This window comes from Acomys minous (assembly GCF_964271855.1).
Source record: "Acomys minous genome assembly, chromosome: 10".
Taxonomy (NCBI): Eukaryota; Metazoa; Chordata; class Mammalia; order Rodentia; family Muridae; genus Acomys; species Acomys minous.
The window spans coordinates 33,692,164-33,813,700 of NC_140491.1; the positions used below are offsets into that span (position 1 = coordinate 33,692,164).

General features: G+C 42.7%; 1 protein-coding gene and 1 long non-coding RNA gene across 5 annotated transcripts; both read right to left on the reverse strand.

The window, feature by feature from the left end:
* Positions 1 to 2,691: 2,691 nt before the first annotated feature.
* Positions 2,692 to 120,957, reverse strand: FAM193A (family with sequence similarity 193 member A). Of its 4 annotated transcripts, none has more exons than XM_084797782.1 (21): positions 120,701 to 120,957; positions 84,065 to 84,307; positions 69,239 to 69,393; positions 68,218 to 68,385; positions 63,122 to 63,356; positions 58,645 to 58,769; positions 54,263 to 54,410; positions 50,978 to 51,055; positions 49,996 to 50,108; positions 49,639 to 49,881; positions 46,471 to 46,624; positions 46,171 to 46,341; positions 40,975 to 41,226; positions 27,709 to 27,907; positions 26,523 to 26,813; positions 23,954 to 24,236; positions 22,863 to 23,046; positions 20,347 to 20,577; positions 18,270 to 19,137; positions 8,489 to 8,570; positions 2,692 to 3,494 (listed from the first exon to the last, which is right to left on the reverse strand). In XM_084797782.1, the coding sequence occupies exons 1-21, from the start codon at positions 120,914 to 120,916 to the stop codon at positions 3,401 to 3,403; spliced, it is 4,533 nt and encodes a 1,510-aa protein (XP_084653908.1). In that variant the 5' UTR covers positions 120,917 to 120,957; the 3' UTR covers positions 2,692 to 3,400. The 4 variants fall into 4 exon arrangements, with proteins under 4 accessions (XP_084653908.1, XP_084653907.1, XP_084653909.1 ...); XM_084797781.1 differs by having other exon boundaries at positions 46,171 to 46,350; positions 120,701 to 120,956; XM_084797783.1 differs by lacking the exon at positions 120,701 to 120,957 and adding an exon at positions 120,282 to 120,492 and having other exon boundaries at positions 46,171 to 46,350.
* LOC311606554 lies at positions 110,129 to 120,275 on the reverse strand. The gene is made up of 2 exons (XR_014782360.1): positions 117,787 to 120,275; positions 110,129 to 114,396 (listed from the first exon to the last, which is right to left on the reverse strand). It is a non-coding gene; the product is annotated as an uncharacterized lncRNA (long non-coding RNA).
* Positions 120,958 to 121,537: the final 580 nt, after the last annotated feature.

The window sequence follows — 121,537 nt, forward strand, 5'->3', positions numbered from 1 at the left end:
TTTTACTACTTGCCACCAGTCTTCCATATACCATTATATATGGAACTTTTCACTATAGTGTCTTCTACCCAGCTTAAGAGAAAAGCTGAAAGTCTTGCTGTTTTCTGGTGACCCACTGCCTGGACTCGTAGTGTGAAGGCCTTGGTGACTCTTACCTTGTCTCACCTATAGAACTTCAGCCACAGTAGCCTCTCTTATCCATCCATGGACTCCATATTCGTTTTCTATAGTACTGAGATCTGAAAACTTCCTTCAGGATGAAACTATGCCCTCTGAGGGCTCACGAAATTTCTGTCTCCTGTCAGTCATGTGCTGCCCATATGAAAACACTATAGGAGTCTCAGCAAGCTGGTGCCCCCTCCCCCCGCCCCTTGGTCAGCGCATATATGATCATTTATCGTGAGTAGTCACCATGGAGGCAGGTCCATAACAATGCAGTCTGTGACTGCAGTGAAGCCAAGGCATTTTCTTTTTTCGAGACAGGGTTTCTCTGTGTAGCCTCAGCTATTCTGGATTCACTCTGTAGACCAGGTTGGCCTTGAACTCAGTGATCCACTTGCCTCTACCTCCCGAGTGCTGGGATTAAAGGCTTGTGCAAAAACCAAGGCATTTTCTCTTGACATCTGGGGAAAACTTAAGAGGTTTTTGAGATAGGGTTTCTCTTTGTAGCCTTAGCAGTCCTGGACTCACTCGATTTGTAAACTAGGCTGGCCTCCAACTCACAGAGATCTGCCTGCCTCTGCCTCCCGAGTGCTGGGATTAAAGGTGTGCGCCACCACACCTAGTGTCTTTTTTTTGTTTCAAATCCTTTTAGAAAACAAAATTTGCTGTCATGTTTTGTGGAGGGACTACTGAGAAGCTTGTTGCTACTTGGATTTGGAGTTTGTCACATGCTCACCATTGAGAATCCCTGTCTTAGCAGAAAACTTCCAAAACTACTTCAAAGACCCCAAGAAAGCAGTGACACTGCTACTCAGAGATGCTCCTCAAGCCATGAAGTGCACTTACTGACACCTGCCATCACACTTGCTCAGCAAATAAAAAAATCAAGATGGATTTAATGGTATCAGAAAAGAGATTGGTGCCTTTTCACTTCAGTTTGTTTTAGTGTTTGGTTCACTTTAGTGGCATGGGTATATGCAGTGGTTTGAGTGAGAAAGGCTCCCCAAAGGTTCATGTTTGAGTACTTGTCCCCAGTTGGTAGAACTTGTCCAGGACTAAGTGGCATGGCCTTGTTGGACAGGTGTGCCATGGGGGAGGGCTCTGAGGCTTCAAGAGACTAGCACCATTCATTCCTGTGTCTCTTCAACTCTAGTGTCATCCTCTACCTGCCTGCTACCATGACATTCAGAGATTCTAACCCTCTGAAATTGTGAGCCCAAATTTAAACACATTTTTCCACATGTTGCCTTGGTCACAGTGTCTCATAACAATAGAAAAGTAATTAAGGCAGTATATAAAAGTTTGATGAAAATATTTCCATGTTTCTTTTCACTTCTTACCTTATTTCAGATTTATATTGAGTAAGAGAAATTTTCAAACATGCCTGCCCACAGCTTCTGGCAGGAAGTCTTCGGCCTTCCTAGGCCAATGCCCATCTAAAAATGGAATGACCACTCGGCTGAGCTGCAGGCATCCTGGCGGCCTTCACAGAATGGAAGAGGTTGCCCTCAGAACTCTCTCAGCACCTACTTTCCCCTCTCCTCCAACTGGGACCAGAGGCTTCCATCTTTTACTTTTTGTTCCTCAAACTGTGAGGTTATGCACCCTTGATGGCAGAGCCAAAGAAACTTGAGGTTTTTAGGGAAAAAGGAAGTAATTCCTGGCAGTGAACAACATATGGCTAGGAAGCGTGAGGAACTGGCCTGTAGTGCACCACCGTGGATCTGTAAGGAGTATTTCTGGGCCCCAGCATGGTACTTGATGCTGGGGCACTGAGGTCTTCCCATCACCATCATAGGGCCAACAGTTCCAGCCGATGCTACAGCTGGAGACTCTGGGTTCCTCTTGGCAGGTGGCTTGGCTCCAGTGGAAGAAATGGAGGCCCTGAGAGACAACTGTCTGGGGCCCCCTGGGAGGCAAGCCCAATGCTGGGTCTCTCTAACCATTTCCCCAACCAGGAGACAATACCAGTATCTCTGGGAATAGAACCAGAATCTCTCCCCTTTCAAGAACACTGTTAATGCAAGGTCACAGACCTGCATGCACTTCTTTGCTCAACTATCTATCCCAGGAGCACAGGGATGTGCTGTCCTCACCTGGAAAAGACAGAAAAGAAAGCAGTCTATTCCATATCTCTAGATACTGACTCACTTCCTGTTCTCTGGAGCAAAATCTTCAGGAGGCTAGGACCTACTGTTCCTTCCCTCTTACAACTGGTCCACTGGCTTTGTCAGTGTCACTCTGGGCCTGATGATCTTCCCACCTCAGGCATAACCCACAACTCTATCTTGCAGCTTCCTAGTACTTCTTGGCATCATTTGGTTTGCTGTTGTGTCCTGCTGACCGCTTTGTTCTGGTACCTGTACCAGCTTGCTGTCCAGAATACAACTGACAGCACCAGGAACTAACCCTAAGACACCAGGAAGTGACTTTGGAGTTGGTGATCTTGGCTCCCTGGGAACACGTACCACCCATTTGATACCTCCCACCACACCCACCATCCCCAGCAGAAAGCAACCAGACTGGGTCTCCTGCTGTACTAATGTATTCCATCTTTCAAAAAGAAAGACATGATTTTAATATTACTTAACAATATGTTAAAAAAGTAGCCAGGCAGGCCTCCGTGTTAATACGGTTGTACGCTCTAGAACAGACTTGATGGTGTGAGTACTGGGTGGGTTTCTTGTTTTTAACGTTCTCATTCTGCAAGGGGTCTTACACAAGCTGGCTACAAGTCAGGGGGTCAAACACAAACAGCGCAACGTGTACACTCAGAAACAGTAGATTGTGAAAGAAGACAAAGGAGGCCTGCCCGCCCAGCCCGCCTTGGGTGGGACACAGGGCACAAGGGAGCTGAGGGATGGCTGACACCCTGGCGGGGACAGATGACAGGACAGGGCGAGATGCAGAGGCGACAGAGCCACGTGGATGATGCAAACTCGTCTCTGGCCACGGCCTAGGCCTCTGAGGCCGTGGTGGTGAAGGAATTGGCGGGAACTACTGTTCCATTCCGACAGCACAGAGCTACAATCAAAGAAGTCTCACTCACAGACTACACGCACACAAGCTAACAACGCAGGTCGAGCAGCAAGTTCTCGGTCTGGGGGTGTCAGGCCACGGCATCCCACCCTACACACCCTGGGTGGGTACCAAAACTCTGGGGAGCCAGTGAGGGGCTTGGCTCTTGAGTGGCGCAGCCCAGCTGCCTCCCACATATCCCTCTCCAGGCAGTCCTCATTCAGTGGGCAGCAAAGGTGGCTTTCTTCAAGCTAAAGTTGGACCAGTTGATGGATAGTCTTTGTCGGTTCTGTCTAGCAGAGTCCAAGCAGAACCTGCCAAAACAAAAAGGCAAATTGACACAGGATAGAGCCTATACCCAGTCTGGCAACTACCACACCAACCAAGTCACTGGAGAGTCTCAGTGAAGTTTGAGTCAAAAGTCTCCATGCATTGGTGTTTTGGCTACATGTGTACCTGTGTGAGGATCCTAGATCCTCTGGAACTGGAGTTATAGACCGTTTTAAAGACTCTTGTAGGGGCTGGAGAGATGGCTCAGAGGTTAAGAGCACTGACTACTCTTCCAGAGGCCCTGAGTTCAATTCCCAGCAGCCACATGGTGGCTCACAACCATCTATAATGTGACCTAATGCCCTCTTCTGGCCTGCTTGCAGGCAGAACACTTAAAAGACTCTGGTATAATTTGAGGAGAAGAAACTGTAAGGGAACCTAAAATGATGGGGTTTAAATCTACAGGTAAAACCAGGAAAATTCAATAGCTTTATGATGTTAACTATTCCTATCTTTGAATACGGGTAAGACCTATGTTAGAGTGCTTTGTTGAATTTTTTATATGTGTGTGTTTTGCTGGCATGTTTTTATGTGCACCACATGCATCCCTCGTACCCAAGAGGGCCAGAAGAGGGCACTGGATCCCCTGGAAATGGAGCTATGGGTAGTTGTGAACCACCACGGGAAGTCTTGGAAATGAACTCAGGTACTCTCCCAGAGCAACAACTGCTTTTAATTGCTGAAGCCATCTTCCCAACTTCAGTGAGTGGCCCCCTTTCCTTTTTAAACATTTCCTTCCTTATTATATGTATGTATGAGCATGTGTGTGTCAAAGCACAAGTGTGGGAGTCAGAGGACGATTACTAGAGTTGGTTCTCTCCTCCTTCCATGTGGTGCTGGGGATCCGATTCCGGCTGTCAGGTTCCTTACCTGTTTAGCCATCTAGCTGGCCCCCTTTATAGTATTTTTCTTTAAAAAGCGTCATATTTCTGAGTATAAGTCTTGTAAATCTCTGCTAGCTCCAATCACAGGTGCTGCAGTGATTTGGGTGCTATGGTAAATCTGTCTCACCCTTCCCTATCTGTCCTCTTTTTTTCTGGAGGGAACTGAGGAACTCACACAACTGAGAAGGTTTCCTAACAATGAGATAAAATCCCAGTCCATAATTTCGAATTATTGATGGTGTAGAGAAAAATTAACTTCTTTACTGACCCCACATAGCTACTAGCCCTTGTGATATGTTCTTTCACATTTACTCTGTATACAAGACTGTCTATAAAATAATTTTATTCCCTCCTCTCAACTTGTTTAAGCCTTCAATTTCTTTTTCTTCTTTACTCTCTCTTTGTATTAGTCAGAGAGAAAGAGAGAGAGAGAGAGAGAGAGAGAGAGAGAGAGAGAGAGAGAGAGAGAGTGTGTGTGTGTGTGTGTGTGTGTGTGTGTATTATTTATTAGAGTGACTTACAGGCTGTGGTCCAGCTAGTTCAACAATGGCTTCTACCAACAGAAAGTCCAAGAATTCAGTTCAGTCCATGAGGCTGGATGTGTCTTCCATGTCCCAAAGAAGGGGGCTCTAATGCCAGTGAGGGAATGGGCTTGCTAATAAGAGTGAAGGCAAGCAGGCAGAGAGCATGTTTCCTTCTTCCATGCCATTTTTATAGGCTGCCACCACAAAGTGGATTAAAGGTGGCTCTTCCCACCTCCAAAGATCTGGATTAGAAATGGGTCTTCCCACTTCAAATAATTTAAGAAAATAATCCCTCACAGCTGTATCTCTACACGTGGGTTTTAGTTAATTCCAGATTAACTAAAGCTGGTAGTCAAACTGACAAACAAAAATACCATCCATCACAGCCAGTGCACGCCTTTAATCCCAGTACTCGGGAGGTAGAGGCAGGCAGATCTCTGTGAGTTCGAGGCCAGCCAAGGCTACACAGAGAAACCCAGTCTTGGAGGAAAACAAAAACAAAAACTAACCCCATCTCACCCCACCAAGACCCAGTTTACCAGCTGGTTGTGTCTTCACTGGCCAATATTTTGGTTCTATTTTATTTTGTTTTTGTGAAAAGTGTCTTACTGCCTTGGCTGGTCTCAAAATCATTAAGATCTGCTTGCCTCTGCCTCCTGAATCATGACATTAACAAGGTGTGTGCCACAACTCCCAGCAGTACTGCAGTCTTTTTTGCTTGTCTGCCATTTATTTTTTTTCTTCTGTAATTTTTTGAGACAATTTTGTTTTGTACATCACATTGGTCTTAAATTCACTTTCAAGTGTACAACACCCTGTCTGGCTATTTCAAGTAAATAGTATGCATATATAAATGCATATTCAAACTTTTTAATATCATCTAATACAGGGGCTTTCAACCTGTAGGTCTTGACCCCTTTGGAGGGCCGGATAACCCTTTCACAGGGGTCACATATCAGATATCCTGTAAATCAAATATATACATTATAATTCATAACTGTGGCAAAATTGCAGTTATGAGTGGCATTGAAAATAATTTTATGGTTGTGGGTCACCAGAACATGAGAAACTGTACTAAAGGGTTGCAGAATTAGGAAGGTTGAGAACCACTAATCTAGCAGATACTTTTATTCTGACCTATGCAATGTATTCCATCTTATTTTCATTCAATGTTTATTTTTAAGGCAGGGTCTCATGTTAGCTGACCTGAAAGTCACTATGTAGCCCAGGTTGGTCTTGAACTCACAGCAATCCTTGCCTCAGCCTTTTGAGTGCTGGGAATATAACTATGAGACACTACACCTGGGCACGATTTTTCTTACTATTTGTGGTTACTGACTTATGTTTGTATTTACTCTCTTCCTTTTTTAACAAAAGATTTATTTTTTACTATTTATGTATGGGTGCCTGTGCAGGCCACAAGGAGTTCAATCTCCTGCAGCTATAGTTACAGGTTTTGAGCAGCCCCTTAGGGATGTGGAAACTCAGAGTATCAGTCCCCTGAAAAAGGAGCAAGTAATTTTGATTACTGAGTTATCTCTCCAGCCCTACTTCTCTTTTTCTCAAAGATCTACTTATTTTTAATTGTGTGTAGGTCTGTGTGTCTGTGTTAGGGCATATGCATGTGAGTAGAGGTACCCAAAGAGGTGAGAAGAGGACATCAGAGCCCTTGGATCTGTAGTTATAAGCAGTTATGAGCTACTGACATGAATGCTGAGAATCATACCTGGGTCTTTGTGCTAGAGCAGTGAGCTCTTAACTCTTTCTATTTTTGGAGAAAGATTGTTACTGTATTTTGTTATCAACTTATCTCAGCTTTCCAAAGAGCTGGAACTACAGAAATGTACCACAATGCTCAGCTTCAGTCCTTTGCTGTGCTAGAATCTTTCCCCAGGTACTTGTAAGGCAGGAAATGTAGGCTGAGTACCTGTAAACTAAGACATGCAGAAGGCTGAGGCAGGAAGATCATGAGTTCAAGGTCTGCCTGAGTAACGTTAGTAAGATCATGCCTCAAACATGGGGCTGGGAAGCAGCTTTGCTGTAGAGTACTGGTCTGGTCAGCTAAAAGTTTCAGTGTGTAGATTGAGTATGTGGCCCCTCTGGAGCCCTTCATAGTCTATGACATCAAGGCAAAACCCAGAGCATTAACTTTTGCTTTAATAATTCAAGTGGGACATGGTGAGATATGCCTACAATCCCACCACTATGAAGCTAGAAGAGGAAGCTACACAGTGAACCTAAGGGCAGCCTGGGTTACATGAGACCCTGTATTTAAAAACAAACAAAACACTGAAAAAAATAAAAAATTCAATTAATTTACTTATAAGCTCTTTTGGATTCCATATAAATATACTTAAGCCACATGCAAACAGTAACCAATTTCACTTCTACCTCTGGTTTCTTCTTGGGCTTCAAGAGCGTTCCATGTTTAATCGGTTATTAATACATGTTCTGCAGGTCTCTAATAGAAGATAAACGCTTTTGCCTTTTCTTACATATTTCCTTTCTTACATGTTGTGCCATTCATGGCCTCAAATATAGTACAGTAGTTAAGAGCACTAACTTCCAGAGGACCAGAGTTTGAGTCCCAAGCACCCACATGGCAGGTAAAAAACTTTGTAACTCTAATTCCAGGCAATTCAACACCTTTTCCTGGCCTTCAGAGGCACTGATGCATACAGTGCATAGACAGACACAGATGTAGGCAACATCCATACACATGGAAAAAACAAAAAACAAAACAAAAAAAACCCTCCAAAACATAATGTGCCCTTCTGATCTTCATGTGGTTGAGACAAGGTTTTACTATGTAGCTTATGCTTGTCTGGAACTTGCAATCCTGCCTCACTTCCACCAGCACCAAGGGTTACAAGTACATGAAATGTGCTGCTTTAAAAAAAAAACACCTTTTTTTTGGAGATGGGCGTGGTGACAGACGCCTTTAATCCTAGCACTCAGGAGGCAGAGGCAGGTGGATCAATGTGAGTTCGAGGCCAGCCTGGTCTAAAAAGCGAGTCTAGGACAGCCAGAGAAACCCTGACTCAGAAAAATAAATAAATACATAAACAAACAAACAAATAAATAAGTTCTTTGCTGCCATAATTCATACAGTAAATGAATCATCCTTGAATATGGTCCCAATCAAGTTTGCAAACAGAAAGCTGCCATATCTTCAACATTTCTTTGAAAGAAGGATATGTTACTACACTCAAGGGCCACATGTACATGAGTCATTTGCAAGGCTTCCAAGAACTCAGGTGGCTAGAATCAGAAGCAGCAGGCTTGGGGAGGCTGCTGATTCAGGCCCACCAAAGGGCCCGCCACTATTAACTGCGTTTTGAACACAGGGACAATGAAAGAAGTGAGTAAGGATGAGGTGTGTGCACCTGAGCAAGGGTATGGAAGGCATGAGGTGAGGGCTAGGGTGGGACTGTTTGCTATTTGGCTTGTTCCTGACATTCATCTAGGGTGACAGAAATGTCATGGGAGGGTCACAGGAACAGAGAAAACAGATTAAGTTTGGCACACAGGAGCCTGCCAATGCCCTGACATGCAGGCCTTATGTTTTACCTTTTGAAATACTCCACCTCCCGCTCGGTCTCATCCATATCCACACTGTCCAGGTCAATGTCTTTAGGCAAGAAAACATCATCTGCAAAGTGAAGCAAAGGAGACACGTCACATTATCAGAGTGGCCATCTCACCAGAATAAACACAAAGTGTATGACAAGACTCTGCAAACGGCCAGGAAGGCAGACTGTTCTTGTGAACTACCTAGAGCCACTCACTCATCTGCTGAACCAAGTCATTGCTGCTTCAAGGTCCCATCAACAAGACCTGCTGGAGAGAAGCCCAACTCAGAACTCAGGCCTTCCCAAAGCAAAGGTGCAGCTCTGCTTTACCTTCCAGGACAAGCGGGTCATTGGTTGCGGATCATTCTACTTCCTGGAATCTCAGCCAAGTCTGAGAATTTCAACGTTTCTTCCCTGTTGTGCCAGGTCTGACTGGACCACAGCCCCTTCCCCAAGCCTGGCTCAAGCATCCAAGTATGCAGTAGCAATGATAATGTAAAGGTAGAGGGAGTTCACAGGTCTTTGTTTAAAGTGAATCTCAGTCTCCCCAAAACCCCTATCACCCTAGGTCTATCATGGGACACTTCCACAGCGTCATAATTAGGGCACATCTCACTTGCCTAACAGTAGCTGCCATTATGGCAACTCACATGATAGAGTACTAAGGACTGGAAGTGTCCATTCTGAAAAAGCGACAAGGCCCAGGAGAGGGCCTCAGGGTATCTAAACTCAGAAGGAAAGATAGCCAATGATTCACAGCAGGCTCTGCACAGGGCTAAATTCCAACACGGACCCTACATTTGAAGATTCAAGCAGCAGGAATAAAAAGCACAGAATGGTGGTATGGTAGTGAACAGCTATTATCCTAGTCATTACAGTTTGGGCTACATTAAAATCTATGGAGGTGAGGGGGAGGACGACGACACAAAAACTGGACCAAGGAGATGGCTTATCAAGTAAAAGCACTTGCTGCTGAGTTCTGACCACTTCAGTTGGATTCCTGCAACACACGGTGTCCTGTGAATTACCTGTTCTTCTCTCTCTCTCTCTCTCTCTCTCTCTCTCTCTCTCTCTCTCTCTCTCTCTCTCTCACACACACACACACACACACACACACACACACACACACACACACAAAGAATCAACAGAACTCTGGCCCTGTCTGGGGAAGGCAAATAGTGATGCTGCAAGCGTGTGATGAGTGAACCTCAGTGGCCTTTTCAGCCCTGTCTCAGGACAGGGGCAATCCTAACTGCACATACATACTGAGCACACCAGTGCAGATACAGTACTTCAGAGTCTATCATATGTGTTCCTAATCAGAATTAGCAGTCTCAGGCTGAGCATCTAGCTTAGTTTAGCAGAGTGTTTACCTAGTATGCATGAAATTCTAGATTTGAGCTTCAGCACTACATGTAAATTGGACATGGTAGAACATATCCGTAATCCCAGGACTCAGGTGTAGGCAGGAGGATAAGAAGTTCAAAGTCATTGTCAGAGTAGGATGTCTGTCTGGGCTACATGACACCCCGTCTCAAAAATATAAAATAAATGAGTATTTATAAAAAACCTTAGTATAAAAAGCTGTATTTAGTACTGGGAACAGTTTTTCCACAGCATATTAAAATGCAAATGTGACTCAAGAACTTTCAATCTAATGGAGCCGTACATTCACTGTCAATGAGCAAGGCTCTAGGAGATGGGAGAGGGCATGCTGAAGCTGTGTTCCACTTATCAGAGGATCAGGGCGCTGAGAAGGCTTGTCCCAAGCATTCCCTAAAGATGCTGTACTCTGACACACACACACACACAAAAAGCAACGGAAAATGAACAAAGTGAAGAGAAGGAATGGGAATAGCAAAGTAGAAAGAGTGGAATTGGCTCACTGGCATTTAGAGGAAGTAGGAGGTGTGGTGAATGCCCTGAAGGAAAATAAAGCAGGATGTGAGAGAGGATGAAGAGAATGAGACTCTAGGGCACTGAAGTAGTAATATAAAGAAATCTACCACAGTTGCTTTACAGTTTAATCCCACAAATCCATACTGAGGCTTACCTCCTATATAAGTGCTAGAAGGTGGGGCCTAAAGGGCAGAGCCTCATGAATGGTTCTCAGGAGTCAGCTCTTTCTTGAAAGGTCCCAGATAACCTATCAAGAGTACTCATTCTGGAGCCGGATATGGTAGCACACACCTTTTAATCCCAGCACTCGGGAGGCAGAGGCAGGTGGATCGCTGTGAGTTCGAGGCCAACCTGGTCCACAAAGCAAGTCCAGGACAGCCAAGGCTACACAGAGAGGCTCTGTCTGGGGTGGGGGGAAGAGTACTCATTCTGGGGGCTGGAGAGACGGCTCCTGTTGCCTTTCTAGGAGATGCCAGTTCAAATCCCAGCATCCATGTCAAGCAGGTCACAGCTGCCGGTAACTCCAACTTCAGGAGATGCAATGCCCTCTCTCTCTTCTGGTCTCTGCTGACACCGGCAGGCAGGCAGGCACGCACGTATGCACGCGCACGCGCAAACACACACACACCTCAAAACAAAACAAAACCAAACAGAACCAAAACAGATGGAGGGAGGTTATCTCTCCATCTTCCTAGGAACCGACCAGCTTTTCTTGGGACTTTTCTGCTCTCCCTGGCAATAGCACAAGGCCAACAGAGAAAGCTGTTGGATCTTGCACTTCTCAGCCTCTAGAACTGTGAGTAACACTAAACCCCTTCATCAACAAATGACTCTGTTCCAAGTGTTTTGTTATAGCAACAGAAAAAAGATTTAAGACAAACATATGAGTAGAAAACCTCAATTTTTCCTAAGTGCCAAAGCTTAAAAATAAAAGTGTTGAAGAAAATATCGGAGGAAAAAAAAAAACAGTATTTACAAGATACTCAAAGTAATTACAAGATCAATATAACAATGAGGCCAACTATAAAGTTACAACAAATATGTGGCGGCACACGCCTTTAATCCCAGCACTTGGGCCGCAGAAGCAGGTAGATCTCTGAGTTCAAGGCCAGCCTGGTCTACAGAGCAAGTTGCACAGAGAAACCCTGCCTCAAAAAACCAACCAACCTATCCACAAATCTACCAAAACAAACCAACAAAAAAACCAAATGTGAATGGCTTTAACTCCCCAAAGAAAAAAAATTTCTTCTCTCCCCTGACTCCTAGCCCAGACAGGGCCCCATTATATAATCGGGGCTAACCTTGGAAGTGTGTGGTAGTGCATCTTAAAATTTTAGTTACTCAGGGAATTAAGGTAGGAGGATCTCAAGTCTGATGCTAGTCTGGACAACTGTGCAAGATCCTTTCCTACCACAGACACCCCTCCCCCAAAAAGAGTAGAGATGCATCTGATGTATTTTGATGCTAATTACTGCTTGCGGTCTGTGTGACCCAGCTTTTGCTTAATAAAAAGCCATCCCACCTGGGCAGGACAAAGGGATGGGGGGGGGGGGGGAGAGGAATTCTAAAAAAAAAAAAAAAAAAAAAAAAAAGAGAGACAGCTAAGAGAAAAAAGAAGACAGATCTGAGAAGTGGAGAGAAAGACCTCCATGGGTTAGCTGGAGGAAAAGCACATGGCCGGTGGCATGGATGGAAAATCCAGCCCAGATGAAGAACATTAACAAGTATTTGGAATTATAGATGAGAGGTAGCTTAATAAAAGTTATTAAAAAACAGATGGCATGGGATTAAGGCAGGGATCCCATGTCTGCCCTACTATGAGAGGTAGTTTAAAAGATTGATATCTGCCCTGTCCCAGGTTAACTAAGGAGATTTTAAAATATAACAAGTGTCTGTGTCTTAACTGATCGCTAGCCAGGCCTATAGGTAATACAGATAATTTTAAAAACAATATACATCTGCATCTCAAGTTCACATGAGACATTCAGAAAAGCTGTTCTAGTTAGGACTATAGGGGTCCCACTAAGGCCATGGTAATGGAAACTACGGAAGTAGGGACTTCAGGGGAGAAGTCAAGTCACTGAGGAGCACATTCTTGAAGGGATGGTGACTCTATGACCCCACACCCCATCTCTCTGTCTCCCGGTCATTTTAAGTTGAACTGTCATCATGTGCTGCTTCACCACAGACCTCAAAGCAATGGAGTTGACTAGAGGTTAAACTCTTAAAATTTTTGAACAAAATAAGTCTTCAAATAGTCTGTTCTAATAGTACAAAGCTATACATTAGATTGTAAATGGAGTGATTTAAACATTTCAGGAGAAAGAACTGTCTAAACACTCTAACCATAATGGAGTGGGGTGGGAGTAGGGGTGGGAAAACACCTAGAACTGAAAATGAATAGGCCTCCCACCTAGAAACTCAAGCTGCCAATATGCTACCAGGTGAAAGAGAGAGAAAAGTCACACAAAGCCAACAACATGGAAACCATAGAGCTTCTAAACAAACAACCTAGTTGAAAAGCCATCTGTAAGACCACAGTGCTAAGCGTGGAGACACTAGCCTGTGATCTCAGTACTCAGGAGGAGGAGGCAGCAGAGCTAAAAGCCAACTGGGCAACATAAACATAGTAAGTGTGCAGCCAACTTGAGCTCCCTGGTAGGACCTTGTCTCAAAAAGATTCTTTGGGATACAACTGAAGTAACGATAGTGATTAGTGGAAAGCTCCAAGTGTCAAACTCATTTATCAATAAGTATGGAGGAGGGATGAAAACAAACTAAATTTCTTTTTCTTCTTTCTCTGTCTATCTCTGTCCCCACCCCACCCCCATCTCCAGCCTCCCTCTTTGGAGACAGTCTTTCAGTCTTTTTTCATAGCCTCTCGAGCTCACAGAGATGCACTTGCTTTTGCCTCCAGAGTGCTGGAATTAAAAACACGTGCCACCATGCCTGACCCCAAACTAAATTTCTAATTTAAAAAGTTAGAGAATAAACAAGATAACAAACTAACAACAAAACAAAATCATATGGAAAAAATAAAGGTAAGAGCAGAAAACTGAAGAGAAAAAAAGGAAAATCTGACTTAAAGCAGGAACAACAAAATCTAACAAAAGGCACAGATCACTAACTTAAACAAAATCAGAACACAAAGTGAGAGATGGCAAGGAGAAAATAAGTGTAGGTGTAAAGGTCAGATGTCAGGACCACAGACAAAGAGTGCAAGTTCAGCCTTGGGTATACAGTACGGGCCACATAAGAGCCTGCCCTGAGCAAGCACACAAATGTCAATGTACTTTGCAGACAAAGTATACAAAATTTACTAAAGAAAAGTAGTTTTCCAATATTAACCTCATTACACAAAGAAATATGAAAAGATTTCCATGTGAATAGACAGAATTCCATCGAGCTTCTAAAGCCTTGACAGTTACAATGCAGCCTAAAGGTGTTCCAGAACCTAGTATGAGGACACTGAAAATGCTCGCTAATTCCTTTGGTTGGAATTAGATGGAAGAGGGATGAAAAAAACAAGCTAAATCTCTTTTTCTATTTATTTATTTTGGAGACAGTCTTTCTACATAGCTTTGGCTGTCCTTGAACTCACAGAGATGCATTTGCTTTTTTGCAAGATTGAATTAGATTTATAGAAATATTGACACCCCCACCCTGCCTGTGCAAATACAGCTAAGTAATTAAAAGCAGCAACAAAAGGGAAAGTTACAAAGCCATGAATTTCAAGACAATAAAGTAACAACAAATAGAATCTCAACCAGAGAATATAATTACCACAAACAAGTGGTAATTATGACAGGAATTTAAAGTTGGTTTAATGTTAGGAAACCAAAACAATAACACTATTATGAATAGGTCTGAGGAGAAAAAATTCAATTATCTCCAAAAGACCAAGGAATAAACCTTGATAAAATTCAACACCCATTCCTCATAAAAGCATTCAAGAGTCACTGGCTGCTGTCCTAGCATTGGGTGAGATAGTGAAACTGCAGCCCTAGCGACTGCATCTCAGTTAAGGTGAGAACACTACACCATTTGAGGAAGAACATAATTAAGATAAAACAAGAGGTGCAAGTCTTGGGAGAAACTTTGTGTGTTGTGGTGCACACCTTTAATGCCAGTGCTGGGGAGGAAGAGGCAGACAGGTCTCTCTGAGTTTAAGGCCAGTCTGGTCTACTGAGTGAATTCCAGGCCAGCCAGAACTACATGAGACCCTGTCTTAAAAAACAAAAAACAACCCTCCACTCCCTGTCCCCCAAACAAACAAGACTGCCAAGGCTGGAGAGATAGCTTAGTGGTAGGAAGCACTGGCTACTCTTCCAGAGGACCCAGGGATTCAGACAACTGCTACCACGCCCACCACCCCACTGAAATCCAGAAAATCTTAAGGATATATTTTTAAACCTCCATTCCGCCATTCGCACGCCTTTAATCCCAGCACTCAGGAGGCAGAGGCAGGCGGATCTTTGTGAGTTTGAGGCCAGCCTGGTCTACAAGGTGAGTCTAGGACAGCCAAGGCTACACAGAGAAACCCTGTCTCGAAAAACAAACAAACAAACAAACAAACAAAAAGAAATGAATGGGTTTTCTAGATGCACACCTGCCAAGACTGAATAAATGAAATAAATAATTCAAACACATGTAAAACCAACCACAATATTGAAAGTTTCCCACATTAGAAAGACCCCAGAAAAAGATGTATTCACTGTCGAATTCCATCTAAATTTCAAAGAACTAACAACAATACTATTTTAATTATTCCATAAAATTGAAAAAGATGGCTTCCAAACTGTAAGTCTAGTATCACCTTGATACCAAGACCAGATAATGACAGAACAATAATAAAAGAAACTTACGAGCCAGGCATGGTGGAAGACACCTCTAGTCCTAGCACCTGGGAAGCAGGGGCTGGTGGACATCTGAGTTCAAGGCCAGCCTGGTCTACAGAGTGAGTTTAAGCCAGGGAGACACAAAGAAACCTTGTCTTGAAATGAAGCAAGCAAATGAATAAAGAATTAGAAGAGTAGGGCTGGTGCGTAGCTAGTTGGCAGAGGGCTTGCTAGCATGAACAAAGCCCCAGGTTCAGTTGCTGCTACTGCATAAAATAAGCATGGCAGTCTACACCTATACTCCTAGTACTTAAGTGGAAGCCGAAGGCTCAGAAGTGCAAGGTCACTCTAAGATACACAATGGCAGTTGGAGGCCTGTCTTTATAAAAACAAAACACAACACACAACCAAACAACGAGGGGGTGGGGAGAGATACTGCAGCCTGTGTGCAGGGGGAGAGCATATCAGTCACCCCTGACTACAGACACAATACATCTATTTCAGTGACTGACAAAATGCTTTAACAGTGAAGCAATTTAGTAAAACAAAGGATGCAAAGTTTACATAAAGAAACAAGTTTCACATAACCAATCAGTTAGGCTGCACTGTCTAACAGGACTGCAATTTGAGCCACATATGTTTTTAGAAGCCAAATTTTAAAACTTAAAAAGAAACATTACGGTATTTTTCAGACTATAAGACGCACCTGACCATAAGACACACCCAGTTTTTAGAGCAGTAAAACAAGAAAAACAGTAAAAACAGCAATCAGACCATAAGGCGCACCCTAGTCCTCCCCCGCCCCACTCTGGGGAGGGGGGGAGTGCATCTTACGGTCCAAAAAGTATGGTACATTTAATAATACTTTAATAAAATTTAACAAAATGCTACTTCAACATGTAATTAATATAAGTGTATTGTGGTTAAGGCTATAGCTCAGGGTACAGTGCTTTTCTGATGCCATGGGCTTCAAATCCAGCACTGGAAACTAAATACATTGAGATTCTTCACTCATTTTAAAATTAAATTCCAGAATACAGTACACACACTTCACAGTTACACTCCCTTAACTCACATTTCAACTCACTTTAAGTTATACTGGAGAGCAGCAAAATATTAAAAAGAACAACTAAGAGGTGAGAAGAGCCCCTGAAAAAACTGTAAAATACAGAGACTTCAAAAATAACAGTCAGAGCCAGAAACACAGAAAAGGACACATGAAAACCTGCTTCAGAAGGACAGCACTTTAGGCCACAGGGGCAGGATGAGCTTCCTAGTAAATGTGCCAAGACAACTGTGTAACCACTTGGGAAAAGAAGCCTCATCATACCCAAGAATAAAACCACACAAACACTAGAGAGAAATGTGTGTCTTCCCCCATAACCCTGGTGTCAGAATAAGGCTAACAATTACCAAACTCCAAAAGGAAGTAAGACTGGTAAAATGACTACATAAAAACAAACAAGAAAACTTCCACATCACCGAAAAACTGAGTAAATCAAGCCCACTGAAACTGGGAGAAAATTTTGGAAATACTGAACAGACATAAAAACTCAAAACCCTAATTTGTAAAGATTTCTTAAAAACCAAGTCTTAAAAACAAAATTATAGTTAAAAAACAAACAAACAAACCCAAACCAAACCAAACAAGAAAAAGGTACGTGCTGGGTAATTTTATATGAGCTTAACACAGGCTAGAGTCATTTTTGGAAGAGGGAATCTCATTTAGGAAATGAGCCCATCAGAATGGCCTGTGGTGTGTTTTCTTGATTGATGTGGGAGGGCACAGCTGACTGTGTAGATGGTGCTACCTCTGGGATGGTGATCCTGGGTACTGTAAGAAAGCAGTCTAAGCAAGCCAGTAGGCAGCACTTGTCTATGGCCTCTGCCTCAGTTCCTGCCTTGAGTTCTTCTCCTGACCTTCCTGGATGACTGACTACAAGCTTTTAGGTAAAATAAATCCTTTTCTCCAAGTTGCTTCTGGTCATGGTGTTTTATCACAAGAATAGAAATTCTAATTAAAGCAAGATATGAATAGAAAATTTACAAAAAGGCATAAAAACAAACTTTCTGTAGAAGTTTAATGACTCACTGTAAATTAGAAGGAAATGTCTATGAAAACCACATTGAGGAGGGATTCCAGCTGAGGGACTGGTAAAAGCTAAAAGGCCCAGCACGGTACTCCTGGCTGGGTGTGGTGGGTCAGCAGCACACAAGGCGGCTTGCAGGAGAGCATCCTGACTGGCTGGGGAGTGTGGAGGCATCCCACAAGGTAACAGTACATGTGCTATCTGATCAGCAGTGTGTGAAATTATAAAGTTCTGGGAACAAGCCAAAGAGAATGGTTGAAGAGGTTGCAGCATATTCCAAACAACTGTGAAGAACAATTATAAAGAACAAGGAAGAGTTCTTTAAACATAGATGAAATGCTTCGTAGAATAAACTAGTTTAAAAAGAAAAACCAGCGAGAGGCAAAAACATGCAGCATATGTTACCTTTATGTACAAAACAGAAAGTTCTTACTTCTCCAGAGTGTAAGAAAAGAAATTCTGCAACTACTTTCAAGAATGTTCTAGATCTGTGTAAGTCAGTGACCATGTAAACAAGTTCTTAGTATCCAAGGATGTCTGAGAACACACACCAGGCACTGGAGTATCATGGGAACTCACTGTGACATAGGCATCCAAACTTACTGTAAGATGGGAACCATCAACACAACTGTATTACAACTGGGTGAACATAACTTCAGTCCAAGCTGACCCAGGATGGAAGCGATGTTACAGCGGCCACCTTCCTTACTCTCAAGATCTGTACCTGTGTGTTCAACTAACCACAGATCAAAAACACGTAGAAAAAAAAATATTGTGCACTTTTTATAGGTTTTTATGTCTAAAATTATTTCAAAATAGCAACTGTAAGTATTAGTATTGGTGGAAAAGTCACAGATGAGCAACATCCCACCTGTACGGCCTGTAGAGAGCTCACACACACAGAACACCACCAGCCAAGGCTGGAAACAGTTCCCTTGTGATCTTTATTTACCAATTGAACTGCTGGTTCTTTCTCCTTTCTTCTTTTTATTTTTCTTATTCTTGCCCTTGGGCTGAGGAGAACTGGCCAGAATCAGCCTGCCATTCTGCAGTAGCTGGCTGGGGGAGGGTGGCTCAGGAGCGACAGTGTTCAGCTTCTCCTCTTTGATGTGGCTCAGATGCTTTTTGTTGTTGTTGTTGCTGTTGGCTTTCCTCTCCTCTCTCTTCTGCTCTGTGAGGAGAGCAAGGTCAATTACTTTAGGCTTTCCCTCTGGCTGGGCCCGCGGCTTAGGCTGAGCCTCTGTGGCTTTGGGAGGCTCTATGGGCTTCCTGGCTGGCTCGCTGCTGGCCTTGCTACTCTGCTTCAGCTTTTGTTTGTTGCTTCCCTCCTTGTGATGGTGCATCATGTCCAAGAGAAACGCAAGTGGCTCGTGCTGCTTCCCATTGACTTCCTTGGGTAGCAGAAGCTTGGAGTCTCTGGGGTCCACGGGGTCTGCAGCATCCCCATTGGCTCCAGGCCCTGGCCTGGGCTCTGAATGGTTCATGTGTCTGGAAGGGGAGTGAGATGAGGTTTCTGGTTCTTCGGTTTGTTCTAATGAGCCATTGGGGATGTTTTCAGAGTTAGAGATAGACTCTGTTGCTGCCTGGAAATTTGGAGCAAGCATGTCCAACTTGGAACAGTCTTTACTTGGCCGTTCCTTTTTCTTCTTTTTTGCAGCTCTTAACTTCTGAAGCTCCTGAAGCCGCTGAAATTCCTCCTTGAAACGCTGCTCTTCATCTTCCTCCTCTTCATCCTCCTCCTCCCGCTGCTTTCGCTCCTCTTGATGATGCAGATGCTCCCGTGCCCTGGCCTCAGCTTCTAGACGTGCCTTCTCTTCCAGCTACCAATGAAAAAAGAGAAGATGTATTAAGACCATGGTAAGAACTCTAAAACTTGACAGGGCTACTAATGTGGCTCAGCAGGTAAAAGCACTTGCCACCAAGTCCAATGACTTGATTTGATCCCTAAGACCCACATGGTGGAGAACCCTAAAATTTGACCACTGATATACACAAATCATGATGGCCCCCTCCCCACACAAATAAATGTAATTTTTAAAAAAGTCACTCTAAAACTAGAAATATCAACCATATATTGAAAAATAAACTTTGAAGAGACAGTAACAACTGAAAAATTAGATATACCTACCTGCAATTATTTCACCCAAAATAACTGTCAGATCTCACCCATCTACTGAAACATATGCTTACTTTAGACTCAGAGCCAATCAAAACAGCTGATGTGCTGTGTGTGCAGCACCTAGAAAACCAACACCTCTTTGTATGGATGGCAAGGACTCAGCTTACTGACTGAGTTTCTGACAAGTTTAGCTGCCTAGGTGAGAGCTGAAGCTGAAACACGGATCTGCATAAAGAAGACAAAAATAAAATGTGTCCAAAAAATTAAAAGTCCCTTCCCATGCTAGCAGACAAAATCTCAATACATGCTCAACTGTACAAGGGCAAAGGGCTTTCAGAAAGACTCAGAATCACACGGCAAACTGGCCCCGTGCCTTTCTGCTTTCCAACCTGATGAAAAGACTTCTCACTAAGTGAGAGCTCATTTTAATAATGATACTAGACCATAGACTAAGTCCTCACAGCCCAAATCTGAGCAAGCAGATGTCTACTTTTTAGTGACATGCTATGCCCTCTGGGGAGGTGAAAATTGCTCAGAAGTTTCCACCAAGGACAGCTGCCCCACCTTACCCTTTGTAATACTGATATACTATGAACAAAAATGTGGGCAGCCTAGCTTGGAAAGGGGCATGCAGGAGCTCTGTCTCCTACCGACGGCATGTCTTTATTCTCAGCTTCTAAACCTCTCAGAGACCCATCTACCTGTATCACAAAGGCTCTTCCTTCTGTTTCTTTGGAAGAAAGGTTCCTACAAAAGTGGAGGCTCTGCTCTCCTGTCGTTGGCCAGGAACCCTGCATAAAGTCTGCTACAAACTCTGGGAGAAGACATAAAGTGAAACAACTTCTCGTTCAGGCTGTGCCATCTGAGTCAGACCAGGGTTCTCAGAGACGCCGGCAGGGCAGTGACTTACCTTTCTCTGCTTGTGCCTTGCTCGTTTGGCTGCCCGACTACTACTGACTGGTTTGGCCTCTGAGCTGTTTATAAACTGTAACAAATCCTCCACTCTCCGATGGTCAACTACACCCTCCCGTTCTGAGATCTGCTCCATTTTCTTGGGTTGTTCTTCCTTCCTCTTGGTCAGCCGTAAACGAAGTTTTTCCCTCATTTCTGCATAATTTCTACTTGTTGGTGCAGCTGGAGGCTAAGATAAAAATATAATAAATTAGGCCTCATTTTTTTTTTTTTTTTTTTTTTGAGACAGGGTTTCTCTGTGTAATAGCCCTGGCTATCCTGGAACTCATTCTGTAGACCAGACTGTCCTTGAACTCAGAGATCCACCTGCCTTTCCTCCCCAGTGCTGGGATTAAAGGCATGTGCCACCATGCCCGGCTAGGTCTCAAGTTTTAATAACATTGAACTAACAAATTTCAGAATATAACTTGTTTATTTTAAAATTAGTTAGTATATATTTACATACTAATTATAATATTTAATACATATATAGTATTTAAATATAATTATTGAAAAAAAAAAGAAAATATGAATGGCAGGGAAAAAAGCAAAGCCTAATTATCACCATGTAACCTAAAAGCTGAGTTTTGGTAACTACTACCTTCAATTGGTATACATTTGTGAAAATCTACCAAAATATATACAAATTAATTTATTTAAGCTGAGAAGCAATACACATATTTATGTCTATTTTTACTTAGTAAAGTCGGATTATCTTCCCCTCCACCAGAGCTGGGTACGAAACCAAGAGTTTTGCATTGGCTAGGCAAGCATTCTATCACTAAGGTAAAATCCTAACTCTGGAATTATCATTTGATGCTGGTAAGCTCTGTACTGTATCTCTTCATCAATCTTTACTTTAATTTTCAGAGCTACAAAGGAAACAAAAGGAAAAACACCTGGTTTTCAATCCTACTGGCATATTCCTTACTATTAAAAATCATACACAGGCCAAGCATAATGGCACTCAGGAGGCAGAGGCAGATGGATCGCTGTGAGTTCAAGGCCAGCCTGGTCAACAAAGTGAATCCAGGACAGCCAATGAAACACAGAGGAAAGCAGTCTCAAAAAAACTCTTAAAATCACACAGAGCCAGGCATGGTGGCATTCTGTAATCTCAGAACTCAGGGAGGCAGAGGCGGCAGATTGCTGTGAGTTCGAGGCCAACCTGGTCTACAAAGCAAATCCAGGAGAGCTGAGGGTTCAAACTACCCACAAACTGCATGAGCCAAATTATGGTGGGTATTAATTAACAACCTACTTTACTGATTATTTGAAATCTCATAAGCAACTAGGCACAGTGGCACACGCCTGTAATCCCAGAATTCTGGGAGACAGGGGCAGGCAGATCTCTGAGAATTTGAGGCCAGCTTAGTCTACAAAGCAGGTCCAGGATAGGCAAGGCTACAAAGAGAAACCCTGTCTCGAAAAACAACAAACAAACAAACAACATCTTATAAGCAAATACAAAGATGCAGCAATAGGCAGGTGGCTTAGTTCTGTAATCTCAGCACTGAGGCACACAAAGTATAAGAGATGCTGCAGGTTCAAGACCAGCCTGCCAAGTCAGCCTAGGATATATGGAGAAAGACCCTGTCTCAAAAATCAGAAACAAAACAACAACAACAACAACAACAACAACAAAAACACAGTGATAAAGAGAAAACTGGTAATGAGTGATGAAATCCTGTTTCTTCAGCTAAGTACACCTGGAAGTACCTGTAAAAGCTCATACATTTATATAGTTTGATCATATTCATCCTACTATTCTCTCATCTTTCTTATAGTCCTTCTGGACCCTTTATTTCCAACAAGCTCTTTCCAATCCTACTTTCATGTCTTTTTAACAAAACAATCCACTAGTGGGCTAGAGAGATGGTTCAGTGGTTATAAAAGGTTCATTTCCCAGCACCCACATGGCAGCTCACAACTGTCTGCAACTCCAAGATCTGACACCCTCACACAAACATACACGCAGGGGACAACACCAATGCACATAAAATAAAAATAAATAGTTAAAAACAAAAACCTACTAAGGGGATGGCTCAGTGGTTAAGAGGACACACAACTCTTCCAGGGAACTAAGTTCAGTTCCCAGCACCCAGCTCACAATCATCTGTAATTCCAGTTCCAAGAGATCAGCTGCCTCTCGTAAGCACAGGCTCTTGCACTCACACGAACACACCCACATATACTCACACCTACACATAATTCAAAATAATACAAATAAATCTAACATACAGTTCTTTTTTCTTTTTCAAGACAGGGTTTCTCTATGTAGCCTTAGCTGCCCAGGACTCACTTTGTAGACCAGGCTGACCTCAAACTCACAGCAATCCGCCTGCCTCTGCCTCCCGAGTGCTGGGATTAAAGGTGTGCACCACCACGCCCAGTTTGACACACAATTCTTGCCAAAGACTTAGTGAGTCAAACAATTGTTAGGTCATAGTACACTGACTGCATGCACTTACTTACCCCGCCATGTCCAAAGAACTCACAGTAGCAGCAGTCACAGTACTTGCCCTCCTTCTGGTTGGTGGAGGTTGAGGTGCTGGAGCTATGCTCGGAGCAGCTGTCCTCATCTGCACTCTCATCCCCATCATCCTGCTGCGGGTCATAGACACCATTCTCGCAGCGGTGCCCTTCACAGTCAGGGTCACTGCAAAACCACACACAGATCATCAGTAAGCAGCCACCCTGTAGATACTAATTATTCTGTGTGCCCACCTGCTGCTCTGCTCACTTTTCAGACTAAGGGAACAAAGGGAGCTCATGGCTCTGGGTACAGAGAATCATGTCATCAGCCAAGACAGTGCAGGCTCAGTTAGGAGATCGGGCAGACGAGTGCTCAGTAGTCACTGGATGGACACATGACTTTTCTGACTTCCTTAAGACCAATGGTTCCCTAATGAGGGTTATGAGTGTTCCTAACAGGTAAGTTCAAAGGTAAAAGAAATGATCTTTTATTTAAAAATCAATCAAACAGGGCTGGAGAGATGGCTCAGCGGTTAAGAGCACTGACTGCTCTTCCAGAGGTCATGAGTTCAATTCCCAGCAACCACATGGTGGCTCACAACCATCTATAATGTGATCTGATACCCTCCTCTGGCCTGCAGGTGTACATGCAGGCAGAGAGAGCTCTGTATACATAATAATAAATAAATAAATCTTTTAAAAAAAATCAATCAAACAAACAAAACCACTGTGTGTGTTATTAGTTTCAGTAATATGCATCCTGTAAATTTTCTGTAGAGTCTATCCAATGTACAGCAAATACAACTTTAAAAAACAAGCAAGGCACACCACACCCTTAATACCACCAGTAAGATAGTCAGCATCCCTGACCCTGGACTTGACAGCTGGGCCATTGTTCTTTCCTCTGAAGAACTAGAGGCTGAGATTGAGAGTGGAGTCTCTCCCAACTCCGCAGCCTTGGCCTCTGTTGGTGAGGTCCCTCTCTTCTATACTGGACTTATCACCCGCCTGGACCCAGAGCACAGTCTGTAGCTATATTAGAGCAGCATGGCTCCCAGCCTCCTCATAGGAACCTGGGCTCTATGGCTCACCTGCAGACACTGGGAGGGGCACTGACGGAGCCATCTGTTGTGGAGGGCGGGGGTGCCACAGGGGTAGGACAGAAGCTCTTGCGTGTGTCCACGAACCCAGGGGCTGTGGTTGCAGTTTTGGGGAATGATGGGGCAGCAAGGTTTGGAAGGTGAGGTGTGGAGGCTGGAGAGAGTGCAGCAGGAGACAATGCTGGGAGCGGGGCCAGGCCTGTGGGGCTGTTCCTTGGAGCAGCTGGTGCTGAATGTCTGTGATCTTCTTTGTTGAGGCCATGAAAAACATCACCTGTATGTAGAGACACAAGAGAGACTGCCACTGGCTGAAGAAAACAAACATGTTGCCTTTAATTACATTTCTTTACCCTCTTTTTTTTTGTTGTTTTTTGTTTTTGTTTTTGGAGACAGGGCCTCTCTGTGTAGCCTTGGCTGTCCTGGACTCAATTTGTAGGGGAAGGGGAAGGATGTTCAGACCTAGAGAAACTTTGAAAGAATAAATCAAAGAATGTCACCTGTTCATCTTCAGCCTGACTGGTCACATTTATTTCTCATATACACACACCAGATCTAGTCCTGATATCTATTGTAAGCTGTGCTCCAGCTTGAGCTCTTGAGACAATCTGTGCTTTCTCCATTGTGGCCACAGCCTACAACAGATGCGCGCTCGCGTGCACACACGCACGCACGCACACACAGACACCCCCCCCCCCCGCCCCCGGGCAGTATAAGCTTTGGAAGGCTGAAGCAAGAGGACTGCTATGGATTGAGGCCAGCCTAGACTTAACATAAAGAGGGAGGCAGAGGCAGGTGGATCGCTGTGAGTTCGAGGCCAGCCTGGTCTACAAAGTGAGTCCAGAACAGCCAAGGCTACACAGAAAAACCGAAACCAAACCAAACCAAACCAAACCAAAAGAGACCCTGTCTCATCTCTCACCTCCCTAAAGAAAAGAAACACTCCTTTTGATGAAATTGTGTAGGAGATGGACCTGTGGGCACGCCTATGGAGGATATTCTCATTACTTTTAACTGCTGTGGGAAGTCCAATCTTAATTGCAAATGGAACAGTTTTCTGGACAGGTGAATTTGGACTACATATTCTGAAGTCACTGAACTGAGCATCTGTACGCATTCATGGCTCTCTGCTTCCTGATTATGGATGCAGTGTGACCAGTTGCTTCACTGAGTTCCCTGGCAAGATGGATATAATCCTTCTTAAGATTGTTTTTCTCATAAGAGGAAAAGAAACAAAAATACTCCCTGATTAAGCTGATCTATATCGGCCAATAGACTGCTGACTGAAGCGTAATAACTTTCTTTCTACTCTATCTATACTTCCGTAAAGAGGAGTTTCTCAACCTTAGGAGCCCCTTTGAACACCACCAGGGATTCCTGACTTTGAGTGGCAAGGTTCATCACATTCTTTTTCATGCCCTTTGGAAAGGACAATCATGATTCTCTCTAAGAGGTACCAACCAGCTCCCACACATTTGCCTCAGGTCTCCATAAACATGTATTTGCTTTGAGCCCCTTCTAATTGCCCATAAATAATTTGTATGGGTGCTAGCATGTAAAAGAAACTTTTGTTCTCCTGGCTCAACTGTTGTTTGGGAGGCTTACTGCCTCTTCCTGCTAACCTAGGCCTAGTCCTGGAAGCTTCTAGCCTCCGTACAATCTATTCTAGACCTAGAATGTTTTCCACCTCTGAGACTTACTGCTTAATAAGCTCACCCTTTCTTCTTCTTACTGAGCTCTGGGCTGTTTTGGCTCAAACTCCTCTCCAAGCAGATTTATTTAGTCTGGCTTTTCTTTCAGTCTCTGAATTTCTCTGCTTGGTCTCAAACTAACTCCAGCAATCTACTCTAGTCTCCTAGGTCCTGGCTTGTTCTGCTTTCACCTGAGTCTAGCTTGTTGTCTTCCTCTGCAACTCATCTCTCTATTACTGTCCTGGTAAACTGCCTCTCTCTCATACTGTGTTGCTCCCATAAGTGGCTTCCCTTTCTTCTTTGTTCTCCTGAGAGTTGGGTGTATCCTATTCTGTCAAATCTTTCTCTGATGTGTCACTTTTTCTGCCACTCAAACATCACTTTCAAACATGGATGCTTCCTTCTACAAACTAACTTTACCTTCACTATTGGAAATTAAAGGTATGCCTGGACCCAAACTTTTCTTTACCTGAAACTATATTAGGCTGGCCTTGAACTGAGTTCTGCTTGCCTCTGTTTCCTAGATTAAAGGCCTGTTTGTATTCCAGCCCGATCACACACACCTAGAAGGTCTTTGGATGTGATCTCTTGCCAGAGCAGCCATGTTCTGACTTAACATTCCTCTACACAAGCAGGCTAATCTTGGCTTGCACAAATCTTTTTGTTCAGCAGTAGCTGTGCCCAGAAAGCAATGATCTATGCCCATGACAGAAGACAGAGGCTAAAGGCAAAACACAGAGCTCAGCAACACAAGGATATTATTTTGATAGCAGCTAAAATTCCAACCTGAACACAAACACCTAGAAAGGCTGAATAGTACCAACATGGGTGGTATAAAAAGTGAGAGGCTGTAAGGCTCTCAGGGTCCTTACCTATGGAAGGTGGTCTTCTGGATGACACCTTGAACTGACTGCTGCTAGACTGCACCGTGGTGGCTGTGCATGATACAGAGGATGTAGCTGAGGACGTGGCCATGGCGACTGTGTTTGCCATGGCAACTTCATTTGCTTCCATAAAAGCATCTTGGAAATTGTACAAACACTTCTTCTTTGCAGCACTTTTCTTCTCTTTCATGTCTGAAACTGCAGGAGCTTCATTGTTGGGTGGAGGTGGAAGGGCTTCAGGTCTTGCTTCTGAGAGCACTGGCCCTAATATATCACTTCCTTTGGAGAAAATGGGAAAATTAAAACCTCTAAGAGAAATAGCATTTAGCAAAAATCCCCTAAAGAACATGCTGACACTGGGGCTGCTACTGAAGTTAGGAATCCTCTGAGATGATGCTTTTGTTCTAGAGAGGTTTATTGAGCACCTATTATGTGCCAATTCCTGTGCTAGGTGCTTTCCAGTGTCACTGAATGCCTTGAAACCCGTTTTTGAGGTTGGAAATGTTATTCCCATGCTAAAGATGAAGAAAATGAGGCTTAGAAAGGCTAAGCAACTTGCCTAAGGTCACACAGCTAGAAATCCCTACAAGTATAGATTAGGATGTCAGGACTAGCTTCTGTTCTGAGCAAATTCAAGGTTGGGTAGGGGGTGACTGACCAGGGGCTCTGCCCATCTGAAGACAAAGAGGTATGGGTACCAACTCATCCCATTTGCCCCTGGAGCTAAGACTGAGGTGATAGCTGAGCCTCAACAACTAAGGCAGCTGGGGGGAAAGTGCTTGTTAGAAGGGAGAGAGACCTTTAGGGCCAATACAGAAACCACAAATAGGAACTTGAGTCACAGCATTCAAGTGGATGTGTTACAATCTCCCTGCCCCCACGCACTGAGCTGAGGTCTGGTGGTCATCACTATTTGAGAACTGCAGGTCAGACACAGACCCTGAAGACTAGATCCTCTGTGGCTGGGCAGCATCTTGTGGCTCACTGTGCTGGCAGATAGCATGGAGCCAGTGTTAGCTCTGTGAATCAACGCAGCAGACTCATCAGTACAGATGTGGAATGGTGGGTAGGACGCCAGGCCCCAGGGCCTCCCAGGGCTGGGGAGGGCAATGATGACCATCTTACTTGGCTCAGGGTATTTAAAACCTTAAGAAAGTTTTAATGAATTCCTTACCAGAAATTGTATCTGGCAAGAAAGTGCCAGGGTTCCAGTTCTTATCATTCATCATTTCTGATTCCCAAAGACTTATAAATTTAGAACTATTCCAGTCTGGAGTGTTCCCAAAACAGCTCGGGTAAATATGGTCTTGAAGAGATGCATTGAATGCCTGAGGCTTATTTGTGTGACTCTGAACAGGTGCTGGCGGTAAAGCCTACAAAAAAAAAGTTCTAATCACATATCAAAATTAATATTCTGTATACCTGTGTAGTTCAACCACAGACAGACAATTTGTGACTGAAACCTTGAAGGGTATGCGTCCCACAAGCGGATGTCCATGGGGAGCGCATCTTACAAATCCTGGAGTGGAGGTTTACTTAGGAAGGCTGTACATACAGCTCAACCTTTAACCAAGGGTCCCTGATGCCTTCAGACAACTCAGCCATTTCTAACATTCCTGTCTCGTCACACTTTAAATGTGGGTCATACACATAAGAACTGTTCTGTGGCTTGGTCTCTTTAGACACTGTACTGATCAACACTGTCAAATCAGTTTAAAAGCACTGATAACAATGGTATCGTTTTAAACTCTCAACTCTTAGAGCTGTGCAGAGAGAGCAACACAGATCTGAAGAGCTAGAAAGATTTTGGCTGTGCTATGAAAATGCGGGGCTGACTTACTCCCGTTTCCAGGGAGTGAGTCATTCCAACTTCATCAGCAAACTGGCCTGAGAGGCCAGAGAAAGGGAGTGGGATACAGTCAGTGGGCCAGTCAGCAATGCATATTTACTAAGTGCCAAGTTGCTGGCAGCTCTCTTCACTCACCTGGGTGCCCTAGGGCCTTCTCTGCTTGATACCTTAGAAAGTCCTGGAAGAGCTGTGGCATCCACACAGCTGCACCGTCATGCTGGCCTCTACATTGGGATCTTGGCCTCATACCAACCAGTCCTTTTCCTTACAGCAGTCTAAGGGATCTTTATTTAGAATGCTGAGGCATCTTTCTGCTATTTTTCAGATCACAGTCCTTCCATACCCCATGATACCTTAGAGAAGTAAAGACCATCCCTTTCTGCTCAGCAAGCCTGGACACAGAGATCTTTCTTTCTGGGCTCTACCTCTCCAACCTCTCCTTTTCTCACTTGCTCATTTGTGTCCAAGCTCTGGAACCTCTTCACATACATGCACTCTCAAGACTCAGCCCAGATGCCACCATCCCAGAAAAGCTGTTACTGTTTTGTTCTGGCTATTCAAGATCCAACCCAGGACCTAAGTGAGCCTCCCACTTAAGACCTTGGGATCTAGCTTCCTCCTACTTCACCTGCCATAACAGAATGCAACACTGACTTGTAGCCTGGTATTTTGAGGTCTGCCTTCTCCTAAATCAAAGGCACCTCATAAGAAAATGGGGCATTAAGATCCTGGCCCTGGCCAGGTGGTGGTAGCACATACCTTTAACCCCAAGACTTGGAAGGTAGAGGCAGGCATATCTCTGATTTAGAGGCCAGCCTGGTCTATAGTGTGAGTTCCAGGGCAGCCAAGACTACACAGAAAAACCTGTCTTGGAGCCCACCCTCCTCCCCAAAAAGAAGCCTAGCCTTGTACCCCAGCCCTGGACAATATTGTGTTATTTTGGTAGAGTCAAGTATTGCTGAAATGAGTGAGTGGACCATGCCCTGGGCAAGCCACAGACCTTGATTAGGAAGCATTAGCATACCTGGTGATCCTATTCTTTGTAATACATAAACGATCACTAGATTCTGCAGACTCCAGTGTGAGGGCTTAAGGGGAATTCCCAACTGCAGGTGATGATCAGATGGAGGAAAAAAGGGGGAAATAGAGTCTGAGGATGACCCATCAGATGTGGACAGTAGAGGCTACAACAGAGGTAACTGTTTGATTACTATCCTGAAGAGGCAAGGGAGCCATAAAGGTGTCAAGCTAGGAGAAGACAATCTGGTCAGTTTGCTAGAAAGGTCAGCTGTGGCAAGGATGTGCTGAAGCTACCGGTTAGGTGATGAGAAATGATGATATAATGGGTAAAATTAGTAAGGAAAAAGGGGGCTGGGAGCAAACCTGCAAGTACTCCCTGGCTTTACTGTGACAGCATGGTCAACAAGAGGTAGAGAGAAACTCTCTGCCTCCCTTTTAGTAGCTGTGTGACCTCAGACATAGCACTCAATCTTTTGTGCTTTAGTTTTCTCAACTGAAATCCAGAAACACCTGCCCCAGAGTTTTTGGTGAGTACACTGCCTGGCCTGCAAAGAAGCATTTGGTGAGGGCAAAGATGGATTCCTATACTTACTAAGACCGTGTCATAGCCCACCAGCTACCCCATTCTAACATGCAGAGCTGGGCAGTGACCCCACCCAGTCCATTGGTATAGCACAGATCGTCCCTAACCTGGAGGACTCTGAGAGACTGGAGGTAGACTGGAGATAGACAAGCAGAATAAATGTTTGAGATCTAAAAGTGTTGGAGACAAGGTAACAGGCCCGGATGGGTCACTCAAAAGCAAGAGCCTAAACAAGCTGTTTTGGCATGGGAGCTCCAGGGAGCGAAAGCAAGGAAAATAATGAAACTACATTTTAACAGATAGTTGGTTCCATAAAGTAATAAAAAGCTACAAGGTACCAGGCTCAGATTGGCTGATAAGAACAGGTAATTTGGCAACCTTTGGCTAAGGGGCAGAAATACCTGCCCAGCATACTTTAGCTGGCTTGCTAGCCTGGGGTGTGAGGTGAGATCTGAGCTACTTAAGAGCTTCCTGAGATTCTTAGACACAGCTGCACACTGTCTGGCTTCCCTCTGGTCCCTTATTTTTACCACACGAAAGTCTAGACTTTTGTTCATTCTTTCCACTGCCCTCTACTTGTGATGACCCTGTGGCTCCACTAAGATCTGCTCTCCAGTGTTACTTTCCTACCCTATGTCTATCCACAAGTTACAAGAGCCATGCCAAGGTGTTCTCTCTGTTGTTGCACAGTGGCTTAAACCAAATGCCCTGTGCATACCAGGCAAGTGTTTTACCATTGAGCCACATCACAAGGCTTGCCATAGCATTTGATATTTTCTGATGATGGTTTTCCTTTTCATTTGAAAACACTGACCAGGATTAACTGACCTGGGTATTCCTAAAATGCAGCACAGAGCCTGGCACATACTGGGTGTTCAATAAATGATTGCTGAGCATAGCTTAGTTTAGAAGACGAAAGGGTCCAACAGCCACGCTCTGACATATATTACTTACATGCTTCTTCCGAAGCCCACCTACTCAAAGAGGAGGCACAGTTGTAGAAACTGAAGGCAAACGTGAAGGGACAAGCAACAAAAAAAAGTTGTAATTTTTTTCAATGATTTTATACATGATGCCTGATGACTTTTATAGTGTTCCTTCTGAAAAAAGCAGCTGCCTGTAAGTGGACCATTGAGGACTCTGCTTTATAAGTACACCAGTGATTAACCCATGTAATTAGACTCTTCACACAAATTCAAACCTTCGATTAACAGTAATTTTTAATTGTTCTCCAATTTATAACAAAAATTAACTGGTGAGAAAGAAAATTTGCCGGTCACAATGGCACATGCCTGTAATCCCAGCACTTGGAAGGCAGAAGCAGGCAAATCTCTGTGAATTTGAGGCCAGCCTAATCTACAAAGTGAGTCCAGGACAGCCAAGGCTATACAGAAAAACCTTGTCTCAAAAAAACATAAATGAAAGAAAAAGTTGACACAAATAGTCTGCAATTTTGTTTTTCTGAGATTACTCAATAGTTCCCAGGGATGGTAAAGAGGCAATAAGACCTTTGTACTGGCACCATTATTCTGAGACTAGAGGAAACAAACACTACCCCTAACATAAAGCCCACATAGAACATCACAACAAAACCCCTATCATGAGCTATTTTCCACACCGCATCTCTCCACAATGCCTGATCTGAATTGAAAGGGAAATAATTAAACTGGTTATCTCAGAAACCATCCAAGCATGGAAACAATTGAGTTAAGTATACTTAGAACACTGAAAGAAAACCCACACACTTAAGACTGTGCACTCAGTACATTAATCCTCTAAAAGTGAAGGAGAGCTGGGTGTGGTGGTGCATACCTTTAATCCTAGCACCCAGGAGGCAGAGGCAGGTGGATATCTGAGCTTGAGGCAGCCTGGTCTATAGAGTGAGTTGCTAGGACTACACAGAAAGAGGGGCGGGGTGGGGGAGGTGAAGGACAAATAAAAACTTCAAAAGTTGGGCTGGAGAGATGACTCAGAGGTTAAGAGCACTGGCTGCTCTTCCAAAGATCCTCAGTTCAAATCCCAGCAACCACAGGGTGGCTCACAACCATCTATAATGAGACCTGGTACCCTCTTCTGGCGTGTAGGCACACACTCTAGAAGAATGCTGTATTCATAAACAACAACAACAACCAAACTTCAAAAGTGTAAGGAACTAAATGAGTCTCGTCAGGCAGAAAGAAAATTAGAGGTCAGATGGCAGGGTCCACATGCATAAAGATCATAAATAAATACAACATGAAATATTTTTTCATATTCCTAATTCACGTGAAGTCAACTGTATGGGAGATCAGCTCATGTACCGAATGCTATGTGGAAAAGGTGGAAAAAGGAAGCTACTTGGGCCATGTGTAGAGGGCTTAACAGTGTGATCTCAAGGGGAATTTAGTTAATGAACACTGAAATCCAGGACAACTGCAAAACAGTTAAATGTAAGGATTACAAATGTATCAAAGTGTATTCAAAAGTGTAACAGAAGACTTTGAAAATGAATATAAAATAGCTACATAATTGATAATCCAAATAATGAAAAACTTATTCCTACCAGTGACGTTTCATAAAAATAGAAAAAAAGAAATGATATGAAAACGTCAATGAAAAACAGAAGCACAAGGTATAAGAAACTTAACTAACTATATTTATCTAAGACATCCATAAAAAATTTTACTTTTCTTACTTTTAATTATGTATTGGGAGGTGGGTGCATTGGAGTACAGATACCCACAGAGGCCAGAGGCATCAGATAACACTGAAGCTAGTGAGCCGCCCAATGTGAGTGAGTGCTGTAACTTGAACTCAGGTCCTTTGGGAAAGCAGCACATACTCTTATCCCTGAGCCAGTGGTCCAGCCATAGACACTACTTTAAATACCCAGAAAGTTAAAAGTGAAGAGATAGATCGATCAAGATGGCTCAGCAGATAAAGGTAGTTGCTGTTAAGCTTGAAGATCTGAATTTTGATTGCTGGGACCCATATGGTAAAAGCAGAGAATGGACTCCATCAATTTGTTCAGACTTCTACACATGTGACATGATACCTAGTTCCCTACCCACCTAGTAAATAAATGTTTAAGAAAAATAATGCCTGAAAAAGTCAGAAATCAATGGATGATAGACTCGCCCCCCAAAAAAGTGTGAGATAGAAAGCAAAAGTGAAAGATGAAATTTACATTATAGCAACAACACCTGCTTCTTTTTTTTTTTTTTTTAAAGCTAGGCTTGCTTGAAAGACGTAAGACATGATACCTAGTCCCCTACCCACCTAGTAAATAAATGTTTAAGAAAAATAATGCCTGAAAAAGTCAGAAATCAATGGATGATAGACCCGCCCCCCAAAAACGTGTGAGATAGAAAGCAAAAGTGAAAGATGAAATTTACATTATAGCAACAACACCTGCTTCTATTTTTTTTTTTTTTTAAAAGCTAGGCTTGCTTGAAAGACATAAGGATGATTGAGTTTGTGACACATCCAGGAAAAAACAACAAAGACCTTGTTTGTCCAAATAATAATCATCATAATAATTAGGGTGGGATAATAAAAGAGAATAAATTAAACCAAAAGATCAGGGACTAGAGAGATGGCTCACTGGTTAGTAGTACTTTTTTTTTTCTTTTAAGGTATGAATTTGACTCCCACTAACCATACTGGGCATCTCACAACTGTCTTTAACTTGGGCTCCATGGAATTCAATACCCTTTTCTGTACTCTATGAATTCCCCCCACAACTTTTTAAAAGATTTTTTTAAATTTTTAGTGTGTGTGCATGCGCACCTGCACTCAGTGGCCAAGAAAGGGCACTGCCTTCTCCTAGTCTGGAGTTTCAGGAAGTTGTGAGCTACCTAACATGGATGTTGCAAACCAAACTTGGGTCCTCTGGAAAAGCAACTAGCACTCTCAACTACTGAACCATCTTACAGCTCCAAGTAAGATAAATTGTAGATGGATGGATGGATGGATCATTCTTTGTAAAGAGCAACAAAATTGAGACTAAACAAAAGAAAACAAACAAGCAAAAACAAAACAAAACCCAAGACTCAAATTACCCAACTCATGACACAGAATTATAGGTGTAGTAGTCACAGGGCTAGAGACAGAACTCAAGTTCTGCACGTTTAGCATGCAGGCATTAGGCCCAAGGGTCAATCCTCAAGAGCTGAGGTACCTTTCTATCGATTCTATTCTATACAGGATTACTAACCAGTGCCAGGCTACTTAGGTGAGGGAATGAATTCAGACCTACACCAAGATAAGTAGACATTAAAAAAAAATCAGTTGCAATTTTATGTACCAAAACAACTAGAAAATAGCATAAAATGGAATAGAATATTTACAAATTAACCAAAGAATTGAGAGGATGAATGAGCACAGACATGCAAGCTGTGCCCATGAGAAACTACTACCAACATGCCCTATTTCCACATCTTCTATATACTTAAGGCAATCTGTCACAATACCAATGACTTTCTTTCAAAGTAGAAAAAACTCATCTTAAAAGTCACATAGAATCTTAAAGCGTCTATAATTGTGGTAGTTTGAGTAAGAATGGTCCCTACCCCTGTACCTCACCTGGGCAGCACAGTAGAGCTGACTCTGTTTAGGGGTTTGGGGATGAGCCAGCCTCTAAAGAACTGGCACCTGCACCTTGCCTGGGCATCATAATAGAGCTGGCCCTGAAGGTATGAACATGGGAGAGCTGGCCCTAAGGGCATGAGAGCAGGAGAGCTGGCTCTGCCCTTTGCCAGCTGAGGCATTGAGTGAATTAGCCAGGGCAGCGCTGGAGAGCTCCACCCTGACAGTGTAGGTTTGGAAGAGCTGGTGAGCTGACTAGCTCAGTTACCACCCAAACCTAGATCTGGGGTATTGAGTTGGCACCCACCAACATTTACCCCATCTATGAACTACTGGAGTGAGTGAAGGGGCTGGTCCTGCAGATCCAAAGCGACACGATCTCCATGACACAAGGCAACAACAGGATATTCAAGAGGAGTTCCAATGAGGATCCAGTAACAGATAGAAGAGGGTAGCAGAAGGCAGAGGCCTGGAACTGGACCAATGACTCATTGGAATGAACATCTGCAAGTAAAAAAATGTGGACAGAAGGGTATACTGTGGGCCTCTCTGTGATACAGCATAGATTTTTTTCCTTTGGGGCGTTGGTTGCAAGGGCAGAGGGAAGGTACAAAGGGATGGGGAGAAGAAGTGGGATTGGGGTGCATGATGTGAAATTTAAAAAAAAAGAAAAAAAAAAGGGCCCCTGTAGTGACAATTCTGGATTTTTGGTTTCTTTAAAAAACACAGAAACAGGCATGTGTTGTGGTGGTACATGCCTGTAATCCCAGCACTCTAAGAAGCAGAGGCAGATAGTTGTGAGTTTGAGGCCACCCTGGTCTACAAAGAGAGTCTAGGACAGCCAAGGCTACAAAGAGAAACCCTGTCTAGAAAAAGACCAAACAGAAAAAAAACAAAGAAAATTAGAAATGTAAGAATGTGCTTTCATTTTAACCCCAGGTGTGGGGATATGAGGCTGCTTCCGATTGTCTGCAGAAGCTGACTATAATTTGCCTCATGCTCTAGCAGAGGCATGGTTTTGCCAGCCGCAGATAGTTTCTGCAACTGTGTGACGCTTGGAATTCTGGGAGGGTATATAAATGCTAGAGTCTCGATAGACAGGGTGGGTAGTTCTTTAGGAGGGGAGTTGTTAGTAGTTTTCACAGAGGCTAGTCTGGTCTACAAAGCAAGTTCCAGAACAGCCAGGGCTGTTACAGAGAAACCCTGTCTCCAAAACCAAGACAAAACAATGATGTCTCTCTGACTGTGGATCAGGATGTTGCTCTCAGCAACTGCTCCAGCCACATGTATGCTGCCATATTCCCTGCCTGATCATGGACTGATCCTCTGAAACTGTAAGCAAGCCCCCAATTAAATGCTTGCCTTGGCCATGGTGTCTCTTCACAGCAACTGAACAGTGCCTAAGAAAATAATCACAACTATCCCGAAGGAAAGCAAAGCTGGATACTTGTACAAAATGCACTACAAAGCTCCAATGGCACTGGCAGTCAAAAGAGACAAGCAGGAGCCAGTGGAATAGCACATGCCTGTAAGCCCAGAACTCAGGAGGTAGAGGCAGGTGGATCTCTGTGAGTTCGAGGCCAGCCTGGTGTACAAAGTAAGTTCCAGGACAGGCAAGGTTACACAGGGAAACCCTGTCTCAAAACAACAAAAAGCAAACAAACAACAAAAAGACAAGCAGGACAGCATGGAGATGAGGAGGAAGGCCAGGAGCTTACAACCTCACTCAACCTGCTCAGCAGGAAGAGGCAAAGTCAATGTCATATCACCTCACAGCCATCAGATGGCTATCAAAATAAAATAATAGGTGTTGATGAAGATGTGGAGAAGAAAAATTCTGTGCACAATGGATAGACAAGCCTGAAAAGTGGCGCAGTCTAGGTGGAAAACAGTAAGGCACTATCCAACAATTATATTCTCAGAAGAACTGAAAGCAGAGTCTTAAAGAAATATTTGTTTATCCATGTTCAGAAATATTTATTTGTTCCAATATAGTCAAAAGGTAGAAACAAACCTAGAACTGTAGAAGTGGAGTAAATAAAAAAGATTTCAAATCAAATAAAAGCACCAAAACTAAAACAAGGGTATACAGATGAACCCAACAGTGACGTATACAAGCATGTGAAGCAAAAACAGAGAAGACTGCAAAGAGAAATAAAAAACTTTCTACCATCATTGGAGTCTCCATCTATTAAAAATGGACAAATCAAGCAGGCAGAAATTAAGGATGAAATGAACCCCAACAAATGGATACAATACCTTCTACAGATTACTCAACACAGAATATACAATCTTTTCTAGCTCATAGGGAACAGTCACCTCTTGGTTTTTTGAGATGGGGTCTCTCTTGTATCCTTGGCTGTCTTGGAACTAGCTATATAGACCAGACTGTTCTCAAACTCACAGAGGTCCCCCTGCCTTTGCTGGGATTATAAGTGTGAGTCACCATACTCAGCAAACATTCACTTCTGGGCCGTAAACACTCTAATAAATTCAAGAGTAACAAAGGTGTAGTTCATTGCCTAGCACTCTAGTCCATAATACAATTTTATTTGCTTGTTTGTTTTTGTGGTGCTGGCAATTGAACTTGGAACCTTGTGAAGCTAGGCCTATATTTTATTTTCTCTGCTATTTCACCGCAGTATTTTTCTTGTCATTAAAAAAAAAAACTTTTATATAGTTCACATCTATCTTAACAAATAAATGTATCATTGATATAGAAATCAGTAGTTTTTTTGAAAGCATTTTTCTTAAGGATTTATTTATTTATTATGTATACAGTGTTCTATTTGCATGTACACTTGCATGTCAAAAGAGATCATCAGATCACATTATCGACACCATGTGGTTGCTGGGAATTGAACTCAGGACCTTTGGAAGAGCAGCCAGTGCTTTTAACCTCTGAGCTATGTCTCCAGACCCAGTAATATTTTTACTCTTAAGGAAATTAAATCTTCATAGTATTCATTCTAAACATTTTATGTATAAAATATTTAGCCACAAATGGCCAGAGTGCAAGTTAAATAAAAATTACAACCATGACATTAAACCTTTTTTGTTTTTGTTTCCAGACAATGTTTCTCTGTGTAAACAGCCCTGGCTGTCCTAGAACTCTCTTTTTAGACCAGGCTGGTCTCAAAGTCACAGAGATGCGCCTGCCACTGCCTCCTGAGTTCTGGGACACAGGCGTGCACCCCCCACCCCCGGCTATGACATTAAATCTTACAAGCAATAACTGTGATTTCACCACAGCAGAAACTCTAACAAGGCAGCAAAGGACAGAGACACAGGCTAACCCAAGAACCTCAGTGTGAGTGGTTGTCTTAGTTATATTGAGACACCACGCTTAGCACTTATGAGATTCCTCTAAGGGAACTGAAGTTAAGCTTGCATCATTCAAGAACAGCTTGTCCTGTGTCTAGAAGATCCTTTTAGTATCTCTGTGGGGCTGTTAACATACTATGTGTTTAAACAGTCATAGCTACAGCATTCAAGTAAGTCTGCCTAACTCAAATGATACAAACCAATTCTGCAAGGCCTGGTAAGAGAAAATACAGGCTTGTTTAGAGAAACCTACATTTTTACATCAGATATTCATCAAGCATTTCATCAACCGCAGATACTTCTCAGAGTGTCTTGCATGTCAGGAAGCACTCCACCACTGAGATATAGCCACAGCCCTATCAACAGCACAATTAAAAAAAAAAAAAGGCCTTCAACAACATATTTAAAATGGATCAGTGGAGAGGCTAGAGAAATGTTCAGTGGTTGTAAGCACTGGCTGTTCTTCCAGAAAATCTGGGTTTGAGTCCCAGCACCCACACACAGCAGCTCCTAGATGTAACTCCAATTCCAGAGGATCCAGTGTCAGACATCTTCTGGCCTCTGCAGACACCAGGAATACTTGTGGTTCACAGATACACATGCAGTCAAAACAGGCACAAAGGAAATAGAATAAATTAAAAATAAAATAAAATGGATCAGTGTATAGTCATGATACTAAAAAGCAACAAACACGGCTTAATTATACAGTTTTAGGTTTCTGTGTGACCTTCACCATATGTGGGTAGACCTGTGTCTGCCTTCCTACATAAGAGTCTTTTGCATTTGCCTTCAGTTTAGCAGGATTAAAGGAATGGATATCAAATACCAAAATGGTATTAAAAAGAGTTTTCTTCTTTTCTTCTTTACCCTTTTATAGGAGACTTCTAACTTTCTTATAAAAGGCCAGAGTCAGAGGCTGGAGAGATAGCAAAGAAGACCTAGATTCAGTTCTAAGCACCCACACAGAGAAGCTCACAACCATGTATAAACTCCAGTTCAAGAGATCCAATGCCCTCTTCTAACATCCTTACACATAAAATAAACAAATCTGGGCTGGGTGTGGTGGCACAAGCCTTTAGTCCCAGCGCTTGGGAGCAGCCTGGTCTACAAACTGAATTCTAGGACAGTCAGGACTACACAGAAAAACACTGTGTCTTTAAAAAAAAGAAGAAAACAAAATAAAACAAAACAAAAAAGAAAACTTTAAAAAGATAGGTATGCCAGAGAGATGGCACAGTGGTTAAAAGCACTGGCTCTTCTTCCAGGGGATCTGGGTTTGAGTCCCAGAACCGACATTCTGGCTCCACAAACATTTATAATGCCCAGTTCCAAAGGATTTGATAACCTTTTCTAGCTTCCATGGCACACAGATGGAGAACAGACAGACATGCAGGTAAAACATTTATACCTCTCAGTCCCAAGGGATCTGACCCCTCTCTTGGCCTCTGGGAGTACTGCATGCATGTGGTACACACAGAAATGCAAACAAAACACCCATAAATAAAATAAAAATAAAAGGAGACAGGAAAAGCCAAAGCAAGGAATTAAACCAGTAAACAGCTGAGAAGAGTGTTCCCAGTAGACTTAGGGAACAATTAATTTGATTATTTTATTAGAATTTTAAAAAACAATTATTTACTTTATCTTACGTCCATTGGTATTTTGCCTGGATGTATGTCGGTGTATGGTATCAGAACATGAAGTATCAGACAGTTGTGAACTGCCATGTGGCAGCTGGGAATTGAACCTGGGTCCTCTGGAAGAGCAGTCAGTGCTCTTAACTGATAAGCCATCTCTCCAGCTCTCTGTTAGAATATTTTTCAAAAACTAATTCTTGAACACTTTCAATAAACAAAACCATACAATGGATATTTAGTAAAAGCTCTATTTAGAAAAATTAGAAAGTGGACAGCACCTTATACATTCACCCAGAGGAAAGGAGGGTATAAGCCACAAACCTTACAAACACAGGCTAGCTTTGATTACATACCTGAAAGTGCTCTGAAAACATTTTGCTAGTAAGACATTGTTACATATTCAAATGGGGTAATACCCATGTCGAACAAAACCCAAGCATAGGTTTGGGTAGCTTCTGAAGTTCAGTTTATTAAAAGTGAACATGAATCTTATTTTTTTTGTAAGTGTGGTGTTATTCTACAACCTGTGCCCTTCCCCAACAAACACACAGAAGAACCCAATTACTGGCCACACATACAATACCATAGAGTGAATCCAGAAAAACCAATCCCTTTAAATAAATGTTTTAAATAAATGAACTAATATTGTTGAGGATTATATTTTTGATTGATTAGTGCCAACTTGGAACCATAATAACCAACATAACAAAATCTCATTATTATGATGAGCCAACAAAGCAAGGCCAAAGCAGTCTAAGGTATGAGGAGTGAACTAGCTGGAGATGGTACACACCAATAGTCCTAGCATTAGGGATGTAGAGGCAGGAGGATCACTGCATGTTCAATGATAGCCTGGTCTACATAGGATTTCAGGCCAATTTTTCTAAATTATCTCTAAATTTATCTTCAAATCCGACCACTTTCTAGACTTTCACTGCTTTTCCTGAGTAGGCTCTTTGCAGGGGTTTTGAGGACCCTCCTCTGTCTTCCAGCAGTGTTTCCATAGCCTCAGGCCTCTGCATTCCACATTGTGGTTTCCTTCAGCTTGCATATTTTGACAAGGCCCTAGTCAAAGGTAAGTATACATACCAAGCTAATAAGTATGCCCACAAAACATCAAGGATTCAAGCTGTTTTCAACTCATTTTATGTATTATGCTAAGGCAAGAGTCAAGCCATCTGTAGAAAAATGGACTTTTGTTAAGGATCCTTGAGTTCAACCTATTAGCAACATCACTTGAAAACTCTAATTCTAGTGACTCAATCATGACTCTTTTGTTTCCCTATACATTGTAAAGACTCAACATTACAAGAACTTTGAAGGCTACAGCCAAAGCACATGTCTGCAGCCCATGTAATCAGGAACAGATGCTGTTCTGCACAGGGGTGTCAGCATATTCACTCCTATCTGCTGAAGTAACTGCTCCTGAACAACTTCCAGGTCCTTCCTGCCCTGGCTTACCTTACTGTGTGTGAAGGGGGGTGCTGTATACAAGGTGGGATGGATGAGTGGTCGAGGCAGGTGTGGAACAGTGTGCAAGGGCACATGTCCATGGATGTGAGGGTACAAGTGCAGCGCAGGATGTGTTGGTTTCTCTGGGCTCAGGAACTGATGGCCAGGAGGCAGGGCTCCAGCAGTCATGGCTGATGTAGGTAGCCCAGAAGCTTCTTGTTTACAAACGTGGCATTCACAAGTGTTCGGAGTTTGTTCTGCCTAAAAGGACAGAAAAAGAAGTGCTTGTTTAGCTGGACACTCAGAGAGAGCTGAGTTCGAGGTCAGCCTGGTCTACAGAGCGAGTAGAGAAACCCTGTTTCAAAAAACCAAAACAGAACAAAACATCAAAAACTTGTTTAATGTAAACAAAGAATGGCATGTATTAAGCTGCAATCAGTTAGATACTACAGGGCAAACACAAAGGTACAGGGCTCACCATGGGCTAACCAGAGCCCTCACAGGGGAAGGTACACATGCCAGAGCTGGCAACAAGGAAGGTGGTAAAGAGGAGAACTGAGCCTAATTTTCCAAATGGGTATTTGCAAGAGGCAGGAGCCAGTGATCAGGGACCCAAGTGAGCAGGAACAAGGGACCCCATAAAGGTATTAGAAGCATGAAGCTAGGAGGAAACTGGGATCAAAGAGAACAGGAACACGGAGCGGCTGACCTCTGCTGGCTCCTACCATACAATCAACAGCTACAGTGAAACTGCCACCATGAAGGGTAAACAGGATGCTAGCTGGGGCAGAATGAAGAGACCAATGATACCAAAGCAAATGTGAAACTGAACACAGGCTCTAGAATTCAGTCAAAGCAAAACCCTGCAAAGTCTTTATTTTAAGATAGCCAGAAGTTTGGCGGGGGGTGGGGGTGGGGGGTGCGGGAAGAGGAAAAATCTAGACTTAATGCCAGGGCCTTTCCTTGTCCTAGCTCTAGTGCAGAAAGCAACATGCAGCATGGAGACCAGGGACATAAAGTAAAGAAGCCCTGCTACCAAAGAGAACAGCTCAGTGTCAAGAAGAGCTGAGCCAAAATTAACAGATGTCAGGTCTTAAACCTGGGATAAATAGCTTAGGAGCTTATTTACCATCAAAGCAGACCTGGCCACCAGGTTCTCCCAGTATCCCTTAGTCCTTATCTGTTATAGGGTATGGAAGGTCTATCAGAGCCCCTACTGTAAACTCCATCCCACGGGCTGGCTGGGCTGCCTATCCCCTGGTTGCCCTTGCTTACATAATCTAGTCATTTTGGTTAGCCTGACATTTTAACAACTCTCCTGGATCTTCCCTCTCCCTTCTCCACACATGGCCCAGCTCAGGGTCATGTTCACTCTGGATTCTCCCAGATGACCCTGCTTCTGGTTATACTCTCCCTCACATCTACAATAAACCTACTTTACTATACCTAGGAGCAGGCATGTCCTGTCTATTTCTTTATTTCATTCAGCAGACTCAGTGGGAATGGACAGGGAAGTGAACGAAACAGAAACACATTAGGGAGACTGGATATGAGAAAGCTGTGCAACGCTCCATAAGCTATCCACAGCTCAGTGGTTGACTAGGAGGACACGGTGCACACACAGACATGAGCTCATAGCACGAGGAAGAATTCACCAAAGTTCGTTCACTGGAATAAATCTGAGCAAGGAAAATGTTCCCCAATCCACACACAGATGTATTGGGACATAGGAACCTTCAGAGAGATGACCACAGAAAGCAAAAAACATAACCCCCCCCCCCGGCAAAGCAAACAAACAAACAAACAAACTGCAACCCGAAAAGAAATCTTAGAATACAAAGTTGCTCTATTACCTAAACCATTCAATTTTTAACAAAAAGACATGCCAGAAAAGGACAGTCACAAGACAGTGGTTCTTGGCCCACATACCAGATTAGCACACAAAGGTGTCTAAGCAGGACTGCAGCTTATTCAGAGAATTTAGGAAATGTTAAAAACAAGTATCCACTATAAAGCGAAAAAATACATAAATTCTAAAACAGATTTTAAGATAACAGAAAATCTGTGAACCCTAGTAAGCCACAGAAAATACCCCTACGTAAAATGTATTATCAAAGCCTAGCAGAACTGGAAGGACAAACAAACAAACAAACAAACAAACAAAAACCCCCAAAAAACCCAAAAAACAAAAAACAAATAAAAAACCCACCATTCCAATATCAAAATACATCTCTCAGTAATTGATAATCTACATGCTGTATGTAATTCTAACTTCCATGAAGGTAGCATTTGAAGGTGGGACCCTTTTGTGGTCCTACCCTCCTGAGTATCACCCACGTAAGGCTACTGTGGAAAGATAGCTACTTATAAAGCACACTGGTGGTCTGGATGAGAATGGACCCCATGGACGCATATACTTGAATGTTTGATCCCCAACTGGTGGACTATTTGGGAAGGACTAGGAGGTATAGACTTGTTGGAGGAGGTATGTCACTGGGGTGGGCTTTGAGGTCTCAGAAGCCCAAGATGTTCCCAGTTAGCTAGCTTTCTCCCTCTTCTCTCTCACATGGCTCATACTTAGGAATCAAGATGTGAATTCTCAGCTACTGCTCCAGTACCAGGCCTGTCTGCCTGCTGCCATGGACTCACCCTCTGTACTATAAGCTCCAAATAAATTCTTTCTTCTATAACCTGTCTTGGTCATGGTTTCTAATCACATCAGAGGTGAAGGAACTAAGACACATCTACCAGATTGAGGGGTAAGCCCTAGTGTATTTCAAACTTATCACAGTCCAGTGAATTGTGGGATAGAGACAGACAGACAAATCAGTGAACAGATACAATATAGGTCTGAATTGTTAACGTGGGAAAATATGATCTTTCCAAAGAGTGATTCTAAGGCTAACCTTATACAATAAAAAATATTGAGTCAAATGGATCACAGAATCAGTCAGAGGTAAAATTACAAATCTAGAACAGTTTTGCTTAAAATATGAATAAATAAAGGCTAGAAAGCATTAAAACAAAAATCTTGTATTTTACACAAAATACCATAAGAGGCAGTGGCAAGTACTAGAAAGTGTAAGGACCTGGGCTCAGATCCCAGCATTTAGTGTAGGCAGACAACTCAATACAGTAAGACATTCTACAGACCTGAGAAAATAATGCAAACTAGGACTTGCACCTAGTACATAAAGAACTCTTGCAACACAGTACCCAGACAGAAAAGAAACAGCCTTTAAGTATATATAAGGCAATCAAAGAGGTTATTTCTCATGTATTATCAACAAAACTACTGCCCACTGGCACACACCTTTAATCCCAGCACGATCTCTATGAGCTCAAGGCCAGCCTGTCTACGAAGAGAATTGATAGCCAGGGATACACAGAGAAAGCCTGTCTCAAAATATAACAACAGCAAAAAAAAAACACACACACACAGAACCAAACCAAACCCCCAACACACACACACACACACACACACACACACACACACACACACACACACACACACACACACGTAGTTTGTAATGGTCAAAAGGGAGAAACAATTCAATTGCTGACAAATACAGTTTAAAAACAAAACAAACCAGCACACAACCCCACATACAGCCCACACAAAAGGAGAGCAGAATGATATCAGTAGGAACGGTGTGCTTTCCTAGAAAGTCTGAGGCCTTAGTTCAATCCATAGTACTACAGAGGGTGAGAAAAGGAAGGACAGAGCTAACTGGGGATACAGCTCAGTGGTAGGGAGCTTGCCAACCAGGAGTGAGGCCAAGAATTCAAACCCTTCTACTTCAGTGAATGAATGAATGAATGAAGTTAAAGAATTTCTCAGACTTCAGTCAAGAGTCTAACTTATTTATAGCTAGGGATGGTGTCACAAACTTGTAATCTCAGCAACTGGACAATAAAGGCAATATGATCATTGCCAGTCTTAGCTATACAGTACCACCTTGTCTTAACAAACAACAAAACCTAAAACTAGAAAACAACAATCATACAAAACAAACAAACAAAAAAACCCCAAACATAAAAAAAAAAAAAAACCCAGTGTCTAAAGAGATAACTCATCAGTTGAAAGCATGTACTGCTCTTAGAGAGAACCCGATTTCAGCTCCTAACACTCATGTACTGTGGCTCACCAGCGCCTCTAACTCCAGCTCCATGGAATCAGATACTGCTGGCCTTTCTGCTCACCTATACTCATGGACACACGCAACACACCAATATGTTATTAAAAACAATAAAAATAACCCTTAAAAAGTAAAATTATAAAAATAGAGAATATAGAAGCACATTCTTCAGAGACATGCTGTTAAATGAAAAGCAAGGTAGCTATTCTTTCAAGACAAAAAAGAATAAATATTTGCATTTGCATATAATGCAACTGCTCATCTACTGCACGTAGCAGCTGAAGGTTCACAGATGATGGGGCACAGGTAAGGGAGTAAATGATGATAAGATGTCCCAATTTATCCTTTTTGATATCACTGTTATTATTTTAATCATATACTTACATTATGTATTATAATGATTAGTTAGCAAAGCACCTGACTTTCCTTTGTTCTCCCTTTCATTTAAAAATTGTTTACTGAACAAATAAATCTCTGAAGCTGGGTGTGTAGAAAACACACCTACGATCCCAGCACTTGAAAAGTTTAGGTAGGAAAGACATGAGTACAACGCCAAAAAAAGTGAGACCTGGGGGCTGGAGAGCTGCCTCATGGTTAAGAGCACTATCTGCTCTTCCAGAGGTCTTGAGTTCAATTCCCAGCACCCACATGGCAGTTTACAACTGGAACTCCAGTTCTAGAGGATCTGACACCCTCTCACAGACATACACGCAAGCAAAACACCAGTACAAATAAAATAATTTTTTTAAAAAAAGTGAGCCCTGTCTCCAACACAAACAATTAAAACTCCTGTCTTACTTCTACAGAAAAACTCAAAAAAGAAAAAGAAAAGCAAAAAAACATTTATCCCAGCAAGCACAGGGTGTTATAAAACTAATGATAATTACAGATAAGAAAAAAGAAAAAAAGATTAAAATGAGTTGTATATTTTATAAGTGTGTTTGTTTCTCTACAGTTTTAATCTTCAGAAATTGCTGGCATTGGCATAAACTGTTTCTCTTTACAGAAATATACACAAAGGAAGAGACCTTTGGGAGAACAGAAAACATGAAACAGAAGATCCTACCTGCTGAGCTGGGTAGGATGGAGGTGGAGTGTCCACTGTATTCTCCTCTGCCCTGGGGTTACCATTTCCTATGGCCTCATCTTCTTTGGGAGCTCCTGGGGGCTCACCACTGCTCTCACCATCAGCATCTTCATCATCAGCTTCTGAAGAACTACGGCTGGTGCTGCTTACCTGAGGGGACTTAAAAGGCAGCTTTCTGTAGCTTTAGTTTTCAAAACAACAACACCGTGAATGAAGTGTAAAGATCACCACATCCTGCATTTACTGACACCCACACCTTCTCATAAGCCACACTCATACCTCATCTTTCAGGGCCATGTTCTCCCCACCACCATTCAGTTCGCTGTGGATTCCATTCATGTTGGCCACCACATTGGTATCATCGTAGTTAGTCAACGGATAAATGTCAGCAAACTTAGCTGACAATGGTGCGACGTCTTCATCATCACTACAACTGAGGCAAGCAGAGACGGTCACCATGAGGCCCTTCGATTGGGAGGACAGTGAGGAGCACCCCCCACTGAACACGACATCTCCTCTAAGGTCATGGTTCACGAAGAGTGTTCAGTGTCACTCACACTACTTAACACCTCTTAGTCACCTGAACACAAAAAAAAGCCTGGATGAGTAACATCTATGACATAAAGAAGGATGGGAAAGAATGTCCCATAGAAGAAATGCTGAGAAGACCACAAAAAGTTAAGACTACTTGGTATTACACTTTCATTTGGCTTAAAAGTCCTTAAGTAAAAATGCCACCTCCAAGAAGACATAATTTTTAATAAAATGTTAAGGTATAGGGAGCAACTAATTTCAGGTCTTTAGTGTTTGATTTTTTTTTTTAAGATTTATTATTTACACAGTATTTTGCCTGCATGTACAGCTGCATGCAGAAGAGGGCATATATCACATTATAGATGGTTGTGAGCCACCGTGTGGTTGCTGGGAATTGAACTCAGGACCTTCGGAAGAACTGCCTGTGCTCTTAACCTCTGAGCCATCTCTCCAGCCCCTAGTGTTTGATTTTATAGTCACCAAATTACCAGAAAATATCCACCTGACTGAACTCCAAGTGTAGTTATATAACAACACACTATGTTAGCTCTACCCAAGTCAGTTATGACAATCAGCTTCAATGTAGTAAAAAAATGACATGTTCATAAAAAAAAAAAAAAATGAAAACCAAAACTTAAGTAAATTTTCTAGATTTAGACTGTGACTTCCTAATACATAAGAAGAGCTGCTGCAGATTAGAGATGACAAGACATGCCCATCCCAGTATTAGCTAAAACTTCCACAAATCTGTCCTCTATCTTGTCATACAATGATCTCCAGAAGGTAAAAATCTTAAGGACAAGTGGTCTGCGCCCAACATTACCAAGATCATAGTACTTTTTGTTTGTTTGTTTTCCCAGACAGGGTTTCTCTGTGTAGCCTTGGCTATCCTTGACTCACTTTGTAGAACAGACTGGCCTTGAACTCACAGCAATCTGCCTGCCTCTGCACCCCCAAGTGCTGGGATTAAAGGCGTGTACCATCACGCCTGGATCATAGTACTTTTTGAAACAGTCTTTCTACATAGCCCTGGCTGTGCTGGAACTCACTATGTAGGCCAGGCATTGAATTCTGAGAAATCCACCTGCCTCTGCCTCCTGAGTCCTTTCCACTTTCAAAATGATGAGCCTGACACACTGCACCAAAACCTGGAGCTCACCAACAGATGAAAAGAGTACCCACTAGCAAGGGTGTATGTGTCTTGGCCAACACAGTATTTCTTAGTACTGTTGTTGCCATGGTAGCAACCAATGGGAAAACTGGCTGAAATGAACTGACCAACTTAGCCTTGTATCACATGACAACTGAAGGCTTCTCAATCCTGCACTGCATTGAAATGATTATAATGGCGATGCTGTTTCATCAGTTTAGAAAACAGCACCAGGAATGAAAAATGCAAGACAAAAGTCACATGGATTTTTTTCTTCAATTAATTAATTAATTAATGCTAAGTATAAGTTGTTAGGGCCTAGTGTATTAGAGGAAATGAGCAGCCCAGACCACAATGAGCTGTAAGCATAAGGTTAAAATCAAAGCCTACAGGGGGCAATTAAGTGGGACAGTTTGATATATTTGCAGTTTTTAGGGTTTTTTTTGGGGGGGGGGGGCTTGTTTTTTTAAGACAGGACTTCTCTGTATAGCCCTGGCTGTCTGGACTCACTGCCTGCTTCTGCCTCCCAAGTGCTGGGATTAAAGGCATGCACCACCACGCCTGGCTTCTAATTTCAATTTTCAACAGATTCATCTGCCTGGTAAACTTCTATGTGCCTCAGTTAGAAGCTGTGTGAGACCTAGCAGAGAAATCCTCAAAATGCCTAAGGCCTGAGAGCACAAACAGCAGAACTTTGTTCGGTTAAGAATCAACCATGAACTTTAACCCAGGCCTTTAGAATTATTTTGGATTTGACGCTGGGGAAAGACTCAGTGGTACAGTGTTTGTCGAACATGTGTGAATCCCTGGGTTCTATTCCCAGCACTATAAAAATTGAGAGCTGAAAGACAGAAAAAACTTTGAAGGAGGAAAACATGAGCACCACCATGACAAATCTAAATGAAGTGTATGATAAGCATCTCTATCAGTTAGAAGAATCTGAGGACCATGTGCAGCCAGATATAGTCAACAATCTCTCAACATGAGCACCTCTGCGGGGCTAGTGATGGCTCATGCTCAACTTCATTTAAGAAACCATAGACAGCCCAGTGTGGTGGCATATGCCCTTTAATCCTAGCACTAAGGAGGCAGGCGCAGGTGGATCTGTAGTCTGAGGCTTGTCTGGTCTCCAGCATGAATTTCAGGACAGCTAGGATTACTTAGAAGAAAAATAGTCTTGGAAAACAACAACCACCACAACCACCACCACCACCACCACCAAACAACCAACCAGAGAGAGAGAGAGAAAAGAAGCTATATACATTCACGTGCAAATTAGCTTATGAAGCCTCAGCAAATGACAAGGTCATGACTGAGTTTACAGCACCTTTGCCAATATGAAAGGCACATCTTTATAATATAGGAATACAGAAAACACAAACTTTTAATCGCTTGCTAAAGTGATCTTCTGAGTTCTTAGCAAGACATGGAACAGGCATGAACACTGGGCTGACAATGAAGAGGATGAACAGCCACTGGCCACCTCAGGCAGAATGAGAAGATGAGATCAGAACTGAGGAGACATTTCCCTGCATACCAACTGGCAATTATAAATTTACCTTATTTTTTTCAGGTAATAAAACAGTAAAAGTTTGGGTTTACTGATTTCATGTTTTAACAGGTGCTTAACACACTGAAAGTTTTGTTTTGTTTGTTTTTAAATAAAAAGCACTGTAATAATGGTGATCATATTTCTGTAAAATGATGTCTGTTATTTCTCATTATTGGATAAATTCCTGAAACTATTAAAAATCACAACTTACAAAGTTGGTGCAGAGCCATTGTCTGTGAGGATGAGTCTGGGATGTTGCTGAATTGTGATGGGAGAGCTGGAACCTGACCCTGAGCTTGCTGATGACACACTAGGTGGGCGCATCTCAGATAGATAGTCGGGAGCAGAATCCACTTGGAGTGGTAGCTGGTGAATGTGGATGTCGTCAGTGACGGGGGGGTCCATGATACCACAAGTGAGGATGTGTGAGAGGCTGCAGTCATCACAAGCACATCTGATCGGGAATTAAGGACAGTTACCAAGAAAGCCAACTCTGAAGGTTGGGTTCAAACCTCTGCTTGTTTCAGTGCAGGCTAAAGGCCAATAGCATCCAGGCAGCCCAGCTCACCTTCGCCTGTAGTTGCAGTTGGGGCAGTCCGGCATGCTCAACCGAGATGACAACATGTGCCTTCTGCTATCTGTGAAGTTGTTCTCGCCAGTAACCACTTTCTTATTAGTTAACTAGAGGGAATTTATCAAACAATGGCTTAAATTTGTAAGACACTTCCCCCATTTCATCTGTAACAGTAATTATGCTCATTTACAAGACAAGAGACCCAACCCCCAACCCCCCCCCCAAGAAAGGGTTTCTCTGTGTAGTTTGGCTGTCCTGGAACTTCCTTTGTAGCCCACATTTTACAAATGGACAAAACTAAAACAAGGCAGAAGCCCTGGAATCCACAGGCAGGGCCAGTCAAATGAAAATTGAACATTAGAAAACCCCCTGATGTTCTGGTCTCCAAAGACAAATCCCATGTGTATTTCTGCAGATAACAGAAGGTAGGGCTGCTATAGACACCAAGTTTACTCAGCCTGCTCTGGGTGTTCAGTACTTGTCGGACACTTCTCCACTGGTATGTGGAGAAGACTGGGCCTGACAGCTGCTTAGGAAGTAGCACCTACCTCAACTGACAAGCAGGCATCTGGATTTCAAAGGGAAAAGGTATACCAGAATCTAACTGGGCCTAGAAGCACACTCAGGCAAAGGCCTCTGTCTCCTCACACTGCTGAGAGCTCAACTTCAATCTGATGCAAGTGAGTAACTGGCACAAAAGGGGAAGGGGAGGAGTTCAAGGAATATGGGTCCTTGTACCATTTTTCACATTTCCCACAGAGATCATTTTTTTCAAACAAGTATATGGAAGACCATAAAACAGGTAAATGCAGTTGTTTATTTGAAAGTTAAAATCACTATGTATAATGAATGACTTTTACACTGGCAAGAGATGATCCAATGGTCTTCTTGGTATTCTGTAACACAGAGCATAACTAGATACTAAGGTGGCACTTGCTCTGTGCAGTGATTTACATGTCTCTCCTGTCAGCCTTACCTGTTCTTCAATTAATCTCCTTTGCTTAAATATCTCCCAGTCTTCTGTTAACATGCGCTGTTTGGTTTTCATTGTCATCTAGAAAGGAAATACAAACACACACACACACACACAGACACACACGCATACACGCACGCACACAAACGCACTGCTTAGTCACAACTAGACAAAACATTCTCAAGGAAGATTTTTTTAAATGATAAAAAGAAAAATTGTATATTCAAGAAAAATTACCTATAAACAAAACAAGGGTGCAATACAAAAGGATGAGTCACCAGCTCTCTTATTTCAGCCTTTTACCTGACACGCAGAATATTATCACAAGGACTTTTTTCACATGGAAAACCTCAGGAGCTCCTCACCTCAAAGAGCAGGGTACATTCTGTGCAGAAGTAAGTAAATGCTTGCTCTCCTGAACTTGACAGGACACGAAGCCTGGTTGGGGCCTCCTGGAGCTGGTTGGCTCCACCCATGTACATGACCTTCCTAAGCCCTACTACCCTTCATCTATGTGTAATTTCAACAATAATAACATAAAATAAAATTTTAAATTAAGTATAAAGCAATGCAACTTGAGAAGCAGAAGAAAATCGGAAACAGACGTAATGAAGTAAATTTCAAATGTCTGCTTACTCACTTTGGCACATTCCCTATTGCAAGAACTAAAGGCGTGTACAGACAAGCAAGTACCACTCTTTCTTAAACTCTTGAAAGCAGAGATCTGCATCAGCTTCTCAATTAGAACTAAGACTTCTAGCAGGACTGTGAGGCTCAAAGTAGACACCAGCTGCTGTTGTATGGGCATTGTTACAAGCTGTCCTTATGGCAAGTTTACTAACCCCTCTACAGAAGATTCTCGGTGCTACATATGCTTGGCATAAGTATAGAGGGCCTATACTACACTGGACCCCTTCTACCATTGTCCAAGAGTGTGTGAAAGCCAAACCGAGATTAGTGTGGGTGGTAGTAGCCCTTACTGTGTGCTCTTACTATTAGCACACTGACGTGTGGCTGTAGCATGGCTTTCATATGACATATTATATGTTCAGGCACCTCTGAGTTTAGAGATCTTTTGTAGTTTGTAACCTTGCTGACCTGAATGAGCATAGGTGAGTCCTTCATTTTCATAGGAGTGAGCTCTCCAATTTTTGCTATTAAATAAGTGGTAATTTGTGCCCCTCGAGCTCCTTGTCCACTTCTATGTATATTTCACCATGATGACAAGAGTTAGCCAGGTACAGGCTGGAATTTGGTGCTACAGTTTGGTTTAGTTATATATATAATTTTATGTGTATGACTACTTTGTCAGCATGAATGTCTATGTAACATGTGCATACCGAGTGCCCACAGAGGCCAGAAGAGTGTGTTGAATCCCCTGGAACTGGAGCTATAAATGGCTGTAAGCTGTTGTGTGGGTATTGGGAACCGAACCCAGGTCCTCTGAAAAAGCAGCCAGTACTGTCAATTGCTGAGACATCTCTCCAGACACCCACAATTTAGTTCTTGACTGTCTACATAAGGGTCTATATGCTGAAGGCTTGTTCCTCAGCACATAGTAACATTGGAAGGTGAAGGAACCTTATAAGAACTGGCTTCCAGCAGAAGTCAGGTCACTGGGGCCATAACCATGAAGTACATATTAGAACCCCAGAGCCTTCTCTCTGCTTCCTGGAGCCCTAAGGACCTTCTCCATCATGACCTCTACCCACATGCTGGTTACTCAAGCCAGGTGTGGTACCCAGGGCTGCTAACACTAGCACTCAGGAAGCAGAAGCAAGAGGATCACAAATTTACAGCTAGCATGGACTGTGGCGTGAAACCTGTTACAAATAAATTGTTGTATTCTCTCATAGCGAAGGGAAACTGAGCAATATCGTTTTGCTTCATTATTTCAGACTATTAATGACCCAGATATTGATGCTTCCCCCTGACTCTGGTAAACAGTCATGTTCAGATGTCATAAATGTTCTCTGCACAGTTTACACTGTTCATAGTGTACTGCAGTATGCTTTTGCAAAACTACATATTAAAAGAAAACACACGCACATAAAACTTTACTCATGAGTTTGTATAATACAGAACTACATGTAAAATTAAGTACCATTTATGTGAGTCTCTCATTTTCATGGTAAGAAGCTGACCCTGAAGTCAACTGTCAGGATCCTCCATAGGAGACTAGGAGGCAGATCCCCAGAGATAACTCTGGCTCCCCCCACTCCAAGACTCAGATCTCTTTGCTGCCAGAACAACAGGGCTCAGAAAACAGATTGCTATGCACACAGGACTCAGAGGGAGGGCAGCCACTGGCCTCTTTCTGTGGCTACCTCTGCACAAGTGGGTTTCCAGCTACCTGTAGGGCCCAGAACTGATTCTGGAGGCTGTAGTAGGACAACTGCAGCTGAGGCCCCACACACATACATACTATGCAGGTCAGCCTGGCCATTCTCACATTATTCCCTTGCCCAACCCATAGGTAGACCCTGTAGCTAACTAACCTGCTACAGTGTCAGTCTCTCAACCTACACAAGAACAACCACGCTCCTGGCACAGCTGAAGGGGAACTAGGTCTAGTAACCAAACAAAACGATGGTTTAGGGCCACATCCACTCTAAAGAAAGTATAGATCAACAAGTGCTTCCCATCAGGGTCAAAACACACACACACACCACACACACACACACACACACACACACACACACACACACACACACACACACACACACACACTTCTCCTTTATTATTCCTCATACCAGTACCTTTAAAACAGAAACTTTAAAATCTGAAGCTATTCTTGCTTGGCCTTATCAGAAGCTCTAGAAAGGCAGAGTGAATGGCAGACATACCATCTTAACAGCATGCCTGCTTGAGATTTGGTAGTGGGCACACGGTACATCCATTTTAGGTCCATCTCTATCTAGTAGGCATATCCCACTTGTCCTGTTATGCTCTGTTCTTATATATGTATGTCTGTTCTCTACTGGATTTTTCTGAATGAAGGGAGAAAAAGCTCTAAATAGCACCATGATTGATAAATGGCTGCTGGATCTGAAAAGCCAGTAATTTCTCAAGGCCCCCCATTAGGACACAGAGACAGTGGTACAACCTTGTTGAGGACCTAATTGTTGCTGCTACACATTAATAATAAGATCAGATATCTGTGATATTGCATGGTTTCTACCAGTGCACACCAAAAGCCTTGCTGAAAGCTCTGTAACTCAAGGCTGTAGCTAGCAACTTAGCACAGAGGCCCGAGAGTGCAGGATATACCTCAGGAGCAGCATTTACCTGCTCATCCACATAGGCATCGATCCTCTTCTGACACTCCAGCCACTCCTCAGCAACTTTGCGCAGCTCTTCCTCAGAACGCTGGTACCTCTGCAGTAAGGTGCTGTATGTGTCTTCACTGCAGGTATCATGAGTGGTGGTTCCTAGCCTAGGAAAGAGAAGGCCTATCACAAAGTTTTGAAGAGCCCAGAAATTCCTGGCTAGACGGAAGAATCGTGGCTGCCTGTTGCTATTGTCTAACTTTATCACATCATGTCACAAAACATACCACAGCAAATCTTAAGGATTATTTACACAAAGCACTCTGAGCAGAACCACATATAAAGGAAATGCTCAAAGAAATAACAGCACCTGCTGAAAGAAACTAGCAGGAATCCTAAAAATACTAAGGCTACAACATTTGGAGCTGTACATACATTTCTTATTAATATACAGTGACCCAGAGAAACCAAAATGTTTAATGACAAATATATAACACACAAATGTTACAATTACACAATTACACACACACACACGTTTTGAAGTGGAAATACATTCATTTTAAGGAAAGGTATGACCAAGGCATGTTTAAAAATATGTTGTGCATAAACACAGGAAAAATATGTGTAAGAAACACAAAGTTGTTTACAGTGTCTACCACTTCATGATTTCACCTGTAACAACCTAATGGTTAAAAATGAAAAAAAAATCATTTTTTAAAAGATTCATTTATTTTATGTATGAGTGCTCTATCTGCATGTACACCTGCCTGCCAGAAGAGGGCATCAGATCATGTTAATAGATGACTGCTGAAAATCAAACTCAGGACGTCTGGAAGAGTAGTCAGTGTTCTGCTCTTTTTTGTTTTGGTTTTTTGGGACAGGGTTTCTCTATGTAGTCAGACATTTCTCTGGGACGTCTGGGCTTTGTACATTAAGAGCACCATGGGCAAGCTCCAGTGTCTGTACTAGGATGCCCCAATAACCCTTAGTGCTAGCCCCCCAAAAGTTCCAGGGTTTCTTTTCAATGTAGCCTTGAACTCACTCTGTAGACCATGCTAGCCTCAAACTCAGCCATCTGCCTGCCTCTGCCTCCGGAGTGTTGGGATTAAAGGCATGCGCTACCATGCCCTCCTAACAAAATCATTTTTTAATCAAAAAAATTTTACAGGTAAAAATGGGCAGAAATAGTTGACAAGTTCTTTTCCTTTCACTTTGTCAGGGTAGATCACATTTGTGAACACTGTTAAAACAACAACAACAAAAACCAACAACAGGGAATTTCCAGACAATCTACCGATTGCAAGGCTACATCTAGGCTCTGCACCAAAGTCTGGTTATCACCCTAGGTCCCAAGACTAGTTCTACGTTGCAGCTCTGAAAAACGTTTTCACCTGACTCCTACTGCTGCCATCCTTGTCCTTCCCCATTCCATGTGTGATGCTCTGAATGAGAACTGTACCCCATAATCTGGGGTATCTGAACCCTTGGTCTCTGCTCGGTGGTGCTGTTTGGGAGGTTTAGCTTTACTGCAGGAAGTACGTCATTGGGGACCAGCTTTAAGATTAGAAGCCTCAGCCGGGTGTGCTGGCACGCCTTTAATCCAAGCACTCTGGATGCAGAGGCAGGTGGATCACTATGAGTTTGAGGCCAGCCTGGTCTGCAAAGAGAGTCCAGGACAGTCAGGCCTCTGTATAACAGAGAAACCCTGTCTCAAAAAAACCCAAACCAAACAAACAAGATTAGAAGCCTCATTCCACTTCCAGTTTGTTCTCTTTGCTTTGTTGTGACCATGGCTGAGATGCAAGCTCTCAGCTTCCTGTTTCTACTGCCATGCTTTCCCACCAAAACAGACTCTTATTTCTCTTGATGTATAAGTCCAAATAAACTCCTCGCTCTATAAGTTGCCTTGATGTTTTATCACAGCAACAGAAAAGCAACTAAGAGACCATGACCTTCCAGCCCGTCTTTCTTTCCAAGTGTTCTTCCTCCATTTCTACCAGTTCCATGTTACAAATACAGACTCTGAACAAAGAAGAGTGGAACCTCAGGGACTCTGACGATTGTACTGGTGATAGAACGAGGGGACCAGAACATTCTCACAGCACCTCTATAGGAATCCTAAAGGACTAAGGCTACAACAAATGGAGCTGTATACACATTTCTTATTAAGGATCAACAGCCTACAGAATGAATGGCATGATTCTTTAATTGTAAACTGCCAGGAAAATGGGGTGGTGAGACAGCAGCTAAGCTCAGAGAAAAGACTCTCAAAGGACAAGGGAAAAAGAGAACTTCTGTTTGAGGACATGAAAAACTTTTGTAAATACTGTTAATTGCAAATAACGTAAATATAATTAATGCTATGAATTATAACTTAAAATGGTAAATTGGGCCAGGCGGTGGTGGCGTACGCCTTTAATCTCAGCACTTGGGACACAGAGGCAGGTGGATTGCTGTGAGTTCGAGGCCAGCCTGGTCTACAAAGTGAATCCAGGACAGTTAAGGCTACACAGAGGAGACCCTGTCTCGAAAAAACAAAAACCAAACAAAAAACAAAACAAAAAGGTAAATTGTATATATTTATAAAAAAATAAAAAAAATTTAGTCAAATGGTACTGAAATGTAATTTAAAGTAGATGTACTGTACAATATGTAAATATGTCCCAATAAAGTGGCCAATAAAACAAGTAGACTTGGTTCTTAGAACAGCAGTTCAGAGGCACAGCATTTTGAAGGAGGGTGGGGAGCTCGGACCTCACCAATGGACTTATCCACAGGTGAGTTCAGAGTTTCCTGGGACATATCAGGAACTAGTGGAAAATTGATGTACTTTATTCCTAGATCCTTTCTCTGCTTGGCAGTTAGCATAAAGTGAACAGTTTTCCTCTGCCAAGTATTTCTGTGATGGACTGAATCTTCTGAAATGGTGAGAGTTGCTATCTGCAGCACATTATCAGTATTAGAAAGCTAACAGTAAGAAACTAAATTTCTATGAATAGATTGTTCTCCCCCCGCCATGTGTGTGCGGGCGTGTGTGTGTGTGCGCGCGCGCATACATGTTTCATTAGTAATTTGTGGTTAAACTTTTTGTTTTTGTTTTTTGAGACAGGGTTTCTCTGTGTACCCTGGCTGTCCTGGAACTCACTCTGTAGACCAGGCCAGCCTGGAACTCACAGTGATCTGCCTGCCTCTGCTTCCCGAGTGCTGGGATTTAAAGGCATGCGCTACCATGCCTGGCTGTGGACAGGTGAGTCTGTGGTGGGACACAAAGAAACCACATTTCCTGGGCTGACTAGAACTCCTTACAAGTCATGCTGCTTTTCTCTTTTCCATACGTCATTCCTCTTAGGACTTGAGAGTAAAAGAGAAAGAGCTCTTGAGTGAACATTCAAAATTAGGATACGGTTACTCTTTGGAATCTAACTGCAATTCCTAGTGAGAAAAATACTCTGAACATGGGACCAGAAAAGAAATAGTTTCTGTCAACCACTGGCGATCAACTGGATGACCGATACATCAAGTCCAATACTCACCAAGAAATGAAAGCAAGTGCAGGTAACTGCGACCTGCTCTAGCCCCATAGGAGGCATGGGCGAATGTGAATGTGATCCTCACAACTGGATAAAAGCATTTTCTTCATGGCAACCTTGGCTTCCTTTCCTTTCACACAGGTTGCAGTCAGAAAATTCCAATGTAGTCTACTCTCCAAGAGTGTACTGGATCTTGTTGATTTAAAAAAATTTTATATATCTTTTTAACAAGCCTCTGTGCAGCACTGTCTGCTGGAGCCTTTATTTATGGTGTTATAACTGAATAACATTTATATTGGCTTATTATTTAAAAGTTCAATTGGGGGCTGAAGAAATAACTCAGCAGTAAAACAGCACTAGTTGCTTTTCCAGAAGGGCTGAGTTTGGTTCCCATCACCAGCATGGCAGCTTAGACCTGCCTGTAAGTCCAATTGCAGGGGATCCAATGGCTTCCTCAGGCACTGCAGCATGTGATACAGACAGGAATGCAGGCAAAAAAGTCACATTCATAAAATACAAATTATAAATAAACAAAAGTTTAGTTGTATTATGTCTTAGGTGTTTCGTTTTTTAAGATTTGTTTGTTTGTTTGTTTGTTTATTATGCAGTATGCTGGCGGCATGTACACCTGCTGGCCAGAAGAGGGCATCAGATCACATTATATAGATGGTTGGGAGCCACCATGTGGTTGCTGGGAATTGAACGCAGGACCTCTGAGCCATCTCTCCAGCCCCTTAGGTGTTTCATTCTGGTCACTACATTTTCCCCTATGCCCTGTTCTTTTTCCCGTAAGGACTTCCACATGTGGTCTACAGCCACATGAAAACAGAACATCACAGCAAGTAAGAGAATCCAAGTCAAGACAAAATACCTGATCTGAGACACCAGTGCTGGCAAGTTGCTCTGGAGAAGTGGTTCTGAAAAGACCAGATTTTCAAACAGGTGTTTGTTATGCAGTTCCCATGTCACCTGGAACTTTTTCAAATGTTCATTTTCCTAGTTTTGAAAAAATAAAATAAAAATAACAGAAGATGTAGTAAGTAGATGAAAATACAAAACTTTGCGGAAGGATACACACACACACACACCCCAAACCAATGCCCTGCTAGTTTCTGCACATGCCTAGAACAACTTCTTGTGAAGAGTCATTGCTCCCTGCCTGTGTCAACACAACTAAGCAGATCTCTGATATGAGCAATATGGGATGACATCTCACTGTCTTCTAAGTAACTTTATACATGGGTGCCAGGTGGGCTTGGGGATTTAAAAAGACTGGTGATCTGACTCAGCTGGGGGATGACATCTCACTGTCTTCTAAGTAACTTTATACATGGGTGCCAGGTGGGCTTGGGGATTTAAAAAGACTGGTGATCTGACTCAGCTGGTAAAGGTGCTTGGTGCTATCCTGATGGTCTCGTGAACCCACATGGCAAGAGTCAGCTCCTACAACGTGTCCTCTTGACTTCCACAAGCATGCACATGCAAGTATGTAAAACACTTTTTAAAAGAAAAATGTATTAGAGTCAGGACAATACATTTCTTGCCTGTCTTTGTGAAAGCTCATTCTATTAGCTACAAATACATTCCCCACTGGGGACACTTAGGCAAGGCAAGGGCTTTTATTTTCCTAAGAATCATGAGCAAACTCATCAAGTGCTATAGAGGACAGGCTGGGAGCCCACAGCAGTAGCACGATAGTGCATCACTGCTCTCTGCCTCCTCTGGACTGGATTACACTCTGATATTTTAACCTTCGTATGTATTCTCAGTCCAGTTTTTCCTAGAAATGTCATTAGTGAGAGGCTCATCACTGCATCTTCCACATAGCGCTGGTGTGCCCCACATCTTTGTCACGTACTAGAGCTCCTTTACCCATTTTCATTTCAGTCTTTTACTGTTTGTCTGCTAAGTTTTTTGTCTCCTTTCTTCATTTTTTTCTAACAAAGATTTAACTCTAGGGCTGGAGAGATGGCTCAGAGATTAACAGCACTGGCTGTTCTTACAAAGGTCCTGATTCAACTCCCAGCAACCACATGGTGGCTCACAACCATCAATAATGAGGTCTGGTGCCTATTTCTGGTGTGCAAGTATACATGCAAGCAGAACAGTATATACATACTAATAAACAAACACATATTTTAAAAAAAGATTTTAATTCTAGGCTTTGTACATGCTGGGCAAGCGCATTACACTGAGCTACATCCCCAGACCTTTTGGTTTGAGGTAAGGTTTCTCTATGTATCTACTCTGGCCTCTAATTTAAGAAGCTCTTGCCTCTGCATTCTAAGTGCTGAGATTAAAGGTGTGTGTGTGTGTGTGTGAGAGAGAGAGAGAGAGAGAAAGAGAGGGGCCGGGGGCTGGGGGGAGGGGGGGTGTTTGCTGGGGGGGGGGGCCGGGGAGAGAGATTGATTATGTGTTTCTGAGTTTAATTTTCCCAAAAACCAAGATGATCCTTTGCAATTATCTTAATCATAAATTCATGAATTTAAACACATTTTACTTCTTTAGACACAAAAACCAGTTATTTTATAATCTTTGAAAATGCACTATAGCCAGGCGTGGTGGCACATGCCTTTAATCCCAGCACTCAGGAGGCAGAAACAGGTGGATCCCTGAGTTCGAGGCCAGCCTGGTCTACAAAGTGAGTCCAGGACAGCCAGGGCTACACAAAGAAACCCTGTATTGAAAAACAGGACTGGGGGGTGGGGTGGGAGACAAAGCACTATCTTCAGTGTGTAGCTGTTGTCTCTGCTTGCTCTCAGCTATGGTGTCTTCGACCTTTATTTTGTGATTTAAAAGCAAACTGGGACTAGAGAGATGGCTCAGCACTCTATAAGCCCTGAGTTTGAGTTTCAGCACCCATATAGCAGCATCTCACAACAATCTATAACTTCAGTACAGGGGATTGATTCAGTGCCTCTCTCCTGGCCTGGTCTACATGGGAACAGACATGAAGTTGGTACACAGATATGCATGAGGCAGAACACCCATACACATAATATTAAAAAGAAATTAAATTTCAAAACAAAGCAAACTGGTAAGCTTCTCATTTGAGAAGCTTGCACAGCTTGTACCACTGCACAGTAATTTCCAGGTTCTTTGGTGTATCACAAAAATCCAGGGCCATGATAAACATAGCTCTTGCTCTCCTTCCAGTATTCAGGTTACAGTCAGTCATGGGGCCTGCACTGTGAGGTGATTCCACCTTGGATTAGACTGAGATTTTACTCTATCCCAAGAGTAGAATAAATCCTTGGGACTAATGTTGACTTGAGCTCAGGTGTTCTCAGTATTCCAATTTTCAACTAAGTTTTGGCCGTTAGCTCTTCTTTCCTTTCATAGCTTCTCAGTAAAAGACTTATCTTCTTCTATATGACTTTCTAAATTAATCTGTTCTTTGAAGAACGAATACTGCAGAATACATAATCTATGCCATGCATTATCGAAAGTAATATTCTTACAAAATATTTCTATGAGTTAATAATTATTTCACCCCTGAGCATATATCCAGAGAACTCCATACCCTACCATTGAGATATCTGCACTTTCACCGTTATTACTGCTTCATTCACTATAGCAAATAATCACAATCAACCTAGTTGTCCAACAACAGATGGACAATGGAAATTTGGTGTGTATGTGTGTACATGTGTGTATACTATTTATATTATATATATACTAAATATACACTGTACACTATTTACTGCTAAAGAAAAAGGTAGTAACTATTTGCAGGAAAATGGGTAGGCTTAGAATACATACTAAGTGAGGTCACTCAAGCTCAGAAAGAAAAAAAGCTACATGTTCTCAATATGTAGAATCTATCCAATAAAATATGTACATATGTAAACAAGTGTACACATGGGCACTGTACAATATGAAGAAAAGAGAACAAGAAAGGCTATTAGGAGTTGAGGAAGTAATGAATGCATGTAACAAGCACAAGTTATAAAAAGAGGATTTTTTAAAAAGCTTTTAACTGTCATGGATTTTTTTCAGTTTTGGCAGTAGGAAAGTGCATAAAAATCTATATGATAGTTAAAGTGTAAAATCAAACATGCAGCTATACAACTTCCATTCTGAATGGCTACTCTCACTATACAGAAGTATACTGAGATGCAGACTTTGAGACTGGTTAATTTTAATGTGTGACCTTTTATTTGCCAACTATAGTATGTATGAATGGTATGTATGTATGTATGTATGTATGTATGTATGTATGTATGTGTGTGTATATGTATACAATTTTTAAAATGAGAAAATACTGTTAAGCATGGCTTGTTTAAAACGTTCTTGGGGGCTACTGATGGGACCCAAGGCTGTACATACTAGACCATCATCATTCTGCCATTGAACTCAAGTACAACTCTGCTAACGTCATAAGATGGAGTCACCTGAGGAGGGCTGGACATCAACAGCCCTGTCTGCAGAGTGTGCAGTTAAAAAACAAACAATACCTTAACCTAGGCTGCTACTCTCCAGGGAAATGAGCAGGTGCATGATGCTCTAGAGCAGCAGCTATGAAATCAAGTCTAGAATAAGCAAAGTCTCAGGCTAAGGTGGAGGAGGAGGGATGAAAGGTACAAGATGTACAAGAGGGTGTACAGGACAACTGCACCTCCCAAGGCCTTCCCATCCAGCTTCCCTCTAGACATCTCACCCACTTTCCCCTCAACATGTGTCTCACACACCTCTCCTTGGAAGCAGACCTGCAGTCTGTTGGGGGAGGGGACATGTGACAGGGTAAGGGAGGCAGCCTAGAGAGTTTCTATGGTTGTTCCTGAGGAATCCTGGTCTGTTTCCAACTACAATGGCTGCATTTCCATGCAATGCCTCTGTCCACCCAGAAAAGGGTGGTCAGAAATTCACTTGTGTCCCCTGCTAGAAGTGTGAAAAGCGTGTAAAGAAGGGGATAGGCAGCTTCCCTTTCTCTGTACTGTGCTGCTAGGTGCCGTCATGAAATAATTCAAGGAAGAGGCCCTTGGATAATGCCTTTCATCAACTGCAATGCCAGCCACTGAAAGTACACCAACCAAAGACACCTAAAACTTTTCAGACTCCCCATCAATGCACCACTGTTTCACTTCCATATCCTAGTGTCTCGCTTTCTAGTGCTCAGGGCTTCCCAAACAAATTTCCATGCTATTGCACCTTGACATCAATTTTCTCAAAGCTTCTACCTGCCAGCAAAATCCACCGAAAAACCTGAGCCTACCTTTTGTGGAAAAGAGACTGTGATTGAACAAGGAGGATTTAGCTATATGATCAGTCCCCTAGCTGCATATATCTCCCCTATCACATGCTTTTGCTCCTTAGCAGTCAGGAAAGAAGTGGGCATGATCTCTCACCAGAGTGCCAAGAAAGGTACTGATAGATCGTGCAGCCTGGCAGAGGGCGCCATATTCCTCCAGGAGTAGGGAGACAAAGTGGTGCGCCTGTGGTGGGCCCTGCAGGCTAGATGGCGCCTTGGCCTTCGCTGCAGCGGACAGCTGCCGGAGCAGGCGAACCTTCATTTCAAGCACATACTCCCGGGCTTGCTGTTCCAATCGCTGGTAAAGCTGATAGGGGTCCCGCTCACAGAGCCTACAGAGACAAAGAAAGAGTCACTTCCCCGCCATAGTCTATCCACATATATCAGTTGACAGGCAGTTTTCAGTCAATGTCTCTGACAATCCACTGTCTTCTTTCTAACAACCTGTGGGAGTCACTGATCAGGAACTTGTGTATCGAAAGCATTTGATGCCAGGTAATTCACAAAAAACCTGACACAAATGCTTCTTCTGACTGTACTGTTTATGCAACCAGTGTAGGGACTCTGTTACATGCCCACGGTCCATGAGAGAATTATAACTCACAACCAAGAAGTTAAAAGTCTCCCTTTTATTGTGCCTGAGAGCTGACCTCAGGTATTAACCCAATGAGTGGGATTTAAAAAGTGACAGAGCCGGACGTGGTGGCACGTGCCTTTAATCCCAGCACTCGGGAGGCAGAGGCAGGTGGATCACTGTGAGTTCGAGGCCAGCCTGGACTACAAAGTGAGTCCAGGACAGTCAAGGCTACACAGAGAAACCCTGTCTCGAAAAACCAAAAAATAAATAAATAAATAAATAAATAAATAAATAAATAAATAAATAAAATAAAATAAAAAATAAAAAGTGACAAGCCCCAATCCCAGCAGAGGCTGATACCTGGCTGGAGAGCTAAGGCCAAGTTTGCCTTCCTTCTTTCTAGGAACTCAGTATCCCAAACTATTATTTTTTTCATATATTATTTTCATAATTAGAACAAGTTTTAGATACAAGTTATCAAAACAGCAATGAAATGCATAAAATACAGTGAAATGCTGATGAGCAGGGTAAATGTATCCTTGCAACTACCCACAATGATAATGAATGTCGATCAAAACTCACAGGTGATTCTTTTTATAGTTTTGAAAAAAGGTAACCTTTCTTTTCTTTTCTTTTTTTGAAAAGGTGGTCTTTCTTCCTCAGCCTCCTAATGATGGATTATAGGCTCATGCATCGAGGTGATCCAGCTTTTAAAATTTGCTCTATAATATTTGGCATTACTATTGTTAAAGTTGCCACTTCTTTAAAAAGTACATTTCTCAGATGCCTCTAGATCAGAGATTCTCCACCTGTAATTATAATTATAAAGTAGCAACAAAAATAATTTTATGATTGGGGATCACTACAACACGAGGAACTGTATTAAAGGGTCGCAGCGTTAGAAAGGTTGAGAACCACTGAAGCAATAACCAAAACATCTACGTGAACATGTCATTATGAAGAACCAGCTGAGCTCAGTGGCTATTAGGCACCAGGTGTAGAATGCATCAAGCTGTAAGATTTATACAATAGATTTTTCCACCTTTTGGCTACCATATTAAATATTAAGAGCAGAGCATAGTTGTTACCTCTTCAATTAAACAAAAAACAAAAACAAACAAACAAACAAAAAAGCAAAGTACTATGGATTTCCACCCCCAACACAGAGTTTCTCTGTGTGTAGCCCTGGCTGTCCAGGAACTCACTATGTAGACCAAGCTGGCCTTGAACTCACAGAGATTCACTTCCCTCTGCATTTTAACTACTGGAATTAAAGGCATGCGCTGTCACCACCTGGCTGTGGATTTTTGTTTTTAAAGATTTATTTATTTATTATGTATGCAGTGTACACCTGCCCGTCAGAAGAGACCACCAGATTGCATTCTCGATGGTTATGAGCCACCATGTGGTGCTGGGAATTAAACTCAGGACCTCAGGAGGAACAGTCAGTGCCCTTATTTTTATTTATGTGGGTGCATGTGTGTATGAAGGGGGGTTATGTATGAATTAATTCAGGTGCTCACAGAGGCCAGAAGGCGGCACTGGATCCCTTGGAACTGGAGTTACAGATAGTTGTGAGCCACCATGTGGTGCTGGGAACTGAACTCAGTACCTGTGGAAGAGCAGACAGTGCTCTTAACCTCTGAGCCATCTCTCCAGCCCCTGTGCATCATTTTTAATCTCAGTACTCGAGATGGAAGATCTCTGTGAGTTGGATGCAAACCTGGTTTACATAAGTTCCAGGCTAGCCTGAGTTACATGGTGGTTTTTTTCCCTCCAAAAAAAGAACAACAAAAAAACAAATAAAAAAAATAAATAAATACAAATATGTATTTATAGCTGGGTGGTGGAGGCAGAGGCCAGCTTGATCTACAGAGTGAGTTCCAGGATAGCCAGCACTACACAGGGAAACCCTGTCTTGAAAAGCAACAAACAAACAAAGTATTTGTTATTTTTATATGTATATATATATGTGTGTGTACCTGAGTTTATGTGCACTAGGAACATGCCTAAGCCCATGGAGACCAAAAAAGGACATTGTATCCCCCCTCACTGGAATGTGAGTTACAGGTAGTTATGAACTCCCATAATGGGCATAGGTTCTGCGAAACAAATTCAGGTCCCTTGTAACAGCAGCAAGCACTCTTAACTGTTAAGCCATCTCTCCAGCTCCTCCTGTCCCCTTTCTAAAGTTATAAAAGTTATAAAAGACAAGAATCAAGAAAAAAATGTACAAAGTAGTGTATAAAGTATATATGTGTATAAAATCTGCAAAGTAATATATAAAGCCTTGCATACAACATGCAAGATAATGAATATGTACAGCTAAGTATACAATGTCCTTAAAGAAAATAAACCAGTAGAATTCTTAGTATGGCTACTATATTTCAAAAAGACGAATAAATTTTTTGTTTTGTTTTTAGTTTTTGAGACAGTGTCTCTCTGTGTAGCCTTGGCTGTCCTGGACTCACTTTGTAGACCAGGCTGGCCTCGAACTCACAGCGATCCGCCTGCCTCTGCCTCCTGAGTGCTGGAATAAAGGCGTGTGCCACCACTGCCAGGCATAAAAATTTTTTAACATTAAATTTAGTGGGTTTCCTCCATTACTAGACCAAACTCAGGGCTTTTCACATACTATGCAAGAACTCTACCACTGAGCTATCCCTAGCCTTTGGTTTGTGGAGACAGGGTGCTACTGTGTGGCTAAGATAGCCTTGATCATGCTATAAAGCACAGACTAGCCTCAAATTTATAATCTTCTTCCCTCAGTCTCTCTGTGGTGGGATTACAGGTATATATCACTGAGTCTGGCAACAATTTTAAGCAGAATGTGTTCCATATATTTAAGGACAATGACATAAGACTCAAATGAGCATGTAACAACTAACAGGAACACTAGAATGCTGAGGAGAAGGCTTAGTGGGTAAGATGGCATGCTTTGCAAGCACAAGGACTGAATTCAAACCACTAGTACCTGTGTAAAGGGCCAGATAACCCTGAGCATGCCTGTTACCCCAGCATTGAGAGGTCAAAACAAGTGGTTTCTGAAAGCTCTTTGGCACCCAGCCTAGCTGAAAAGGGGTAGATATTCAAAGCTTGATGGCCAACCAGTATAGCCAAAATAATGGTTCAGTTAAAAGTCCTATCTCAAAGCAATAAGGAGAGCAACAAAGGAAGATACTCTGGCCTCCCTGAATACGTACACACCTGCACACTCATGTGAATGTAACCAAACACACAAGCTCTTTAAAAAAGGAAGCCCCGTGGACACTCTCCTTTAGTTTTTCAGTGCAGTGAAATTAGAAGATTTTGATTCTTTGTCCATTTCTACATTTTACGAATTTAAGGAAGAAATCATGTGATACTTTTGAGTACATACTTTTTTTAATTGTAAATTTTTTATGAGTATGTGAGTTTTGCTTGCATGTATATATAAATGCCACATGTGTGCCTAGTACTCCCCAAAAATGGGCTTTGGATCCTCAAAGCTGCAATTATAGATAGCTATGAGCAAGCCCTCTGCAAGGACAGCCCGTGCTTCCAATCACTGAGCAATATCTCCCTGGCCCATGCAGACAGACTTATGTAAAAAAGATACTGCAAGTAGTTTATCACTCAATCATTCAAACATGTGTTCACAGATGCTGTTCCACCTGGATGAAACCTGTGCTGACACTGTTCTAAAGCATCACAGAAGTAGCATGAATGTCACCAACTAGGAAACCTCTCTTTAAAAAGGGACTGAACATATGGAATTGTCTCATATAACACTAAGTAAGTCGCAGGCCAAATCCTAAAAACAATGCTTTGCAAAACAATGCCTCTGCTTCTTTGACATAATCTACTACATGACAAATGCAACTTCATAAGATACCAAAGTGTGTAATCAAAACATGAGAAAAAACAAAATGAGAAAGATCCATGAAATATCCAGCTCAGATTTGTTGCTTTTATTTGAAACACTTCAAAAATCAGGAAAAGATGGAACACTTAAATTGTAAGGAACAACAGAAGTGATGGCAACCTCACTTTCTGTCAGTCACTGGGCACAGGGAACCTGCTGAAGAACAGCTGCTGGGCAGGAAGCACTTCCTGAAAGAACAGCTGCTGTGCACCTCACAAGCTGCCTGATCTTACAGTGCTTCACTGACAGGAGCACTCTGCCTTTCTCCCTGAGTTATAAACTCAAGAGTCTTATAAAAGTATATAGCATCACCTGGCACAGCAAGGGTATCTTGGCTGTGTTACTGTCTTAATATATGACAGAAACATTTCAACTTAGAAACAGGAGAACCCAGCTGGGTGTGGTGGCACATGCCTTTAATCTCAGCCCTCAGGAGGCAGAGGCAGGCAGATCTCTGAGTTCAAGGCCAGCCTGGTCTACAGAGTTGTAGACTCCTGGCTGTCCTAGAGTACACAGAGAAATCCTGATTCGAAACCAAAAACAGAAAGAAAAAGTGAGAGAGTTAGAGAGGCTCCCGTTTGTCAGTTACCTGCTGAAGACCTGAGCTACATCAAGAGCTCCAAAGTCCAGCTGAGCTTTACCCAGGACAGCACTGAGGCTCCATGGGTAATAGGGACTAGATGGAGCTGTAACTCGAAGGGGCAACCTATACCTATCCACGAGCTCCTTCACTCCTTCTTTGTCGGGAACCAGAGACTGGTCCTGGTCTTCTGCCAGTGGGGTCCCCGCCTGGCGGTATATGCATCGGACCATGTAGCGTACTTCTGACCAATAGTTCTGCAGTTGCTGCGGCTCCCGGTCTGTCTCTGCTGAGATGTCTCTGTGACAAGCCAGGAAGCAGCAGAATTAATGGAGGTAATCTACCTACCTTCCCACAAGGAACTCCCCAACTCTATACTCTGATTCCACAGCACACACAGTCCTTGCTTTCTACCCTTTGGCGCCCTGTCCCAGGTCAGGGATTCAGGCTTTTTCTATAGGGTCCTGGAGTTTTGTTCAACTCCTAGCAGCTTCCATCTCAAGGCCCTCTTCTATATCCATTTATTTATGTTGACCGTAGGCTCATTTTCTTTTTAATTTAATTTTCTTTTTCTTAAGATAAAGTCTTGTTATGTAGCCCTGACTGCACTGGAACTTATAGGTAGATTCCTCTGCCTCTCAAGTACGGGGATTATGACATTCAACAATAGTTGGCCTTTCTTTAAATTCTATTGGTTTTTTTGGTTTTATTTTTGTTGTTGGTTTTTTTTTTTTTGGTTTTTTTTTTTTTGGTTTTTGAAGACAGGGCTTCTCTGTAACCTTAGCTGTCCTGCACTCACTTTGTAGACCAGGATGGCCTCAAACTCACAGCAATCCGCCTGCCTCTACCTCCCTGAGTGCTGGGGAGTGGCTGCCACCACACCCAGCTTACCTTTCTTAAATTCTAAAGAGCTCTATCTTGCTCTTTATGAGGCCCAGCTTCCTAGTGTTTAGTCCTTCCTCAAGGGCAAGAATTTTGTCTTTCTGTGTAGTTTTTTTCCCCCTCATAATATAACAAAGTCACGTCCTACTCTCAGGGTAATGTCAAACAGGTACTGTTTATTTGTCAAAAGAACCCCAAATCTTAGCTAAGCACAACATATTCCTACATACCATGACCCCAGCACAAGCAGTACAACCAACTCAACACATACCTGCGCTCACTGCAGGCCTCACATGAACAGGCATCTGAGGGTGTGGTGCCTAGCCCTGAAGAGGTCATCGTCTGTGTGCCTAAGGCCAGCCTCCCAGGACCACTGGTCTCAGGCTGGGAAGCGCCAACTGATGAGTGAAGAAGAAAATCTTGGCCCTGGTTTAAAAATAGAATAAAACAGACCAGTTATGTTTATGACATCAATTGTCTATTGGCTTCTTAAAAATGCCTTGTGAGGCAGGTATGATGGTGCATGACTTTCATTCCAGCACTTAGGCGGCAGAGGCAGGTGGATCTCTGTGAGTTTTGAGGCCAGCCTAGCCTATATAGTGAGTTCTAGAACAGATAGAACTACACAGAAAGATCCTGTCTCAAAAAGTGAAACAAAACAAAAATGCCTACTAGAGAAATGTTAAAACACAGATACTGAAATCTATATAGCAAACTTCTGGGGGAGTTGAAAGGAGCTACTGGACAGCAACACAGCAACACAGGCTGGCCTCGAGCTAGTTATACAACCCACATTTTCTTGCCTCAGTGTGCAACACACTGGACAGGCAATAAACTCCAGGTTTGTATGGATCAACACTATTCTTATTTCCAACGGTTTTTACTGTCACCTAACAACATCCAACATCTTAAAAAAAAAGGGGGGGGAGGCAAATAATCTTGACTTCCAGTGCCCTAAACAGCATATGGTAACAATCCCAGCAGGCACCTCTAAAGATGTGATATGCCCCAACTGCCTGACAAAGGCAGTGGACCCAGAGTCTATACTGTCTTCTCTGACCATGGATAAGGAGGTTGAGAACACTGTAGACAGAAAGGGTAGGTTAGAGCACTGGAATATGATCCTCAGAGTCCACAACAGAGCCAGCCTGCTCTGACAACATCCTAACACTGAGTGAAACACTGAGGCATGGCATAGGCTTCTTGAAGGAAAAGGATCAGATTTGAGAAATATATCCTGTACCCCAAGAAAACTGCATGAGAGGGTATGCATACACACACACACAGATAGACACCTTTACACCACCCTAAGGCTACTGCTGGACAAGAAGCAGCAGACACCTCAAGGCTAAATTGCTTAAACGTTTGGCACATAGACACTAGCATTAGACTCTGAAGTAGAAGATCTGAAGAGGTCAAGAACTTCCTGTCCAGCAGATTAAAAGTAGGGAACTGTACTGCCACTACCACTTGGGAGAAGGAGCTGTCATCAGCAAAGAACACACACCAATAGGTGCTGCACAATGAGAAGACCCAGTTAAGCATCCTAGACCAGAGGAAATAAGTACCTGGTGTTGGTCAGACATTAAGCCTACAATATTGCTTTAATTGAGACCTGGCCTCACATAACCTAGAGCAAGCACCTTTAGCCAAAAAGTTACAGACAGCCTGGCAAGAACCAAGACCCTAAATGTCTCCTTCCTGAGTCTCCTTCATCACTCTGTAAGAATAGATAAGTATAAGGATATGGGACACAGCCTCTACCACAGTTATTCCTAGTGTGTCCTCTAGAGCTACAGGAGCAGCTTTGAATTAGGTAAGACAGTAGGGGTTTTATACAGACTGGGCCTGAAACCTGAAAATGAGATCATCTCAACATTAAAAGTAAGTATACGGTCTGAGTGCCATCATCCCGGCGCAGACATAAGTGGGCAGACACAGCTTGACACTGGTGATGAATCACAAGGCTGTTTTTCAACAGTAGCAGGTCAGCCACTTAATGTACAAGGCTGACTATTCCCTCCCAGCTCATGCCCACTTCCACCCTCATCTCAAAGTAGCATATCCACAACCTGCCACTCAGTGCAAGCCTGTCTGTTCCCTCTTACCAAGTTGTGTGGGAAGAAGTTCTGCTTCTATGTCCCTGTACTTGTTCCTCTACCTACAGTGCTCATACACTAACCTTGGCGTGCCTTCTGATGGAGTCCTATAACACAGGGCTCAGAAAGATCTCCTACCCAGACAGAACAATCAAGGCATTTTGTGGTTTTGTTGGTTTTATATTTTTTGCCTCTTAGTTCGATATCCAACTCTGCCATGCTCTATGACTAATAAACACTGTCCTTAAAGAAATGGGGACTCAACAAAATGCTCTCTTCAAGGAAGGAGGTTTTGCTAACACCCAACTGGGCAAGGAGCACCCTGAGAGGCCTCTGTTCTTTATTGGATCATAACAGTACCCTCTCCAAACTGGTTTCTTCCTGAGTGCATTCCTTCAGGACCCAGCTTTGGCTGCTCTTGAGAATTACCATGACTGTTCTTCAGGGCATACTGCAGACCTCAGTATCTGCTGATCTCCCAGCACTGGTCAGTTTCTCCCTTGGGTTAAGATGTACTCACTGGGCATGGTGCTACAAGCCTGTAATCCCAGCACTTGGGAGGCAGAGGCAGGAGGATTTCTGTGAATTTGAGTCCAGCCTGGTTTACAAAGCGCATCCAGGACAAACAAGGCTACACAGAAAAACCCTGTCTTGAAAAGACAAACAAAACAAAACAAAAAGATGTACTCTTTACTGATGAGTACCTGACTGCTGGCACACCACCCTAACCACCATGGTTAATCTCTTCTTTCACAAATTGCTATCTGAAATACTGGGTTTTCTTACTTGCTGGTGTTTTTAATATTTGACACTGTCAGAAGGTGTGTGTGTGTGGGGGGGGGAACCTTTCCACCTGCTCACACTGTGTACAAGCACCTACAGCAACAGCTGGCACAGCAAGCACAACTATAGTGACATTTCCCAGTGACAAGGGATAAATAAAGGCGACAGTAACTGTATGTTAAATCCTTGAATGTGGCACCTTATATAGTACTTATTTAGGTTGAATCTCGGGTCATTATGTTCCATCCAAACTGAACACAAATTTTAAAAATATATTTTTAAAAAATCAATAGGCAGCCTGAAATTTGCAATGTCCAGCTGTACCTGCAATCTATAGGCCCAAATAAGCCTTTAACCTCAAGCTGTTTCTATCAGGCATTTTACTAGAGCTATGAACAAGAAAAGCTTGGTCACTGCTCTATGTACCTGACTCTGTGATTATTGGTCTTCAGAGTTGGTTTGTGTAAGTAATGTGGAAGAGTTTGGAGCTTTGGGCTAGGTAAGCCTTAGAATGCATTCTGAGGGGAGCTTAAACGATCAGAATGTCAACAAAATGAGGACAGGAAAGGCCAAGATGAACACGTGAGATAAGCAGGACCTACCTCTCCTTGGGATGATGGTAGGTGCTTAAAATAAAATAAAATAAATAACTATTAGTCTCCCTGACTCCATCTTGAAGATAAGAGTGCAAGCTCTCAGCTACTGTCCCAGCACCATGATTCCTGCCTGCTGCCATGCTGATCATGGACTAACACTTGGAAACTGCTATGTCAAGAGGAAAACGCGCATTCAACAAAACAAATTCTGAAACAGCAAAACTGCATCTTGGCAAGGAGAGAAATCAAAGCCAAGGCAGCAGCTGCCTAATGTAGCATGAATGATGATCAAGATTGTCATTTTCTCCAAGTTGAGAAGACTCTTTCTTTTTCAGAATCAGATAACTTCCTGAAGTAATTTCAGGGAAAAATTAAACACATAATTTACACAATAATTGAAAAGACAAGAGGAATTTATGTGTTCCTCCTCCACTACAAACAACATATAGCATCCTCAAGGTGGTTGTGTGGATGGACTGAGGGATGAACAGATGGATGGATGAATAGATGGATGGATGGATGGATGGATGGATGGATGGATGGGTGGGTGGGTGGATGGATGGGTGGACAGATAGAACTTTAGTGCTCACATTAAAGATTATGCATTCTGACAAAAAAGGGAGGTGGCTCAATCAGTAAAGTGCTTGCTATACAAGTATGAGATCCTGAGTTCTACCCTGTATATGCCTCTCTACCAAACTTGGAAAGCCAAGAGCAGTGGCACATGCTGTAATCCTACTTCTGGAGAGGTAGAGATAAGAAGAACACATCGGGTGCACTGGCCAATCAATCTAGCCATGTGAGTGAGCTTCAGGTTCAGCGAGAGACCCTAAGGTTTTGAGTAAATTTGTATGTAAAATACTTAGAACAACACTACCATAGATTATACACTATAAAAATATTCTTAGAAAATAAAGAGCAACTGGAGAAGATACACAATGTCAATCTATAGCCTCCACGTGCATGAGTGTGTACACACAGGGAATTGTATGTTTATATACACAAAAGGTCTAAGGGGAAAAAATCCTCATATTAATCATAATCCTCATTTGTGCCTACCTTTTTAGTTTCTGTCTCCTTTCTTTTGCCATTTTTTTTCTTTATTTTTTTAAAAAATTAAAGGAGTAGTGGCACACACCTATTTTAAAAGATTTGTTTACTTATTTATTTATGTATATGAGTGTTCTAGCTGCACCTGCATGTACACCTGCAGGCCAGAAGAGGGCATCAGATCCCAGTATAGATGGCTGTGAGCCACCATGTGGTTGCTGGGAATTGAACTCAAGACCTCTGGAAGAACAGACAGTACTCTTAACCGCAGAGCCATTTCTCCAGCCCCCCATTTTTCTATTTTTACTTAAGTATAAAATGTAAAATTCTTAAGATTTTTAACCTTAGTCCAAGTGTATTTTGCTACTGTGCTTCAGCCTTTCCCCCACTAATTTACTCTTTTTTGTTTCTTTCCTACACATACTCTCCAAAAAGCTAACTTATGTTCACTCTCTGGTATAGACACTTCAAATTTTAGTAAAGGTATCCAGTCATTTCAGCAACATAAAAACAGGGCACACAGTGGTTAAGAGTATAGACTGTGGTTTGAAACCTGACAGTGCCTCTAACTGTGTGTGATCCTCACAAACTAACCTTCCTGGCCCAGTTTTTTTATCTATAAAACTGGGAGAAATAGTACTGCCCCATTTGGGTGGTAGTGAGGTTTAATTATTATATGAAATACTTAGAAGAACACTGCCATAGATTATACATTGTGGAAGCAATATTCTTTTAATACACACACATACACCGTATGTATGTATGTATGTATGCATGTATGTGTGTGTGTGTGTGTGTATGTGTGTGTATGTATATATATATACATACATACACACATAAATATTTTGGGTTATGCTCAATACGTTTCTCTTCAATCAGCCGGGTGTGGTGGCACACGCCTTTAGTCCCAGCACTCAGGAGACAGAGGCAGGTGGATCACTGTGAGTTCGAGGCCAGCCTGGTCTACAAAGTGAGTCCAGGACAGCCAAGGCTACACAGAGAGACCCTGTCTCGAAAAATAAAAAACAAACAAACAAAAAAACAAAACAAAAAGAATTTCTCCTCAATCTCATTTTCATTCTTAAGAAAATTCTTTCGTTACATTATAGAGATCCCTTCACTTCCAGCAATTGAATTACAGAATACAGCTGCATGATGTTAAAGATCTGTAGTAAATCTAACAATTTTCTTATTAATGAACATTTGAGTAACCTCTGAGATTTTAGCACTATCATTCTTCACTACTATAGACAATGTCCCAGTAAAAATTCTTCGCCTCCTCCCCCCCCACCCCCCGGTTTTTTTCAAGGCAGAGTTTCTCTGTGTAGCCCTGGCTGTCCTAGACTCACTCTGTAAACCAGGCTGGACTCAAACTCAAGAGATCCGCTTGCCTCTGCCTCCTGAGTACTAGTATTAAAGGTGTGTGCCACTACTGCCTGGCTCCAGTAAAAATTCTTAAGCATGTATCCTCCCTAAAATGTTTTTTGTTTAAAAAATAATAAAAAAGAACAAACTTTTTAAAAAAATCACTGTTAGTGCTAATAACAAATTCTTTAAACTTGTGTTTGCAGCTGGGTATGATGGCACTTGAGAGGAAGAAGCAGGCAGCTCTCTGAGTTTAAAGTCATCCTGATCTACATAGTAAATTCCAAGCCAACCAGAGCTACCTAGTAAAATCCTGTCTCAAAATAATAATAATATATATGTGATAAAAATAAATTGTATTTATAAATTATACTCTGTGTGTGCATATGTTTGAGACAGGATCTTTCAATGCAGGTCTTACTTGTCTATGCAGAACAGGCTGGCCTCTACTAACTCAGAAATCTACCTGCATCTGCCTCCAGAGTTCTGGAATTAGAGGTGTGGGCCATCACTCCTGGACTATAAGCAATCTTTTTGTTTTGTTTTGTTTTGTTTTGTTTTGTCTTTTTGAGACAGGGTTTCTCTGTGTAGCCTTGGCTGTCCTGGACTCGCATTGTAGACCAGGCTGGCCTCGAACTCACAGCAATCTGCCTGCCTCTGCCTCCTGAGTGCTGGGATTAAGGGTGTGTGCCACCACCACCTGGCAATCTTGATACCATGTTTTCCTATAAACAGAAAAAAAGAAGCTGGGGAATAAGGCAAGTTGATTTGCTAAAATCATGTGCTCTCCCATGCTACCCTGGCTACCTTTAGCAAAAAGATTGTCAGTCAGCTAGCTGGACTAAAGTTACACCAGCACTAGCTGTTTTGAACACACCAAAGAAGTCTTGAGACAACTAATGCACTGTAGCTGGTTGCTTACCTATACAGTCTGAAAGCACAGCCTCAGCCAGTGCTGCTTGAAATCATTCGTATAAGACTGTTTGCTACCACAAGTCTATGAACTCTAGACTTTCTTTTCTATCATTTCCCCTGGTAGTCTACAGAGGGATTGCTGTGACCAGCTATGAGGCCAGGATGTGACTGGCCTAAACAACTCGTGATTGGTCCAAACACCCTTTCCTGGGCTATATAAGGATACTCAGACATAGGGAAAGCAGTAGAACAATGGTAGCATTAAGTTGTGGGAAAAGTCAGGTATCCAGATGTGGCAGCTGAACCATTCAAGTGCCAGGACAAGAGGAGGAGGAAAGGGGGGGGGGTGGCTGGGGGGAAGGACAGGCGCATGCATGCATGTGAAAGAGATTTCAAGTGATATATGGGTGTTTTGTCTGCATGCATGTCTGGCACATCACATGTGTGCCTGATATCCACTGAAGATTAGCAGAGAGTAGAGGATCCACTGTACCTGGAATTAGAGATGATTGTTGGGAATTGGACATGGATCCTCTGGAAGAGCAGCTAGTACTCTTAACCCTTAAGACACCTCTCCAGCCCTAAATCTTTTATAGGTATCCCACACCCGTTTTTTTGTTTTTTTGTTTGTTGTTGTTGTTGTTGTTGTTGTTGTTGTTTTGAGAGTTTCTCTATGTAGCCTTGGCTGTCCTGGAACTCACTTTATAGACCAGACTGGCCTCAAACTCAGAGATCTACCTGCCTCTACCTCCTGAGCACTGGGATTAAAGACGTGTGCTACCACTACCTTATAAATACCCTCATTGTAGCCTGTCCCTGTCAAGGTAGATGCAAAGCTGAAAAGGCCACAGGAAAGGATAAGTCATCAGACAAAAAAGTGCAAGCAAAAGGGAAGAGGGGAGCAAAGGGCAAACAGGCTGACATAGCTAACCAGAAAACTACAGACCTGCCTGCAGAAAATGGAGAGACAGAAAGCCAGGGTCCAGCTTCTGAGGTAGAAGAGAAAGAAGCCAAGTCCAACTAACCATCCATCCTGTCTGTCAGTGGTCCCTGCCTCCCTTCTTGTATAATCCAGAGGAATATTTTTATCAATTATTTCGTAAATCCGAGTTTTTTAGTAGCTCTAGAAACATTTTTAAGAGGTGGGGAAATCCTACCTCATCCCATTTTTAAAGTGTAAATGATTTTTTAAGAGGTTAAATCATTTGCTGGTTGTTTATTTTTTGGTACAAGCAGAAAATAGTAGTATACTTAATCAGGAGAGGCTGTGACTGTCTCAGGGGTCACTATAACATTCCATAGAGAGGGCTAGTTTTACATCCTTCAACACAGAGCATTCTAAATGGCAAGGAGTCTCAGCTTTCAGTTAAATCTGGTCTCCTGTTTCTAGTAGAGCCGTTTCCTAAGAAAACCACTCCTTGGTCCTTGCCCTGTCAGAACTGTAACGTCCCTGGTCATGGAAGTCCATTTTTCTAACTGTGATAATGTGCTGTGAAAGGTGGAAATTTTTGAGTATGTACTGTTTGTGGCATAAAATTTTGAGTCAGTGGAACTGAGGATTGTGAGCATTTGGTTGTTATGTGAAGTCTTAAGGAAAACCTGTCAAACTTGAGTCTGAAACTTCACTGGAATAAGTTCAAAGAGAGAAAACACATGGCTCATCATTTAGATAGTGAACACAATGTATGATTTCAGAATCTGGGTACCTGTGTTAAGAATTCAAATGCTGAGCAAGTCATGGTGGTACATGTTTTTAATCCCAGCACTTGGGAGGTAGAGGCAGGTGGATCTCTATGAGTTCAAGACCAGTCTGGTCTACAAAGTGAGTCCAGGATGGTCAAGACTACACAGAGAAAGCCGATGGGGAGGATGGTGGTGGTATGTCAATTCTAATCTCAAACATTCTATACATTTAACTTGACAATTCAAATCCCATTATGTTTTTCTGTAGAAATCGACTAACTGGTTCTAAATTTTATATAAAAAGCAAAAGGATCTAAAGTAAACGTAACACTTTCGAAAAAGAATAAATCTATAGGTCACTTCTATAATCCCAGCACTTGGAAAATTGAGATAGAAGGATCACATGCCAATTTACACAGCTAAGTTCCTGGTCAGTTTGGGCTAGTGTAAAGCCCTGTATCAAGAAAAAAGGTAAGAATGAAAAGAAGGCCAAATACCAAGTTAGGGGATCTCTACTTCACACTCTGTGACTGGCACTGAGACTTCACTCATACTGCAGACCACCATTCTACAAATGACCAGCAAATAGCTACAAAGCCACATGTGAGTCCACTCAAAGGGCAAGAAAGGCAGATCTCTGTGAGTTCAAGGCCAGCCTGGTCTACAAAGAAGAGTCCAAGACAGCCAAGGCTACACAGAGAAAATATGTCCTGAAAAACCAAACAAACAAGAGGAAGGAAGGAAGGAAGGAAGGAAGGAAGGAAGGAAGGAAGGAAGAGATTTTTACAGGTAATCAAACTATTTTTATAAATATCTCTATACCTCAAGAACTTCCATTTAGCTACAGAAAGAATTTGCGACTGTATACTCTAGAAGAATAATCTTAACAGCAAAAACTAGAAACTAAAATGTACTATTTGTGTGTGTGTGTGTGTGTGTGTGTGTATACACACACACATATGTATATGTATATAAAGGTGACTAGTACACATCAATAGATCTCAATTACAATGAATACTATATGATTATGTCTATAAAATTCAAAACATTTGGAAAACCAAACCACAGTGTCTAGATTTAGATGCTGAAGTGCTATCACTAATAGAGGCCAGAAGGTGATCAACAGCTCAGCAGCAAGGCAATCCTAAGAATGAGGGCCATAGAAGGACCTAAACTGAGGGACAACAGTTGATTTCTCATCTCTGTTGTAAGAGCCAACACCAAACACACCTAGAATCCCAAGAAACAAATAGGCCCAACTCACTAGAAAGAACAAACTTGGAGAAACCAAACAAGTCTGTCTGCCTGCCTGTCCACCTCCCTCCCTCCCGCCCTCCTTCCCTCCTTCCTTCTTTCCTCTTATGAGACATGGTCTCACTATGTAGTCCTAGCTGGACTATAGTGTAGACTGGACTTCACTATATAGACCAGGCTGGCGTTCAACTCAGAGAGCTACCAGTCCCTGTCTCAGGAGTGCTGGTATTAAAGGTGTATACCACTACACCCAGGAAGTCTACTGTTGGAGGTTGGTCTGATGTATTTTGATGCTAACTACTGCTTGCTGTCTTTTAACGTACCTGAAACACTGCTGTGTAACCTTGCCTAAAAAACGTATTCCTGTTTGACCGATAAAAAGCCGATACACCTGAGTAGGCAAATAGGATAGGCGTGGCTAAGGTTCTTGGGCCTTTGAATACATAAAACCTTGGAAAAGAGACAGGACAGAGGAACCAAGTACAAGAATCGCCCTGGGATAGGAGAAGATCCACGTGGGCCCAGAGAAAGGACTCGGAAGTTCCTCATGGGAAGAGATGAAGAGCATTAGCAAGTATTTGGGGATTATGGATGGGAGGTAAACCAAATAGAAAATATTAGAATCAGATGCAGCTGGGTGTGGGGTGCACGCTTTTAATCCCAGCACTCAGGAGGCAGAGGCAGGTGGATCACTATAAGCTCAAGGCCAGCCTGGTCTACAAAGAGAGTCTAGGACAGCCAAGGCTACAGAGAAACTCTGTCTCGTGAAACAAAACAAAACAAAAAACAGAATCAGATGGAATGGGATGGAGAATGGGAATTATTGGAGGATAATTTAGGAGGTAGTATCTACCTTGCCCTGGGTAAATACATCAGGTGTCTGTGTTTTCATTGATTGATAGCAGGTCAGAAAATACTGCCATAAAAATAATTAGCCCAATAATAAACATTTATTAGGCCATACTTCTAAATTAACCACAGCAGTCTACCTTTCTATTGAGTGCACAATGAGAATCTAAAACACACCACCCAGAGATAGAAAAGAAAGGACATAGGAAGGAGCGGAGAAGGTGGGCAGAGTGAAGGAAAGCTGTAAGATTTGCATGGAAAGTGACCCTTCAGGAGGAAGGTGTCTCCATGAGGCTTCTACACAATAAATGAAATGTATAAGGATTCAGTAACTTCAACAGGCTCACTCAGTATACATCCTGAAACCATGTATAGCCAAACTGGAAACATTTATAAGGAAAAAGGACAAAAATACATAGAGAGCAAGCAATTTTAAGTGATCTCACCCAGAAATTAGCAGATTAAGCACACAGACACACACATATCAAGACTGGAGAGAGATTAAGCATAGTTAAGAAACAGCTATAGAAACGGATATATACAGAGGCGTCTACCCAGGTCAGAGAAAGGCTCTCTTTCAGACACACATGCAACGTATATGAAACTTAACAATGGGTCAGAATTATCAAGTGCTGCTGATTGAATACAGAATCCCTAATATACACCAAATTTCAAATGGTGTATCCATACCATACATCATCACAATAAAATCATTACAGCAAGACGAGAACAGGAAGTTCAGCTGGCCAATGCCCAGGCTGCAGACAGTAATGATAGACAGGCATGAGCTAGGCATGAGAGAGCTGGACCTGTGAGAACGTTCAGTAGGTAAAGGCACTTGCTGCCAAGCCTGACAACCTGAGTTTAATCCTTAGACCCAACATGGCAAATCAACTCCTGCAAGTTGTCCTCTGACCACAGCATGAGTACAACATACACACACATACACACAATAAATAAATAAAATGTAGTTTAAAAAAATAAAATAAGGTTGATTAAAGTTGCTTCTTTGAAACAGACACAGTGGCACATGCCTTTAATACCAGCACTTGGGAGGCAGAGACAGGAGATCTCTAAATTTGAGGCTAACCTGGTCTACAGACAGAGTTCCAGGACAAGCCAAGACTACAAAAAGAAACCCTGTCTTTAAAACACAAAAAAATAAAAAATAATGAAGATCTTTTAGCTTTCTGGGCACAAATTATACATAACAAAAGGCTAGAAATGAGTAGCTACAGAGGAAATGATATCTGGAGTATGATAGCTATTCATTTTCTTTTCTTTTCTCCCACCCCCCCCCTTTTTTCCTGAGATAGCCTTGGTGGTCCTGGACTCACTTTGTAGACCAGGCTGGCCTCAAACTCACAGAGATCCACCTGCCTCTGCCACCCGAGTGCTGGGATTAAAGGCGTCCACATCCAGCTGTGATGGTTATTCTTGATTGTCAACTTGACTGCATCTGGACCAACTAAAATACAAACTGCTAGGCACTCCTATGAGGAATTTTCTTGATCACATTATTTAAAGCAGGAAGAACTACCTTAAACATCATGCTTGCCCTCACTCTCAATGGCAAGTCCATCTATCCTGTTCCTTTACCAGTGGTAGAACCTATTTATTCAGGATTCCAGCACTAAGATCAGCAGCTCTCATGTAATCCTCTAGGACTACAGCACCAAACTGAGATTGCTGAGACATTCAGCTTTATAGATAGAGCAACTAATGGATTTCTCAGCCTCACTAGTGTGAGACAAGGTTTAGAGTACCAAGGACCCCCCCCCCATCACCACCACGAGTAAATATATATATTCAGCCTCCCAAGGTCACTGATGGGTAACAGCATCAGCCATGTGCTCTCTATTCACTGCCTGGCATTTGACCAAACAGAATGGGGGAAACATAAGCAAGAACAATATTTAAGGAAGAAATGGAAATGCTGGTTCCACACAAATTCTCCCCCAGAACAGAGACACAACTCATTTTATGAGGTCTAAAGAACACTACAAGTCAAGCAGGCTCCAAGAAAAGATACTACATATCCTTCCTGACCAGAGTGCAGCAACATAGAGAAATGATGTCCATGTAGACTTGTACAAAACATGGCAGTTTCCCAAAAGCAATCAAGTCTGGAAGGAACCCAAAGGCCTATGAATGTGCACATGTGTGCACAGACACACACGCACAGAGCAGGCTGCGCAGTCTCCCCAAACCATCATATGCCCTAATGGGAAACCTGCTACTGTTTTTGGTCACTGCTTTTGATCACCCACCAAACTAGATCTGAGACCCTGTTGCTAAAAGATACTACATATCTTGGTTGTAGATCATGGAGAAACCAAGCTGGAACTAAGCTGGCAGCTTACTCACTACTGGCTAGCTTTCAGTGATAGAAGATCCTGTGGTATGTAAGCTACTGGGGCAGAAATGTCATCAATGATATTACCAGATATAAACTCTAGGAGCTACAATTAATTACCTGCCAGACAAGATATATCTACTGTATCTATAATGACAGTGATATTTTGGGAGTAACCAATTGCTTCCTGATTGGACAGAAGGCCTACTCCACAGGAGGGAATCCATGCTCGGTACTCTAAACCTAGTCAAGAGCCTATGACTGGAAAGTCATATGTCCTAGTGGGGAACCTACTACTGTTTTGCTAAATGGACACATTATCAAACCACTTTCTAAAGACTTGTATATACACCCACTTATCAATACTGCTCCCAGTCTTGGTAAGAGAAACTTCTTTTGCAGTGGGCACAGTCAATGAAGACACTCATACTGGTCAAAGTGCTAAGAGTAAGTGACCACTGAATGTTTAACACTAAAAAGGACATCTGTATCACCTCCTTCCAGGCTCAGCAAACATCACAGAAGAGGGAGTAGAAAAAATGTAGGAACCACAAGTTGAGGAGGAATGCTGTGAATAATGCTGTCTTCTGGACATGACATGGTTCTAGCACCTATGTGCACCGCTCACAGCAGCTATGATTACATGCACAAGATGGGGCCCATCAACATTCCATCATGGATTGGGAAGGAACTCATGAGACTTCCATCTCTCCTTGAAGACCTATTGGGAGTTAATGATTTCTGGTGTGAGGGTGCCGTTTTCTTCACTGGTATAGCCACTGTTAAGTTGCATATGCTCCAGTAAATAAGCCCCATTTCTAACACTCATGCCAATAACCCTAACCAAACTCCCTGGCTCACAGAGAAAACAAACATAAAAGTAGGAGGGGACTTGTGAAGGTTTTCTAAGGGAGAGGGAAAAGGATAAGGGAAGGTAATTAGAAGAAGGGGAAATTATCATAATTTAATATATATGAAATTAAAAGGAAAAATCTGGCTGAGAAGAAAATTTCAGTCGGATTATGCTCTGAATTTCAGGGCCTTTTCTTCACTCCTTCGCTTGTTCACTCATTTACTCATTATGCAATTATTATGAGCATCAAATATATCAACTACTGTTCTTGGTTAAAACATATTTAAAAAGAGCTAAGTTCATGGCGTTTATACTACAGTGAAGAAGACAGATTGTGTTAGTGAAATATTTAGTCAATTAGAGATAGAGCTAAGGAAGAGAGACAAAGCAGGAAACAGGACTGTGGGAAGACGATGGGAGGAGCACAAACTTCTACTTTGATGAGCACTGAAGCCCCAGACTGAGTTACTGAAACTCTGCCCCAAGCATGGCACTGAAGCTGGGGCTTGTCTTCAGCCAGCTGAATGGACAGTGAGAAAGAGGGCTAGACCTAGGAAATGGAGAGCCATCCTTACCACAACCAAATGCTTCTCAAACACCACTGGGACTAATCTGAAAACAGAAGGCAGGAACCGCTGCCTGTTACTGGCCACAAGAAACAAGGGGTCGGAAGAAAAGTCACCCAGAAAACATCTTCTTGCATTCAGCAATCAAAAGAGAAGAAGAAAAATAAAATAGTAAGAGGGAAAAGAAGAGCCCTGAATACTGGGAATGGTTGAACAACTCATCTCCTAGAACACAAAGAGATAAGAAAGCCTAATGGGTGCAGCAGCCACGAAGATTTAAACTGTGCCAAAAATTAGATCAAACCTCAAAGCCTCTAATAAGGGAAGGCCTGGAGTCAAGGAAGGGAGATGGTCAGGCTCAGAAGTGCATTACAGAAATAATTTTCAGACATTTACCATACATGGGATTGTCTAGAACTAAACACATGAATGTTTTACTAGCTTTTCACCAAAGAAGCTTTATAACCAAAGCAGCCCTGAGGCCAGATTCAAAAGCCAAAAGGACAAACAAGTAGCCAGCTTGATGACTGTGCAGATAAGGAAGCAGACGCTCTCCACCTACTGTTGGTGTGGCCAGCAAAGGCCAGGAGAAACATCCCTGTTGGCATGGGTCAAAAGACAGTGTGGAAGGAAGTGTTCTGATGACAGGTGTAAATCCTTTCCACTGCCAGTTAGCCCACCACCCACAAGAGAGGAGCAAGAAGCCCACCAAAGCTGCAGCCACTCACCGGCTGGTCAAGACCGCTGTGCCTCTCTTCCTTCTCCACAGTCCTCCGGCAGTCTGGGCATACCCACAGCGGCAGGTGCAACACGCTATTGCCCTTGGGAGCCATGGAAAGGGCCAATTTGCTCGAAGTCTTAACTCCACTCTCTAAGAATGAAGAGTCTTTCCGTTCACTTCTGCATAGGAGACAATAATCCCCAGCGGGGTAGGGTGGTGTCCTATGATTCATGCCAAAACTAAAAGGAGTCTGGAATAGAAAAAAAATTCTATGTTCAAAACCTGAGCCAGAAAGCTAAGATTGTTAAATCTTAAATATGTATATTCATATACATATAGAAAAACATTAACTTGAAAACACATGAAGCTAAACCTCATATTCCAGAAACTGCTGATATTGCACATAAAATACAAACACCGTAAAGAAGCACTTTGCTCTTCACCTCGACTTTTGCATTACTTCTGCCAGGAAAACCCATCAGCACGGATGTTGAGATCTCAACTAGGCATGAAGCACCATACCACAAGCATCTGCACACAAGGGCTTGCATCTTGGCAGCGGCTCTGGCTTAGGATCATCTCTGAAGAGAGCAATTCCTGGTCTAGACTCCAGAAAACAAAGAATCTCATGGCAGCTGGATGCCCAAGACCAAAACTCCCAGGCATAATGCTGAATTCATAGCCTAATTTCAACAGCTGCTTTTTTAAAACTATGGGGTAAATGAGGGAGTAGAGGCCTGAAGCAACGAATCCTTTGGAATACACAAAAGATCTAAGGCTCATGGGTTTGGAAACAGACTTAAAGTACCAAGACCACCAAACAGGAAACAAGGAGATTAACTAAAATGGGTCTTCCTATAGTGTTACTGTTCACCCACTGAGGGACACCTGCAGGCATAGGGCAGACCCAGAAGGTGGGTGTGACATTGCAGGAGCTGGCCTGACAGAGACTCAGCACACTGAAAGGCACACAGCAGACTCCTCTTCAGCCTTCCCTACCACAGACATCAGATGAAAAGGAAGGAAGACATCTCTCTCCTCTCAGCTGTCCTTGCCAAGCCAGCTCATGTCTTCCCTTACTCACACGATTCTCCCTGAACTATAATTGATATCAACCAGACTAAGAATGTGTGCTAGCATATACACCTGACCCATAACAACCAGAGCTCCCAAGTAGGCCCTAGGCTACACAAAGGCACTGGGGCTGAAATCTGGGGCTGAGTAAATGAATTAATGAATGAAGCAAAGTCTTTCAGGCTTACATGCAGAAACAATATGTAGCCATTATACCCACAAGGTATCTCAGTGTGTGACAGGGTGAGGAGAGTCCCCAATACAGACTACAAATATGCACACCCTTTTAAAAAAAGAAAGAAAAAAAGAGTACAAGAGTATTCATCTTTTTCCATACCAAGAGCCCTAGGATGTCAATATCATAACTCACCTCACTTAAGTCTGTCTTTTTCCTGTCACAGACAAAATAACCACAACCAATCAGGTCAAAGGTCACAGCCTGTCCATGCATATCCTGGGCACAAATATACCAAAAGCCAGGCCAGAAATTCAGTATGATATCCAAAACTGACAAAAGATATCCATTCACCCACCACCAAATACATGGATCCAAAAGTATTTTAAAGATTTCAGTTTAGCTGAGCACAATGGCACATGACTGTAATCCCAGCACTCAGGGAGGCAGAGGCCTGTGAGTTCAAGGCCAGCTTAGTCTACAAAGCATGTCCAGGACAGCCAAGAAAACCCTGTCTCAAAAACAAAAACAAAAACAAAACAAAACAAGCCAGGCGTAGTGGTGCGCGTCTTTAATCCCAGCACTCGGGAGGCAGAGGCAGGCGGATCACTGTGAGTTCGAGGCCAGCCTGGTCTACAAAGCGAGTCCAGGACAGTCAAGGCTACACAGAGAAACCCTGTCTCAAACCCACCCCACCCCCCCAAAAAAACAGAACAATAAATAAATAAATAAATAAATAAATAAATGATTTCAGCTTTAGGATATTTGCATATATATATTAAAATAATCTTGGCATGAATCCAAAATTTGGGACTATAAAGATATTCTGTTTCAAGGAAGGTCTCATGAAAGTCTTCACTTACCAGGAGATTGGGATAGATGTGAGGACATCCTATTGGGACTCTAATTAAGAGAAATATAGGAGAATGGGGAAATAGAAGGATCCAGAGGGTCTCAGAAACCTACAAGATCATCATCATGACGGTATATCTGGGCCCTCTGGGCCCAGGGGTTCTGCTCAAACTACTGCACCAACCAAGGACAATATAAGCAGTAAACACCGAACCCCTACTCTGATCTACCCAATGGACAGGACATTCTCCACAGTTATGTGGAGAGTGGGGACTGACTTGGACATGAACTCTGGTGCCCCATATTTGACCACTTCCCCTTGGTGGGGAGGCCTGGTGGCACTCAGAGAAAGAATAAGCAGGCTACCAAGATGAGACTTGATAGCCTATGACCATATAGTGGGGGAAGAGGTCCCCCTCAGTCACAGACCTAGGGGAGAGGAATAGGGTGAAAGCAGGAGGGTGGGAGGAATGGGAGGATACAGTGATGGCATAACAATTGAGATGTAATCTGAATAAACTAATAAAAAATATGTTTTCTGGGTCAAAAAAAAAAGATATTGTTGCAGATGAACCTTACACAGACAGAAGCCATAGTCATGCCATCCATATTTTAAGTGCATCTGCATTGTGACTGTGTGACTGCAACCATTACATGAGGTCAGATGAGGGAATTTTCAGATTGATACTTGACATGGTTTGGGCTTAGCAGTATTTCAAATCTTGGACTTTTTGAATCAGGGATGTTCAACCTGTACCCACTAGGAGCCTAGCACCTACCTGGACACCAGGACACAGTAGTAAGTCTTACTCCCTGTCTGGAGGAGATGATGCCCTCACCAAAACAAAAACAGAGATCATAAGAGCTTGGAATGGAAGTTGCAATCCTAATAACCTGAGGCTAACGCAGATATGTTCTAGGCCAGCCTGGGCCTTTCTTTTCTCTTTTTCTTTTCTCTTTTAGATCTTTCTTAAAAACAAATAAAAAAGATGTTAGTAAAACATAAGTCTTAGGAGCAACTGATAGAGTGCTGGTGCTGGGATAGCACTCTTTCATTTAGGTTACAATGAAGGCCTCTATCAGGAAATACTTGCAGAAATGTCACCTGCACTTAACTGTAAGAGAATAAGCAGAGAACTGTAAGAGAATACAGCAGGGGCTGAAGAAGGAAGAGTGGGAGAAAGCGCAGTCCCAGGCCGCAATAGAGAGAGCTGACAGAACTGCTGCTGAGCTAGAAGTGAGGCCTGGGATAAGAGATGGGTCAGAAACAGCTCTGAAAAAGACACATCTGAAATCTCTACTCTGGGCTTTCTTTTGGGAGAAACAAAAATAAAATGCAAAGAACAGAGGCCCTGTTCTTCTAAAGGACATTGAATGAGTAAACTCAGAGCCACAGGTGGTGGCAGGTTCTTAGCCTTTGGTTTTGGTTTTGAGATAGGCTCTAGCAATCCCCCTACCTTAGTCTCCCAAGCAGCTGAGACGACAGGGTTGAACTACCAGGAGTGAGTGGTGTGTATAAAAGAGGAAAGCAAAGACCCAAAGGAAACAACTTCTAGACCTGAAAGAAGAGCAAAGGATGCTGAAAGAGCAGCACACACATCTAAATATGCCTATGGCTACCACAAACACAGCCAAGGAGCTAAAGCTTCTGCAACAGGTGGACCTGATCAGAAAAGACATGTCATCCAGGCTTCTGGTTCTCACAAAAGAGAAAACAGGACCCAATATCCATCTTAAACAGAAATTTTACTGGTGATGGAGAGATGATCGCTCAGAGGTTAAGAGCACTGTCTGTTTTTCAAAAGGTCCTGAGTTCAATTCCCAGCAACCACATGGTGGCTTACAACCATATGGTGTCCTCTTCTGGTGTGCAAGTAGGTGTATATGCAGTACAGAATACTGTATAAATAATAAATAAATCTTTTTTAAAAAAAATTTTTACTGTATAAAAAAATGAACTCAGCCAGGCATGGTGGCACATGCCTTTAATCCCAGCACTTGGGAGGCAGAGGCAGGTGGATTGCTGTGGGTTCGAGGCCAGCCTGGTCTATAAAGCAAGTCCAGGACAGCCAAGGATACACAGAGAAACTCTGCCTTGAAAAATGGAAGGAGAGAGAGAGAGAGACAGAAAGACAATGACATAGCCGTGCTGACATCAGTTCTGAATGAAGAAGAGGTAGCTTATACTTATGGGAACAAGAGAGAAGAACAAGGTGGCGCCCAGGTCAACAGCTAAATGCCACAGGGGAATCCCAAGGGATAGGATAGGTTAGACCAGTGGCAAGAAGCAATGGTCAGCTTAGATGTTGTTCTCATGAGCTGTAACATCTAATGTAGAGTTTGGATTTGGTATTCCTGAGTAAGATACTCAGGAAGATGGGGTGCAGCTGCATATATAATTGTGCACCATGAGTACAAATGATTGGCTCAGTTAGCACTTGCTGTGCAAGCATAGAGACCAGAGTCTGGAGCCCTGGAAACTCGTGTAAATGTTGGGTGCGTGTTGTTGCCCACCTGTAATTCCAGCATAGGAAGGCAGAAACAGGGCTCTGAGCTTGTCTCAAAGACCCCATGTCAACAAATGAAGTAGAGCAGTTATTGAGGATAATTCCTGACATCAACTTTGGCTTCCATATGCATGTGCACACACGTGTACCCCCACAAGGATCCACAAACATGCATATGCACATATCTCTCCTTGTGCTTATGTTATATCCTTGAATCTTCTGTGGTCCAGTATCTATTTAAATATTTGACCTGGCTTGAAGTTTATCAGTCTGATTACTCTTAAAAGAATTAGCTTTTGGCTGGACATGGTGGTGCACACTTTTTGTTTTTTGTTTTTCGAGACAGGGTTTCTCTGTGTTGCCTTGGCTGTCCTAGACTCACTTTGTAGACCAGGCTGGCCTCTAAAACTCACAGCAATCCACCTGCCTCTGCCTCCCGAGTGCTGGGATTAAAGGCGTGCACCACTACACCCGGCCTGGTAGCACACCCTTTTAATCCCAGCACACTGAGTTCAATTCTCAGCAACCACATGGTGGCTCACAACCATCTATAATGAGACCCTGTGCCCTCTTATGGTGTGCAGGTATACATGCAGGCAGAACACTGCATATGTAATAAACAAATAAATAAATCTTTTTAAAAAATTAAGTGTCTTCCTAAATAAGAGTGGCAAACTAAGAAGCCTTGGAAAGGGCTGGCTCAACATATAGACCCCATCCACAGTAATCCTCAATTCTCTTCTCCCTCTTCATCCTCAAAATGCACAGGCCAGCTCACACTGCCTAACATAACATGTAACCATAACAGCTGCTACTTCAAATCCCTTCTGTGACTCCATTTTCTTTCTCATTCTTTCTTTCTTTTTTTTAAAGACAGGGTTTCTCTGTGTAGCCCTAGCTGTCCTGGACTCACTTTGTAGACCAGACTGGCCTCGAACTCACAGCAATCCACCTGCCTCTGTCTCCCGGGTGCTGGGGATTAAAGGCGTGCACCACCACACCTGGCTTCTATTTTCTTCTTCTTTTTTTTATTTTATTTTATGTGCATGGTGGGGTTTTTTTTTTTTGCTTGCATTCATATCTGTGTGAAGGTGTCAGATCTCTTGGAACTGGAGTTACAGACAATTGCGAGCTGCATATGGGTGCTGGGAATTGAACCTAGATCCTCTAGAAGAGCAGCCAGTGCTCTTAACTACTGAATCTCTCCAGCCCCTGTGACTCCATTTTCTAAAACAGATGAATTCTCAGCAAGGTATCAGAAATATATTGGCTCTCAGACAGTTGGAGCTTCCCTTATAACACAGTTAATTACCTAGCTAAAATCGACAGTTCCATATTTCTATTCCATCCTGGGCTGTGGTTTTCTCTTTGCTTAAAAAGAATTTTTTTTTAACATTTATTTATTTGTGTGCGTACAGCTGCACCACTGGCGTGTGTGTTGAGGCCAGAGGACGTCCTAAAGGAGTCGGTTCTCACCTAAGCTTTGCAGTTTAACTAGCCCTTGCCCTGCTGAGTCCTTCTGTTGGCCCTTGTCTTGCTTTAGCACTTATCGTCTCTCACTATGAAACACCAATCATCCCTTCTTTATCATACACAGTGGCCAATTCTCTATATCCCACTGTGGTTTCCTTTCTCCTCTAAGTTTTGTACTTCACTCCTAATACATGCTTCCCATAGCTAATTACTACAACTGTATATAGATACATTTACCAAAACATAAAGTATCCTTTGCCTGCCTATCACTGTACACTGAATGTTTTTAAAACCATAAGGAACCCAACCTCCATTGAAGGGACTAAAATGTGCCGTGATATCAGAATGCATAGTCTTGCCTCACGTTGTGTACACTGTCACTCAGGGATCACTGCATCACTTCAATACCTGCCTGCACCTTCCTCACTTCTTTCCCTAGAACTGAAGCAGTTTCTGTGAGCAAGAGGCATTGCTTAGAAAATAATTACTAAACAAAAACTGAATCCTCCCATACTTACTTTCTTACCAAAAAAAAAAAAAAAAAAAAAAAAAAAAAGGCTACAGATTCAGGAAATTAGCTAAACAATTCGCTTTAAAACTTTAAAAAGTGGACCTGGAAAGATGGCTCAGAGGTTAAGAGCGCTGCCTGTTCTTCAATTCCCAGCAACCACATGGTGGCTCACAACCATTTATAATGAGATCTGGTGCCCTCTTCTGGAGTGCAGGGACACATGTGGACAGAATACTGTATAAATAATAAATAAATAAATCTTAAGGAAAAAAAAAAGTGCTGGCTGTTCTTCCAAAGGTCTTGAGTTCAATTCCCAGTAACCACATGGTGGTTCACAACCATCTATAATGTGATCTGGTGCCCTCTTCTGGTGTAAAGTTGTGCATGCAGGCAGAACACTATATACATAGTAATAAATAAATCTTTTTTAAAATTTAAAGTTTTGTAACAAATAATTTCTGCAACTTTTATAGAAAACACAGCAACTTACAGATTTCAGGGTTGTTCTTGAAATTCAATATAATTAAGTACTGATTATTGACTTTACATGTATTATTTTAGCACACCTTTTTCTCTTTCAGTGTTGTTTATTTTTGAGACAGTTTCACAGAACAAAGTTGTCATCAAACACCTGGTTCTCCTATTTCTGCCTTCTGAATTTTGGGATAATAGGTACATACCATCATCCCTGTTTCCCTCTCTCCCTCTCTTGTGAGGTTCTGGCAATCAAAGTCAGGACCTGACACACTAGCTGAACAAATGTACAACCCTCTTTTTTCTTTTTCTTCCTTCCTCTTCCACATCCCTTCCTCTATGTATCTCTGGCTATCCTGGAACACAGTATGTAAAACAGGCCAGTTCTGAATTCACAGAAAGTCACATAGCTCTACCTCCCAATGCGGGGATGAAAGGCATGAGTCACCACAACCACCCTCTTTTTCTTTTGAAATAAGGTCTCACACTAAGTTACCCTGGCTGGCTCAAAACATGTAGTCCTCCTGTCTCATTCTTCCAAGTAGCTAGGATTACAGGCTCCTGACTTTTAGCATCTTTTTCTATACCTAGTATGTGTCAGATCAAGAAGTAAAAAATGTTTCTATGTGTAATTGTTACTAACATGGTTTCCTCTATAAATGTAACTGCTTAATTTTAAGTTTGTTACTGTTTGACCTGATTGAATTTATCCCAGAAGAAAATCATCACAGTACCCTTAGGGCAGGTCCAGTATCTCTACTCTATCATCTGATAGCACAGCAAACAACTGAAAATACTACAGGTCTCTGCTGCCTGGAAACCTGCAAGTCACAAGTCACCAGTGGGCACAACTTTCACCCCCATCACTGTGCTCTCCTCGTCAGAGGGCAGCATCTGGCCCGAGGGCAGCATCTGGCCCAAGGGCAGCCATACCAGAGACTAACCCATGCCCTCTGAAAATAATGACCACAGACAGCACTTGGTTGTTGAACTTTATGGTCCATAGACTCAAAATGCAAGAAGGTTCAGGAACCTTCACCACAGGAAACATAAGTGTCAAGGCTCTAAGTACACAGGAGTCCCTGGTAAGGAAGGCAGTAGATTAAGTAGCCTGGGAGTTCACACAGCACAGACACTTACAGGAGTGCACTGTAGACTGTTGATGGGCCTGCGATTGTTTAACATTCTGTTTGGAAAACGATTTGACTCAGTATTTCCCAGAATCCCAGCCTACTCATCATCTTCATCTGCTCTTCTCTGGCTACTACCAACCAAACTGCCACCCCATCAGGGTATGTATCTCCATCATCACCCAAGGACTCGGATTCTACTCTCCCCCATTTTTAAAAGGCATAAGTCTTTCCTTCTTTCCTTTAGGACACATATATGCTGTTCCTGTCTCATCCTCCTCTTTTTAAAAGATTTATTTGTATTATTTTAAGTATGTACTGTGTGTGGACACATGCAGATGCCCAAAGAGGCCAGAAGAATCTAATATGCCCAGAGCTGGTTACAGGTCAGTTGCGATGGATCTGACACGGGTACCAACTGGGTCCTCTGCAAGGTTCTCTTACCTGCTGAGACATCTCATCAAGCCCATCATCCTCATCTTGACTGCATTTTCATCCACCTCATACTACCTGTCTTCTCCCTTTTCAACAGAAGTTGTCCAGAGATGTCCACCCCACCGCCAAAAGAAATCACACAAGAAGTCACTCAATCTCTTCTACAAACACACACATACAAGCATCACTAAAAACTTACTAGAATGAACAAAATCCAGAATAACACCAGAAGCATTCAAAGTGGCACAGCCATTTGAGAAGACTGTTTTGAAATGTCTTACAAAATAAACCAGACCCTAACCACTAGGTCCAACAACTCTGCTCTTTAGTATTTTATCAAATGACATGTACATAAAAACCTATTCACAGCCTTTTTAATATATAGTATGTAGCAGTACTTTGCATGTATGTCTATGCATCATGTACATTCTCAGTGCTCAAGAAGGACAAAAGAAGGCTTCAGATCCTTTGGAAATAGACTTACCATCCATGTGTGTTCTGAGAACCCAGAGTGCTCTTAACCACTGAGCCATCGTCTTTGCCTCCATTTGCATATATTTACAATAGCTTTTCATAATTGCTAAAACCTGAAGCAATCAAGATCAATGAATATAAAGATTGGTCTGCACAATACCATTCAGTAGGCCGGGTATGGTGGCACACGCCTCTAGTCCCAGCACTTGGGAGCCAGAGGCAGGCAGACTGCTGAAAATCCAAGGCCAGCCTTGTCTACACAGCAATTCCAGCGCTAAGTCTAATAAATACTGATGCTCCTGGACCTACATCTCAATAAACTTCATGGATTAAGCAGACAATATCCTACTCTAGTTACTGCTGTCTTACAGGGTACTCTATAAACTATACTTTAAAAGCAAGCAAATACTGGGTGTAGGGGTACACACCTTTAATCCTAGCATTAGCCTAGACAGAGGTAAAGCCAATCTCTAAATTCTAGACCAGCTTGGTCTAAAAAGTGAGTTCCAGGACACTCAGAGTTACACAGAGGAACCATCTCTTGAAATAAAAATAATAATAAAGTAGGCTTTGGCTTTTATACCATGGTTTAAAACAAAACCCCTCTATAATTCTGTTACCAATAAGAAATTAATTAAAACTTGTCAGCAGGGGGAGCTAGAGAAACAGTAGGGAGAGAAGGCTTCCCTTTCAGGGTCTGCAAGACACAGCACTGGCAAGCTTCTGGAAAACAAACTTGCATTGCCTCCACAGATGAACTTAAAACTATATTTTCTCTGGGGCTAGGTGTGATGGACATAGCTTCTGTAATATTTGACAATGTGTGTGTTCTCTAGCTCTGGACTTTGGAAGTAGCAGTGTAGCTAAGAGCTTCAAAATATGAATCTATATCCCAGCCCTCGTTACTGCTTTCTCCTAAGCCCCATCCAGGCTTCCACTTACCAGGGTTCCTCAGCACTGACAGACTAGCCAACCCTCATTCCACATAATGGCTTGGAGCTGCCCTGGCTCACACACTATACAAAAAGAAGTCCTTGCCCAAGGGGTCTACTGTACCAGTAGCCGTGCCTTAGCCAGCTCTGGGAAGTCTCTCTTCTGCTATATACTTACTCATCCCTCTCAGCTTGTCTGCACCCCAGATTGTTCCCATTTACCAGCTGATAGAGGACCAGCGCTGTCACAGGAACCCTGACCAACCTACTTGATTATAATTCTGTCTTCCCCATAGGTCTGATCTTCAGCCTTGGGAAGAAGGCTTCTTTCAATTATGTCCCTTGAGCCCAGTGTGGTGGTGCACACCTGTAATCCCAGAACTTGGAGAGACAGAGGCAGGTGGGTCTCTGTGAGTTCGAAGCCAGCCTGGTCTACAGAGAATGTTCCATGACAGCCAAGGCTACGCAGAGAATATATGTGTGTGTGTGTGTGTGTGTGTGTGTGTGTGTGTGTGTGTGTGTGCGCGCGCGCGCGCGCACGCACGCGCATGGGGGGGGAATCAATTATGTCCCTTGATGTTTGTTTTTAAACAGCTAAAGTCTGTAGCTTTGGCCAGGCAAGGTGGTGCACACCTTTAATCCCAGCACTTGGGAGGCAGAGGCAGGCAGATCTCTGTGAATTTGAGACCAGGCTGGTGGACAAAATGAGTCCAGGACAGCCAGGGCTATTATACTGAGAAACCCGGTCTTAAACAAACAAACAAACAAACAAACAAACAGAAGTTTGTAGCTGTACAGTGGTGGCTCATGCCTTTAATCCTAGCACTAAGGAGGCAGAGGCAGGTAGGTCTGAGTTCTAGGCCAGCCTAGTCTACAGAGCAAGTTCCAGGACAGCCAAGGACCTCTAGTCTTTGAAGAACAGTCCCACTAGATACAGACTATTCTAAATAAATGACCAATACATCATACTTGTTCTCCCATGGTCAGATAGACAAACTTGAGAAAGAATAGTTTAAAATTTAAACTTTAATCCAAAGTATACTCTTTCATTGCTAAGCTTAATCAACATTCCAGAAAACAACAACAACAACAAATTCCTTCCCTTGCCCACAATTTGGGGTCTTACAATAGAAGTCTTTATATCCAATAGGTGAACAGTTACACTAGGCAGCTGACAATGGGCCTGACCATCTGGATTCATGCCTCAAGGCTAAAATGTGTAGACCAGAATAGCTTAGGTTACATATAGACTGCATCATTAAGAACTATTGTCTAGGAATGAAACTCTTAAATGTACCCACAAAGTAAAACAACACGAAAAAAAATGGCCAACTATAGCAATAGTGCAGGGGGAAAGAACATGAAACAGGTAGAATCCTAAAAAGTGGATTTTATTTGAAAATGTCTTTTCTAAACTAAGCTCCTTTCCATAATGTTGATATGACTTCCCAGATTAGTAACACTGGTGCTGATAAATGTTCCAACCATGTGAACCATCTGAATTTGTTATAAAACAAAATGAAGAAAGAAATAATAAAACATTATCCCAGAACCATATGTCCCTCGTCCAACAAAATTTAGTCAGCATAAATTCTGTATTTGTACCTACCCATTTCTAAATATAATGCCTACAAATATCAAGACTGTGTTTCAATAAATAAACCACAGACTAATGCTTCTCATGTCTCAGTGTAAGTCATCGTTGAGGGGAAACTAACAGTCTGAATGTTAGAAGGAGTGAGAAAGGAAACTGCACAACAGCTCCATATGAGAACTGGATCTCTGCAGTCAGAAAATCTAAATTTCAGTTCTAACCCCATCTCCCAACAAGTCATGTGCAAACTTGAGAAGCCTCCTTTCCCTTTTTTTTTTCCTTTATTCTTTTGAGAAAGAAACACTTCATAAGCTCTAAAAACACAATCTTTAAATCAATAATGAAAATTATGGTTGCTCAGAGAACAAACACTTGGAATAAAAGAGAACAACACTGGCTGGCACTTACTACCCACTCTTCACTATCAAATGCTTAGCCCTTCTTGGCCTGCTACTTCATTCATTTACTAATTTTTTTTTTTTTTTAATCTCCTCAGGCTTGCCAGAGAACCAAACAAGATGCGAGATACTGTAGGTTGTTTGTTTCCTAAGTATGATGATTAGGTGTTTACACCATTGTATGACACATGCCTCCTTCAACTTTCATTATAACATTATTGCATTATCCATCTCACATGGGGGGAAGGCTATTTATTACCATTAAAATGACAAAGTGTGGGGACTAGAGGGATGGCTGTGCTGTTAACAGCACTGGCTGCTCTTACAGGACCAGGGTTCTGTTCCCAGCATTCACATGATACTTTACAACCACCTGTAACTACAAGTTCTCAGGAATACAATGCCTTCTTCTACCCTATGTGTGCTTTGCACACATGTGGTACACAGACATACATGCAGACAAAACACCCATACACATAAAATAAAATAAATCTTTTTTTAACTGACAAAACGTAGCTCAGTTGGGGCTGGAGAGATGGTTCAGAGGTTAAGAGTACTACCTGTTCTTCCAAACGTCCGGAATTCAATTCCCAGCAACCACATGGTGGCTCACAACCATCTATCTGGAGCCCTCTTCTGACCTGCAGATATAAGTGCATGCAAAACACTGTATATGTAATAAATAAATAAATCTTTATTTTTAAAAAAATGTAGCTCAGTTGGTAAAGTACTTGCACACAAACATGAGAACTTGAGCTCACATCCCTAATACCCACAGAACAAGTCCAGGAATACATGCTTCATAAGATCAGTATAATGAAGACAAAAATGAAGTGAATGAAACTGTTTATTTCAGCTCAGGCCTTACCATGAAGCCAAAGCTGGGGACTCAAACTATCCTGCCTCAGTCTCCTGTGTGCTGGGTTTACAGGCATGCATCACCACATCCAGTTAAAGTTATTGCTTCGTTTTGTTTGGTTTAGTTTTTCTTTCCTTCCTTCTTTCTTTCTTTCTTTCTTTTTGAGACAGGGTTTCTCTGTGTAACAGCTCTGGCTGTCCTGGAACTTGCTCTCTAGTCCAGGCTGACCTTGAACTCACAGAGATCCACCTGCCTCTGCCTCCCAAGTGCTGGGATGGTTTGGTTTTTCAATACAAGGTTTCTCTGTGTTAGCCTTGGCTGTCCTGAACTCACTTTGTAAACCAGGCTGGCCTCAAACTCAAAGTGATCTTCCTGCCTCTGCCTCCCAAATACTGGGATTAAAGGCATGCACCACCATGCCTAGCTAAAGTTATTGTTTTTAATGTTTTACCTCTGCTGTCGACATACCCCAGGACTCCCATTTACAAGTGCTCTACATCTGACTACTTGCCCAATCCTTTAAAAACATTGTATACACTTGCTATCTATCATGTGATAGTTTTTTGGTTTGCTTGGTTGGTTAGTTGGTTGGTTGGTTGGTTTTTAAGACAGGCTTTCTCTGTGTAGTTTGGCTGTCCTGGAACTCATTCTGTAGACCAGGCTGGCCTCAAACTCAGAGATCCGTCTGCCTCTACCTCCTGAGTGCTGGGACTAAAGGCGTGCATCACCACACCCAGCTGCCGTCAAACATACCAGAGCTCAATCATCCAGGCATTTAGGCAAGCATACATCAATGGCTTGCTACTAGAAGCATTTAAAGATGTCTTCATCAAACTCCCTTAATCAAGTTCAGAACCATAAAACCATCAAGCTGGCAAATGTAGACCAAAACTATGAGCTGGGACCAGAAGCTTGATGCTGCAAGCATCACCCTTGATGACTTTTTTCCTCCTTCTTACCTCTGGGGACTTTTCCCACAACTCTGGAGTTTATATATTGTTTATTTTTTCTTTTGTTTTGGGGGAGCTTTTTTGGGGGGGGGTTGTTGTTGTTATTATTTGTTTTTTGTTTTGTTTTTTGAGACAGGGCTTCTCTGTGTAGCCCTGGCTGTCCTGGACTCACTTTGTAGACCAGGCTAGCCTCCAACTTAGAGATCCATCTCCCTCTGCCTCTCGAGTATTGGGGTGCCTCCTGGAAACAAAAATATTTGTTAAGAAGAAATATATAGCCGGGCGTGGTGGCGCACGCCTTTAATCCCAGCACTCGGGAGGCAGAGGCAGGAGGATCACTGTGAGTTCGAGGCCAGCCTGGTCTACAAAGTGAGTCCGGGACAGCCAGGGCTACACAGAGAAACTCCGTCTCGAAACCCTCCCTCCCAAAAAAAAAAAAAAGAAGAAGAAGAAGAAGAAATATATAGGGAGCTGGAGAGATGGCTCAGAGTTTAAGATATATAGATATATATAGATACACACACACACACACACACACACACACACACACACACACACACTTCTTAGCTGGGCAGTGATGACACACACCTTTAATCCCAACACTCTGGAGGCAGGGGCAGAGGCAGAAGAACCTCTGAGTTTCAAGCTAACTTGGTCTACAGAGCAAGTTTCAGGACAACCAGAACTACATAGAAAAACCCTGTCTTGAAAAACTCAAAATTAAATAAATTTGTAATTGAAGTCATGAAAAACTATGTGCCTAAGAACAGTAAATATGTATGTAGAACAAAGTGCTCACTGGTTTTAAAGACAGATGAGGCAAGGGTGGGAATGGGACACACAAGTGTTCCAAGAACTCAGCAGAAACCTCTATGCCAACGTGAGGACGCTCAGGACCAAGGACAAATGGGACTGAGCAGAAAGGCACAGAGAAACCCAGATAATTAAATTCTGCAAGGACCCCAGTCAGGAGAACGTGGCTCACCCATATATATATATAGGTCACATAACATACTGTGCACTATGGTAAAGCAAAAGAGAATCCTTAAAAGCACCTGCATTACCCACACTAATACAGAACACGATTTACACACACACACACACACACACACACACACACACACACACACACACACACACACACACACACACGGATCTGGTGCTATGGTAGTACAAGAAAGGGGAGGGAAGACGGCTCAGAAGTAAAAGTGCTTGCTGCCCAAGCCTGACAACCTGAGTTCAACCAGGACCTACATAGTTGAAGGAGAGAACCAAGTCCCTTAAGCTGTCCTCCATATGCTGTGGCACACATGTGCCCCCTCTCCACACACAAATAATAGTACACAATAAATAAATTAAAGAAAAGAGAAAAAAAGGGAGAAGAAGATATTGGGAACAGGCTAAATTCAGTTAGTCAGCTTTACTGGCAGTGTCTATTGAAAACAGTAGTCTCTCTCAAAACACAGAGCTAAATACAAGATACCTATCACTGGCTGCATCTACTAACCCAGAACAACTGGTCTTTTACACCATTCCTTGGTTATTGTTAAAATAAAGCAAAATGAGTTTACATCTTCACAAGAGATCCCTGTTCTTTCTTACATAGTAACTTGAAGGGGTCACATTTTACCATTTTAACAAAAAGATTCAAAACCCTACTACACAAGAGAGGCTTTTAAACAGGTGAAAAAACTCATTTCCCGTAAGTGTAAGAGTGCAGCACAGTAACTATTTACATTATTGCCAAACACAAACACAATGGGAGCATTCTATACATTCATTCACAGTACTCAATACAGCAAGGTTTTCTCACTAAGCAATTTTCTATTCATTACTAAAATGGCACTTCAAGACCTTAGAAGGCAGAGTTTTAAAAAAAATTTTTTAACTACTGAACTTGATAGGTAGCTTTCTAGTGACAACTGCTTAGAAAAAGTAAGCAAATTTAAATGAATTATCTTTTTCCTCTTTTTTTTTTTTTTTTTTTGGTTTTCAAGACAGGGTTTCTCTGTAGCCTTGGCTGTCCTGTCCTGGACTTGCTCTGTAGACCAGGCTGGCCTGAAACTCACAATGATCTGCCTGCCTCTGCCTCTTGAGTGCTGGGATTACAGGCCTGCACCACCAGGCCCAGTCAGATAAATTTTCTTTCTTTTCTTTTTTTTTTCTTTCTTTCTTTTCTTTCTTTCTTTCAAGATTTGTTTATTTACTATGTATACAGTGTTCTGCTTGCATATACACCAGCAGGCCAGAAGAGGGTGTCCAATCATATTATAGATGGCTGTGAGCCACCATGTGGTTGCTGGGAATTGAACTCCAGACCTCTGGAAGAATAGTCAGTGCTCTTAACCGCTGAGCCATCTCTCCAGCCCAAGATGGATAAACTTTATGTAAAAGAAAAACTCATCTTTGAAATACGCAATGCTTTTTACTTGGTCACAAGATGACCAGCAAACCCGTATCTTGCCAAATACAGTCTCCATTCCCCATAATACAAAACAATGCAAAAGCCTCCCAACCCAACTTGCTGCTGTCAGCACTTCCTGGTGTCTCACTGGGAAATAAGCTTTCCCACTTGCTCCTCCTGAAGCTTCACAGAAAAATGTCAGTTCCATCACCACAAATATCCAGTTTGGGCTATAAAATCTTGCTTAAGAAATTACTCTGGGATGTGCCTTTTGGGCTAGTGCCTAATTATAAGTAAGTACGTACCATGTGAGTCTTTCTGCTTCTGGGTTAACTCACTCATGATCATTTCTAGTCCCATCCATCTGTCCACAAATTTCAGGATTTCCTTGTTTTTAATAGCTGAGTATTATTCCATAGTGTAAACGTACCACAGTTTCTTTATCCATTCTTCTACTGAGGGGCATTTAGGCTATTTCCAGGTTCTGGCTATTATGAATAAGGCTGCTATAAACATGGTTGAGCATATGTCCTTGTTGTGTGATGGAGCATTTTCTGGGTATATTCTAAGGAGTGGAATAGCTGGATCTTGAGGAAGTCCTATTCCCAGTTTTCTGAGAAATCGCCAGATAGATTTCCAAAGTGGTTTTACAAGTTTGCATTCCCACCAGCAATGAAAGAGTGTTCCTCTTTATCCACATCCTCGCCAGCATCACTTACCAGGAGACTGGGATAGATGTGAAGACATCCTACTGAGACTCTAGGTAAGAGAAATATAGGAGATGGGGAAATAGAAGGACACAGAGGGCCCTAGAAACCTACAAGAAGAACATCATGATGGGCGGATTGGGGCCCAGGAGATTCTGCTCAAACTATTGCACTAGCCAAGGACAAATATCGAACCCCTACTCTGATCTACCCAATGGACAGGGCATTCTCCATAATTCTGTGGAGAGCAGGGACTGACTTTGACATGAGCTCTGGTGCTCCATATTTGACCACCTCCTCTTGGTGGGGAGGCCTGGTGGCACTCAAAGAAAGAATAAGCAGGCTACCAAGATGAGACTTGATAGCCTATGGCCATATAGTGGGGGAGAAGGTCCCCCTCAGTCATAGACCTACGGGAGGAGAATAGGGTGAAAGCGGGAGGGAGGGAGGAATGGGAGGATACAAGTGATGGGATAACAACTGAGTTGTAATCTGAATAAATTAATAAAATTAAAATAAAAAAAAGAACGAAAGAAACTACTCTGGGCTGGAGAGATGGCTCAGAGGTTAGGAGCACAGTCTGTTCTTCCAAAGTTCCTGAGTTCAATTCCCAGCAACCACATGGTGGCTCACAACTATCTATAATGAGATTTGGTGCCCTCTTCTAACTTGCAGGTATATGTGCAGGCAGAAGAGTATATACATACATAAAATAAATAAACAAATCTTTTAAAAAGGAAGAAAGAAACTACTTCAAAATCTATTTGTATATTCTATCTCTCAAACACAAATCAATCAGAATCAAGCATAGGCTGGCTCTAACTGTAAACTGCTATTTTTCATCATCTCAAAGCAATTCTTCCAAGATTTCCTCTCATTTGTTTTCAAATCTTCTGCCAATGTTTCTATGACTATTGCAAAAAGTATTTGCTGACAAAATAATGTACTTCTGTTGGTGCCACATGGTTTCTATGCATTATTTCTGCCACTTTGCCCACTTCTGCCCCTACTGGAAAAGCTTGTCCCAGTAACAGGTGGCTATTGTGTCCCACAGTTCTGGAAAGACACGACAGGTGTTGCACACTGGCTCTACCATTCTACAGCAGAGAGCTAGATTTTTATACTGGAGACCTTCCTTCAAGTCTAGCAGAAATCCAGTTATCAGAAAGGAATCTCAAAGGAAACGCTTCTATGAGATCCAGCTCTAAGGCATTATAGTTTAAGTAGGGCTTTTTCTATTGCCCATTCCAGCTCCCAAATAATGACACAGAGATCCATTATATTTATTAATAAGCTTTAAAGCATTAAGCTGGGCAGATACTGATCTATTCTAACCCGATATAGGAGCCTGGCTACTTGCCATCTTAGTCTCACTTGGTGGCTTCTGCTTAGTCTGTCTGTCCTCATGGCAAACTCCTCATGGCTACCACTTTTCTCTCCCTCTCCTCTGTTCTCATCCCCCACCTGAGAAACCCTGACTGGGATAGGAAATCCTATCTCTGTTCCTCTCTTGCTCAGGTATAGGCTGATCAGCTCTTTTTTAACCAATCAGAGGTGATGGAGAACAATTTTTACACAACATTAAGACAGAAGATCTCTGCGCAAAGGAATCAGCATCTGAATACACAGGGCACAAAATCATCCAACCGTGGGGGAGGGCCCAGCCCATTGTGAGTGGTGGTGTCAGCCCAGGTGGCCAGTGGTCCTGGGTTCTCTAAGAAATCAGGCTAAACATTCCAAAGGGAGTAAGCCAGTAAAGCAGCACCCCTCCATGGCCATCCACCTCCAAGTTCCAGATCTGTTTGAGTCCCTGTCCTGACTTCCTCCAATGATGAACTACGATCTGGAAGTATAAGCCAAATAAACCCTTTCTGAACCAATTTGCCTTTTTTTTTTTTTTTTTTTTTGGTTTTTCAAAACAGGGTTTTTTCTCTGTGTGGCCTTGGCTGTCCTGGACTTGCTTTGTAGGCCAGGCTGGCCTCAAACTCACAGCAATCCGCCTGCCTCTACCTCCCAAGTGCTGGGATTAAAGGCATGTGCTACCATGCCTGGCTCCAATCTGCTTTTTGGTCATGGTGTTTCACTGCAGCAATAGAAACCCTAATTAACACTCAGGAGGCAGAGGCAGGCAGATCTTTGTGAGTTTGAGGCCAGCCTGGTCTATTCCAGGACAGCTAGGGCCACACAGAGAGAAACCCTGTCTCAAAAAACTAACATAAAGAAAGAAAGAAACTCTAATTAAGAGAGCGTCTATCCTGAGAACCAGTTTAACTAAAAGCAGACAAGAGAACCTAAAGACATAGTGAAAACACATCCTTGGTGGTTTGAATAACAATGGGCCCCATAGGTTCATATATTTGCATGATTAGTCCCCAGTTAATTAATAAACTTTTGGGGAAGGATTAGGTGATGTGTTGATGAGGGATACCTCAAAGCCCATGCCAAGCCCAGTCTGTCCTCTCTCACTCACTCCTCTCTCTTCTCCCTCTCCATCGCCTCGTTCTCTCTCTCTCTCCTCTCTCCTCTCTTTGTCTGGCTCTCAGCTATTGCTCCAGTACCATGATGGCCTGCTTCTCACCATGATGATCATGGAATAACACTCTAAAATGTAAGCAAGCCTCTAATTAAATACTCTAACATTGCCTTGGTCAGAGCATCAACAACAGAACACTAAAACACATTAATAGAACATTAACTAAGACTACTTCATGAAGAATGCTACCAGGAACTGAAGAGCAGGATTTGGGGCGTTGGATGGGACAATTACAAGAAAATTTCAAACTCTAACAATTAAGCCTGTGTGAAGAATCAGTATTCTGTTGTCACCTGTTTACAGCTTTACACTCTGAGTCCAGAACTTACCAATACTAGCATGCCAACAGAATAATAGGGTTGAGCGTCTGCAAATGTAAACGCAGGTCCACCTGGAGCCTAGTTATAAAACAGCCAGTCTGAAAAATCCAAAACAGGAATGGACTGTGATAATACTTCTATTAAATGGTTCATTCTCTTTCGTTCCTTCTTTTTCTTTCTCCTGATTTGGTTTTTTTAAGACATAAAGAGTTTCTCTGTATAGCCCTGGCTGTCCTGAACTCAGTCTGTAGACCAGGCTGGGCTGGCCTTGAACTCACAGAGATCCACCTACCTCTGCCTCTACAGTGGTGCATACCTGTAATCCCATACTCCAGTTCCTGGGGATCTGATACCCTCTTTGGGTCTCCTCAGGTACAAACACATAGATCAAGCATGCATACAGGCAAAACACCCAACACATAAAATATCTAAGGAAAACTTTTAAAGCTTTTAATGAGACTTTTACAGAAATCTTCAGAGAAAATTAAATCTGCTTCAAGTCTAATAATTTCAGTTCCATCCCCCAGAACCTTCATAAAGGTGGAAGGACAAGGTCCACTCTATGAAATTATCCCAACTTTTACACATGCTTCATGTGATAACATGGACACAAAGTAAAATAAATAAGACACCACCTGGTGAGATGGCTCAGTGGGTAAAAACTCTTGTTTGGTAAACCTGATGACCTTAGTTCAATCCTTGGAACTCTTACAAATGTAAGACAAAAGAGATATAAAGGAAGCCAGGTGTGGTGGCTCACACCTGTAATCCCAGCACTCAGGAGGCAGAGACAGGACTATCTCTGTGAGTTCGAGGCCAGCCTGGTCTACAAAGTGAACCCAGGACAGCCAGGGCTACACAGAGAAATCCTGTCTAGACCACTCCCCCCCTCCCAGAAAAAAAGAGAAAGAGAGAGAAAGAGGAAGTTGGCTAAAGGGAACACAGGAACTGCCGATAACCTTTTCATAAATTTAATTTTCACAATTATTTATTCTTTAATCCAAGTTTTCCTTATTTGCATATTCCCTCTCTACCATTACCCTCTCTCATTTTTTTCTTTTTTAAGTTTTGCTATGTTGCTCCAATTGGCCTCAAGCTTTCAAACTCAAGCAATGCCTCCTGTCTCTGGCTCAAAAACAGCTAGAATTACAGGGGTATCCATTTTGTAAATCTAAAATTACTCGAAAATAACAAGTGTATTAAAAACTGGACATGGGCTGGAGAGATGGCTCAGCGGTTAAGAGCACTGACTGCTCTTCCAGAGGTCCTGAGTTCAATTCTCAGCAACCACATGGTGGCTCACAACCATCTATAATGTGATCTAATGCCCTTTTCTGGCCTGCAGATGTACATGCAGGCAGAGCTCTGTATACATAATAATAAATAAATAAATCTTTTTTAAAAAATAAATAAAAATAAAAAATAAAAACTGGACATGTGGGCTGGAGAGATGGCTCAACAGTTAAGGACACTGATTGCTCTTCCAGAGGACCCCGGTTCAGTTCCACATGGCAGCTCACAACTGTCTGCAACTCCAGTTCCAAGGGATCTGACACCTCACACAGACATACATGCAGGCAAAACACCAATGCACTTAAAATAAAAATTAATAAACTATATATAATTATACACACACATACACATATGCATATGCCCTGGAGGTGGAGCTCAGCTATCAGAGTATTTCTTTGACATTCTGGGTTCAGTACTTAGCACCAAGTAAAATTAGAGTAGTGATGCTTGCTTTGTAATCTCCACACTGGAGGTGGAGACAGGAGGATCAAAGTTCAAGGTCATCCTCAACTATGTAGAAAATCTCAAAAAATAAAGGGTACTGGGCTTAACAGCCCATGTGAACTAAAGATCATCTTTGGCTATGTCATTGACTCTAAAAACAGAGAGGAAAAAATTATTCAGAAAAATAAATAAATCTTAGGGGGGGGGTAGGATATAAATAGCTCAGCAGTTTCCTTGAAGAGGGTCCTAGTTTGATTCTAAGTGCCCACTCAGGGCAACTTACAACTGCCTCTAACTCCAGTTCAAGATCTAGCCTGAAACTCAAGACACAGACTAAGCTAGCCTGAAACTTGCCTAGCTTCCCCTGCCTCTACCTTCAAGTGCCAGGATTAAGGGTATATGCCATCAAGAAAATGAAAGAAATTAAAGCCTGGTGTGATGGCACACGCCTTTAAGCCCAGCACTCAGGAGGCAGGCAGATTACTGTGAGTTTGAGGCCAGCCTGGTCTACAAAGGGAGTCCAGGACAGCCAAGGCTACACAGAGAAGAAATCTTGTCCTTGGAAAAAAAATTAAAAATTGAGCTAGAGACACTGAGTAAAAGCACTTGCTGTCTAGCTAGGTGGTGATGACACATACCTTTAATCCCAGCACTAGGGAGGCAGTGGCAGGACAGCCAGGGTGACAGAGAGAAACCCTGTCTCAGAAAACCAAAAGATTTATTTATTTATTAAGTACACAGTGTTCTGCCTGCATGTGAGCCAGGAGGCCAGAAGAAGGCACCAAATCTTATTATAGATGGTTGTGAGCCACCATGTGGTTGCTGGGAATTAAACTCAGGACCTTTGGAAAAACAGCCAGTGCTCTTAACCTCTGAGCCATCTCTCCAGCCCACAAATTTTTTTTTTTTTTTTTGAGACAGGGTCTCTCTGTGTTAGCCTTGGCTGTCCTGGACTTGCTTTGTAGACCAGGCTGGCCTCGAACTCACAGCAATCCGCCTGCCTCTGCCTCCCGAGTGCTGGGATTAAAGGTGTGCACCACCACACTTGGCCCCACAATTTTTTTAAACAAAAAAATTTTAAAGTAAAAAAATTAATAATAATTATTATTATTATTATTATTGAGCAAAGCCTAAACCAATTGAATCTAGTTTGTATTCAGAAAACATTCCTTCCAATAATAGAAAATAATTTTTAGTACACATGTTAGCATTCACAAATATAGACCCAAAAGAACTTCAGAATTATGAAAAAAATACCAAAAAAATTGCAATAAAGTAATCTCTGACCACAATGGAATTACTATATTTACAGAGCTGTAATGCTAACAACACAGGAGGACTGGGAAGACCAGCCTACCTGGGCTACATAGCAAGGCCCTGTCTTTAGAAAGAGGGGGTGGTAGGGAGCTATATAGATGGCTCAGTGGTAAAGAGCACATACTAAACCAGGCATGGTGATGTATGCCTTTAATACCAGCACTTGAAAGTAAGGCCGGCAGATTTCTGAGTTTGAGGCCAGCCTGATTTATGTAAACAAATAAACAAGCTAAAAAAGAGCACACACTACACTATTCTTGCTGAGAAATCAAGTTTGGTTCCCAGCACACTCAACAGTCTATTGGATTTATAATGCCAGCACTTGAAAGGCTGAGGCAGGAGGACCCACTGTGAGTCAGGGCTATACAGAGGGTACCTGTCTGTAATCCCAGCACTCAGAATAAGACAGGAGAATCAGGAAGAGTTCAAAGTCTTTTTCAGTTACATTGGGAATTTGTGACCATTCTTAGCTACTTTTTTTTTTTTTTTGGTTTTTCGAGACAGGGTCTCTCTGTGTTAGCCTTGGCTGTCCTGGACTCCCTTTGTAGACCAGGCTGGCCTCGAACTCACAGTGATCCACCTGCCTTTGCCTCCCGAAAACCATCTCTTTAAAAAAAAAATTACAAGGCAGCAAGATAGCTCATTGGGTAAAAGCAGTTACACTGTAAGCCCAATTCTGCTATCACAGTAGGAGAATCAACAGAAGGAGGAGAGAACTTCCAGAAAGCTGTCCTCTGACTTCAAGTGCTTTATGGCACATTTGTGCCCACCATCACTACCACAACATACAAACATACACACACAATAGTTTTTTAAAGTAAGAAAATGGGCTGACCAGAAGGCTGTGTGATTAAAAGCACTGGCTGCTCTTGCAAAGGACCTGGGTTCCATGCCCAGCACCCACATGGTGACTCACAACCTACATAACTCTAGTTCCATAGGGTCTGACACCCTCTTATTTCCTCTGTGGTCACCAGGCACAAACATGGTACACCGGCACATAAAATAACACAAAAACTTTCAGTAAGATAAATTAAACAAATACAAATAAAGGGGTGGTACACTACTGATACAGCTATCTCAGAAGCCAACAACTCCTCTAATAAGACCCTACATTCAATCCCCAGTACCAGAGTGGAAGAAAAAAAAAAGTCAATTAAAAAAAAAAAAAGTCAATGAACCTAAAAGCAGGAAAAAAATTTATATTAGAAAGATTCTATCACACACACTGAAAACAAGTTACAGAGGGCTAAGAATACAGCCTACTGATAAAGTGCTTTTCTATTATGCACAAGACCCTAGGTTCAATCTCAGTACTAAAAAAGAACAAAAACAAATTATAGATGATCTTAGCTTATATTAGTTTGATTTATAACCTTCTTTTTCAACAACCTCATGATGCTGTCAAAGTAGGTACTGAGAACTACTCTTAACTTGGAAAACCCATCTTTTCCTATACTAAGTGATGTTTGGTCTGACTCTTCAATGCTGGCAGTTGGCTATGAGTTGCAGCTGGCCACAAGAGCCAAGGTAAACAACTGGCACTCTAAGGGTGCTCTCTGTTGCTAATATAATACTCAGATTTAAGTGTATTAAGTGTATTTGGTATAGAATGTTCTCATTTTATGAGAAGCATCTGTACCATTATCAGGAATAAAAGAGGAGACAACAAGGACTGGAGAGTGACATCATTAAAGACCTCTATAGACATTAAAAGGACATAAAGAGCAGTCTTGGGCATCCAGGACAGGCCTCAGAAACAAAAAGTTGGCTACCTGAGCATTAGTCTTTTTTAACACAGGAGACATTCCACCTCACTATTTCAGTGTACAGAAATGTTAATAATGAATCCATGCTGTCCCCAGCTACACTGATGTATGGCTACACCTTGCCAGATATGTCCATGTCAAACAACTATCATCCAACCAGGTTCCCATTCAGCTACCTTTCTTATAGCCCTTCTTATTCTACAACTGCTTAGAGTTGGCACCACCCCACAATGGGCTGAACCCTCCTACATCAATCAAGAAAATGCCCCACAGGCCAATCTGATGGAGGCAATTCTTCAATTGAGGTTTGGTCTTCCCAAGTATATCAAGATGGCAACAAATATTAGCCATCACACTGAAACAGACAAGAAAAAAGACAACTCCAACCTTCCTTAATTCATGATGGCAACATACGATTCACAACCATTTATAGTGGGATCTGATGCCCTCTTCTGGCATACAGGTGTACATGCAGATAAAGCACTCATATACAAAAACAAACAAATAAATCTTTTTTTCTTTCTTTCTTTCTTTTTTTTTTTTTTGGTTTTTTGAGACAGGGTCTCTCTGTGTAGCCTTGGTTGTCCTGGACTCACTTTGTAGACAAGGCTGGCCTCGAACTTACAGCGATCCTCCTGCCTCTGCTTCCCAAGTGCTGGGATTAAAGGCGCGCGACACCACGCCCAGCCAAACAAATAAATCTTTTAAAAAAAGATTTAAAAAAAAAAAAAAGAAGAAGAAATCCAATAAATAGATAGATGGGCCGGGCGTGGTGGCGCATGCCTTTAATCCCAGCACTCGGGAGGCAGAGGCGGGCGGATCACTGTGAGTTCGAGGCCAGCCTGGTCGACAAAGTGAGTCCAGGACAGCCAAGGCTACAGAGAGACCCTGTCTCGAAAAACCAAAAAAAAAATAAATAAATAAATAAAAATAAAAAAAAAAATAGATAGATGGATAGACACTGACAAAGAGATCAATTAAAAGATCAATCAGGAGCTGGGTGTGGTGTCCCATGCCTTTAATCCCAGCACTCGGGGAAACAGAGGCAGGTGGATCTCTGTGAGTTCGAGACCAGCCTGGTCTACAAAGCGAGTCCAGGACAGCCAAGGCTACAAAGAGAAACCCTGTCTCAAAAAACAAAAACAAAAACAAAACAAAACAAAATCCATCATGCTTAATGGTACACACCTTTAGTCCTTTAGTCTCAACATTATCTTAGGTTCTAATCATAGTTCGATATACTAGCAATGAGTAATTGAAAACTAAAAATTCGAAAAGCATTATTTGAGCTGGGTAACGGTGATGCACACCTTTCATCCCAGCAGAGGAAGAGGCAGGAGGATGATCTAAAAAGCGAGTCCAGGACAACCAGGGCTACACAGAGAAACCCTGTCTCGAAAAAGGAAGGACAGAAGGAAGGAAGGAAGAAGGGAGGGAGGGAGGGAAGGAAGGAAGGAGGGAAGGAAGGAGGGAAGGAAGGAAGGAAGGAAGGAAGGAGGGAGGGAAGGAAGGAGGGAAGGAAGGAAGGAGGGAGGGAAGGAAGGAGGGAGGGAAGGAAGGAGGGAAGGAAGGAAGGAAGGAAGGAAGGAGGGAAGGAAGGAAGGAAGGAAGGAAGGAGGGAAGGAAGGAAGGAAGGAAGGAAGGAAGGAGGGAAGGAAGGAGGGAGGGAAGGAAGGAGGGAGGGAAGGAAGGAGGGAGGGAAGGAAGGAGGGAAGGAAGGAAGGAAGGAGGGAAGGAAGGAAGGAGGGAAGGAAGGAAGGAGGGAAGGAAGGAAGGAGGGAAGGGAGACATCTTTTGTTAATAGTTGGGGGCTGGGGCTAAAACATGGGAGGGATATAGGTCAGGAATGTGGCATGCACCACACCACCACACCTGGCTCGAGTAAAATTTGAAATAATGAAATATACACATATCTGAAACAACATTAAGGTGTATGGTCTATGTTACAAGCAGAAAATGTTACAAGAACAAAGACAGCCAAATAAGCCAATGCTACCATTTCACCTTTTGGAAGATTCAAAATAATAACTGTCCAAGGAGTGGAATAGCTGGGTCTTGAGGAAGCCTTATTCCCAGTTTTCTGAGATAGCTCCAGATAAATTTCCAAAGTGGCTGTACTAGTTTGCATTCCCACCAGGAATGAAGGAATATTCCTCTCTCTCCACATCCTCGCCAGCATGTGGTGTCACTTGAATTTTTGATCTTAGCCATTCTGATGGGTGTAAGATGGAATCTCAGAGTTATTTTGATTTGCATTTCCCTGATGACTAAGGAGGTTGAGCATTTCTTTAAGTGTTTCTCAGCCTTTTGATATTCCTCTGTTGAGAATTCTCTGTTTAGGTCTGAGCTTGGAATATACTCAGAAGATGCTCCAGCACACAAGAACATTTGCTCAACCATGGTCATGGCAGCCTTATTCATAATAGCCAGAACATGGAAACAGCCGAAGTGTCCCTCAGTAGAAGAATGGATAAAGAAACTGTGGTACATTTACACTATGGAATACCACTCAGCTATTAAAAACAAGGAAATCCCGAAATTTGTGGACAAATGAATTGAAATAGAAATGAGTGAGTTCACCCGGAAGCAGAAAGAGTCAAATGGTATATACTCACTTACATCTGGACACTAGCCCAAGGGGCATGTTCCATGAAAGTCTTCACTTACCAGGAAAGTGGGACAGAGGGGAGGACATCCTATTGGGACTCTAGGTGAAGAAGCATGGGAGAACGGGGAAACAGAAGGATCCAGAGGGTCCTGCTCAAACTATGGCACCAGCCAAGGACAATACGTGCAGTAAACTTTGAACCCCTACCCAGATCTAGCCAATGGACAGGATGTTCTTCACAATTGAGTGGAGAATGGGGTCTGACTTTCACATGCACTCTGGTGCCCCATATTTGACCACATCCCCTGGATGGGGAGGCCTGGTGGCACTCAGAGGAAGGATAGCAGGCTACCAAGAAGAGACTTGATACCCTATGAGCATATAAAGGGGAAGGAGGTCTCCCTCAGTCACAGTCATAGGTGAGGGGAGTAGGAGGAAAATGGGAGGGAGGGAGGAATGGGAGGATACAAGGGATGGGATAACAATTTAGATGTAATATGAATAAATTAATAAGATATATTTTAAAAAATTAAAAACAAAAAACAAAATAATCTGTCAATTTTCTACCAAACTGGTGTATGTTCAGATTTCAGGTTTTTTTATTCAATCCCATAAAACTACTTCTAGGTATCAAGCTGATACTGAAATAATAAGGAAAAAACAAATAAAATAACTAAACAACTATAATGAGAATTGTGGAGGTTTGGTTTAAAAAAAACACAGAAATATTTTAAGAATATGTATTCGTTTTAATCTCAGGTGTTGGGACATGGGTCTGCTTTACAGTAGATGACTCTGATTTGCCTCATGCTCTAGCAGAACCATGATTTTACTAGCAGCAGATATTTGGGATTCAGAGGGTATATAAATGCTAGGGCCCTGAGAGGCATGGTGGGTTGTTGGTTGCTGTTGTTTGTGGTTTGTTAAGTAACTGTGCTTGAAGAAGAAAAGAGGAGGAAAATTAAATATCCTTACAGCAAAGATCAAACTTGCCCCAAAAAGCTCAACACCCATAATCAGCAGGAAACAGTCCAAAGGATAACGTCATCCTCTTTCCTCTCCCCTATCTAGTGTTAGGGGGTTGAAAGGGTGGAAGAAGTCAGGTGCAGTGGCACACACCTGTAATCCCAGCACTTGGGAGGCGGAGGCATCGTGGTGCGTTTGAGGCCAGCTTGACCTACAAAGCGATTCCAGGACAGCCAGGACTACAAGAGAAACCCTGTCTCCAAAAACCAAAAATGAACAAAGAAAAAAGCAAAAAACACTCCCTCCAAAAAGCAAAAGAAAAAGAAAGGATGAAAGTAAAGGGGTGAAGAAGGGTGGAGCAAATAAAAACCTATATAGTAGTAAAAGCTGGTTAAAAACGGTTCTTTCATTTTATTTTAGAGTTAGAGGAATCATTCAATTTTAAGACAGTAATCAAGACATTGTAGCATGCTACCATGGAGCAGGTGCAACATGAAATAGAGTACAGAATAACCAACAAAAATAAAACCAATGGCTCAGAGATTAAGAGCACTGACTGCTCTTCTAAAGGTCCTGAGTTCAATTCCCAGCAACCACATGGTGGCTCATAAAAATCTATAGAGATCTGGTGATCTCTTTTGGCATGAAGGCATATATGTAGGCAAAATACTGTATTCATAATAAATAAATAAATCTTTTCTTTTTTAAGTTTTTGATATTTTGAGTTTTTTAGATAAGGATCCCTATGTAGCCCAAGCTAGCCTGAATTACATAATGAGGCCTCGTCTCAAAACAACCAAACAAGCAAAAAAGACAAAAACAAAGCAAAACAACAACAACAACAAAACCCACCTCTATCAATATATCATCATTTATATGAAATTACATAAATGAAAGCTTGGGGGAGGGGCCTTCAAAATCTGAGGCTAAAACAGTTTTTAGTTGGGACACCAAAACCTTTATCCAAACTTGACATGGTGGTGCACACCTTTAATACCTGCACTCAGGAGGCAGAGGCAGGCAGATTTCTTTGAGTTCAAGGCTGATATGGTCAACATGGTAAGACCCCTACCTCAAAAAATAAACAGAACAAAACGAAAATGATCCATAGAAAAAGAAAAGTGTTAGGGTGACCTTTATTCAAATTAACTTTTTTGTTCTTTTCAATAGTAAGTATTAGGGATGCAGACATGGCTGCTCTTACATAGGACCCAGGCTTGAAACCTAGCACCCCACTTGACTGCTCACAACTGTCCTTACTTCTAGTTCTGGGGACTTCACCACCCTCTTCTGGCCTCTATGGTCACCAGGTACACACAAGGGGCATATAAGACATATAAGCAAAACACTCACACACATATAGATTAAAAATAATAAATAACTAGCGGTGGTGGCAAATGCCTTTGATCCCAGCACTTGGGAGGCAGAGGTAAGCAGATCTCTAAGTTCCAGGGCAGGCTGGTCTACAGAGTAAGTTCCAGGCCAGCCAAGGCTACACAGGGAAACCTTGTCTCAAAAAACAATAATAATTAATTAAATAATAGGGACTTAAAAGATAGCTCAGCCGTTAAAGAGCAATGACTGCTCTTCCAGGGTCCCTGGTACAATTCCCAGCACCCACATGGCAGCTCACAATTGTCTACAACTCCTGTTCCAGGGGATCTGACACCCTCACACAGACATACATGCAGTCAAAACACTAATGTACATAAAATACAAAATAATTATTAAAAAATAAAACAATAAATAAATATTTTTGAGGTTTAAAAAGAAATTTATATATTTACTTAGTATACAGTGTTCTGCCTGCATGCCAGAAGAGGGCACCAGATCTCATTATAGATGACTGTGAGCCACCATGTGGTTGTTGGGAATTAAACTCAGGACCTTTGGAAGAGGAGCCAGTGCTCTTAACCTCTGAGCCATCTCTCTAGCTCTAGTAAATAAATCCTTAAAGTAGATATTTTTAAGGTGTTAATAATTGTTGACAAATAAAAGAGAAGGTTTACATTGGAAGAAAATGTCTACAAACCACACATATGAAAAGACTTGAATCCAAAATTATGAAGAACTTTCTAAACTCAAAAGATAACAATCTAATCAGAAAATGGCAGTTCTAATCTGGGCAGTGGTGGCCCACCTTTAGTCCCAGCACTCAGGAAGCAGAGGCAGGTGGATCTCTGAGTTTGAGGCCAGCCTATACTATAGAGCTATTTCCAGGACAGCCAGGGCCACACAAAGAAACCCTGATTTGTTTGGGGTGTGTTTTCCCCCCCTTGTGAGGGGAGAGAAAGTAATCAGCAGTTCTAAATGGCACTTTTTCCAAGACGACACAGGAATTTGATGGAAATAACACATGAAAATGTTACTATTGGCCAATAGAGAAATCCCGACTAAAGTCACAATATTAAAATGATTAGATTGGGTTGGAAAGATGCTCACAGGGCATGATGGCGCACGCCTTTAATCCCAGCCCTTGAGAGGCAGAAGCAGGCAGATCTCTGTGAGTTTGAGGCCAGCCTGGTCTACAAAGTGAGTCCAGGACAGCCAGGCTCTATTACACAGAGAAACCCTGTCTTGGAATATATATATGTATGTATGTGTGTGTGTAAATGTGTGTGTGTGTGTGTGTGTGTGTGTGTGTGTGTATATATATATATATATATTAAAGTGTACATACATACATATGAATGACAACTGGTAGCTCACAACAGTCAGTAGTAACTCCAGTTTCAGGAGTTCCAACTCCCTTTTCTGGCTGCTGTGGGTATGGTGTACAAACATACATACAATCTAAACACTATACACACATAAAATAAATAAAACTTTGAAAAATAAAATAAAATGATTAAAAGAAAAACTACTGAAAATAGCAAATGCTAGAAAGGACACAATGCAACTGGAACTTGGTTTTTTTGGTTCTGTTTTGTTGGTTTTCTAGACAGGGTTTCTCTGTGTAATCTTGGCTATACTGGACTCACTTTGTAGACCAGGCTGGCCGCGAACTCACAGAGATCCGTCTGCTTCTGCCTCCCAAGTGCTGGAATTACAGGCATATGTCACTACGCCTGGCCTGCAACTTGCACTGCCAGAAAATAATTTGGTTAAGTTCTCATGATTTTACCATACAATCCAGTTCCCCACATTCTACAGAGCCCTAAGGAGGAAAAAAAGTATTTTCTCACAAAAACCTGCATACTGGCACACACATTTAATCCCAACACTCAGGAGACAGAGGCAGGTGGATCACTGTGAGTTCAAGCTCAGCCTAGTCTACAGAGCAAGTTCCAGAACAGCCAGAGCTACACACACACACACACACACACACACACACACACACACACACAAAACCCGTCTCGAAAAACAAAACAAAACAAGAATAAAAATAGGCCTAGTGCAATATCTCTTAGAAAACTGAGCAGTTGAATCTCAAGTCACACCTCTACATACTCAACAATCCTATTCCCAGGAACATGCCCAATTCAAATAGTGCCCATGCACTCCAAAAGACACATGCAGAATGTGCAGCCTCAATGTCCATCCACATTAGATCAGACAGACTGAAGAACCTTCATAGTACAAAGTATACATACCATAGAAAACAATAGCCAAATGCAACATTACCCAGGAGTCACCACAAATGAAAAGCTGAGCCAAAGCTCTTTAGCACAAAAAGACATTTTTTTGCACAAAACTCACAAACAAGCTGGGCCCCAGCACTAGGGAGGCAGAGGCAGGTGGATTGCTACAAGTTCTAGACCAGCCTGGTCTACAAAGTGAGTCCAGGACAGTCAAGGCTACATAGACAGAGAAACCTTTTATCAAAAAATAGAACTAAAAAAATAAAAAAATAAAACAAACCTCACAAACAAAGGGAAGGAATGGCAAAGACAGGTATCACAGCTTGAAGCCAATGATGACGGGCACTGGGCACACACACAATGTCATGAAGCACTCTAAAAGCCGGCACAACAGGGCTCTCTGGGGTGGCAGTTTTTCTAAAGCCCGGATAGTAGTAATGTAAGCTGTTCTAAGATAAACCAGTAGTCCTAAAGTTCTAGATTTCTATTCAACCTACTTCCTCAGACCACAACGTGAACTCCAACAAGTGCACTTTACCTACTTCAAAGATCCAAATGCACACCAGGCCCTACACCTATGAGCTCAGTATGCACTTGCATGATGGGTTTAACCACTGCTATCTAAACTCCTAGTGCCATATAAGGGAACACACATCATTACAAATGCCCATAGTTGCCAGGTGGTGGTGATGATGCACGCCATTAATCCCAGCAATCGGGAGGCAGAGCCAGGTGATCTCTTGAGTTCCAGGACAGCCTGGTCTATGGGGGGCGGTGGGGGTGGGGGGTGTGATACACTATCATTAGTGACAAGTTTTTCTGATTTAAATTAATCTTCAGTTTAAAAACTTCTTTGACCCTACCCTAAACAGCATCCTTTCATAAATCTCACATAGCATTACAAAAATAGCTTTAAATCCCCATTCCAGCCCTGTGAATATATGTATCACATGTAACCTGATATTCCAACAGCTAATAACACAGGTTGATTTCTATAATAGACAAATTCTGGGTTTTGTAAGTGCACATGACTTAATGTCAGATACTTATTTTGAAAATACAATTCTCATTATGTAGACAATGTTTGTTTCTGTGCCAGTAACGATATTTAAGTGCCAGAGGGTGGTAGAAAAAGCCTCCATTAGTTTTATTTACAAACAGAAAAACACTGTTAGTAGTCTCAGGTTGTAATATCATTCACCTTCCTGGTCCATAAATAATGCTCACTACAGAAAAGTTTGAAAGCTTAAAGCATGCAGGAAAAGAAAGGAATAAGCTTCAGAATGCCAAAAGTCTTTATGGACACTCTACCAGACTTTCCTATGTAAATCCATATGCCCACAATATTCCACAAAAAAAAACAAAAAACAGTTCTATACTACAAACATCTGTAATCCTTTTCACTCAATATATCATGAACATTATGAAAATCATACCTTAAAATAGAAATGCAAAATAATTAGATTTATTCTTGATATGCTTCACCTACTAACTGCTCACTGAGTGAGCAGTCTAACCACTGCACAAGCTCACTAGAGTCCAAGACTCTAATCCAACATTTTTAATAACAGTTTCTCCATTTCACAATTAGAAAAAAAAATCAATAATATCCAGAAACAGAATCCCTAATTATGCCTAGCTTAGCATCCTGAAACATAATGGCCACAGTCACACCTCACTTACAGTCTATCACCAAACATTGCTTACATACTTCCCTGCATTTACTTGTTTAATTCTTTTTTTGTTTGTTTGTTTTTGTTTTTGTTTTCCGAGGCAGGGTTTCTCTGTGTAGCCTTGGCTGTCCTGGACTCACTTCGTAGACCAGGCTGGCCTCGAACTCACAGTGATCCACCTGCCTCTGCATCCCGAGTGCTGGGATTAAAGGCGTGCGCCACCACCGCCCAGCTACTTGTTTAATTCTTAATCCTAAACCAGTCGTGGTGTCGCACGCCTGTGATCGTAGCACTAGGGAGGCAAAGGCAGAAGGATCTCTGTGAGTTCGAGGCCAGCCTGGTCTATAAAGCGAGTCCGGGACAGCTTCATGGAGAAATCCTATCTCAAAATAAATAAATTGTTTTTTCTTTTTTTGGTTTTTCAAGACAGGGTTTCTCTGTGTAGCCCTGGCTAGCCTGGAACTCTCTTAGTAGACCAGGCTGGCCTTGAACTCACAGAGGTCTGCCTGCCTCTGCCTCCAGAGTGCCGGGATTAAAGGCATGTGCCACCATGCCAGGCTCTAAATAAAAATTACTAATGCTAAAATCTGGGTGCCCTGTTAGGATTACAGGTCTGTCAAGCCCAAGGGAAGAGAGATTTAAAACTGTGCACCCTGCTCTCCAAGCCTTGAATACCAAGAGTTTACATCTGGACCAAAGATTCCACGTGCTGGTTTCCTTATCACATTGCCCTTTTTTCTTTGGAGAAGCTACCCATACTCACAAACACCCTAGTGGGCTCAGGAGCCACCTCAAAGAAGGTGGTGTAAGTACAGTTCTGTGCCCAGCACATAGAGCAATGTGGCTGGTACTCCCTACTAAGGACAGTCCTTCCACTGTCTTCTTTCTTAGTCCACCTTCTGGTTTGGTGACTTATGGAGGGTCAAGGAAGCTCCTCAGGATTTCTCTCTGAGAAACACAAGACCAAGACAGACACTGTTACCTGCTGACATTGTTGTGCCTGCCTTGTACCACATAAAGCACCCAAAGAGCTTACCATCTGTAGGGAAACAGGGTTTTCAGAGTGCCAGTAAGACCTCTGCGGAACTGAACGTGGTGATGCCTTTAATTGAAGCACATAGGAGGCAGAGGCAGGTGGAACTCTGTTGAGTTCCAGGTCAGCCTGCTCTACATGTTGAGTTCCAGAACAGCCAGAGCTAGACCCAGTCCCAAACAAAACAAAAAAGACCTGTGTTTCAACAACATTTTTAGCCCTATTGCCATGAAGACTAGTTTTGTATATGATTAAAACACAAAAAATGTTTAAACTGCTGGGCGTGGTGGCACATACCTGTAATCCCAGCACTCAGGGAGGCAGAGGCTGGCAGATCTCTCTGAGTTCAAGGCCAGCCTAGTCTACACAGAGTCCAGGACAGCCAAAGCTACATTAAGAACATTAAAAAAAAAAAAAAAAAAAAAAAAAGTTTAAACTAAAGACCCCTTAAGTTTAAAATACAGGGGGTTGGGGATTTAGCTCAGTGGTAGAGCGCTTGCCTAGCAAGCGCAAGGCCCTGGGTTCGGTCCTCAGCTCTGGGAAAAAAAAAAAAAAAAGACAAAGTTTAAAATACAGCAAAACAATGTTTTACATGCTTTGTGCCTAAATCCAGTAATAAAAAAGAAAAATTTGTGAACAAATATTTTATAAACAAAACAGAACAGAAAATACTGGAACATCCCTCTATGGAACTTTTTTGTTGTTGTTCTTGGGTTTGTTTCTTTGTTTGGGGGGAGTTGGGTTTTTCGAGACAGGGTTTATCTGTGTAGGCTTGGCTGTCCTGAACTCACTCTGTAGACCAGGCTGGCCTCCAACTCACAGAGACCCACTTGCCTCTGCCTCCCAAGTGCTGGGATTAAAGGCGTGTGTAACCACCGCCCGCCTTGTGTATTTTTTTAAATGGTGGGTTATGGCCCAAACTCTTGATACACAATAATTCAACAGAGAGAATCCTGCCAAAACTATGCATAAGGTTATCTGAGCTTGAAGAACTACAAAAAAAAGGGGGGGTAGTTATTTCAGGTAAATATTATGTTATATTGCGATTATTAAACCCTAAAGTATGAGTAGTGAGGCTTCTTCTATTTTGGTACCAACTTGTCTTCACTGAATGTACAGAAATGGGTATATTTCAATTCCAGCTCCAGACACCACTATTAACATAAAGTTATAAAGGGTTTGCATGGGACCACTTCTCACCTTCCCCTCCCAAACAGAAGCAAACTCGGCCCTCAAAGTTCCAAGATGAAAAAGCACAACCTCATCTTAAACTAGAGCTCGCTTTGCTGTCCCTTATAGTGGAAAAGGACAGACTCTAGAAACTCAAGCCGAAGGCCGAATCCCAAATGCTAAACAAATGTAACAATACTATTGGAAGAAAACTCCAACAGTTGCACCAAAACTGCAGAGAACACCCTGAAGCGGAAAGGAAAATTTAAGTACTCATACATTACTACACTCTCCTGCAACAACGTGAGCATAAGAAACCATGCCATACGCAACTTCTTATCTGCTCTTAATATACACTGTATACTGAACCTCTCCTCAAAAACAATTCCTCTCTCATGATTTGACACTCAAATACTCCTAAAGATTTTGGTTTCTTCATTGTGTCTTTAAAACAAGGTAACATGTTTTAACAATCTTACAAGAACACAACTTGAGAGAAACCCATAATAATTCAGTGGCCAATCCAATCTACGGAAACGACCAACCATGCCTACTGCATCCCACGTACCAGCACTATCTTCTGAAGCAGGATAAGAGCGGCAGCAGTCCATCCACAGCATGCCTGCCTGAGTAAAACTGAAAATAGGTACCCCGGCCGTCGCGACTACACTGGGCTGACAATCCTGAGGAACGAGACCCCCAGCGACTCCCAAGAGCTGACGGGAGCAGGCGGAGAGGGCAAGACAGCCGCGCCCGCAGCGCGTCAGGCGGTACCCAGAAACTTCTAGGGGGCACTTTTTGCTCAGCCCCAAGGCCGCAGGCGCTGTGCCCCGGGGGTCCCGCCGGCGCCGCCCTCTGCGCCGCTCGCGCCCGGGAGGAGCTGTCAGCTAGGCAGCCACCGGCCCGTTATCCGCCGGCCGCGCCCGCCCGCCCGGCCGCTCGTGAGGGGGCGGCGGCCGCTCCCGCCCCAGGACCCCCGCTGCTTACCTCGAAGTAGCCTCCGGCGGCGCCGCCCGCGCCCGCAGGGCCGTGGGCCGCCGCGCCGCCCAGCAGGCCTGCCGCGCCGGGGCCCGGGGCCTGGGGGCCGCGCAGCGCCGCCGCCGAGCTGGCCTTGCCGCCCGAGCCGCCACCGCCCGAGCCACCGCCGCCGCCGCGCTTGTTCTTCCGGCGCTTGGCCCCGCGCTTGGCGTCGGCCGGGCTCATGGCGGGAGGGAGGGACGGAGGACGGCGGGCGGGGAAGGGGCGCGGGCGGGCGCCGGGCCGCGGGCGGCGGCGGCAGCGGCGGCGGCGGCGGGCGGGCGGAGGCGGCGGCGGGCGCTGCGGCCGGCCGGGCGGGGGGCGCGGCGCGGGGTCTCCTCCCGGGCGGGGAGGGCGGGGCGGGCAGGAGCTATGGGGCGGCTGCTAGCGGGAGTGACGCGAGTCCACCGGGCCCGGTGCCGCCGCTGACCAGAGTTAGAGTCCAATATGGCGGACACAAGGGGAAAGGGATCCCAGTTTACGTCGGGGGAGGGGGAAAGCGGCGGCAGGGGGAGGGGCGCGGGCGGCCGCCCCCCGCACTCCGCCCTCCCGGGCGGCGCGCCCCTGGCCTGGGACCCCGCCCCCGACGCAGCGCGCGGCGTACGCTGGGAGTTGTAGTTCCGTCCGCCCGCTACTCCGCCCGGGCGTACAGGGCGGGACCACGACTCCCGTAGGGCCATGCGCAGCTTGCTGCGAAGGAGAGGGGCGGAGCTTAGGATGACGTCAGGTGCCGCGCGGCCTTGTGGACTCTGTAGTCGACGCACGGACGGAGTTGGAGGCGGGCGGAGTCCTAGGGGGTCGCGCAGT

Bases quoted from the DNA above. Each gene is read 5' to 3' on its own strand.
- FAM193A (XM_084797781.1), bottom strand. From the start codon at position 120,916: ATGAGCCCGGCCGACGCCAAGCGCGGGGCCAAGCGCCGGAAGAACAAG. The intron at 63,357-68,217 runs GTATAGGTTGCC...TTGTCTCTGTAG, and splicing joins GTGAAGGAGCTCGTGGATAG to GCTCTGTGAGCGGGACCCCT. The intron at 19,138-20,346 runs GTAAGTCACTGC...TTTCATTGGTAG, and splicing joins CAAGGCACAAGCAGAGAAAG to CTGGAAGAGAAGGCACGTCT.